The 144,179-nt window shown below is 36.6% G+C and overlaps 1 protein-coding gene and 1 pseudogene across 1 annotated transcript; one reads left to right on the top strand and one right to left on the bottom strand.

The window, feature by feature from the left end:
* Positions 1–8,225: 8,225 nt before the first annotated feature.
* Positions 8,226–8,800, top strand: LOC119528043 (60S ribosomal protein L17-like). The gene has a single exon (XM_037828669.1). The coding sequence runs from the start codon at positions 8,248–8,250 to the stop codon at positions 8,797–8,799; it is 552 nt and encodes a 183-aa protein (XP_037684597.1). The 5' UTR covers positions 8,226–8,247; the 3' UTR covers position 8,800.
* A 14,631-nt stretch (positions 8,801–23,431) lies between these two features.
* On the bottom strand, positions 23,432–124,653 carry LOC119526539 (annotated as a pseudogene).
* Positions 124,654–144,179: the final 19,526 nt, after the last annotated feature.

Genomic DNA, 144,179 nt, shown 5'->3' with positions numbered 1-144,179 from the left:
AACAAATGGCATTCTCAGAAGAATATACCTAAATGTAAATTTATACACATGAAAAAATATTCAAATGGATTAATATGAAAATACATGAAATGATATATATGTGTGTGTATACAGAAATACACACACACACACACACTCACATAGATTTAAAATGTCTGCAAGGATGCCCATCCACCTGCAAAAGGTAGGTAAATTCTGAAGAACTGATTACAGAGGGTATTGGGTTAGGAATTGACACTTTCACTCTATACATCACATGCTGCTGTATTTTTTAATTGTTTAAAGAACAATATTTTGTCTTGATATGATGATGTAAAGCAGTTTCCACCAAAAAATATAAATAAATAGACTTGTGGAATTGGAATTCTTGTGCTGACCTTTGAACCCAAGGCTGTGATGACTGCAGAAGAGCAGTGATCGGTGACCACATGAAGAGGGCAAAGAGTGATCACATGATGGAGGGCTGGATTCTGGGTAAAAGCACAGGACTCTTGGGAAAAAGAAAACACATCTGACCCTGCTAAGCACAGAGCATGAATTGCTCACAGGAAGGAGGGACTGCACCCCAGAGAATCACTTCTGTGCGATGGTCTCGTCTGGAGAACGCACTGTGAGCTGGCCACACACCAGAAGCCATGAGTTAGACTCCATGACAAAAACCCACAAAAGAGTGGTGAAAAAATACTCCCTAAACACTGAGAGAGCCATTGGCGGGAAATAGAAACTACAGGATTCTGTGGGAACACATGTACTCAGAATTAAACCATTATTAACTACTAGTCTTTGCTGATTTTTTCTTAAAATTAAACAAAATGAAAGCAATTTGAAACAAACAACATTTAGGGGAAAATTTATAGGATGTGCAGTCTAGACCCTCCCCCTCCCAAGTATGGTAAAGAAAGACACAAAATATCTGGAGCTTTTTGTGCCACAGTTATCCTTTATACAAGGATTAAATAGGTATGAAAATGATCAGATTTATTTTTTTAACACCAATGCACTTTCCAGACGTGTGTATAGTTTCTTACCCCAATATATTTTCCACTTGAGTGAATTCTTCCAAAAAGTTTTGTATTGTGGAAATAGACACATGTGGTGTGTGTTTGTGCTACAAATAAATATTTTTTCTCTCAAGTAGGAAAAGTGTGGGAACCCATTTACTTGTTCAGAAGCAATTCAGTTTCCTTGCTGACTGTCAAACAAGCCAGGGATGAAATTGATCAATTTCAGGAAACTAATGAAAAGAATTGGCTAGGGATTCTAAAGGGTCTATGGTAGGAAAAAATCAGTATGTAGATATACTTCAAACTAATGAAATTATGGCCATACTGATTCACTACAATATTTTTTTATATCAACATCATCACCAGAAAAATATTTATTGGGTTTCTTGCTATGTACTGTGTAGATCTGAGCCAACATTCTTTGTGGTTCCTCATATGTCAAAGTCCTTACAAAATACCTTGATCTTCCATATATTTCTGCTGACCCCTGTGCCACTGAGGAGATTTATGTGGGATAAAAGTAAGCTATGGATTTATGTGTGTAGCTCTCTGTAAACATGAGGAAGGGCTAGCTGCTGGAAAAAGATGGAAAGGCAATTGCCAAAAAATTGGACTGATAAGTTTTGGTAACTAAAAATTATGATGCCGTTTTCAGGTATATGACAAAACCGGAATAGCTGGTAAATATGTTGTAATATTGGATCACAGTAGATCTATTTTCCAAAATGGTAGCTTGAGGTTGCCAAAGGGCTTAAAATGTGGGTTGAGGACAGGATTTAATCCTGGAAATATGTGTGGTTTTTTTCAGTGGTAGAGGCAGATTATAATAATAGCGTATTAGGGAAATTTATCTAGTGCCTAGAAAAGGATTAATTGGAACAAAAATCTGTGAGAGGCAAATAAACCAGTCACCAGGAGCTTGTAATTATATTTGCATGAGAAGAAAGGAGACTGGATTATGGAGCTGCCTCTTGCCTAGAGGGTAGAAATGAAGCCTCACAATCTTTATCGAGTAAGCTCTTGAGACAACCAGTTCCAAAGGAAGAAATTTTGCATTCACAACGAAATCAATTTGCTGCGTAGGAACCAGGTATTTTCCAATGTTCCTTCTAGTCCTACTGTTATGATCTTCTGATTTCACAGTTTATGCTTCACACAAGCAGAGAATCAGAAGACCTTCTAATGGAAATAGGAAAGTTTAAAAAGAGAGTGTGACAGAGGAGGCCGGAGAAGGGTATATTGAGCAAGCTTGTACCTGTGGGTATTTATGTTGGAAGGTCAAACCTGAATGTACACAGTTGCCACAGTTACAATCCTTCAATCAGGGATAAGGATGCTGAACAAATTAAGGACTAGGTGAAGATCAGAGAAGCACAGGTCAGTCCACTAGGAAACCAATAGGAAATTAATGTTGAAATAAGCAGGTGTCTGAATGAAAGTCCCTTTTTCTTGGGAGGTGATTGGTGAGCCTACCTTGTCCACTTGAGAGAACAGTCAAGAAATTGGGCAGCTGTTGTGAACAGCAAGTATAACAAAGCCTAAAGCATAGTTATATCCAGAAACCCAGATGCTGTCAACAATAATTCACAGAGATAAAGGACCTCCCTTTGCCATTTAATGTCTGATTATGACAGTCTTGGTCTGAGTTAGCTTCTTACACAATTTGGATGCCTGGTGTAGTAACTGGAGTCAGTGCCATTCTGGGTGTACCCCTTCCGATCTGCCACAAGAGCTTTGACTAATGGTCCCACTTGCCTCCAAAAATCTGGTTTCTCATGTCAGTTGTGCCACATACAACATATGCACACACACAATCCTTTTCTAAGTGCCTATTTTTCTCAGCAAAGAAAACCCCAAGTAAATATATTCCAATTGTGTAGCCTGCAGACTAATGTCTATGATATAGTATATAACTATTGCTATGAGCTATCTCCACAGAGGGTCTTACAGCCTACCTTGAGTGTAAATGAAGGTGATGTACAAGTGAAATTAAGTGAAGGTTTCTGATCTTAGGGAGACTTTGGGACTGTGTAAGCAACTCATCTCATTTTGTCTTCATTAATAAATTCATTCCTTATTTTCAATTTTTTTATGAAAAAACTTTAATAAAAAAAGTTTCATTAAATTCTCTATTAAATTTTAATTGAATAGACTAATAATCCAGATGCTACCAATTTATCTAAAATATATCACATCTCTTAATTATAAGAAAAGTACCCATATAACAATATGACTATTAAGCTTATTTTCTAGTTATGATTCCAAATTATCTTAAATTTTAATTTGTGATATCTCAATTTATTCCTCTTTATATACATGGGAAGACATTTATCGCTTCTCATATGACTGTGCTCTTTAATTAACTCTTCATTATTTTGTCAAATTTTATATCTCTTCTATCTCCTCTGGCCTTGAATAGAGTTGATGTTTTCCTCAGTTTTGTTTAGAAACAGATATACAATTCTCAGGCATAAGCTTTTTCTCTCACCCCCTTCCTTTTTCTCTCCTATTCTAGTACATGCCTGCATTCCTAATTGATGACCTCAGATCAGAATCTTCCTTAGTTTCCACAAAACAGCAACTCTTCTTCCTTGGGATTTCATTCAATTGTTTAATTCACTAGGACTCATTTCCCATTGTTACCCTGTTCCCTGATTCTTCCTATTTCTAGAGATACGTTTTTATCAGACTCAGGTTCACACTTACCAGTCTTTCTAATAGTGAATGCATTGTATACGCTGACACTCACTGACTGTGTATTTCTCTACTTTATTTCCATTAAGTGAACCATGGAATCTGGCTTTTCTCCTTACTAGTCTACCATTCCTTCTTCTTCTTCTTCTTCTTTTTTTAAATAAGCCCCTTTTATTGACCGAATCCATGCATTTATGTGACATCTTCTTTCATTTGATTCTAAGAATATCACCTAATCACCCTCTTCCCTGAAATACTCTCTTCAGTTTCACTCTCAAACATTCCCACATTGAAAGTATGTGAGGAAATCAGAGACACAATAGAAACATTGAGATGAAACACACGTAAAGACCTAAGAAAGACACATAAATGGATTAAATATGTGGTAAGTGCTGTGATAGAGGCTCCTGTCAGGAATTATAAGCTGCTTTGAAGGAAATTCTCAGTGACCTATCAGATTGCAAAAGTAAAAGAATGGTGACACTCCATGTGGAAACTGACATTTTCATACCTGATCTTGAGGAGTATAAATCACTACTAGCTTTCTGAAGGGCAATTTGGTGATATGCACCCAGAACCTTAAACGGGTCCTTACCCTTTGAAATCTTCTAGGAAAAACGTGACCCAAGATTGTAATCTGATAGTTGTTCAAAGATACTTGAATAAAGATCATCCCTGCAGTGTAAACCACTTACTTTCTACTCCTCAGGGCAACCTACCAGGCTGGACACATATTTTCTCAAACTTGAACTACTGCTCTACTGCTCCCATTTATCCTGCCTCCAAGAGCCACACTAGTATTCCTGAGAACGTTGTTTCATCATTTCATTTCCCTGTTCGAGAACCTGTGGTAGCTGCTTATGAATGAAAGCATCTACTTCCATTTGGCTGTTTTCCATTGCTCTCCTTGACTCCCCTTATCCAAGCATATATTTCATTAATGTTCAGAATGAACTACCTCCTATTCTCCTATTCTCTTCCCCATGTGGGCCAGATACCTTCTATTTGCCCTCCGAGAACGACTTTCCAAGCCAATCTCCATCCTGCTCTTTTTTATGACAGACTGACCTGCATGAGCTAAGCAACAGAACTCCCATGCCCATTGGCTTCCTGGTTTGGCCAAATGGGGAGACCTGGTAGGAGAGCAGAGAAAGGGCGATTAGTGGGGTCAGAGTATGCATTCCTGAGGTCAGAGGTTGCTCCGGGCTGGTCTCTGCTCTTTTCCTAGGCAACTTGTTCAATGTGAAACTTTTCTTCCTGGTTTCCTGTAACATCTCCTAACCCTCATACACTATTCCTTGTGATTTGTCTCAGCTTGCACAGCCCTTTGTAATTAGATCTTTTGTAAACAGACCTTCTTCAGATTACCCTAATTTGAGTGTGTTCACAGTTATCTTTAGGATCCTGACTGATATACCACCCTTTTCTGTTTCTTTTTAGCTCTTTGGGTAAATTCTGATATGTAGTGATAATGAACTTGTGAACATAATGAGGATTTTGGACTGTATCCTAAGAGCATTGTTCAGGAAAACAATGAAAGATTTAAAGAGGCATGGAGTGAGATATGATGGTAAGATTTGATTGGAAAGTATCCCTTTGGGTGATAGTGAGTGACTGAAAAAAGGCATGGGGTGTTAGGGGAGACTTCTTAGTAGCTGCTGCTATTGTCAAGCTAAGTGTTTTAGATCAGAAAGAAGTGGAACTAAAATTAAAGGATACGATAGATTGCATATCAGGAATGAGTATTGTTTGCAGAATAATGCGAGCCCCCCAAGATGTCTAAGTCCTTCTCTCCATAAATGCATTACCTTATATGGCAAGGGAGAATTAAGGGTGCTAATTAGCTGAATATCAAGGTGGGCCCAGTGTGATCACAAGTGTCCTTTATATGTGGGAGAAGTGGGGGAGAAGCATCAGAATCAGAGAGAGATTAGACTATGACACTCTTTGAAGATGAAGGAAGGGACCATGAGCCGAGGAGTGCAGGCAGCCTCTAGAAGCTGGAAAAGCAAGGAAACAGATTCTCCTTTAGGGTCTCTAGAAGAACACAGCCCTGCCAATACCTTGAATTTAACCCAGTGAAACCCATCTTGGATTTCTGACCTCCAGAACTCTTAAGATAATAAATTTATATTGTTTTATGCCACTGAGTTTCTGGTCATTTGTTGTAATAGCAATAAGCAACTAATGCACTAGTTTTCTCCCTCCTGTAATCAGCTGGATGGTAGCATTATTTATTGGCATACAGGAGAATTGAAAGAAGACCAAGTTTGGGGGTAACATGAAGAATTAAGTTTGGCTATAGAGATCGGTATGTTTGGAGATATCTAGTAGGCACTGGATTATATGAAAATAGAGTTTATAGGTATATGTTTGGATATAATATTAGCTTATCAGCTTCCACATATTGGACCTTTATTATATGTCAGGCACTGTTCTACTTGTGTGTGTGTGTGATTGCAAACTTTGTAGTGTTGCTATTGTTACCCTTGTTTAAAAGGTGAGACAACTGAGTCCTCAGGAGGCCCCAAATTCCACAGCTAGTGAAATCTGAGCCCTAGCAACCCTCCATCCCTTCATAAGATGGGCTATATCATGATAATAACTACTACACAGGATGAGAACTTTCCATGTACAGGTGTAATTGAAATGGGGGTATGGATGAATTAGGTCCTCTAGAGATTCGAGAGAGAGTGAGTGAAGGAGAATCTAGAACTGAGTTTGAGAAATTACAGCTGTTAATGACTAAGTAGAGAAGGACGTGTCTGCTGAGGGGACCAAGAAAAAATATTCAAGGAAGTAAGGATGATCCCCAGAACAGTGTGCTGATTCAGGAGCTGAGGGAAGCAGAACTGTATGAGAGAACTGGCCAGCAGTGACTGCTAAGAGGTCAACTAGGATGAGGACTGAAAAATGGACACCCAATTTTAGTTTGGACATCAGCATTATGAGTTAGCCCATTTCTTCACATGCTGGCCCATAACTTATATTAGCAAATTGTTTTATTTTACTTTCTATTATGAAGAATGTCAGATGTATAAAAAGTAGAGAGAATTATATAGTGAATCTCCCAATACCATTAATCTATATATAATAATTATTAACTCTTCGCCATTTGTGCTTCATCTATTATTTCTAAAGTATTTAATAAAATTCTGCCATCATGCTATGCCATCCTCAGTATTTCAGTTTGTGTTTATAAAATAGAAGGACACTTCTTTATGCAATCACAATATCATCAAGAGAAGTAATAAAATTAACAATTCCTTATTACAATCTAACTGCAGCTCCACATTAAAATACTGTCTCAAAATGTCCTTTCTCAATTGGCTTATTTAAATGTGAATAAATGTTTCATCATTGCAAATATGAAAATTTTTCGTATGAAAAATGTGTCTAATCATTTTATTTGCGTTTAATTACTAACAAAACTTAGTGTATTTTCATCTTCATTTGCCGTTTTTCACTTTTTCAATGTAATGGCTTTTCATTTTCTTTAGCATGGTGTTCTATGGGTTGCCACCATTTTTTACTATTTGTAAAAGTTCTTCATCTGAAATATGTTTTACAATATTTTCTTCATTTTGTCACCTGTCTTTTTATAAAAATCTGTCTTTGGTATGAATGTTTTTAATATTTATATCATCAAATTTATTTTTTTTCTGGATTTCACGCTAAACTTAGAAATGCCTTCCCTTCTCAAGGAAGACACAAATAAGTCACTCATGTTTTCTTTGAGTTCTTTTAAATAAATTATTATATTTCAAAGTTCAATCTAATAAAAATTTTAGTTTAAAAATGGGGAGTGTTCAGCATTATTTTTTCTCCAAATATAGACAGTCAGATTACTTGCTTGAAATATCATCCTTATCACATACTTACTCCCGTAGATATTTGAGGCTGAGTATAAATCTAAGTTATTTCATTGCTTTTTTGGGCTCTTCCATACGTTTTACTATCTAACAGGTTTCTCTCCTCCTTGTTAAATTTTTTTTAAATATTTTTTCCAACCATTTTCATTTCTTGTCTCCACATCGATTTTACTATACTATTCTCCAAGTCTGTTTCCCCTCATCCCCTCTTGGAGCTCTCTATTCTGTCATTCTCTCCTCCCTATCTCCCTTCTCACTGTCTCTATCTCTGTCTCTCTGTCTCTCTCTCTCTCATGCACACACACACACATACACACACACATGCAAACTTGTATACACATATCTACTAAAAAACTCATGTGAAAGGTAAGGCTCATGGCAGGGAAAACTGGTATCTGTAACATTGAGTCCTCTTATTCAAGATCTGGTACATGTTTTGCTTTATTCAAGGGCAGGTGTAAGAGAAAAGAGGAGAGACAAAGCTTTAGGGTTTTGACTATGGCACACTTACTATCTTTGGAGGAGAGGTTTTCAAAAGGCAGATTCCATGTGTTTTATTTATGATTAGTTCAGAGAGAGCATACTCTCTGCTCACCCCTGCATTTCTCTTACTCAGGGAAAGCAAAATGGCAAATTATAGTCCTCTTCCCGTAAGCGGCGCGAGGTGATCTCTGAAAATGATTCGCTACTCACTTGACCCTGAAAACCCCACAAAATCATGCAAATCAAGAGGTTCAAATCTTCGTGTTCACTTTAAGAACACCCAAGAAACTGCTCAGGCCATCAAGGGTATGCATATTCGAAAAGCCATCAAGTATCTGAAAGATGTCCCATTACAGAAGCAGTGTGTGCCATTCCGTCGTTTCAACGGTGGTGTTGGTAGGTGTGCCCAGGCCAAACAGTGGGGCTGGATGCAGGGTCGATGGCCCAAAAAGAGTGCTGAATTTTTGTTACACATGCTTAAAAATGCAGAAAGTAATGCTGAACTTAAGGGTTTAGATGTAGATTCTCTGGTCATTGAGCACATCCAGGTGAACAAAGCCCCCAAGATGCGCCGCCGGACTTACAGAGCTCATGGTGGGATTAACCCATACATGAGTTCCCCCTGCCACATTGAGATGATCCTTACTGAGAAAGAACAGATTGTTCCTAAACCAGAAGAGGTTGCACAGAAGAAAAAGATATCCCAGAAGAAACTGAAGAAACAAAAACTTATGGCTCGGGAATAAATTCATCATAAATTAAATGCAAATTAAAGCAGAATGTTGGTTGGCTTATTAAATTTGTTAAATATTAAAAAAAAAAAAGCAAATTATAGAACCTTTCCCGTCCTCTTTTAAGTCATTACTTATCCATGGTGGCAGGTATGTATTAGTTTTCCAGGGATGCCATAACAAGGTACCACAAACTGGGTGGTTTAAACAACAGGAATTTATTGTCTCACAGTTCTGGAGACTGGAAATATGAAATCAAAGTTTGTTGGCAGGGCTGTGATCCCTCTGAAGCTGAATGGGAGAAGCCTTCTTTGCTTCTTCTGGCTTCCGGTATTTGAGGGCAATGCTTTGACATTTCTGGACTCGCAGATGTGTCACTAATCGCTGCCTCCATCATCATGTGGCCTTCTCCCCTTTGGGTCTGGGTCTGTGCTCTTCCCCTGTTGTACAGACACCACAGGCCCACCCTACTCCAGTATAACGTCATCTCAATTAATTACATGTGCAGGGGTCTTATTTCCAAATATTGTCACATTCTTAGAAACTGAGAATTAGGATGTTAACATATCTTTTTGGGATACACAATTCAACCTTTAACAGTACTTTTTTCTTTGTTTTTCTTTCTTTTTTTTTTTTTTAAGGGTTTTCCTGCTTTGCATCCAGGCTATCCAGTCAATGTTTTCTTTAAGGATTGGGTTTTCTTCCCTTGCTAATTCAGACGGTAAACACTGGTTCATGTGAGGTTTGATACTGTTGGTACATTTGAAACTTAAATTGGTACATTTTATTAGGTTTTGAAAAGAGTGATATAAACCTGCTTTTCTGCCATTATTTCCTCCCACATTATTATCTTGTTCTTGGTCATAAATTGATGACAAAGTCTAATCAGACAAACTGTAATTTTCATCATGGAAATCAAAGGCCCCATGTGCCCGGAGTCCGTCTAACAGACTCTTTTGTCCTAGTACAGACAGTATAGCACCATCTTTTCTAATTATTGCTCTCCTCTATCATAACAAAGTAACTATTCACATTGTATGACAGTAGTTGGAGAGAACATTATGGTAACAACATGATTAATTAATTCAATAAAGATTTATTGAATCCCTAATTGTGACATGCCTTAGGAAAAGATGACACAGTTGTGGTCCTGATGCAGCTCATAGTCTAATGAACTAGACTGACATTAACCATTTAGTCACCTAAACAATAGACAGTTACAATTATGTTCATTAATGGGATAAGAGATACACGTAATGTGTTCAAAATACTGTAATGTGATTAGATCTCATCTGGAAAATCGGCAAAGTTGTTTTGTGCAAATAACACTTGAATTGATATCTAAAGGAATAGATAGAGTTAACTAAGTTAACTAAGGAGAAAGAGAGAGGCAGGGGGTAGGCCAGAAAGTGATTGATTGTGTCTTAAGGGAAGACTGTTTTTAGTATTTCAGGTAAAGGAAAGCACATATGCAAGACACTAAGGTGGACTGTGGTGGAAGGGAACTGGTTTCATTGAGGAATTGGGAAAATGCCAGAAAAGCTAGACCAAAAGAGCTGAGGTGGAGGTAGGGGACAGGGTTGAAACTGAAGAGGTATATATGGGCCAAATTGTGCAAGACCCTTTAGGACATTTTAAGAAGCTTGTACTTTATTCTAAAGCAATGGGAGATAACAAAAAAGTTATAAGAAAAAAATGGAAGAGAGTTTTATTGAAAGTAAAGCCACAGCAAACTATCTTTGCCCTGCTAAAATCCATATATTCTTCTCATTACTACCTGACATCTTATGATCTTCAGCATCCACCTGTATGGACTATGAATCTGGCCTTTCCTGCTTGAGTTCTTTCTCCAAGTCAACTAGGCACAAGGTAAGTATTCTAAGACAATGTTTTGACACTATCCCTGGGTGCTTCTGTCTGATGGAGAGTAGGTTCAAGAGCTGTTAAACTGCTTAATGTTGGTTACAGTGAGATGAAACATTGCCTAACGTTCCAGACTCCTGATTATGTAGTAGGGTGCCCAGGTTTTCTCCTTACCTTTGTCTGAAGCCAGCTTAACAATTATGAGATGAAACCTAAGGCAATTTGGAGTCTATAAACCAACTTCTCAGAGAATAACTTGGTTTGGAGTAGAAGAATAAAGATCCCTTAGTTGAATTAACATTAACAAAATGTCAAACATTATTCATTTAATACCAATAAGCCCAAGACAATTAAAATAGGAGAAAGAAACTAATTGATGTGGAAAGTTTGCATCACATCATTTTTTTTTTTTAATTCTTAAAGCAGGCCTTGTTGATTCCAATATTAAACAACCCTTTGTTGGCATAGCTTGAATTACTGTGTTTAACTATGCAGGGACTTCATTTGTTAAAAGAGTATTGTTCCAAAATCTAAAGTATGACCATTTTTTACAGTAAGAGCTTATGTGATCTTCTGTGAATGAATGCAGTTATTTCTGAATATTTTGGCTAGACTTTCTAAGAATTAGTCTAAATTAATGAGCCCTGGTTGTCTGAAAGAAATTAGGCTTGTCCAAGGGACAATGGAATAGACATAAATGATCACTTTCCTTGAAAAATTCATTTGGAATGTATAATAAGGAATTGCAGACTAATGCACAAGAGGAAAATTTTATGTTAATCTGGTAGTCCCCAACTGGAGTTAGTTGTAGTCAATGAAATGTATACATTTGCTCTTTCAGTACTGTATTGCATTAGTTAAGGCTCAGAGCAATTTGTAACATATCCCCAGAGCCTTGTTTTTTCAACTTAGTTGGCTTTTTTACCCTATATTAATGTCACTGTCTCTTTACATCATTACATAGTTATTAGAAAATATCATTTACACTAAGGTTCCTAGTGAAATTAATTTTCTAAAATGACACCCAGGTTATGATGTGTGCTGTGATGTGGACAGCTAACCATGATCATTAGTCACCTTGGATGCTAGTTACCCCAAATAAAGAGGGATGAATAGGACCAACTCAACAGCAGGACAAATGCAAGTGAAGAGGGAAAAGAAAAGAAAAAGCAAAGAAAGGAAGAAACAGAAGTTTAAAACAAGAAAAATAACTTTTATTGTCATCTCTTTATAATATGAAATCTATTGACTATATTAATAGATTTATGGTGGGCATGGTCTAAGGCGGCTTCCATGATCCCCACCTCCTAGTATTCACACCCTGTGAAATTCCTTCCCCTTGACTGTGGGTGTGACCTGTGACTTGCTTCTAATCAATAGAATATGGCAAAGGTGATGGGATATCACTTTTGTGATAACTACATAAGATTAAAATCCATGTTGCTAGGCCTCTCTCCTCCTTACAGGATTTGAGGAAGCAAGTGGTCATGTTGGGAAGACCCATGTGACAAGAAACTGCTGCTGGCCTCCAGCCACCAGCCAGCAAGAGATAGGCCCTTAGTCCAAAGGGATGCTACCAACAGCCTTATGAGCCTGGAAGCAGATCCTTCCCCAGCTGAGTTGCAGATGAGACTGCAGCCTCCAGCAACACCTTGATTGCAGCCTTGTGAGATCCTGAAGCAGAGAACCCAGCTAAGTTGTTCAAGGCTCCTGGCCCATAGGAATTGTGAGATAAAAAATGTGTGTTGTTTTCCGCCAAGTTTGTGGTAATGATGTTATGCAGCAATAAATAATGTTCAGTATATATATACAAATTTATATTTTGTTAATTAAAAATATTATTTTATCGTATGCATCATGGTAGGTTCTTTCTCACAGATTGTTTAATTTTCACAATTTTCATATGAAAATTACACAGTGCATAACTAAAAGGAAAGAGATTTATATTACTCAGCACATATTTTTGAGTGCTTTCTAATATTACACTTGTATTTCTGGGATAAGCTGAACTTGGTCATGAAACATTAAATTTACAAGATTGCATGTTTGGTATATTGTTGAATTTGATTTTCTAAAATATTGTTTAAGAGTTTTACAGTTATGTACATAAGTGAATCTGACTTGAATAAAAAGCCAGAGAATGACATATGAAAAAGGAAAAACACAGGTACACTCTATCACATTTGATTGTTTGAAAATATTTTCAGTTGGTTTTTATTCTTGAATAAATAATTTTCCTGTATATACACATTCTGTCATAAATGATATAGATGATTTTTTCTCATATTTTTAGAAGTATGGTTATACTCTTTTAACCTTTGTTTTTTCTTTTGAGAAATCTTCTGTAGCATTCCTATAACCTGACTCATTTGCTTCCTGCCTTTACAGTTTTCTTCTCCTTCAGTGTTCTACACTCTTCCTAGCAGACATGGATTCCTTTTCCTTTACTATACTTCAAATCCATTATACATGTATTGCAAACATATGTATATATATATGTATTTATGTATACATATGCATATATATTGTAAATCTAAGAACTCATACATTTCATTTCATCAAATCTAGAAAATTATATGTCTTTTTTGCTTTAAAACTTTTTTTGCTCCCTTTCTCTTTATTCTTTTATCATGGAGCACTCATTAGATACATGTTGAGTTTTGTTCTATCTTTCCCTTCATGTCCCTTAAATTCTTTTAATGTTTTTCATGTTTTAAATCTTTCTGTGTTAATTTCTCAGTAATTGTCTTAGATCAATCTTCCTATTCACCAATCACATTATATATTACATGAGTATATCTAAATATTTAATATATGCATATATATCTGTATATAGACATATAATCATAGAATTTTATGTGGTTCTTTTTCTCTTCTTCCTGTTTTTTTCTTTCAGTGTCTTATTTATTTCTTACAGTTTTTATTTACTTTTTAGTTTGAATATTTTCTATTATATTTTAACAGGTTGTTTAATAACTAAAATCACATTATATTATGTTTTGCCTGTATGTGTTCACTCTCATTCATTTATCTTGAGACAGTATATTTGCCCATATATCAATAAATTAAAAAGACAGACCTCTGCTGACCTTTTGCTTTTCAAAGCAAGCCTGTTCATATAACTACAGTGATTTATTAATTGTCTACCTCATATAAATTTTCTCTTAAAATCCAGCTTACTAATAGGTTTCCTTCAAACTGAGCCATTTCCAGGATGTGTATGTTATTGAATTGGTCAATCCAGTAAATTACAGGAGATTAAAGAAATAAACAGACAAAACCATTGTTTCACCATTTAGAATAATCTGAGGATACCGTGCTCCAATCTAAGGTTTACACCAGTCGCATAAGTATGAGCTGCTTTCCCGTTTCTAGATGTTCTTACCATCTAGGTGAAGCATCACAGTTCTTTATTATCCACTTGTCAGGGGCAACAGTGGTATGGAGGGAACGTGGTGCAAAACAGCAGAAAAAAGGCAATGTCTAGTCTCTTTTGCTATGTTTGGTTTATGATATAAAATAACTTAAAAGGCTTGAAGTTTTGATGACTGTTGTTTTGAGACCAGCTATTTGCTCAAATTCCTTTTTTAAGAAAGACCCCAGAGAAGACTCAAATTTCAGAATCAACAGACTTTGCACTTGGTTTCTTTTGGAGAAATTCATGCTTTTCAACTAAAAATCATTAATCCTTAAAGAAATGGCTCTCAGTCTTTATATAACCTTGTAGTGCCTCTAACTTCGTGCACATCATGTTCTGAAAGAAAAATGTTCACTAGAAAACTTAACTTTCTTTTTTTTTGGTATGACATGTTTTGTTCATTTTTCCAAACCACAGAATGCTGTTTTAGTCAGGGTTCCCTTTGAGAGGAACAGAGCATATGAACAAAGGACCTGGCACTGGAAGGTTATTTGGGAGTGATCCTAGGAAGCAGGGATGAGGGAATGCAGAGAATGAGAAAGGAAATGAAGAAAATCAAACGAAAATTTGTTATTAATGAACTTTCTTTTGAGCCACAGAGACTTGATTCCACCAGAGCTCCCTGAGGAGCAGGTAGAGTATTTCCAGGGTTGCCCACCTGAAGATGGAAAGCTAGTTGGGGAGTTTATAAACAGGCTTGATCTCCAAATGAATGAAGGTTGGTCAAGGGCATTAACTTCCTGGATTTCCACACCCAGTTTGCAGGCACAGGCCCAGGAAGCCCAGGAATGCCATGGGAGAAGGCCCTCAGCAGAATGCACTGAGGCCTTGGTGCTTGCTGGGGCATGATGGTATTGCAAGGTGAGTCTGAACATGCACAGAACTGTTCCCTGCAGCTGTGGCTGAAATTGGGAGTGGGTCAGGGAGACACATCAGGAGGCACCAGAGGTATCAGGCACACAATGCCTAATGACGGCAAAAACCTCTCATTGACAGGAGAGAGATAGTGATTCCTACTTAAGGAATAATAAACCAGTCAAAAGCAAATGAACTTGGTTAGTTAGAGAACTACATAATCATTATTCAGTTTTCTTAACTACTATTACCTATAGAATTTTGAATACATTAGCTACCCTCAAAGGATCTGAAATTCTACTTGCAAAAGTTTCGTGGTAGGATTCAGTTATGTGTGCTTTCTAAAAGCTTTCTGATGCTTCTGATGGGTACTTCTGGCCAAGAACCAGGGATAGAAGATCACTAGGTTAGCCACTGTTGATTTGGGCCTTTGCTCTTAGAGTTGTCACCCCATCTTTCAAGAGTTTTTCCTATCTTCCAATTCAGGAGGTGTTAACTATAAATGTGCTTGGCTGATGAATAAGTACAACAAAAGCGTATATTCTGTAAACTTCCTACATGATCTAAACGTTCTCCCAATTTTTGACTCTGCTGATTAAAATGGCTAAAATTCTGTAATTAATAGCATTGTTGCTGTGTATGTTTATATCTAAATTATACACAGCAGATATTTGTGCATGCACATAAGTACAAAGAAGCAACACCCCCTTATACATTATACAAACTCTTAAATAGGTGCTCTTCAAAGTGTGTTCTCCAACCAGAAATATCAGCATCACCTGGGAACTTGTTACCATTAAAATTCTCAGGCCTTGCCTTAAACCTACTGAATCAGAAACCCTGGGGATGGAGCCCAGCAATCTGTGTTTTCTTTTGCCCTCCAGGTGATTTCTATACCCAGTAAGGTTTGGAAAGCATTGTAATAGACAACTAAAGCCTCAAAATGGTATGAGACTCCTTGTCTTAGTTGACATTGAGGACTGGAAAGCCTAGACTGCAGTAGCAGGAGCAGCCTGGTATCTCAGACGCTTCTTAAGTTCCATAAAAGAAAAATGTCGTGAAGGAATTTAAGAAGGGGGAATTGCATGGACAATGAGAGCCCTGGAAATAACGTCCACATGGAAGAGCTTCAGCAGTGAGGAAGGGGTGGTGTTAGCTCTTCCCCTAGCGGAAACCCCAGTCCAATTCTTTTTAATGAATACAAAACAACTTACTGGACTCCAATTCCTCTCTAATACTGGCAGAGTTCACACTTTGGGTTTGACTTGGCATTAGTAAACTGCACATCACTGGTTGGTCTAGACGTCCTGACATCCTTCCCTTCACTTTCTCTATATTTTCCATGTCAGAAAACAAAGGTGTCCACCTAGAGTAGGAACTGCCAATGGATAGTCCTGACATGTCTCCTAGGCAACTGGCTGAAGCTTGACTTCCACTTCATTCCTGCCAATCTCATTACTGGACTCTTGGACTGTTTCTGTTCTCTCTGACCATGTTTTAGATGAATTATCCTCTTAATTACACTCTTGAGTGAGATCCTCTTAATCTCACTCCACCAGCTCTGTTCCGCATCTTGCCAGCCCCACTGGTCTCTCTTAGGAACTTAGCATGAGCTCACCCTTAGCTTTGCACTGCCGGCCTGTGGTTGAACTGCTGAGGCCTTGTTCAACCACAGGCTCAGTCTCTGGTTGTCCAGCCCAGGCTCTGTGCCCTCTTTTACTCCCAGCATCTCTAACAGCCAATGCCTTCAGAAATGTTTTACCCTCTGTTTTTTCATGGATGGTAGGAGATACTATGATAAAATAGTTTGTCTTTTAGTTTTCTCTACTTTATCTCTATTACTTCCACTTAGAAGAGTGAATATTTATTTGGCAATTCATTAATGGTGTGAATAGTTGTAGGGTAACAACCCTGGGACAGTTTCCTCCAGCTATTGTCTGCCAGTGCAGCCACCCCAAACCACAGCCAGGTTGGACTTTGCTATAGAGCTGCAACTTGCAATCCTTTCCATCACTGCCCATCCTTCCTCTTCCTCCAAGAATGCCGATCATTCACATCAGAAATTTCAGCTAAGTATTAAAATAACTAAGTATTAAAACTAACAAACTAAACTATTAGACCACACTAAGGAGGACAATTAACTTAAACTTCCTGGAAGTAGTCAATTTTTAAAAGAGTATCTGTTAACTCACTTTAATCACCAAATGGTACCATGAAAAAAGTGAAGTGGGAATGTGGGAGTAACATTTGAGGACAAAGGAGCATGTTGTTCTTTCTCAGGGGTGGCAGTGTTTCACCTGAATATGGGTTTTCTTTGTTTTATTGACTAGACTTGTGATTGAAAAAGTAATGTGGGAACATGTGAGTACTTTCAAATTACAAATTATTATCTTTGGATAGTAAATGTTCTTCAGATTTCATGTGGTCTTAAATATAGAGCAGAATCTAAATAGATGGCATTTATGCTATACCATAAAATTCCAATTTCCTTTAATAAAATGTATTAATTGCACATGGTGATTGCTTGTAAATAATATTTCTTTCAAAATAATATGCTATCATCTCTCTATATACATATATTTCTTTCACATGGCTCATTAATAATACATATAAACATTATAATACAGTTGCCATTCCTAATACTTTAAACTGAAACTGGAATAATCTAAGTAATGAGATTTCTTTCAACTGTTGCACTGAAGATAAAACTTAGCAAACTGAAATCTGATAAAGATTTCATAATTTAAATCTGACTGATGTTTTTACTTATAAAAGAAATAGCACCTAGCACTCCCAGTTTTTCTATTTTAATACACTTGGCAAACAATAGCATTTAGAAGCATTTTCCTTAAGATATCAATCCTTTATTAAAGTATTTAGAAATACTTAAGTACTCTGAGGATACAGTGAGAGATGGATACCCTGTTCATGAATGTGCACCATAATACTGTTTGTAACAGGAACTTAAGAGATCAGTTGGGGATTGGTTAAATAGAGTACGACTCACCTCCTCCATAAAATGTTCTGCATATGTTAAAACTATGTTTTTTAGTGAAATTTTATTGAGATATATTAACATATCGTATAATCATCCAAAGTGTACAATCAGTGGTTCACAGTATCATCATATAGTTGTGCATTAATCACCACAATCAACTTTTGAACATTTTCATTACTCCAAAAAAAAAGAATAAAAATAAAAATAAAAAAAGAACACCCAAACATCCCATACCCCTTATCCCCCCATATTATTTACGTATTTTTTGCCTTTGTTTTCTTACTCATCCGTCCATACACTGAACAAAGGGAGTATCAGTCACAAGGTTTTTGCATAAAATTACGTTTTGAAGAGTATTTAATAACAACAGAAATTATCACAATATATAAATACATCAGAATGAGAATGTTCCTTGTTTTGTAAAACACACGGACATAAACAAGAAATTAAATTTGGTTGGAATATACATATATCAATTAAAATAGTGAGATTTAAATTTTTATCTTCATATTTCCCTACATTTTCCAATTTTAATATAATTTATAATCAGGCAAATAATAATTATTTTTAAAGAAGAGCAGTTGAGCATCCACATGAGAATTTGAATTTGGCCATTTAAAACCTGAATCCACTTGACCAAGGTTATCTGATGCTTACGGTATTATGGAGAGAGAATATGAAAAAGAAAAGAAGGAAAGAAATTACTTGGAAAAATGCCAGTTTTAATTAACCAGACATTTTCTATAAAATGTGAGTTATAAATGATAAATGCTTACTTTTTGTACTACAAAGGATCAACCATCGCATACAATCCCTGTAGATTGTATTTAAATTAGGCCCTCTTCTTCATTATGATGGCTTAAAATATTAAAATTAATGATGTTAAACCATAGTGATTTTTGCTCCTGTGCTTGAGAGACACTGCTAAGTAATTTGTGATTTTTTTCCTCATTAATTTGCCTACAATATATTTAGAGTATTTTGTCCAACTCCTGAGAGGAACACTATGCATGATACATTTGAATTGCCCGAGTCCCTCCCCTCCACGTGCAATTAGTGTCTCCCCACATCACTGATGAATGCAGAAAACTGAGTATTTTGTTTTCTAGAAGAAAATCCTTGTCAACTGAAATTCTTTTAGAAAAAGGTGATAAATTAAATAGCATAGTTGTTCAGAGCCAGAGTTTCTGTTCTACCCCTTAGTCACTACATCACTGTAGGAATGTTTATCCATCCATTCATATACCTTTCCTTTTAACAAATACTTCTATAAACAAGTAAGGGGCACCATACCGCAGTGATTAAAGTATGGTCTCTGAACTGTACTTCCTGGCTTCAAGTCTGTTCTGCACCATGTATTACTGTGTGACTTTGAGCAGGTGACTTTTCCTCACCCTGCTTCCATTTCTCATCTGTAAATGGGAATAAAGTAATAGTTATTCTCTCATAGAATTGTTGTGCTTCATGACAGGTCCTGTCCTAGGTATGTTGCCACAGTTGTTGCAGTTTATTCCCACCTCAAAGCATGGACAGATGAGACTCAGAGAGAAGACAGATGATAAAGTCAGGTGTGTGTATGCCCAAGTGACTAGAGTTGCTGTAGCAACTGGATGTGATTCCTAGATCAGCTATGTCTTAAGAGCTTGGACCAGTCCCTGGGCATCTGTGAACCTGTTTCCTCAAGTGTCCCAAACACAATCCCTGCTTTGCCTATAGGATATGGCTACTATGAAGACCACAATAATCAATGAGTCTGTTTGATATTAGGGACAGCCACTTTTTAAAAATGTGGATTGCAATTGTCTTGGATTCTCTCAAGTTCTAAAGTTTCTGCTCTTCCAACAATCACTGGTATTTGCTGAGGGGCCATTGTATATTACTGGGTCTCCTGTGGTATGGGATGTTGCTTCAAAATCAAGAGAAAAACAGATTTTGTCCTCTTACAGTTTTGTTGTGAGCTGCACCTAGAAATTGATGACTGTCTGTGTGTGAGTCAGGAGGTCAGTTTAACAAAGGACCAAGGTGGGAGGGACACTCCACCACTGATGCCTGTACCCCTGACCCCACATCTCTGAAGATGCATCTCCTGTGGCAGAGAGCTATTATTATGGGGTTCCCACCATCACTTAACAACCCTCAGCCCCTGCCCATTTGTTCCAATTAACAACAGGTGCATGCATAACTGAGAGATGGTTTTATTGCTTCTTGATGTCATGAATGCAGCTGCTGGTATATAAATACATGGGAGGTCTCTGACCTCCATCCCAGGACCTTTTATTATCTCATACCTAAACAGGAGAAATGCCTTAATATATTTAACTTTCGTAACAGACTAGGAGACTGCACAAACTTCCTCTATAACTGATTTTAGCATCTCAACTAAGCTTGAAAGCCCATAATTTTTTTTGTTAATGCCATGTGATTATGAGAGGAGAAATAAACTAAACATAGGACATGGCAGTGTCAGTTAAAACATGGTAGTTACTTAACTTTTTTTTTTTTTACATAAGTGTGGATTTCACTCAATGGCCTCCTTTCTTGATTTACTCCCATTTTATTCACCAGCTTTTGCCACCACTAAGAGATACCAATTATTAAGAGGTTGGTCCATTTGCAAGCAGAGGAAACTTTAAATCACTCCAGCTAAACAAAATGCAGCTTATTTGCACTAAAAAGCTGAGAGATGAAAAGGTGTCACCTATAGAAAACTGTCATGTGTGTGCATTAGCAAGACTTTTAAATTTCATATATATGTGTGTGTGTGCGTGTGTGTGTGTGTATTTCTCCCTTCCTTATTGCTGAAATTATAAGGTCAATTTAGTGGTGTAATCTCTAGTCTATAACTAATAGAAAAATTATCTATGACACTGAGGAGCTTTTAAAGACTAGATACAACAATGTGCAGTCTTTGAGAGTGAAACAGCCTGCATTTTAAGTAACTGTCTCAATACCTCCTTTTCAGCACACATTTAATAGTACATACCCTTTAACCAAAGCACACAGATGGCACAATGGTTGTAATTAGATTTCACATTTGATGCAATTAGTTACAGTAGCAAATGTAAAATCTACAATAGAACCTTTAAAAATAGCTCTATGTCTATGAAGTCACTTCGATTTGTTAGCTCACTGGCTTCTATGAATGTAGTGAGCATATAACAGCTCAAGAGAACCATGGTGTGAATTCATATTTAAAATATATTAATGGTTTAAAATTGTGTCTAACTTGCAAGTCCAGAGTAGTCTTTCTCAACTTCTCCCCACAATACATATGAAAATGTGAATAAAGATGAAAATCTCACAATAACAGTGTATATCAACAGTGATAGAAAACATAATTCCAGAAACTGTGGAGAGCTTTTCCTGATGATGAAGCCAGTTCAGCTGGATGAGAAATTAAAACTCAGCCACAAATATATCTAATATACATCTCATAAAATAAGTAGAGTTTTCTTTATAAAGTAGAATTCAGGAGGCAAGTGGGTGTTGGTTCATGGGCTAAGAAGTCAATGGTCAATGGGTATCTCTTCCACAAATGTTCCTTGACCAAATAATCAAAAAATGAAAAATAACATGCCCTCTGGACCTCTCCTTTGTGAGTGTGGCTTTTTGAGTTGCCTGATCACTGTTTGTTCCCTTTGCCTCAATAGCACCTTCCACTTCCACCCCCTCATCTATATCTATATCTATATCATTTATACCTATACCTACGCCTAAATCTATATCTATCATCTTCTTTATCACCTGTAGTCATATCTATCTATATCATTTACCTATACTTATTCAAAGCAAGAATCAGAACCAAAAAAATAATAAGCCTAAGAAGTATGGTAAGGGTGGTCAGACAGGCATTGCTTTGCTTCTTGGAATGTGATAGCTCTTACAAGTACAGCAGGAAGTTGTGACAAGGAAGACACTCTTAGCAGGGCATGCTGGAGGACAGTGACACTCCATATGTTGTATCACCGCAAAGAAACAGAATAATGGGTGGTGAAGAGGGCAATGGCTACACTCACATCAGTCTAGCAGAGACACATGGAGTAACAAACAGGAAATACATTTCTGGTGACACATCAACCCTGGCTGACAGTAGGGAAGTCTGGATTGTTGTATTTAAGAAAGTTCTATTGGTCTATTCTTAGCAGAAAAAGGTATGGGATAAAATATCAGTGTCTATCATAGGTGAAGGAAGAGTGATTGATTGCAAAGTTCTACATATTTTAAAATCACCCAAATGTCCTCTCATACTATTTTACTAAATAAATCAACATAAACATTAATGGAAAACCATGTTATTCTTAAAATCACAATGTGAAGAATATTTAAATTCATATTTAATGTAAAGTAAAAAACCGTACATACAGCATTACTGCTTTTTATAATATGTATATATAAATATACAGAGGCTTTCAAAGGAATATAGCAAATATTAATATTGGTCATTTGTGGGTGTTAGGTCCATATTTTCTTTTTAATTGCCCAAATTTCTAAATTCTCTATAGTGCATACATATTGCATCTTAATCAGGAGAAGGCAAGTATCATGGTTAAAATTTTGCTGCTTGGAAGGAAGAATAAAGAGTAATTCAGATCCCATGAGAATAAAAACAAAGCATATGTCAAAGAACTGAAGTAACAGTTTCTTTGGCTGCTATCCTATCTGAGCAGAATGTATTTAAGAAAGAAATCACTGCACCTTAATGCAAAGCAGAGGTACAATTGTCCCAAAAGCTGACACTGAAAAGAGATGACATTTGGTGTACTCCCATTGCCTTTTTCTAAGAACGGTCTGCTTTACCTATTTGCAGCTGTTCTGCTTACAGAGATTTGCTTTCAGAGGACCACATATCCCTTATCTTCATTTCTTGCTACTCAGTAAAACACTGGAAACTAAGAAAACCAAGAGAAAAAAGATTTTATATTTCCTACTCTGGAGAAATGATTTATTGTTTTCATATAGATGAACCATTATGGATGATTTAGTGAAGAACTGAACAGACTTTTCTCCCCAGGCTTGTTCATCTTTGTTTTTCACTTTTGGTAACATTGTTTACCAACAGTTTAACTTGTGTGTGTGTGTGCGCATGTGTAACATAGCTTCTGCCTTCTTTTACCTTCTTCCCTTTCTCACCCATGGCAATTGTCTCACTGTCTCCCTTACTTTTTTTTTATTCTTTTTATTAAGAAAATTTCCGTGGTTTTATCACATAATGAGGCACTGAAACATCTGAACAAATCCATGTCTGGGCAGTGAAGTAGCTGTTTTCTTCTTCATCTCTCTGGATTACTACAGCAATTTGTCAGCAGATTAAAAAAAAAAAAAAAAAGACAACCTTTTGCATTGCATAAGTCTTTCCAAGGCATGGGCTGGTACAACACAAACTTCTATCAGATGCAACTAGTCTAGCGTCCAAACCACACACCAACACCTCGGTGGGCAGCAGCGCACTGCGCCCACTCCCACCGTGGCCATGCTTGTTTGTGGCGATACCTTGTTGGGAGGCTGGGAGGCGGTCAGCCAAAGTTGTGCAGGATAAGCCTGAACATGTCATCGGTGCAAACCCAAACATCATTGATGTTCTTAAATAGGAGCATCTAGTGGAATGCCACAACAGGTCTTCATCCACCTTGAGCTGGCCCACAACCATGCTGATGATGCAGCCATCTGGCATAGGCTGATGGTCCTGCACCGTGATGCTGTGCTGGATTTTCTGGAATGGAAGGCTAGACAACTTCTTCACAATGGCAGTTTTCCCTGGAACTGCTGTCCTTCCCATGTAAGGCATGACGCATCAATATAAATTGCTCTTAGTTGGGTTCTGTCATTATCAAATAACTGGTAGTATTGTTGAACGAAGGCAGATCCAGTCTGCTCCCAAATTGGCTTGTCTCCCTTTCTGGAGCATCACCCGGGCTCACTGAGACCCTAGGGGCTGGCACTATGGTGGCAGCGGTGGCAGCGGCAACACAGCACGGTCCTCCCTTACTTTTTAACCTGTGAGTGCAGGTGCAATGTGTGCTGATATTTGCTTTCAGAAATCAAGCACAGGCATATAGATTGTTGGATGCTTGTTCTGTTAGTTTGTGCTTTGGAATGTAATGAGCCATTTCTTTCTTCTCTGCCTCCTCTTCCTCCTCCTCCTTCTCATTCTTTGGTTTCCTAGTTTCTAATGTCTGAGTGACTAACCTTAAGTTCCCCAGCTATAAATTTGAGATCATAATTGCAGCCTTGCATGGGTTTTGTGAGTATTAAGCAGTTAGTAAAGGAAATCTTTAGAATAGCCTCTGGTGTTGCAATATTGCTCAACACAAGGATGTTCCCTTCCCCTTTCTCACTGAGGAAGAATCTTATTTCTTCCTAAATCTTGTTGTCGAAGGACTTTTTTTTTTAATTGAGATTGTTCACATACTATATGTGCTGATTTGTATATATTATGTCCCCCAGGAAAAGCCATATTCTTTAATGCATTCTTGTAGGGGCAGATGTGTTAGTGTGGATTAGGTTGGAACCTATTGGTTCAGTATTTCCATGGAGGTGTAGCCACACCCATTCAGCATGGGCCTTGATTAGTTTACTAGAGCCTTATATAAGCTCAGACAGGAGGAGCTCACAGCCAGCTGTAGCTGAGACAGACATTTTGAAGATGGCCATTGGAAGCTGACACAGAATGCCCTTTGGAAATGCAACCTGGTAGCAAGCAGACACCAGCCACGTGCCTTCCCATCTAACATTAGCCATCCTTCAGTGAAGATACCCGGATTGTCAATGCATTACCTTGGACACTTTATAGCCTTAAGACTGTAACTGTATAACCAAATAAACTCCCTTTTATAAAAGTCAGTCCATTTCTGGTGTTTTGCATTCCGGCAGCATTACAAACTGGAACACCATACAATTATCCAAAAATCCAAAGTGTACAAACAATTGCCCATGGTACCATCATACAGCTGTGCATCCATCACCACAATTAATTTTTTTTCAATTTTTAGAACATTCTCATTAATCCAGAAAAGAAATAAAGACAATAAAAGGACACTCGAATCCTCCCATATCCCTAACCACCACCCCATCCATTATTGATTCATAGTTTTGGTGTAGTATATTTGTTACTGTTGATGAAAGAATGTTAAAATACTACTAACTGTAGTATATAATTTGCGATAGGTATATATATTTTTTCCTATATGCCCCTCTATTATTAACTTCTAGTTACAGTGTCATATATTTGTTCTAGTTCATGAGAGTGATTTCTAATATTTGTACAGTTAATCATGGACACTGTCCACCACAAAATTCACTGTTTTATACATTCCCATCTTTTAACCTCCAACTTTCCTTCTGGTTACATATATGACTCTGAACTTACCCTTTCCACCACCTTCACACACCTTTCAGCACTGTTAGTTATTCTCACAACATGCTACCATCACCTCTGTCCATTTCCAAATGTTTAAGTTCACCCTAGTTGAACATTTTGCTCATAATAAGCAACTGCTCCCCATTCTTTAGCCTCATTCTATATCCTGGTAACTTATATTTCATGTCTATGAGTTTACATATGATAATTAGCTCATATCAGTGAGACCCTGCAATATTTGTCCTTGTGTCTGTCTTATTTCACTCAATATAGCATCCTCAAGATTTCTTCATCAACCCATTTTTTTTAAAGATGGTTTTGTTCACACACCATATATTCCTTCCTAAGTAAACAATCCTTGGTTCCCTGTATAGTCACGTAGTTATGTATTCAGCACCATCACCACTAGCTATATAAAGACATCTCCATTTCTTCCACAAAGAAGGAGAAAGAGTTAAAGAAGGTAGAGGGACAAGAGAGAAAGAAAAAAGAGAGAGAGAAAAAAAAAACATGACAGAAAGCAACAGAAGGAAAGATAGCATTAAACTAAAGTAGACTAAAGAGTCAGACAACATCACCAATGCCAGGAGTCCCATACCCTTCCCCTGTGCCCACCCCCCACCCCCCATATGCATTTAGCTTTGGTATATTGCCTTTGTTATATTAAATGAAGCATAATACAATGTTTCTGTTAATTATAGTCTCTAGTTTGCATTGATTGTATTTTCCCGCCAGTCCCACCCTATTTTTAACACCTTGCAATGTTGACATTCGTTTGTTCTACCTCATGTAAAAACATATTTGTACCTTTTATCACAATCATTGAGCACCCTAGGTTTCACTGAGTTATACAGTCCTAGTCTGTATCTTTCCTCTTTCCTTCTCGTGTCCCACATGGTCCTAACCTTCCTCTTTCAATCATGCACACAGTCATCTTTGTTCAGTGTACTTACATTGCTGTGCTACTATCTCCCAAAATTGTTTTCCAAAACTCTCACTTCTGTCTTTTCCTTTCTGTCTGCAGTGCTTCATTTATTGTTTCCTGTAGAGCAGGTATCTTGTTCACAAACTCTCATTGTCTGTTTGTCAGAGAATATTTTAAGCTCTCCCTCAAATTTGAAGGTCAGTTTTGCTGGATATAGGATTCTTGGTTGGTGATTTTTCTCTTTCAGTATCTTAAATATATCACCCCACTTCCTTCTTGCCTCCATGGTTTCTATTGAGAAATCTACACATAGTCTTATCAAGCTTCCTTTGCATGTGATGGATCACTTTTCTCTTGCTGCTTCCAGGATTCTCTTTTTATCTTTGATGTTTGATAATCTGATTATTAAGTGTCTTGGTGTAGGCCTATTCAGATCTATTCTATTTGGGGTACACTGTGCTTCTTTGATCTGTAATTTTATGTCTTTCATAAGAGATAGGAAATTTTCATTGATTATTCCCTCTATTAATACTTCTGCCCCTTTTCCCTTCTCTTCTCCTTCTGGGACACCAATGACATATATATTCCTGCATTTTGTTTTGTCCTTAAGTTCCTGGAGATGTTGCTCATATTTTTCCATTCTTTTCTCTATCTGTTCTTTTGTGTGTAGGCTTTCAAGTGCCTTGTTCTGCAGTTCCTGAGTGTTTTCTTCTGCCTCTTGAGATCTGCTGTTGTATGTTCCCATTGTGACTTTCATCTCTTGTGTTGTGCCTTTCATTTCCATAGATTCTGCAAGTTGTTTTTTCAAACTTTCGATTTACACCTTATGTTCACCCACTGTTTTCATTATGTGCTTCATCTCATTTGCCATATCTCCCTTAAAACTTTTTGAATTGATTTAGTATTAGTTGTTTAAATTCTTATATCTCAGTTGAAGTATAAGCTTGTTCCTTGACTGGGCCATAACCTCATTCTTCCTAGTGTAGGTTGTAGTTTTCTGTTGTCTATGCATCTTATTTCCTTGGTTACCCCAATCCAGTGTTTTCCCAGACCAGAACAGGCTCAGGTCTTGGATGGAGGGAATAGTATCCAGTTTACCTGAGGGTGTCTTAGAAGGTTGACGCACCCTGTGAGGCCTCAAGTTACTGTGCTTTTCTGCCCAGCAGGTTGCACCTGTCAGCCTGTAACTCAAGCCTGGGGTAAGGAGGTGTGGCCTGTGGCTGTTTTCCCACAGGCTTTGGGGTCTGGTTCTGAATGGAAGGTGGGTAGTAGAGCTTGGCACTATCTTCTTCCTCTTAGGGAAGATACACCCCCTAGGGAGCAGTCATTTACACTTGAATAGTCTCTTTGCCTGTGCTATCTCCAGCCTTGTCTGGGTCAGAGCACTGGGAACTGAAAATGGCTGATGCTTTCTCCACTGAGCCAAAAAAAGTACAGATAGCCCCATTCAGGGCCAGTCTGTGGCCACCCTCCAGCTCTCCAAGGTCAGTCGTCACCAAGAGCCTCTGTCTGCTTGTTGGGGATTCATATCTTGTATTGAGCAGTTCATGTTTGTTAATTAAAACCCCAGTGGGAGCTCAGCTGAGCTGTATTAGCTTGCTCAGAGAGTGCTGCTCTCTTGCACCACAAGGCTTTGCAGCTCAGGCTGTGTGGGGAGGGGCCGCCCAGCTTGGATCCACGGTTTTTACTTACAGATTTTATGCTGTGATCTCGTGCATTCCTCCTAATTCAGGTTGGTGTATGATGAGTGGACAGTCACATTTGTCCCCCTGCAGTTATTCCAGATTATTTACTGGCTGTTCCTGGTTGTTTATTATTTGTTCCAGGGGGACAAACTAGCCTGTTGATGGACTTTTATCTCCCCATTTGTAATGTCTGTTTTCTTTTTTCCCCCTTTGTTCCTTTCCTCTCCCTCCCCACTTTCACACATTCCATCTTCTTTCTTCTTTTCTTTTTCTGTCCTTTGCATGCAGATTAGAGAAAAGGTACGACATGACCTAATCATCACCTAGAACCAGGAGTTGTCTCCAGTTCGTAATCTGGTGTAAGCCACAGAAATATCTCGTTTACAACAATTGAAGCTGAAGAGCTCCTTAAGTGAAAGAAGAAAAGCTTAGTTGGAGGTGGGTTAAAGCAGACGCTTAGGAGTTTGGCTGTCTGCATTTAAATACTGATGATACTAACAATTACCATTGACCCTGGGTATGTTCATTAACCTTTCTATACTTCAGTTCCTTTATCTGTAAGGTGGGGATAATAATTGTAGGTTTTTTATGGAATACATGTGAGTTTTAAATGAATGAATATATGCAACTAAACCAAGTGAAATTGTTGCTTTTGTGGGTCACAAACTGACAGATAACAGTTTCAAATGGTTCAGCCTAATACATAACTTTTAAGAGCGTATAATACAAATCACTCAATAAAGGTTAGCTATTATTCTTTTTTATTATCATGATGTAAGAAACAACTACAACAAAATAAAATGTCTCATCTAAGGTATCAGTGGTATTTGAAAGGCTCCTGGGTGTTTTATTGGACAGCGGATGTGTAGTAGGCTAAATAGTGCCCCCCATACAGATATGTCCACATCCTAATCCCCAGAATCTGTGACTGTTAACCTTATTTGGGAAAAGAGTCTTTGTAGATGTGATTATGTTAAGGATTATGAGGTGAAGCAATCATCCTGGATTATCTTGGTGGGCTTCAAATTCAATGACAAGTGTCCTTGTAAGAGTGAGGCAGAAGGAGTTTTGACAGGCAGAAGAGAAGGAGGCTATGTGTCCACAGAGGCAGAGATGGAATGATGTGGCCACAAGTCAAGGAACGCAGACAGCCACCAGAAACTGGCACCAGCAAGGAACCGATTCTTCCCTAGAGATTATGGAGGAAGTTTGGTCCTGCTGATGCCTTTATTTAGGCCCGGTGATACTGATTTCAGACATCTGGCCACAAGAATGGTGAGAGAATAAATTTCTGTTGTTTTAGGCCACCAAGATTTTGGTACTTTGTTACAACAGCCTTAAGAAACTAATGCAGGTTACAACTAAAATTCTGTGGCTGGAGTCAGGTACTTTGGAAAGACCAAGCTCCCCTCTCTGAGGTTCTAACCCCTCCAAACCCATCAGATCTCATTTTCAATTTCATGGATCCAATTGGCTATAAGTCTGTGAAGTTGAAAATTGTTACTCTGCTAAATGCCTGTGAGTGTCATGATATAAGGATCTCTCTCCTTGCCTGCCAGAAGAGGACATGCATGCTCAGTGTGTTGGAGCAAAAAACAGGTGGAAAAAAAAGAGAAAATCCAAAGACAACCCTACAAATATCCCATCCTCTCAGTATCTACTGAGAAGTGTTTTCCATCCAAGTAATTTTATCCAATTGTTCCTCTGTTAAAAACCAATTGTAGAGATGATTTTTTGACTTTGTATATGACTCTTTGCATAACTCTTTGTGGTTATTACAGAATGAATTCATATGAAAAAGCAATTCTAATGTGGATTGGAATTTATCTGATCCAACCCGATTCTTTTGGTAGTTGTTCAAGTTTATCACACCTGAAAACTCTCCCTCATTGGCCTCCTGAAGACTCAGAAGTAGCTGAAGGGATTTAAATGTCTGTGTCAGGACTGACATTTTAACCAGACCTCCTCCCTGGCGTCTTCCTTTTTTCTATTTGGAAGAAAGCATGAATTGACATTTACCCTGATGTTTAAGAAATATGTGAAAATTGTTTCCTCTTTATACTGGCTTTCCATTTTAAAGCTCTTAGAGACTAGTTTTGAAGTAATGGCTGTCTTGATAATTAAAGGGCATAGATGCTATGGGAGAAATTGTGCCTTTGTCATGTAGGCAATCAGGGGTCTTCATTCACATTCATTATAGTGTGCTAAGAGCCTGTGTATACATCTAGGTACTTGTGGAAGTCCTTTGTCACATTGACCTCTACTGGATGGAATGTCACACCAACCCAGCCCAGACTGGAAACCTCCTCCTATTGCCTAAGGCTCTCATTTAAATCACCAGCTAGAAAGCAGAGGGGAAATATAAGGGCAAAGGAAAATATAATGAAGAAGGAAAGGAGGCAATCAAGGAAAACAAATGGAGGTAGTGAAAGGCAGAGTATTACACCATACTAAACAAAAAGAGGTGAAATATAGGAGGATAAGAATTTGAAACACTGAGGAACAAAGCTCACAACTTTGACAACCTCATAAGTCTTTAACAATCTGCCTGGTCAAAAGAGGACATAAGCAATTTGGCATTTGTCTAGTTAATGTAATCATTTAATTAGTTGGAGACAATTGGTAATTTAGGCATAAAGGTTTGTTTGTTTGTTTGTTTGTTTACATGCTTATTTATCCTGAATTGCCCAGGTTGAATGTTTCTATTGATTAAATATATGGGCAATTGCACGTCCTCATTTCTCTTTGAACTCTGTAGACTCAACCTAGAAAAGCATTATCGATGCAAAGCCAACAATTTCCACAAAGTGAGATGTATGCAAGGACCACTGGATTGAGGACCCAAATCAGGTGTTTGATGATGGATCTGAGAACTCGACTTTGCAAAACCCAACTGTATCACCCCAAGGCATCCATTCCCTGCCCACACCCTTTCAGGACAGGAAAATACTGAGGAATGTGAGGTTTCCCGTTTCTCATGACATCAGTTCCGTTTTCCTTGGTGAAATTTCCCTCTTCAGATTCTTTAGCTTCATGTCACTCACAGTGGCGAGTTGTTCATGGTCTGTGTGGGAATGCTCTGTTTCTTTTCAGCCCTGGGAATAAGGAAAGCATCAATTCTGCTGACAACCTAAGTCATCTGGTCCTGTTTGCCACATAGTCACAAAGCCCTCCTTCCCCACTTTCCGAGTCATTAAACGAAACTGCCCATTGGGGCCCCTTCCTAGAATTGTTTAAAAAAAATAAAAAGACGATAAAACAAAAAACCAAAACCTTCCGTCAATTCCTTTTGTTTCTTTCCCCCTTTCTCTATTTTTTTTTCACCTCCACATTCTACCTTTGAGAAAGGTAGGCTCCATAATGCAGCTTGACTTAAATTATGACCCTGCTGCACTATTTCTTTGAGCTGCTATTTTCCCTGCCTGTTCCAGCTGCTGAGCACAATTGCTACAGATCAATTATTAAAGAGATGCTAAAAATAGCCCAGTGCAAGGCTGTCAAGAAAGAAAAATCATTCAAACACAGCAAGAGACACAACTTGGGCAGCTAGCTCTCGCTGTTATTAGATCTTTAATTCTCCCCACCCCCTTTCCCTTTAAGCTTTTCTTTTATTTCTCTCAGCAATAATGAAGTAATAGGCAGCTTAAAAGGTCCCTTTTTTTGAACTCATAGGAATTTGCATAAGCTGACTGCTTTTCCACCTTAGTCTCCTTACTATAAAAGCACAGGCTTGCCTTAGAAGTCCTGTTGCATAGATGCATGCAGAGGAATTTACCAATGATTTTTTTCCTTGCAGGTGGCATACTAGTTCCATCCACTGAGAGCTGCCTTTCTCCAAAGTGCCCCTTCTGAGATGTACCCTTTTCAGTTGTTGAAATGAGAACTTCGCTTTTGAGGTTCATTTTAGAAAAATATTTTAGTAACCCTGAGATGAGAGCTATAGTCTTAATATTTTCTCCCCTAATATTCTATGACACAAATGATTTACTTTCCTGAGCTTTACTTTATTTTATATATATGCATGTATATATAGACATATTTATATATAAATATATAACAACATATGTCTTTTATCATCGAAGAGAGGGGCATTGTAGTCTGATCAGGTATCATGTTTTTAAAAAATAATATCTTACATAGAATTAGAAATCATTGTAGAGGAAAGATTGGGCATGGCAATGAGATTTGGGGTCAAATCCGTGATATGCTGGCTTTTAGCTGTGTGGCCATAGGGGAGTTGTAGGATCCTCTCTGCCTCATTTCATCAGACTGTATTGAGGTGTGATATCAATTTTTAAGGGTCATTGTGAGCACATAATAAGAAAATACATGTAAAGAAGATGGAAGAAATGAAATACTCAAAGAAATAATATTGAACATTTCTGATAATAGAAAATGAAGTGAGTTTGTTTATAGAAATTACTGAAATACCAGCAAACCGAAGGAAAAGAGACTAATACATGGTAGTATTTTAAAAAGTTCAAAACTTTTCTCAACATCTAGGCAGGAAAGTGCACACAAAATGAAAAAATAAATTGATTACTCCAAGATTATCAACAAATAAAAAAATTAAGTCAGTAATAGAATTTTATGTGACACTGAATGTTACAAAAACCAAGAAGTAATTCTTATGAACTCTGAGGGGAAAAAGAATTTCATATCCAAATAAGTTATGGTTTTTATGCCAAGGGGAAAAATAATCATTCACAGATATCCAGGAATTCAGATAATTTATCTCTCTTGTTCCCTTCCTGAAAGTGTTACCTGGAGAAATATGGCAGCAAATAGAATTAAATCAAAACAAAGATACCATGAATGGGGAAGACATAGAATGGCAGTGGGGGATGCTGCAGAGAACAAAACCTATAAAAACAGAATTCATGTCTTCCTATTTGTTCATAATGTATGAGACAATATACAGATCGGAAATAGTTTTGAAAGAGAACACACGAGGCAAAAAAATGAGAAATTAATTATCTGCAGTGAAATCTCATATTCTTAAAGCAGAAGTGAGAAAATGTCATAAGGAAGTATAATGTGAAAAATTATAATTTCAAATGATCAATTACTCTTGATAATTTTGGAAATATATGATGTCTTAGTTTGCCAGGGATGCTATGACAAATACCACACACTAGTGTGCTTAAACGACAGGAGTTTATTGGTTCAAAGTTTTTGAAGCCAGAAGTCCAACATCAAGCTATTGGCACGGCTTGCTTTCTCCTGGAGGCTGTACCGTTCCAACAAATCTCCATCACATGGTAAGTTCTCTCTCCTTTTGTCTGCTCCTCTGGTTTCTGTTGACTTCTGGCTTCTACTTCCATGTCCCATTTCCTTTGCTTATAAAGACTTCAGTTATATTGGATTAAGGTCCACCCTCATCCAGTTCGGCCCCACATTAATTTATAGTAACATATTCAATGGTCCTACTTACAAGTGGGTTCACACCCACAGAGATATGGATGAAAACTTGAATACATCTTTTGTGGGATAATTGATTCAATCCCCCAAGTATAGTTACATAGGTTTTTTTTGACTTCTATATTAAAGGTGCCTGATACTGGCTGGGGTGAAATCCTGACACATCCCAGAGTGATATGGGCAAGAGCATAAGTGTATTTGCGGGGCCCGCCGAGGAGCTGGGGAGAAATGGGAAGTGTTGGCCTTCCCCACCTGGGCTATTGCTGATTTTCCTGCAAACATTGAGGACTGCCAATTTGGTGGGCCGAGCCCTCAATCAGGCACCGATAGCTAGAGAAACAAACACATCCCAACTCCTAGCTAGATTAACAAAATCCTCACACTAAAGACCTACTAACCTTTGTTCCTAACACATAAAACAACATATCTGGCTTTCAAAAATAAAATTACATGGCATGCCAAAGGCAAGAATAAACCGTCTGAAGAGACAAAACAAACATCAGAATCAGATTTGATTTTGACACTGATATTGGAATTATAAGACAAAGCCATTCCAATAACTGTGATTAACATGCTAAGAGCTACAATGGAAAATGTAGATTATATGTGGTAACAAATGGGCAATGTATGCAGAGAGATGGAAACTCTAAGAAGGAATCAAAAAGAAATGAAAGAAATGAAAACCATTGTAACATAAATGAAGAATGCCTTTCATGCTCTAATCAGTATATTCAACAAGGTCAGCAAAAGATTCAATGAGTTTAAAGATATGTCAATAGAAATTTCCCAACCTGAAATGCAAAGAGAAAAAAGAATGAAACAAACAGAATAGAATATCCCAAAACTGTAGAAAAATTTCAAAAGTGGTACTATATGCCTAATTGGAATGAGAAGTAAAAGAGAACAGAGTATAAACATACTTCAGTAGTAATGACCAAGAGCATTCCCCAAATTAATGACAGACATGAAACCATAGATTCAGGAAGCTCAGAGAGGAAAACATGAGCAGGAAAACACCAAAAACATCTCATCATAAATATCATATTCAAAATGCAGGAAACAAAGACAAAGAGAAAACCTTTAATGAAGACAGAAAGGAAAAATAGACCTTAACTATGGAGGACCAGGAATAAGAATCACAGCAAACTTCTTGTCAGAATCCAAGCAAGCAAGAAAAGAATGGGCAAGAAATCCATTCCAGAAAGTAGGGTATCAAAACAAAAAACATCACTTAACTAGAAATCTATATCCTGTGAGATTACCCATCCAAAGTGAAGGAGAAGTAAAGACCATTTCAGACGAACAAGAAAAGGAGGGAAATTTGTTGCCAGCAGAGCATCCCTGCATAACACTTTAAAGGAGGTCCTTTAATGAGAAGTAAAATGATGTACGTCAGAAACTCAGATACGCATAAAAAAGGAAGTATTTCAGAGAATAAATTTGACCAAAAGATAATTGTTTAAAGTCATAATAGTAACACTATATTGTGATTGTAACATATGGATAAGTGAAATGAATGAAATGAATAATAGCTGTGTCATAAGGGATGGGAGGAAGAAATTGGAAATACTTTGTTAAAAGATGCCTTCACTACACATGAAGTGATATAATGTTATTTGAGGGTTGACTTAGATTTGTTAAAAGGAGTATTGGAAACTCAATGAGAATTAAAGAAGTATAATTAATATGCTAAGAGATAAAATGGAATCATATAAAATAACTAAAACAAGGTAAGGCAGAATTAGAGGAGGGAAGAAACTAAGAACAAATGCAACAAGAAGAAAACTGTTGCAGACATAGTAGATACTAATCTAACTATCAATAATCACCTTAAATATGAATGGCCTTAATACACCAATTAAAATATGAGAATTGTCAGAGTGAATAAAAAGAAAAAACAAGAAACCCTCTTTAAGTAGAAAAACTTAGGTTAAAAGCAAAGTGATGCAGAGATATACCATGCTAACATTAATCAACAGAAAGCTGGAGTAGTTATATTAATTTCAGAACAAGCAGAGTTCAGAACAAGGAAAATAATCAGGTAGAATGAGGGTCCATTAAATAATGATAAAGGGATCAGTTCTCCAATCCTTAATATATATGCACCTAACAAACCTCAAAAGATGTGAGACAAAAACTGATATAAAACTGCAAGGAGAAATAGACAATCCCCTATTATAGGTGGAGACTTCACCACCTCTCCTCAGTAATTTGTGGGTAAAGCAAACAGAAAATTAGTAAGGATACAGTAGAGCTGAAGAGTGCCATAAATCAATTTAATCTAATAGGCATTCATAGAACTCTCCATTCTACAACAGCAGAATACACATTCTTATCAAGCTTACATGGAAGATTCACCAAGACAGACTACATTCTTGGACATAAAAATCTTAACAAATTTAAGAGAACAGATATCATACAAAGTATGTTCTTAGACCACAATGGAATTAAACTAGAAATAAATAACAGAACGATGAATGGAAATACCCAAATATTTGGAAATTAAGCAACACACTTAAAGATTACACATGGGTTAAAGAAAATATCTCAAGTGAATGAAAATATAATTTGAACTAAATGGAAACAAAGATACTAATTATCAAAGCTTTTAGGATGTAGTGATAGCAATACTTGGAGGGAACTTAATAGCATTAAGTACTTATATTAGAAAGAAAGGTCTAAAATCAATAACCTAAGTTTTCAACTTATGGAAGTAGAGAAAGAAGAGAAATTTAAGCCTAAAGCAAGCAGAAGAAGAGCAATAATAAAAACTTAAATCAGGGAAAAATGAAATTGAAAACAGTAAAAAAAAAAATCCATGAAATCTAAAGTTCATTCTTTGAAAATATCAAAGAAATTAATAAACTTCTAGAAACCAAGAAAAAGAGAAGACACAAATTACTAACATTAGGAATGAAAGAGGGATCATCACTACTGATTCCATGAATATTAAAAGGATAACAAATGAATACTACAAACAATTCTGTGTCCCCATATGTGAAATGCACTCATTCCTTGAGGGACACAAACTATCAAAACTAACTCAAAGAGGAATAGATAATTTGAATAGACCTATATCTATCAATGGAATTGAATCAATAATAATAGCCTTCAAAAATATCATCATGCCCAGGTGGTATTGTCACTGGTAGATTCTACCTATTCTCAATAATTTCTTCCCAAAAAAATAGAAATAGAAGCAGAGAAAACAGTTACTAAATCAATCTATGGGGCTAGCATTATTCTAAAACCAAACTCAGATAAAGACATTATAAGAAAGGATAACTATAGCCCAATATCTTTCATGAAAATAGATACAAAAATCCTCCACAAAATATCAGCAAACAAAATCCAACAATATATAAAAAAATACAGAATTTGACTGTTATTTTTATTCTGGGAATGTAAGGTTGATTCAATATTTAAAAATCAATCAGTGTACCCCAACTAATCAGTAAGCTAAAGAAGAAAATCATATATCATATTAATTGATGCAGAAAAAGCAGTTGATAAAATCCAACACCCATACATAAAAATGCTCAGCAAATTAAGAATAGAGGGGAACTTCCACAACTTGATAATGAGCCTCTACCAAAACCCAGCAAGCAATATCATACTTAATCATAAGAAACTGGACACTTACGCTCAAGGTTGAAAAAAAGGAAAGGATGACCTCTCTCACCACTCCCATTTGACTTCATACTAGACACCCTATTTAGTACCATCAGACTAGAAAATGGAGTAAAAGCATGCAGATTGGAAAGGAAAAAATGAAACTGCCTCTGTTTGTCAATGAAATTACTGTTTATGTCGAAAATTCCAAAGAATCAACAATAAAACTCCTGTAACTAGTAAGTGACTACAGTAAGGTCATGGTAACAAGTTAAGATTAAAAGTCATGTGCTTTCCAAAATACTAGCAATGGTCAAGTAGAATCTGAAATTTAAAATCAATACCATTTATAATATCACCTAAAAATGAAATATGTAACTATAAATATGTAAAATATATACAAGATATATATGATAATTATAGAATTGGTAAAGGAAATCAAATGTCTAAATAAATGGAGAGATATTCTGTGTTCACATCATGGAAGATTTAATATGGTTGAGATGTCAGTTCTTCCCAACTTGATCTATACATTCATTGTAATCCCAATCAAATTCCCAGAATGTTAATTTGTAGATATCTACTAATTAATTAATTCTAATGAATTCTAAAGTTTATATGGAAAGGCAAAAGACCTAGAATAGCAAACACTTCTACTGAAGCAGAACAAAGTTTAAAAACTCGTACTACCTGACTTCAAGACACACTATAAAGCAGTAATTAAGAGAGCATGGTACTGGCAAAAGAATGGGCACATAGGTCATTGGAATAGAATAGAAAGTCCAGAAGTAGACCAACACAAATATAGCCAATATAATCTTCTGGTCTTTGACAAAAGACCAAGGCAATTCAAAGGAAAAAGAATAATCTTTTCAACAAATAGTGCTGGATCAATTGGTTGCCATATGCAAATAAATAAGAACATAGACAGAAACCTTACATTACACCTTTCACAAAAATTAACCCAAAGTAGATAATAGACTTAAATGTAAACTGCAAAACTATAAAACTTCTAAAGGAAAACATAGGAGAAATCTAGGTGACATTGGACTTTACAGTGAGTTTTTACATGCAGCACCAAAAACATGACCCACAAAAGAAAAAAATCAGTAAGATGGACTTTTAAAAATTAAAACTAATGTTCTTTGAAGCACAGTGTTAAGAGAATGAAAAGACAAGCCACAGACAATGAAAAATATTAGCAAAACACATAGCTGATAAAGAATTTTATAAAAAACATTTAAAGAACCCTTAAAACCCAACAATAAGAGAACAAACAACTCAATTAGAAAATGAGCAAATTAACTGACACCTTGACATAAAAGATATGCAACATTATGAATAGATACTCAACATCATTTGATATTAGGGAATTGTAAATCAAACCTTTCCATACCACTATAGACCAATTGGAAGGATTAAAATCCAAAAAGAAAAAACAAAACAAAACTAATAATACTCATTGCTGGCAACAATGTGGAGTGACATGAACTCTGGAATTCTCATTCATTGATGGAGGGAATGCAAAATGGTATAGCCACTTTGGAAAAGAGTCTGGCAGTTTCTTAAAAAAGTTAAACATAGTCTTACCATATAATCCAACAGTGGTACTCTTAGGTATTCATCCAACTGATTTGAAAACTTAAGTTCACACAAAAATTGCATGCAAATATTTATAGATTTTTTTTTTTTCATAATCACCCCAAACTGGAAGCTACCAAGATGTCCTTCAATAAGTGAATGGGTAAACAAACTATGGTAAATCCACACAATGGAATATTATTCAACATTGAAAAGACATGCTTTATGAAGCCATGAAAAGATATGAGTGACTCTTAAAGATATATTGCTAAGTGAAGAAGCCAGTGTGAAAGGGCACAAAGTTTTCAGATTGCAGTGATACGGTATTCTGAATTAGGCAAAACTATAGAGATAGTAAGAGGATCAGTGTTTCCAGGGTTTCAGTCAAAAATGGGAGGGTTGTGTAAGTGAAGCACAAGAGATTTCTTAGGGTGGTGAACTGTTCTGTATGATACTGTAATGGCAGATACATGACAGTATTCCTTTGTTAAAACCCACAGAACTTTACCACACAAAGAGAGGACACTAATGCATGCAAACTTAAAAAATAATTTACAATGTCCTGGGATCCCAGGATGGAATGCAGAAGGTTACAAAACACTACAATTGTATTACAAATGTGTGACGCTATCTAACTGAAGGGGGTGGAGAGAAATGTGCTGCCAACTAACTTTTGCAATGAGTGGAGTCTATAAGACTAAAGGCAAAAAAAAAAAAAAAAAAATTGTACACAGTCTCTGTACTATGAAAATACACATGCACATTTATGGGCATATGTCTAAGGGAAATAAAAGCCAATTGAAAGAGCCCCAATAGCCAAGACTGGAAAAATTTGAGCAACAAAAAATTGTAAAATAAACATCCATGAGTACATATTGATATGCATAAATAGTTAAATATATACATAAATAGGCAAAATGAGACAAATCTGTGTAGAGATAATTTACATAGGTACTCCACCTTCAAGGAGACGGAGCTTAAGTCTCTACTACTGAAGTATCGGCTGACCATAGTGACTTCCTTCTAAAGAGTCAGGTATGGAAAGGACAAAAAGAGTAACTACCATGGAGCAACTTGACAAATACTATCCCAGATGATCAAAGTTAAATAAATAAATAGGGATAAATTACGCTGAGCGTATGTTCCCTTGATATGTATGAGAAAAGCACTTTTTCTCACTTGTCTTCCACTCCAAAACCCATAACTCCAGTATAATTTTGTGGAAAAATTACAGAAATCACAGTTGAGGTACATTCTACAAAATACCTGGCCAGTCCTCTGCCAAACTGTCAAGGTCAACGAAAACAAGGAAAGTCTAAGATAAGAGTAACCTAAGGAGACTATAATTAAATGTAATGTGATATCCTAGAATGGATCCTGGACAGAAAAAGGACAATATGTAAAAAAACTATGGAAATCTGAATAAATTATGGACTTTAGTTAAAATAAAACCACTGATATGGCTATAAGGAAAAATTACAAAGTATCCTGCTAGGAAGAAATATAATACAATATTTACAAGATATGTAGGGAATTTTAGGAATAAAATTAATGTGCTTGATTAACAGATATATATCAAACTTTCTACCCTTGAAAGAATTTACATACTTTTTAATATTTATGGACCATTTACCAAAATTAATTATTTCCAAGTTGTTGAAGAAAAGCTCAATAATTTTAATTTTTCAGTCTGTTTTCCAGCCACAATTCAATAAGTTGCAAAATTAATAGCAAGGGAGAAATAAACTAATGGAATGATTGGAAAATGAATGTGTATTCTGCGACATAGAAATGTTAAACATTTCTCTTTCCTGGGTCAGAGGAAGACAACATTTTGAGTCCTCCCATGTGGTCAGATTGCGACCATGTGACTGACTTCTTGTCAATGGCAATGTGGAGAGAAGAAATCTGTTTTCATTTTTGGTGTTTACAGCAGTCTCAATTTCTCTCCTTTTGAAGCTGAGGAGGAAGGACTTCATGATACTAGATTTTCAACATGGAAGCAGATCAGATACTTGAGTCACCTTTGGAGGAGAGGAGACAGGGAGAGTAAGCTAACCTACATCACACGAAGAGAAATAAACAAAGCTCTATTGTTTTAGGTGGCTGAGAAGTCGGGGTGTATTTGTAACCACAGCATAGCCTAGCCTATCATTACATGTCCTTCAACACCCACAAATTCACAAACGCCTAAGAAAGTTAACATTGAAAAGAAAACTTCAAAGCAGATGACTTAAGTAATTACTTAAGTTAATTACAGTACTATACATCAAAAGAAGTGCTTCAGCAAATATTATTCTTTTGTGAGAAATCATTGCTTTACATGATTTTATTACTAAAGAAAGATAAATATGTATTTATCAGCTATTCACCCCAGTAAGCAAGAACATAAAATAATTCTAAGAGAAGCAATTAAAAAGAATGAATACAGACAAAAATAGAAATTAAGCTCAAAACAGAGTAGTAGAATTGATAACAAAACTTAGCAGCTTATTCTTCAGAAAACCTAATAAAAGACACAAGCTTTTAGTTGAGATTTATCATTGGAAAATGAAGAAATTGAATTACAAAGGTGATATAACCACAGATCTGAAGGGAAATTAAACATATGAAACTAAGAATTAACAAATTTTGTGCAATGAAATGTATACACCTAAATAGAGCAATAACAATTAAATAAATTGTAAATGTTGTCCAAAAAATACTAATAACTAAAAGATCCTATAATGTTTTATGAGGAAATGATATCAGATAATTTCTGTGCTATTTATACATTCTGAAACAAAGAAAATGACATAATGCTTTCCAATTAATTCTGATTAAAGTAAAATTTCTTGGGAATAAAATTCCATTGGAGAAATTATTTTGTTTTTGTTCTGTAATGGAATCCATGTAAACAACAACCATATAATAAATATGATTCTCTCTATAAAAGGTATGTATATAAACAACAGCCATATAATACATATGATTCTCTCTATAAAAGGTATGCAGAAGAAACAGAAAACTATTTAACTTAGGAATTAATATGGCTAATTAATTTTAAGAGAAAAATACTATTGTAGTATTTAAAAAATCTTGATATAACCTCTTTAAAGTGAACAATTAATATAAGTTAAAATAATAGCACTAAAATCTAATGATATATTACAAAGAAAAATACGATCCTTATGGTAGATGCTAAAAATGCTGAAACACATTTGAATATATTTAGCATATTTCTTATAAAAATTCTTATAACATGTATAGCTTATAAAAATTTTCAGTATAACAGGAGTAGCATGTTACTTCTGCATTCTATCTCAAGTTAATAATTAATGCTTAACTTATTAGTAAAATAATCAATGCATTTCCAATGAAGTCAATAATAAAAATGGGAAATCAGCAGTGTGTTGACATTGATCTAGCTCTTTTTGGCTAGCTCATTCTATCAGAAAAGATTACATAATAATAGGAATAAATTACTACTTATTTTTAATTAAACAAACACTAACTGTTTAGTCAAAGCCTAGTATATAATACAGTCACTAGTCTTAGTAAACTAAAGAAAATAAACTTAAACACTGTTAGAATTGATAATTCACCAAGAGGTCTGTTTAAAAAAAAGGATACATAAATATCAAGAGCTTGTAGGAAAATTAAATGGAAATTGGATGAGGAGAGGTCCTAATCATTATAACAACAAAAAATAAAATTATAATTGTACCTGAATCGTTGTGAAAAAGACTGGATAACTTAACCACAGCTGATTATTTGATCAATGGAAACATTTTTTTTACACCGAAATACATGCTTATTACGTCTTTGGATGTAATTCAATTCTGTTGAGATGCTAATTCTATCCAAGTTGATTCTACTTAAAATGTAATTGGGGTTTTAAGAGGAACTTGACAAAATTATTCTATAGCTCATCTGCAAGAAAAAAAAATATGAGGAGTACACTAAAAACTTTGGAAATGAAAAAGAGAAAAAGGACAGAATTCAGTACAGTAAGAGACAAACAGAGCTGTGACAATGACTATGTAGTTGAGAAATAGACCCAAGAACTTATTTTAAGAACTTATTTTATAATACAATTGGAATTTCAAGCAATAGGTAAAATAATTAATTCAATAAATTGCAAGAGGACAAGTTGGAGTGCTATGTTAGAATTCTACTATACTAAATTAAGCACAGATATATGAATATCAGTTGTAATAAAATGAATTTTAAAAAATACTCAATGGAGAGATACAATTTTGGGTTGCTGAATGTATTTCATATTATGACAGTAGACTTAGAAAGTATAATATAAAATACTGATAGATTTTATCACCTAAAACTTAACTTATTTCTTTTAATGTAAAATGAGCATAAGCAGAATTAAATGGCAAGTGATAAAATGAAAGATGTATTTAACAAGAAGAATAAAATTCAAAGGGAGAGATTATACATGTATAACCATACACATACATGGATGCAAAATTACATATTTATTAAAAAAACAGGATGCCAGTAGGAAAACTGGTGGAAGGATTTGCACATGTAATTAACTAAAAAGAACTATAAATCACCATTAACTTATGATATTTTCTTAGCTGCAGTAATTCAAGGAGTAAAACGTCAAAGAACAACAATATTCCATATTCTGTTTTTGGTTGGCAAAGATATAACTATTGATTAACAGCTAGTGCCAGAAAAGGCACAGGGTAATTGACTGCCTCACATGTTTTAATTACAAATCAGTGCAAATTCAGTGGAAGGTGATTTAATGAAATGTAATAGATGCCTAAAAATTCATATGCCCTTTAACCTAAATATTTTATTACTGAGAGTTCACCTAGTTAACTGATGAAGCAAATGATTCTTTGAAAGACTGTTTAAAATAACAAATAATGGAGACAATCCCTAAAGTAAAAGTAAATTCTGCATAAGAAAGTACATTAAAGAACAAAATGGACTATTAAGAGCTTTAAAACATGGCATGGTAAAAAGCTATTTATTGGTATGGAATGAAGTTTATTATTCTCTATACTGTTATATGAAAAAGAAAAATTTTAAACACAATTAAATTATCGCATTTTATATATATTCACATGTACATGTATATATATAAATTCATGTTAAAACTTAATGAATATATACATACCAAATTAACATATTTTTGTATATTAGTGGAATTGGGCTAGACAGATTGTTGCTTTTTCTGTTGAATTTCCTCATACATATTTTCAATTTTTTTCTCCAAACATTTCATTATAAAATACAATTAATAGACACAAAGTGTACAATCCCAAACCATCACTTCCATCCAGGTCCCCAAATCCCTGGGGTCACCACCATTTAGTAGCCTGAGAACTCTACTGCATGTGCTGAGTGGGACAGAAACAAATAGGAAGTACAAAAATAACTCCAGGTATCAGGCCATTGTGAAAGCCAGCAACTGCATTCATTCAGAAGGACACATTTTCACTAGCTCTGATGCTATTGATAAATTTCAAGATGAGCTGGTGTGAGGACTTTTAAGAACTTCCCTTGACCAGCTTATAGCCATGGTTTTCAGTGTGAATGTTGAATCCCTTCTACCTTTGTAATATATTGGAAAGTATATATGTATGTATATAAAGCAAGCAGAATATCTTTCTCAGCAAGCAAAAGTATCAGTCATAGTCCAACTTTGACATTTCCTGATGTTTCTTTCCCTACAATTTTCAATTGAAAATTCACTCTGCTATAACTTTTCTTTATTCTCTGAGTCTGTGACTTAATCCTACTGGCCATCGAGAACAGTGGCGTAAAAGTAGAGAACAGCAGGTAATTGGAGCAGAAAGAGAAATAAACTAAAGACATATCTTTATAACTCAACCTTGTAGTTGTGGTACACTGACTGAAATAATTCCAGGTAAATGAAGTAAGGGACAGAGAAAATCACCATATCACAAGAGCGTGTGTGACTGGTTGTGATTCCTCATGAGCTTCACAAACCATCCTTGCAACAAAAATTCATTGGAAATATGTCTCTACGACAGAGGGCATAAAAGTTTTAATAAGAAAGTGTTTGGGAAACAAACTGTACTTTAAGTTTCTGAACATCCCAGGTCACTCCCCTTCTACTTTCCTCACAATATTTTCCAGCATTTAGGTAAGCAATCCAATTCAAATATTTATGATTACCAAGATGGTACCAGCAGAAGACCTAGGCACAGGGTTTGACATTTTAAAAATTCAGAAGAAGAAAAAGAGGATGAATAATTACTCTAGGAGAACAACGAGACTGAATAGTTCTTCATAGTATCTTCATAGTATCAGGAAAAAAAATAATGAAAACACATCTTCTCCGAAAAGAAGACCCAATAAGTAAAGCTGATAAATTAAAACAAGGTAAGACCAGCCAAGGGTAGTCAAAATGAGCTCGACAAGATTGGGGAAGAAATGGCAGAGAAATATAAAGCCAGGACAAAAAAGAAAGTTATATCAAAAGAAAAATAAATGGTAAGACAAATCTGTCACCTTTGTCAGATACATAATGCCAGGCTTTAAGAAATTGCACAAAATAAAGTGATAGTGAGAGTGAGAGTGCGTGCACGCATGCACGAGAGAGAATAAGAAAAATAGAAAGATAAGGAAGAGAAACAAAGGAGAAGAAAAACAAGCATACCTGATATTATTCTTGAAATGAAAATTGAATAAGTGGAAAAACAACAAAAATAAAATATAAAAAAAACAGCACTTCTGTGATAAACACTTGAATCCTCAGATCAAAGAGTGACATGGTTTTCCTGTAATAACTGGTATCAAAAAACAAGGTGTGAAACAAAATTTTAGTATCTAAGTTTTGATCCAGTTATAAACACAATGATCAGACTAGATAAAAATGAAAGTTTTAGAGGATATGGCACAGGTGAGTTCTTCTTGAATTAAAAAACAAAATAGCAACAAAAAAAAAACAACTACAAAATGAAGTCAACAATACCAAAGAACTCAGAAATGCCAGTCATGGTAAAAAAAAAAAAAAAGAAAAAGAAAAAGAAAGATATGGTATGCAGTGAATCCATGTAAATATTACACTAAAGCTAACCTATTCTAGGAATGTGAGTAGGAAATCAAATGTAAATTCTGTAAGTGTTATAGGATCACAGTAATGATATTACTAACTGCAAACTGGTAGAGAAGAGATGGATAGCAAGGGAAAGTTTAAGGGTTTTTAATTCCTCTTACCTTTTTTCAAAGAATTAATAAATTAGAACAGAAAAAAAATTGAGTGAATCTATTTATATAAATATAAAGCTTCATATTTTTAATTTAAGAGCTATATTTAAGAATAAATGCTTTTGTGAAAAACATACATTTGAATTTCAGCAATTTCTTCAGTTTCTCTTTAATTCCTTTTTTAATGTGATTTTACTTTTATATAGAAATACATGTACAGCATATTTAAAGTTTGTTCTACAAAGCTTATAATAAAAACTTAACATTTTTCTGTCTAAGCCTGTTCTCCACTCCTTTCTACAACCCAGAGGATACCACTTTCAAAATTTTTAGCTGTTTTTAATTTTCACAGTTCCAAACAACATATTTATTTTTGTTTCACATATTCACATTTGTTCTTCCTAATGTAGAGATTGAGAATTTAGCCTTCCTCCACACACACAATCCTCTACCTTTGACTTCCCAATATGCCACAATATTGTTATTGTCTTAATTTTTGAATAAATCAATAATCACTGTACACATTATATTCTATCATGGATGTCATTCACTACTGAACCAAGTAATAATGTTTTTATACATTTCCTCATTTCCACAATCCCCTGTGTAATTAACACTGATAAATCTAACACCAATAAAGCTCATCTCAGTCACTTGCTCTCTGGTCCCGTCCTACATATATCCCTCTGGGATTTCCCGTTACAAAAATCCTAGAAATTTCCTCTCCTTTCTGACATTCTGCATTCCATATTTCTGAATTACATATCTTCCTAATTCTTTGTTCTCTCTTTTTGGTAGTGTAATTCTCTCGTAGCTTCTGGATGATGGGTGCATGGGAAGAAAAATTTGAGATTTTACACATCTTACTTCTTAAGTAATAGTTTGGTTGGGTGTAAGATTCTAAAAGTTAAATCATTTTCCCCTGATTTTAAGGCATTGATTTTTAATTTTCAATTTTAGTGTTGTTTTGCGTTTCATAACTGATCATTTGTTTGTGACTACCCTTCCACTCTTTCAAGATCTTTTGTCTCCACCATTCTGAAATTTGGTGATGATGAGCCTGTGTATGTACATGGGTGTTTCCATTCCATAAACTTGTACCAGGATTTATTATTAGTTTTTTACAAGAGACTTGGCTGTGAGCTCTCTAGACCCTGAAGATTTAACCCCTGTACACCTGTTTTCTAAAGTCTAATATTTGTTGCTACTGCTAGGGGTAAAGACATGATTTCACTATGTTTAAGGGCAGGTGGGATGAGCATAAAGAAAGGAAAACTGCTTTACTTTAGGGTCATAGTCATCGTCAGGTGCTAACCTAACATGTCAGTTAGCAATGAATTCCTTCAGTTTCTGTTTGTCTAAGGAAGTTATTATTTATCCTCCTCTTTTGAGAGATAATTTCACTGGATATAGAATTCTAGGTTGATGGGGATTTTCTTTTTCTTTTTTTTTCAACACTTAAAACATTACATTTTCCTCTCTTACTTGCAAGGTTTGTTACAAGGAGTCCGTTGTAATTCTTATCATTGCTCCTCTATAGGAGAGGTGGCCTCCCCGTTCCGATTTCCTTAAAGATTTTCTCTTTATTTTTGTCTTACTGCAAAATGAAGACAATATGCCTAAATGTGCATTTTGTTGTTATTTATCCTGCTTGATGTTCTCTGAGCTTTCTGGAAGTGTGGTTTGGTTTCTGTAATTAATTTTTGGAACTTTTCAGCCATTATTACTTCAAATATTTCTTCTGTTCTATTCTCTTTCTTCTCCTTCTAGTATTCCAATTACTCATATGTTATATTATTTGATATTGCCCCACAGTTCTTAGATTTTTTGTTCTATTTTATTCTTTTTCTCTCTCTTAACATTTTGGTTTGGGACGTTTGTATTGACATATCTTTGAGTTGACTGATTTCTTTTGTTGGCCATGTTGAATCTACTGCTTGTTGAAGGCATTTTTCATTTCTGTTACTGTTTTTGACTTCTAGAAATTCTTTTTCATCCCTTCTTAGAATTTCCACCTCTCTGTTTACATTAGTCATATGTTCTTGCATGCTGCCTACTTTTTCCATTAGAGCTCTTAATTATTAATTGGAGTTATTTTTCTTCCTTGTCTGATAATTCCAACATCTGTGTCATGTCTGAGTCTGGTTCTGATGATTGCTTTATCTTCAGACTCTGTTTTTTCTTGCCCTTTGGCATGTCTTATAATTTTTTTTTTTTTTTTTTTTTTTTGGGAGTAAAGCAGACTTGTATTGGGTGATAGGAACTAAGGCAATTAGATCCTTGGTGTGAGGATGTATGCTAATGTGGCTAGGAGTTAGCTGATGTTTAACGTGTTTGTTGTAGCTAGAGTTATCAGAGGTTTCAAATGTCTCTAGTGTCATTGCTCTAATCGCTCTTGGCTTTGGGGATTCTCTTTGTGTAGCTCCTAGGAGCAAGTCTGTGTCCTGCAGCTCTTTCAGGTGTAATCAGTAGGTTTATAATAACAGAATAATAACACTGTTATTATATAGGGGTCTTACTGGAATGGTGGTGCAGTATCTTTTAGTGGACCTGTGTCTAGGGGCAATGGCCTTCACAAGTGTTTCCATCCTTCATCCAGTGATATACTTTATTTCCCTTTGTTCCTTATAACTCTTTCTGGCTGCAGCATTCCCAATCAATTTCTTTGAAGTCCTGTCCCCCTGTTGACTATATTTTCCCCCAACTTCCCTTAGGTGAGGCAGGAAGGTTGTAGGGAACTGGAATGGGAGGAAGGAACTTCTTCCAAAAGTTATGATAAGGTTTCAGAATTATACTCTGGTGAAGTCCTTTTCCACTGAGACTAGGTCTTTGTTATAGAGAAGGCTTTGGGTATGTTTCACATAGTTATTTTTTCCCCATCCCTGTCAGGGCCAAAGGGAATGTTTTTTGAGCTCTCATAGTCAGAACCTGGTGGAATTCTTGGAAGGAAAGGTATTAAATGTGTGTGGGCTCTAAAAAGGCTGCTCTCAGGAGTTTCTCATTCATTCTAATCCATACTCAGCCTCCAGCAATTCATCAAAATTATCACTTATGAGTTTCTACCAGTTCATGGCTTGAGAAGCTTCAACTCCAGCAGCTTCTGTTCCAGCAACTTTGGCTCCAGGTAAGCAGCTTTCACTGCTGATTTTGGGGTGCCTGTTTGCTCTGTGACCTCAGTTTTCTGATGGATCCAAGAAAAATCTAGGGACAGCAGTGACAACTTCCAAGCTCTTTACACATAGGCACTGCAGTAAACCATTATATGCTGTTGTGATTTCTTTCTTTTATCTACTTTTAAAAGTTCAATGTTCAAAATTTTCTATATTTATAGATTTTGTGATTTACTTTTCAATGGAGCCATAATCCAAAAGTCAATGAGGAAAAAAAAGACCTTCTCGCATCTGCTAGAAACAATTATGCCTATTATTTTGGTCTTTTTGATCCATGTAAGTTGGGTTAAAAACCATTAGAAGGAAAAGTCCTAAGTGCACATGTCAATCAAATCAAACCAGGTTACCCCACATCTACTTAGCCAGTTCATGGCATAAAATATAATAATCTATTGATGGCTGTATAATCAAAATATGAATACTATGCAGATTGGAGGACAAAGATATTATTTATAACTCAAATCCTTACAGAGATAAGAGAAAGCTTTACAGGGACAATAGATTTGATCTGGGCCCTTAAGGTTGGTAAGAATTCATTCATGCAATCAGTGATTCAGTTAATTGTTCAGTCAACATTTGAGTACCTGCTCTTCCAGGTCCTACATGGGATGCTGGAGACACAAAGGCAATCACATCATCCTTTAAGGAAGAGGTTTTCACAAGCAAGACAATGTACTAAATACAATGAAGCAGCAAAAGCAGGGTAAGAATTTAGTACTCAAAGTGCTGTGCATGGACCAGTGTCATCAGCATCACCTAAGAGCTCATTAGAAATGCAGAACCTTAGGTCCCACCCCAGACCTACTGAATTGGAATCTGCACTGCAACAATCCTCAGGTGGTCCTTGTACATATTAAATTTGAGAAGGCAAGGGATAGTGGGCATTTTGTCTTTTTCAGCTGCCTTTCTTATTTGGGAGAAATACCAAGATAGGCAGGAGGCAGCAAGATAGTTCCTCACCACATCCTCTCACAGTCAGCAGCTAAGGATTGGGCATAAGATCCAGGCTGCAGCTTGTGAATTTGAACCTTGGCACGGTGATCCAAAGATGCAGGTCAACTAGAGAGTATAGCTGTGGTGTGAATGAAAGCACAATGGTGGGCATGAGGGCTGTGGCAGTTGAGTAGCACACTGGTGAGTGTCTAACGATGGCAGCATCAGCAGTGGCAGCTAAGAAGACTATTCCCAAGTCCTGGTTGGCTATACATTAATTAATGCTGTTAGTTACTTCACAAGTCTTTTCTTTGTGAAAAGGCTACCCAATAAATTCTTTTACTTCGTATTTCGTTAAAATCAACTTCTCCCTTGTAGCTACCCCTTTCTACTATACACAAGAGGAATAGGCACCCATATTGGTTTGGAGTTGATGTTGCCCAGGAGGAATTGTGCTGAATCTCTCCTCTTAGTTATTAATTTTAATGGAAAGGTAAAAATACAAAAAGGAAAATTTCAATAATTCAATGTAGTCAATAAGCAAAATAATACAAACTTGTAATCTTGGCATAGATGCATACACTTTATTATGGTCAAAAACTTATGTTTAGAATTAGCCAGCTGGACTCAGTTTAGTTGATCCCAATTTTGTTGACTACATCCAAAACATCATAGTCAGGAACCAGTTGGACATATGCCTTCTTCTCCACATCAGGTCTGATCAGGCAACGTCAACATCATAGAACATCTTCCCAGCCTGTCGGACTTGGTGCTTGCTGGCCCTGACTTCCATAGTGAACACAAGGAAGGGTTTTGTTGTCTTTGATCTTCATGGCTTACTCAGTGGTCAAGGGAACTCGATGATGTCATAGTGGTCAAGCTTGTTCTCCTGGGCGCTTGTCGGAATATATTTGGGCTGTCTTCAGATGGCTGGAAGGGGGATGACGAGTGGAATTTTTTTTGTGGCTGTGGAGGCCTTTCAGTATAGCCTTCTTGGCTTCGGTTTTGGGAGGGGCAGGGGCTTTCTTTTTCATTTTTGGTGCCATCATTATAAAAAGCTGAATCCACTTTAAAAACTGGTATTGTATTATTTTCATAGGAAATGACTATGCTCTTGGTAAGAAATTTCAACAATACAAAGTTTTATGAACTCCATGTTTCAATTTTATTGTAAACAGTTGATACTATAAATGAAAAAAGAATATGTTTTACTCTTATACTTTTTCAAATCTTCCCTCCCTTATTCTGATTTTATCAGTTATTTCATTATTTTTACATGGTACAGGTTAAGATTCAAAGTTGGGCCTGTGGTCATATTTCACATGGCTGTGGCCATATTTCACACGATTGAATAGCTCTAATTTTTAATTATATGCATTCAATGTTGACAACTTGTTCAATTACCAAGAGTTCTCCATTTCTGAATTCTTAATTGAATAAATTTTGTTGTCAAGATTATAAAAGTTATTAAATGATGGGTGCTATACATATCTTCGAGAAGGTATTTCTGGGGCTTCATATTGCATTATATGTCTGTTGTTTCTGAAATAATATTTTTGAGGTTTACTTTATTTCTGGCTTATCTCTGTAGACATTTTCAAATATCATCTGGAATTGAATATTATTTTGGATAAATCTAAGGCCAAGCTAATTTTCCTCTCAAAGATAAAATAATTTCTTTTTTTCTTGATCAGATATTATTTTTTAATATTTTATTCTAATAAACCTCATGTTGGATGTATTATGTCTCCCCAAACTCCATGTTCTTTGATGCAATCTTGTGGGGGCAGACGTATTGGTGTTGATTAGGTTGGAACCTATTGGTTCAGTGTTCCCACAGAGATATGACTCAATCAACTATGGGCGACACCTTTCATTGGATTATTTCCATGGAGGTGTTGCCCCACCCATTCATGGTAGGTCATAATTGGATCACTGGAGAACTTTAAAAAGAGCCACATAGGCCCAGATGCTTGCTGCAGATGAGAGACAGTTTGAAGACAGCTGTTGAAAGCAGACTTTTGCTCCGGAGAAGCTAAGAGAGGACAAACGCCTCAAGAGCAACAGAGAGTGGCATTTTGAAGAGCAGCTGCAGCTAAGAGAGGACAAAACATCCCAAGAGCAACACTTTGGGGAATGCCATTTTGAAATGCAACCTGGGAGCAAGCAGACGCCAGCCACATGTCTTCCAGCTAACAGAGGTTTTCCGAATGCCAATGGCCTTTCTCCAGTAAAGGTACCCATTGTTGATGCCTTACCTTGGACACTTTATGGCCTTAAGACTGTAAGTTTGTAACCAGATAAACTCCCTTTATAAAAACCAATCCATTTCTGGTATTTTGCATAATGGCAGCATTAGCAAACCAGAACACTACATATACAAAGAAGCACATGACAGCAACTATATAACTCAATGATTTTTCACAAAGTGAACACTAGACCAAGAAATAAATTACCAGCACCCCAAATTCTGCCTTGTCACTACACTTTCTCTCTTACCCAAAGGTCTCCAATATTCTAACTTTTAATATCAAAGATCAGTTTTACACATTTTAAAACTTAATGTAAATAGAATAATTTAGAATATTTTCATTTCCATCTGGCTTCTTTCATTCAGCATTCTGTTCGCATTCAAGTTGGTATGTGCAACTGCAATTTGTTTATTGTCATTGCTGTATAGTATTCCAGTTGTGCAAATACACTACTATGTATTTATCCATTTTCTTATTGATGTACATTTTATTCTAATCTTTGGCTTTTTAGAATAATTATTACATAAATATTTCTGTAAATGTCTTTTGTGTACATTTGTGCACATATTTGTTGGACATATACATAAGGAGTGGAATTGCTTACTTATAGGGTTTAGGTGTGTTCACATTTAGTGACAAAAAATGGTTGTAAACAATTCATATTTTGCCAGTTGTGTGTGAGAGTTCTATTTGTTCTACATGATCTCTAACATTAATATTGAAAGCCTTTTTAAGTATTGCCAGTCTGCAATGGTATCTCACTCCTGCTTTACTTACCATTTCCATGGGTTGAGCCCTTTTACAAGAGTTTATTGGCCATTTAGATATATTATTTTGGCAATGTTTATGTTCAAGATTATAGCCTATTTTTTCCTATTGGTTCTTTCCTTTTTCTTATTGGTTTATAGAAGTTTTTATATATTCTGGATATGAGCCAATAATCAGTTAGTGATCATGTATTTTTTTAAATTAATACTCAATTGACAATGCTGATCCACAGTGTGAACTCTCTTGTAATTCAGTGGCCATATACATATATGTCTGCTTTTCGACTATCTTATTCTATACAATTGGTCTAGTTACTTATCCTTGCACTGATTCCACCTTAATTATTTTTTCTATAAATTTTTCTTAACATTTTGTAGAATAAATCCCCTTGCTTCATTCTTTTGCAAGAGGGTCTTGGCTTTTCTTGGCCCTTTGGATTTCTGTCTAAAGTATTGTTTCAGTTTGCTAAAGTTGCTAGAAAGTAATATACCAGAAATGGGTTGGCTTTTAACTATGGTGATTTATTAAATTACTAGTTACAATTCTAATGTCCAAATTAAGGCATTAACAAAAGGATATCTTCTCTGAAGAAAGGCTGCTGGCATCCATGGTTCCTCTGTCAGACAGCAAGGCACATGCTGGCATCTGTTGGTCCTTCACTCCCGGGTTTCATTGCTTTCAGTTTCTAATTCCAGTGGCTTTGTCTCTGAGCAGCTGTGGGTTCTCTCTTAGCATCTCCAGGGTGTTTCTTTCTCTCTAAGCTCTCTTGTCTTTTCTGTCTTTTATCCTCTCACAAAAGATTCCAGTAAAGGATTAAGACCCACCTTGAATGGGCTGGGTCACATCTCAATTGAAACAACCTAATCAAAAGTTCCCACCCACAATAGGTTTGCACACACAGGAATGGATTAAAAGAACATGGACTTTTCTGGAGTACACAACGGCTCCAAACTACCAAAAGTATCAAATTATATTGTCAAGTTTTGCCAAAATAAATATGTTGGCAATATTTTGGGTGACTTTTTCTAAATAGCACTACCAAAAAAAAAAAATCTTATGACTCTTTATTGACTACCCCCCGCCCCTAACCAAACTTGAATTAGTTTGGCCCATTTTGAATTATATATAAAACCATATAGTATATACTTTTTTTCTGTCTTCTTTCACTCAACATACAGGATTAATCTGAGTTGTTTCATGCAGCAGAAATTTGTTCATTGCCATTGCTGTATAATATTCCATTGAGTGTCTTCATATTTTTTTCCTACATTTTGTTCTTGATGATATTGGATTGTTTCTGTCTGTGAAGTACTATAAATAATGCTGTCATGAACATTCTCTCACATGTCTTTTGATAAACATATCTACCTATTTATTTCTGTTGAGTATAAACCTTGGAGTAAAATTGCAGGGTCATAAGATACATACATGTTCAACTTAATGGTATATAGTCAAAAGTTGAATCATTTCCCAAGGTTGTTCAACAAATTCTATTCCCACCAACAGTATGTGAGAGTTCCAACTGCTTGACTATTTTTTAATATCAGTATTTTTATTTTTGTTGTTCTGATAGACATCTCATTTTGGTTTCATTTGCTTTTCTCTTCATGGCCAAAAATGTTGAGTACCTTCTCATCTGTCAGTTAGCCACTCGAATATCCTTTTTTCCTCAAATACTTGTTCAAAACCTTTGCACATTTTTCTATTTTGTTTTGTGCCTTCTTTCCCTATTAATTTTTAGGATTAAAAATATTTTCTGGGTACAAGGTTATTTTGTCAGTTCTGTGACATTGCTAATCTCCCAGTTTGTGTTTTGCCTTTTTCACTTAATGACATCTTTTAATGGTAGAAATTTAGAATTTTAACATAGTGCAATTTATCCCTTATCCTTTATGATTAGTGCTTATGTGTTGTGATTAGGAAATCCTTGCCTACCTCAAGTTTGTGAAGAAGATTTTTTATATTATCTTTGAGAAACTTTTGTTTTACTTTTCACATTTAGACCTATATTCCATGTGCTGTTGATTTTTCTTCATGATGTAAGGTAGGGGTCATGACTGCATTTCTTCCATGTTGATATGCAAGATGCAGCAACTTTTATTTAAAAAGAGACTTACTTTACCCTTTAAACTTCAATGGCATCTTTATCATAAACCAGATGACCATATATGTAGGGGTCTGTTTCTCACCTTTGAATTCTGTTCCATAAAAGTGTGAATCTATTTCTCACTTCTGTATTCTGTTTTATTGGTCTATGTGTCTGTCCTTATCTTAATAAAGAACTGTAGGTTTAATATTGCATTGATTTTAGGTAGTGCGATTCATCAATTTTATTTTCTTCAAGATTTTATTGCCTGTTTTGGCTCCTTTAATTCCTATGTAATTTTAGAAGAATTCAGTAAATTTCTCAAAACAACAACAACAAAAACGAATAACAACCAGCTGGTATTTTGATTATAGTTGCAATGAATGTATAAATGATATTGGGGAGATTATTCCTTCTTAAAAATTATTGAGATCTATTCTATTAACCCAATATAGCTTTCCATATATGTAGGTATTTTTCTAAATAATGTACTCTAGAATAAATTGTGCTGTCTATTTTATATAGCTCTAGTTTAAATTTACCATTTTTTAAAGAGTTTTTACATTTCTACTCATGACCAAAATTAGTCTGTAATTTTCTTTTCTTCAATATACTAACATTTTGATATCAAGTTTATATTGGCCCCATTAAACAAGCAGGTCAATATTTCCTTTTTTCTCTTCTTTAGATGAAATTGTATGAGACTGATGACTTAAATGTTTGGTGATATCTACCAGTGAAATTTTGGGGTCTGAAATTTGTGCTTTGCCTTTTATATCTGAATGTCTACAGAAATATTTCTTTAACCTTGAAACTCAGTGAATTTCTGTATCATGTTTCATTTTTCAGATTCATTTTTGCCTCGGATAGGCTGATAATCACTGTGATATGGCATCCAGCAGAGAGTTAGGGAAACATTCCAAAACAGTCATGTTCACCATCTAATAGATAAAGTGTGAACAAAGCCTACTGCCAAGAGTCTCTCAGCAAGGTCTCCTTCTGCAACCTTGCCATATACTTTGAAACTAAAGGATTGAAGTTCCTCAAAGAATACTTTCATACACACACAAGCACACACACAGTGCATTCCAAATTTCAGTGCAAGCAGTAGCTAAAAATGTAGCTGAGAGAAGTAAAATAAAAGACTGACAGAAAGAAGAAAGATTGCCTGTTTTATTTTCACTCTAATTCAAAGATATGTTGGTATAAAGCAACTATCAGGAGGAGAAATTCTTTCTCTGATCGCCATTTAATTTGAGTTCCCTTTAGTCTGGTGGAAATTCTAAAAATTCCTCCATACCTACAAAAGGTTAGGGAATGCCAAGAAAGCATCATCTTTCTGACTTTCTCACATTACTACCCTCTTCTTCCTTCTCACCAGGCTCACTTTCCATATAAGCTCACTCTCTCTTCTTTCAAGATCATTTTTAAGCAAAGAGGCACACATAGAAAGAGGCTAAGGAGTCTTGATAAGGTGGCAATTTGCAATGTTGGCATGAGTCCCAGTAGGAGTCAGTGATGGATTGTGTTAGCTGCTCACAGTTTTAGAATGGAGAGAGAAAAAGAGAGTTTTTTTTTTTAATGGAGGTGGCAATTTGAAATTTCACACTATTTGAAGTGCCTGGTTGCTTTTCCCAATTATTTTTTTATTCAAAAGATCTTACAAAAAGGAAACCTAAATTAACCCTGAAAACATTAGAAGGTGCTTAAATGTCAGCATTTTAATTCCTGTGTATATTTGCTATGGGTATTGAAAAATAAAATGTTAGCTTAAATCTCCCTATTTTTCTCTCTTCTGAAAGAATTGGAGACAGTCTTGGATCAACTGCCATGCCTAAAATCCAGACCTAGGCTATGCTGGGACGTTTAATACTATGACATAAACTGTCAGGAAGTTGGATAAAGATTGATGATGGAAAGATTTAAGAGAGTTCTCCAGGTGTTGATTTATATAAATGTGTTTGCCTTGTTACCTGAAGCTTTTCTTTGCATGCAGGATATAACCAGAGATGTACAAATTTGTTTGTCTTCATGACATGGAACCTCTCTATGTAGGCCAGGCCATCAATCAGGCAATTAACAAGTGGTTTTTGGGTGCTTACTATGTGCTTAAAAGGCTGTATTCATTCCACATGCTGGCTACTATTTCACAAGTGCCACACTTATTCTTTGAAATGGTGAACACTGTATTTTCACAGAGCAAATTTTGGCTTGTTTTGGAATATTTGCTTATACCTTTAAAATATAGCCTAAATCAAGTATAGTTATATATTAAAATAAAACTAACATCAGTATAATAACAAAAATTAAAGTCCTTTTAGCCCCTTTAGATATTATTAAAATATAACCAAATATTGCTATCAAATCAGGCTACAGTATAGTTGAGTACATACAGAAAAACTCCCTTCTCCTTTCACTGCCTTCAAAGAAAAACTTTTAAAAGCAGATTTTTGAAAGAATTTTTGAGGGGTAGGGATTAAATTTGTAGGTATTATCTCAGTATCCAGTATATGTAGCTGCCTTAGTTTTTCAGGGCTGCTGTAATAGGCCTAAGCAACAGAAATCTATTATCTCACAGTTTTGGAGTGTTGAAGTCCAGAATCAAACCAGGTCTATGCTTTCTCTGAAGTCTGTAGCATTCTGGTGGCTTGCCAGCCAGCCACCACTCAGCCTCTACCTACAATCACATGACCATCTGTCTCCTCTGCCTCCTTCTATCTCCTACCTGAACTGTGTCCAAATTTCCTCTGCTCATAAGAACTCCATTCTTTCTAGATCAAAGCCCACCCTGATTCAGTTTGACCTCATCTTTACCAACAACATCTTCAATTTCAAATGAGTTCACTTCTGTAGAATCAGGGGTTAGCACTGGAACATGTCTTCGTGGGGGACTTGATTCAATCCATAACAACATCCTCAGATGCTTTCCAATATATGTCTAAGTATCCACTTTTGGCTGAAGGCTTATATTTCTTTGTTTTATATTCCATCATTACCACTATTTAAACAGGTGTTGTCATCATCTATTACTATGTAACAACCACCCCATTCCTCCAAATGTATTATAATCTCTTGTGGTTCTATCAGTTACAGGGCTCAGCTGGGGGGTTCTTGCTTGGGATCTCTTATGCAGTTACTGTCAGATTGGGTTGGGGGCTACAGTCATGTGAAAGTTCCATTGGACTGGATGGTTTTCCTAACAGGCTGACAGTTTATCCTTGCAGTCAGTTAGGAGCTCAGCTAACCTGTTTACTGGAGCACTTACATGTGCCCTCTCTTGTGGGATCTCAAGAGGCTGTGAGAACCCAGAGCGAACAAACAAGTACATGTTCCATAAGACAAGAACTGGAAGATTTTAGTCCTGGGCCAAGGAATTATCAAAGGGTAACTTCTGCTGTATTCTTTTGGTCAAAACAGTCACAGAGCCTGCCCATACTCAAGGGGAGGGGGCATAGACTCCACCTCTTCATGGGAAGAGTGTCAATTTGTGGCTTATTTAATCCAAAATTTAGTTTAACTGAGCAGCAGTTTGAATCAGGTACTTCCTCATCTGCTACATTTGCAGATTGTAATGATGACAATATCCCTAATAAGAAGGTTAACTATGCACTGAGGGGGCATAGACTCCACCTCTTCATGGGAAGAGTGTCAATTTGTGGCTTATTTAATCCAAAATTTAGTTTAACTGAGCAGCAGTTTGAATCAGGTACTTCCTCATCTGCTACATTTGCAGATTGTAATGATGAAAATATCCCTAATAAGAAGGTTAACTATGCACTGGGACTTGACACATAGAGAGTATGCAGTTGTAATGATCATTGATCTTTCTCATGATTTAGCTAGCTTCCAATCCTTGCTACAGTGTCCTTTTGCAAGTCAATTTAAACCAATTTTCTAGGTCATACTTCGTGACTCAGTTTAACAGGCATTTTACTGATGCCAAAGGGCAAGCATCTACTGTGTTCTTGCTTCCTTATATGATAAGAAATACTTTTCAGAGAGCAATACTGATTTGTTTCTAATTTAGACAATTAAATACAGTCTCATGCCAAGTCTTCCAACTGTTGCCCCTGTACACAGGCTATTACTCTTTTATCCTTTAATTGTCCATGACTGTGTAAATTTTTTTCACAGTGGAGCTTTCACTGCATTAATTTTATTAAAAAAAAAGAGCAGAGATTTTAAGTTAGTTTGACAGGTTTGGAAAAAATTTTCATTTATAAAATTGTATTAATTTAAATCATTTTTACCAGCATATACCAGAGAGTATCTATCAGTAGTCTAAAGAATTCCATTCCCAATTGACAACAAGTATACATCCTGAGTGAAATAAAAATATATTGTGCTCATTGAAAACATTGTGTTTTGTTAATTTTTGTTATTTCACTTTAAATATTGTAGGCCTATTCTTCATGGAAGATATGGGATCATGGAACCATGGAAAATACTTGAATGTTCAATTTACTTTCAGCTCAGAATAAATGATAAAAGGGGCTATAATTGTTTCATTCTGACATTTATGCTTTACAAGGGAAGTTTATACCATTAGCATATCAGCACATCTACAAGGGAAAGAATAAAGCGGTGGAGAGTTCTAGAAAGCCAATTACAGAGTGAGAGCCATTTAAAAGAATGTGTAATGCAGAACTGATAAGTTTTATATTATAAGTAATTACTGTCTTTGTATTTTCTAAAGTCTCTTATGTGGATTTTCTGTGTGATTTCTTAAGACTGAGTAATGACCAGTGAATAAATATTTCAGGGAATCAAATTTTGACTCAATAAAAGGTTAAAAACAATATCATACTACCAATCCAGTTGCAGAACAGAATAGACTCTTGAGAGTTTCCCATTTCATGGAGTTTTCAGGAATAAAAATTGGAAGGGAAATTATGGAACAATATATTTAAAATGCATCCATTGGACTAGGGGATTGGGGCCTTCTAATGTCTGTCTCTTCCAGTCATGAGAGAGTCACATGCTAATGGATCCCAACTAGTATTCCAAGGCCTGATTTCTCCCTAAAGCTGCAGAAGCATATAATCATCTACTTAACTGTTCTGGTTTGCTAATGCTGCGGTTATGCAAAATAACAGAAACAGATTGGCTTTTATAAAGGGGGTTTATTTGGTTACAAATTTACAGTCTGAAGGCCATGAAAATGTCCAAATTAAGGCATCACCACAAGGATACCTTCACCAAAGGAAGGCCAATGGCATCTGGAAAAACTCTGTTAGCTGGGAAGGCACATGGCTGGCATCTGCCAATCCTGGGTTGTATTCCAGCTCCTCTCTCAGCTCCTGTGCATTCTTTAAAATGTTGCTATTGGGGTGTTTGGTCCTCCCTTAGCTTCTCTGGAGCAAAGTGTCAGCAAAAGTCTACTTTCAATGGCAGTCTCCAAAATGTCTCTCTTGGTTGTAGCACCAAGCTCCTTCTGTCTGAGCTCTTATAGGGCTCCAGTGATTTAATTAAGACTCATGCTGAATGGGTGGGGCCACAACTCCAGGGAAATAATCCAATCAGAGTTTTCATCTACAGTTGGGTGGGTCACATTTCTGTGGGAACAACCCAATCCAAAGGTTCCAACCTAATCAAGACTAAATATGTCTGCCCCCACAAGATTGCATCAAAGAACATGGCATTTTGGGGTACATAATACATCCAAACTGGCACATTAACTCTCCACTTGAATTGGAAAAAGCACTCCAAACTCATATTTTCTAAACCAGAACCCTTGTCTCCCTGGGCCCTAGTTCGCAGCCTGCTCTTTCTTCAGTGTTCTCCATTTTAGTAAAAAATTGAACAGTTTTTCAGACTAAAAACTTAGAGTGAGTCATCTCCATCTCCTCATTTTGTCTCAGAGCTTACATCAAATCTATCAGCAAATATATCCAGAATCGTACCATTTATGGCAATCTTTACCGTTACCAACCTCCTCTAATCCACCATTACCTCTTGCCACCAAAAGCCTCCCAAATAGTGACTTTCTTGCCTTTGTGCCTTTTTCTTTGCTCAGAAACCTGGATGTTCTCCTTCTCCATACCATCCATAGACTTCCCATAATATTTAGGTTTAATCCAGAAGACTTCACCTTGCCCTGAAAGTTTCTGGTAATCAATTATCTTCTTCCACTCTCCCTGTCATTAAACGTATTCCAATCATATTGGCATCTTTGTTGTGCCCAGCACCCTGCCAAGCATGCTTCTCCCTCAGGGCCTTTGCACTTGCTATCCCCTCTACTTTAAAAGCATTTGTCTGTCTATCCCAGTTCATCAGTTATCTCTGTTTCAACTTTTTCCCTACACCTCGACTATAGCCTTTTCCATGATTATTTTTCTTCATATCGTTTACCACCATCTGGCTTAAAATCTGTGTACTGATTTATTCCTTTCTCCCTACTAGGCTCTAAACTCCACAAATGCAGAAACTTTTCCATTCACTGCTACATCCCCTACACCTAGAACAGTGCCAAACTCAGAGTTGGTGATTTATATATATATGTTGAATTACATTTAAAATGAAACAACTGAGGCCTAGGGATAATAAATGACTGCCTAAGATCTCAGGGCTTCTCAGTGATCATTGGGACTTGGTATTTTCCCCAGTAATGCTTATGAATATATCTGTCCTACAAGATATTGCATTTCACAGAATTATTTTAAACAAGTCTGGGAAGTATTGTTAACCAGAACAGATGGCTTTCACAAATCCACCTCATCTAAAACCTTGCGTGTGTGTGTGTGTGTGTGCGTGTGCATGCACGTGGGGCGTTGCTTTTTTTTTTTAGATGTCTTTATTATTGAATCCTGTTTCTCCTTCCCTCACAATAACATCATTTTTAACATCTTTACTTGTTTCCTGTCTTTGAATTTGGTTTGGTTTCTAATGATTGTATAAGTTATTTTCTTTGCATTCATCCTGTATAGATTTAAACAGTCCACAGCACTGCCATCAAAGTCATTTTTTTCAAACATCAGTTTGATTGTCAGTTTATTTCATGAATCTCGCAGTGCTTCAGTGTCTTGCCCAGTTCATTTTGCACCAAACTCATACCATTTTGCTTCATTCTCTAAACTAACAATAGTTTTGATATCCTGCAATCTTCATGACATGTATAGAAGCCTTTTGGCTGACTGAACTTTGGATAAGGTGCTACTCATGTAAACTAGTAATTCTTTATTAGGGTTGCCAGATTTAGCAAATAAAAATACAGGACACCAGTAAATTTTAAATTTCAGATAAATAATGAATACATATTTGGTTTAAATATATCCCAGATATTGCATGGAACATGGTTATACTAAAGATATATATTTGCTGTTTATCTGAATTTCAAATTTAACTGGTAACTGGGTGTTCTATATTTTACATTGCACCTATATTCCTTATGCCCCTCCTGCCCTCAATATTTTGAGGTAAATAGTGAAATTTCTTTTGTAATGGGAAACATGGGGGGCTTTTGGGGTTGGGGGTACAGTCTGCAGAAGAGAGAAGGACTAGAAAACGAGGTTGAAAGGAAAGACACCTGCAATCTTTAAGCTTCTGTGTTGGGACGGGGGAAACTGGAAGCTGACAAGGCTCTTTTCTCTAATGGCCCTGAGTTATGAGTTGAATCATGTTTCCCCAAAGGTTATAATAAAGTCCTAATCCTTACATCTGTAAATGTGACTTTATTTGGAAATAGGGTCTTTGAAGATGTGATTAGTTAACATGAGGCCAAACTGGATTAGGGTGGGCCCTAATCTGATATGACTGGTGTCCTTATAAGAAGAGGAAATTTGGACACAGAAAGACACAGGGAGATGACCATGTGAAGACAGAGAAGACAGACATTGGAGTAATGTATCTAGAAGCCAAAGAATGCCAAGGATTGCTAGCAAACACCAGAAGCTAGAAGAGGCAAGGCTTCAAATGGAGCATGGCCCTGCTGACACAACTGGATTTCAGACTTCCAGCCTCCAGAACTCTGAGACAAAAAATTTCTGATGTTTTAAGCCATCCAGTTTGTGGTACTTGGTTATAGCAGCCCTTGGAAATTAATACACATATGTAACAACATGGATAATTAATGACTCAAAGGAGATGGGAAAAGTTCTATAATTTGCTGTTTCCTTTTTCCCTGGTTAAGAGAAATGCAGGAAGGAGAGGCTAAACTTGCATATAATTGTGCCTAAGAGTCTCCCCCTGAGTACCTCTTTGTTGCTCAGATGTGTCTCTCTCTCTAGCTAAGCCAACTCAGCGGGTGAACTCACTGCTCACCCCCCTATGTCGGACTCAACTCCCAGGGGTGTAAATCTCCCTGCCAATGCAGGATATGACTCCCAGGATGAATCTGGACCTGGCATCTTGGGATTGAGAATGTCTTCTTGACCAAAAGGGGGATGCAAAATGAAACAAAATAAAGTTTCAGGGGCTGAGATATTTCAAATGGAGTTGAGAGGTCACTCTGGTGGACATTCTTATGTACTATATAGATAACACTTTTTAGGTTTTAATGTATTGGAATAGCTAGAAGTAAATACCTGAAACTATAAAACTCCAACCCAGTAGTCTGGACTCCTGAAGATGATTGTATAATAATGTAGATTACAAGGGGTGACAGTGTGATTGTGAAAACCTTATGGATCACACTCCCTTTATCCAGTGTATGGATGGATAAATAGAAAAATGGAGACAAAAACTAAATGAAAAATAGGGTGGGATGTGTGGGGGATGATTTGGGTTTTCATTTTTATTTTATTTTTTATTCTTATTCTGATTCTTTCTGATGTAAGGAAAATGCTCAGAAATAGATTGTGGTGATGAATGCATAACTATATGATTGTACTGTGAACAGTTGATTGTACACCATGTATGACTGAATGGTACGTGAATATATTTCAATAAACTGAATTTAATTAAAAAAAAAAAGAGAGAAATGCAGGAGTGAGAACACAGAAAGCTCTCTCTCAACTAATCATAAATTAAAACACATGAAAAATGCCTTTTGAAAATCTCTCCTCCAAAGACATTAAGGATTTTATAGTCAAAACTATAAAGCTTTGAGTATCCTCTCTTTTTCTCTTATACCTGCCCTGCTGTTCTTGGCAACAGAAAAGTAGGTAGAATGGGGAAGACTTCAAATTTAAAAGTGAGGACAAACACAGAGCCCAGATGATATACAAAATTAGTGAAGAAAAAGTCACCCAAAATATAGCTGAACAGATAGATGGCCTGGTTAGAGATATCCATGTGTTTTGCCTTGTTTGTTTTAAGTATAAATATTATAGACCAAATATAATGAAACTGGTAAATGAGAGCATAATTAGATGATGAGAGAGGGCATATTCCAGGTATAATTTGAAAGAGGAGCTGGCAGTACTTGCTGAGAGATTGGACATAGAGAGTAGGAAAAAGAGATGAATCAAGATTTACTCCAAGGTGTTTTGGCTCGAGCAACTGGAAACTTGGAGCTGTAAATCACTGAGATTGGGAAGGCAGCAGGAGAGAGAGGTTTGGGGTAGAGGGAAGATGAAGTGACTGGTCTGGAGATATTAAGTTTGAAGAAGCAATTAGATATCCAAGTAGAGATGCTGAACAGGCTGAATATAACAAGGTTGGAATTTGGAAGAGATGTCCATGTTGGAAATATACATGTTGAGTGGTATTTAAAGCCATAGATGGGTAATGATCACCAAAGAGGTGTGTATATGTATTTAAAAAAAATTAAAAATAAAAACAAAGAAATCAAAAGATGGAGTACTGGGACACTAGAACACTCAGATGTCAGAAAAAAGGACAACTAGCCATTGGGTTAGGACGGACACAGGAAACTGTGGCTTGCTGGGAAAATGTCTTTCAAGGAAAAGAGTACTTGTCTCTGGCAAATTCTACTGATAGGTAGGATGACTGTTATCCAGACTGGGACACTTTTAAGACTGAAAAATGTCACTATTAATACCTTCAGTAGGGCAACAGGTATCAACCGTGATTGTCCCAGCAAACCAGGACACATGGTCACTTACTCTACTGAACCAGGAAGATTGAGAATTGATCATGGGATGTAGCAATGTGGAGATCATTGATGTTCCTGAGAAAAGCAGTTTCATTGGAGTGATGGGAGCAAAAGACTAATTTGAGAGAACATAGGAGAAAAGGTAGGAGAGTTATTGGAGATAGAGTGTTTAGAAGACTTGAGATTTGTCACAAAACATTGCAGAGAAATGAGGCAGGCAGTAATGAAAGCAAAAGTAGTAAAGTAAGGTCAAGAAGTGTGGGTCTTTTTTTTTTTTTTTTGTACTGTTTTGCTTTGTTTTTGGATTAGAGAAAAAGTATGGCATGTTTACATGCTGATTGGAATGAAATTGTAGAAAGGGAATGTTTGATGATGCAAAGACAATGTGGAGAACTGCTAGAATAAGGTTCCTGAGAGATTGGAAAGAAACATGTTGTGCTGCGGAGGTAAAGGGTTGGTCTTAATGATGAACACAACTAATAGGTCCACAGCAATAACTGAGGATGCAGTTTTATGGGCCAGATGTTGGAAGGCCGTTATGGATGATAAGATTTGGCAGAAAGTTTCTTCTAATTAGATGCATTTTGTCAGTGAAGAAGCAAGGTCCCCATCTGAGAGTGAGGATGGGGAAGAAGATGTTTCAGGGACTGGAAGAAAACAAAAATTAGAGAGATAAGTTATGCCTGCAGGACAACATGACAGGTCCACTTGAAACTGGGAGTTATCAGGTTGTTGACTTAAAGTGAGATCACTTAGCACAGATGTAGGTTTTTAATCCCACCATGTGTTACAGGGGATGGTGGTGTAGGTAGTAGATGGAAATTTGCATTTCAACAGTTTTATTGGTTTTCTAAGTGATTATAAAAAATTAGAAACAGAAAAAGTAATTGAAGATGTAAAAGTGCCTTTAGAACCTAAGCTGTGTAAGGCAACATTTGAAAGCAAGAGAAGGTAAGGGTCAGAAAAAACAAAACAAAACAAAACAGATGTTATGATCACTAATGAATGGTCCATGAGCCCCTATAAGGGTTGAGGAATGTCTGTTGTTGGGTCCTAAATTCAGTGAACTGAAAATACAGGAGGTTCAATTTGAGATTACGGAGGATTTTTAGTCAAAGGCAATGGAAAGGTCTAGATATGGCCATGGCTAAGTTAGGGTGGAAGACAATATTATTGGAGGAGTGACAGTCAAGGAACTGAGACACCAAAGTATGGGAAGCTTATCTGAACACTGACATCACCAAAGATCATGGCAGAGGTAGTATAATAGACAGTAACTATAATTCAGGAGCTGAAATCTAAGAATAAGGTAAATATTGTGAGTGCTGGTAATTGATTCTTACAAGGAAAGAGAATGCCTGGTGTATGAAGACATGAAATTCAAAGCTGGTTTTTGATGTCAGAGGGAAAGATATTGGTCTGGAAAAGGCACCAAAGGCCAAGGAGCGCTAATCATAGCCATTTTCTATCACTGAATAATTTTTTTCCCTCAGAAGTTACAGCTGCTTCTGGTGTTTCCCGGATGAAAAGTGCAGAGCTTCCTAACAATATTAAAAATTCATCAGATTCTCCTTTGAATCCCATATTAATATGGGAAAAATGTTCCCTTTCCCCCACCCTGCCACCCCATTGTTTTCCCAACAAATCTAGATGATTGTTCTTTATGGAGTCTACTAATCTGACAGGCTGGGCTCCTTAGCTCTTGTGCTTTCTGCATAGCTTTATTCCCCCTGCATGTGCAGCTTCAGACTTGATGTTCTGAGTCACAATTTAATGGTTCATTCTGAGCTCATTTGGTGGTGAGGTTCATTATAAATAATATCCTTTTACCAGTAGAATTGAAATTTCCATTACCTGTTACAGGTGCTTAAATGGCTACAGTTTAATTAACTAATGGTGTCTTTCTGAGAATAGTCAAATGGCATCTTCTAAATTGTGTTTTCACAGGCAGTACACAGGCAATTACCAGGGTGGCTCAGGGAATAAGAGGGTGAAGGCTGCGCCACACTCAGCTTATTGGTCAAGCCTGCTTTCTGGCTCAGCAGGAAGGGAAGCAATCTATACCTAAGCGAGCTCTCTGGTTCACGTCTTGCCTGCAAACCTTGTGTTTTACTTTCATTTTGTCAAATTCACTTGGCCACAATGTGTCTCATACCTCTCTAAAGCTACCATGATCATATATATATTCTTGTCTATAAAAATATATACATCAAGCAGCACTTTATAGCCAGGGGATGGGTAGAAATTACCAAGAAGGGGATGGATGTGTGGGGAGGAACACAGCAATAGGAGTTGGAGTTGGTGAATGACTTACCTGTCTTATCCATGGTGGGAATGGTTCCCATTTTGTGTCTGATGACAGCGGTCCCTGACCCACGCAAGGTGATGCCATGTTGGAACCTGGGATTTTAGCATTTCTGCTATCCCTGGAAGGGATTGCTTAACTCAAATAAAAGTTTGGGGAGACTTAAGAAAGGATTTCAGTGAATTTGGAGTGAGCTTTACTGGGAACCTTGTTTAAAGGGCAGAATCTTCAGGCAACACGCAATCAATATGATCCAGGTCTGGCCCCACTTTCTCACTGGTTTCCCTGATCCAGGGTTGTGACGGTGTCCTGGAATACCTCAGGGGTATCCTGAAACGGGGCACAGGTTTGATTTGTGTCTCTCTCCTTCTTAATTCAGAGGATACTTTTGTAATGGGTAACACTTTCTTAGGCAACTTTTAATTCCTTAGCTATGATTAGACACATCATTTTGTATAATATCCATTTCATTTTGACTCATAAGTTTTTTAGAGCCGCTTCTGTGATTAGTTAGTGCTGGAATTCTTCATAGGGTTCCCTTATAGGAGATTTTAGATCTAGCTGAAAACATTTCAGTATTATTATTTGGAGAGTGCCTAATCTCACCAAAAGATGCCAGCATCCTCCAAAAAGATCTCCAAAGATAAACATTAGATGCTGCTTTTTATGCCTCTCTTGATAAGAAACCCATTGTGATAGTAGGGGATGGAAAATGAATTACAGGAGAATGCAAAAAGATGTTGCAGTGTGTGAATAAAGTATTTTTCTTTGACCTCGTCTTGAAAGGCATAACTCAAACCTGTACTACCAGTTGAATACTCCTTCCTTCACACCTGCTGGCCAGACTGTCTTCATCTTGCTTATGTTACCCTAGCAACTCCAGGGAGCAGATGGTGACTAGGGGGAGAGAGACAAATAAGTATGGATGCGCACATGAATTTACATTCTTGGGTGTAAGTGCCTAAGTTGATTATTTATATGCATGTTAGTTTTGCATACATAATTCACAAGTGGCTCACTTACATTACTTTATCTCCTTGGTAGAAATAAAGGTCACTGTCAAGTATTATTTATTGTATTTATTTCAGCTGTTTTTATTTGCTTCCTTCCAAATAAAACTGGGAATTCTCAGACCACAGTCCCATTTTTCTAGGACAGAGACCCACTCTCACATCAACAATACTTTTGGCTTCTGGGTATGACATTGGTGAACCGTACCTTTTCCTTTTTCATTTTTTTCCTTGAGAGATGTGGACTCCCATTTTAAGGCAGCACTGTGTCAGTTTGAATGTATTATGTTACCCAAAACGCCATTATCTTTGATGCAATTTTGTGTGGGCAGACGTTTTAGTGTTGATTAGATTGTAATTCTTTGAGTGTTTCCATGGAGATGTGCCCCACCCAACTGTGGGTGATAACTCTGATTGGATAATTTCCATGGAGGTGTGGCCCTGCCCATTCAGCATGGGCCTTGATTAGTTTACTAAAGCAGTATATAAGCTCGGACGGAAGGAGCAGAGATTGCTACAGCCAAGAGGGACGCTTTGAAAAATACACAGAAGCTGAGAGAGGAGATGAAGCTTACAGAGACATTTTGGAGATGGCTTTTGAAAGCAGACTTTTGCTCCAGAGAAGCCAAGAGAGGACCAATGCCCCAAGAGGAACTAAGAGTGACATTTTTGAAGAATTGCAGCTTAGAGAGGAATGTCCTGGGAGAAAGCCATTTTGAAACCAGAACTTTGGAGCAGATGCCAGCCACATGCCTTCCCAGCTAACAGAGGTTTTCCAGACACCATTGGTCATTCTCCAGTGAAGGTACTGGATTGTTGATGTGTTACCTTGGGCACTTTACAGCCTTAAGACTATAACTATGTAACCAAATAAACCCCCTTTTATAAAAGCCAATCCATTTCTGATGGTTTCTATCCTGGCAGCATTAGCAAACCAGAACAAGCACTTTCTCATTGGCTACTTGCCCCTGAAGACAGGTCTTGTATATCTCTGGACTTGAAAGCATCCACACTACACGACTAGAGTATCAGTGATTACATTTCTCATCATTTAAGTCCCCACTGCTTACAGAACTCTCCCTGGTCATGGTAACCTTTTGAGCTACATAGACTGTGCTTGACAGTGACCATTCAATCAGTTTGGGCTCATGGCCAGGGCTGGCAGGCCCTGAACTCCACCTCTCTGAAGCCTCTCCAACTTTCAGGGATTCTACAGCTTCCTCGTATATGCTTGTAAAGTTTTCTCTGCCTGTTTGTTTCCTAAGTGCAGCCCCTCTGAGAGGGGCAGTGTATCTTTCTTCTTGGAACAGACTGGGCTTCAGCAGGAAAACATGTGCCAAAAGGGTCATTTTAAAGACTATCTCTCCAGGAGTGACTGAGATGCATTTGTCATTTTGCCTCCCACATTTCTCCCTGCTTATTGAAATCTGTATATCCTGGCCTTGAAACAAGATTCATTGGCTTGAGCCTGAACAGAAAAGAACACACATACAGACAAACTAAACTCTAGCCAAACAAAAGGACTTCCTGTCTACTCATGAAATTGGCTTACAACATCTCCAACATCAGAAACTTTTGGCCAAAATATATTTACTGAGTGTCCCTGAAACACTCCAAAAAGAGAGGTATTCACAGACGATTGTCTAGGACTAGTATTTGATGTAAGATTAAATGTCGCAGTGGAGTGATCCAAGCCAATTAAACTATATATAGTTTGTTGATTTTTAACCTTCCCTACTTGCTGTGTTTTGTTTGAAAGATACACCTATTTTTAGACTGAATTTCTTTTCTCACACCTTTTTTTCCACCTTACATGATCTCCACCTTTTAACAAATCTTAGAATTTTATTTGGTGCTGTAAATGAGTTCCGGTAAAAGAAGCCTTTCAAAAACAAACAAACAAACAAACAAATAAACAAACAAAACTAGATGCAAATTCCACAAACAGAAAAAATTTATCCTTCAGGCATTTGGAATAAAAATTTGGCTCATTTGGGAACTACTATATCAATATAAAAAATTATCCTGAAAATAATTTTATGGCAACACAGATAATGAAGAGTTGCAGATGATGAGTACCTCTTTGTTTACTTTTTCTAGCACCAATAGCATTAAAGCTGGTAACTGCTTATACCTACTGAGACTGGCTTACAGTAAAAACTAGAATGAACAGAATTCCAGAATTCTATGCTAGCAGAATCATTTCCTGCAAGCAATGGTAACTGAGCTTTATGGGGAACAAATGCTTTAGGTATATCAACTTTACAAAACTCTGTGAAGTAGGTAGTATTATAAAGCCCGTTTTACAGATGAAGAGATTGTATTGCAGAGTTTAAGTTACTTGTTCAAGGTTATATACTTTGTAAGTGATGAAGCCTGTATTTAAACTCTCAAGTAGTCTGAATTCACCACTGATCTATGCTATCTTAGACATTTCAGCATCATCTCAGAGCTCTCCTTTGAAGTCACCAACCAATCAATCACCAGTCCTCTAATTTTATCTCCCACATTCCTCTGAAATCAGTTCCTTTTCTTTTCCTCACTGCTACTGCTACAGTATTTCAGGACTTATTGGTCTTGCTTCTTCCAGCCTTTTTCCCCACCACATTCTCTAATATCTCACCAACCCAACCACCTATCACAATTCTGTTGGAATGATCTTACAAATACTCAAGGTATGAATCAAACATTAAACAATCTGCAACAAGTTTTGCAGAATAAGGTTTAATCTTTTTAACATCAAATTAAGGTTTTGGCATTATCCGGTTCAAAACAATTCATCATTTGTGCTTTCATTCATTCAACAAGTATTTCTTAAAGGCCAACTATGCTCAAGGTATAGTTGAAGGCAATGAGGAATATACAGAGTGGTCAGAGAAAGCTTCTCTCTGGACTCAATTCATAACAGACTACACTCCATATAGGACAATTGCTAACCATATTATATCAATTCCTGACATTGCCTTAGTTTATGGTGCTCCATCAGCTTAGAGAGCTCATCTCTCATCTTCTATCAAAGCTCCTATCATTTTTGAAGGGCCCTATTAAATGCTGTCTTCACTGGAAGCTATTCTAGAACCCACAGGTGAGAATTGGTGGTTTATTTCTTAGCACGTTCATACTACCATTGTTTGCATATTTAGAATCTGTTTCTATTAATTTGACTGTCTTTCCAAGAAGATTATAAACTCTGAGGGAGCAGGGACCATATCTAATACATATATGCCTTGGTTTTTAGCTCAGTAGCTAGCTTATTGGGCCCTCCATGCTTATTGAATTGAAGTCAACCTTCTCTTTTCAATGCAAAAAGAGACATCTCATCAGTGTATGCCTCTATGCAAATTTTAGTGATCAATCCCTAAATGATCACTTCTCTCCCCTAGCTTTGGCAGGATGGACTGAACCAGCACAACATCAAAAATATGTGTAGGTAAGTTTTACCCTTGGGAAGACGGTTGCTGCAAAGGAGAGGCTAGGCCTCCCTATATTTGTACCTAAGAGTCTCCTCCTGAATGCCTCTTTGTTGCTCAGATGTGGCCCTCTCTCTCTGGCTAAGCCAACTTGAAAGGTGAAATCACTGCCCTCCCCCCTACGTGGGATCAGACACCCAGGGAAGTGAATCTCCCTGGCAACGTGGAATATGACTCCTGGGGAGGAATGTAGACCCAGCATCGTGGGACGGAGAACATCTTCTTGACCAAAAGGGGGATGTGAAAGGAAATGAAATAAGCTTCAGTGGCAGAGAGATTCCAAAACGAGCCGAGAGGTCACTCTGGTGGGCACTCTTACGCACACTTTAGACAACCCTTTTTAGGTTCTAAAGAATTGGGGTAGCTGGTGGTGGATACCTGAAACTATCAAACTACAACCCAGAACCCATGAATCTCGAAGACAGTTGTATAAGAATGTAGCTTATGAGGGGTGACAATGGGATTGGGAAAGCCATAAGGACCACACTCCACTTTGTCTAGTTTATGGATGGATGTGTAGAAAAATAGGGGAAGGAAACAAACAGACAAAGGTACCCAGTGTTCTTTTTTACTTCAATTGCTCTTTTTCACTCTAATTATTATTCTTGTTATTTTTGTGTGTGTGCTAATGAAGGTGTCAGGGATTGATTTAGGTGATGAAGGTACAACTATGTAATGGTACTGTAAACAATCGAAAGTACGATTTGTTTTGTATGACTGCGTGGTATGTGAATATATCTCAATAAAATGATGATTAAAAAAAAATATGTGTAGGATTTCTGCTCGTTTGAAAATCAGAAAGTCTTGGAATTAGATCTGCTACCAGTTTTATACAAGAAGTCCTTCCTGGTGAAGAGAAAAAGAGAAATAAATGGAGGGGATAAGATTCAAGTAGTTGAATAAATAATGGCTGAGAATTTCTCAGGATGAAGGCAGGGTGAGGTAGATCAGATTCTAAGGTTCACAGAATGCCAAAATGAACAGATCAAGGGAAAATTCTACAGGACCCAGCCCATCTGTTAATACCTGCTGTTATCTATTCTTCTGCTCAGCTTGACTCAAAAACCTCATAACTGCGCCACCACGTGCTGGTCTTTCTGCTTTTCTGCATCGCAGTGGAAATGAACTGTGCAGCGATTCATCCTAGGCAATGAGAGGGGAGAAAAGGGCACTATAAGAAAACATTTCTGTAGCTTATCTCAACTATGGTGGTTGGTCCTCTTTGGAACTAGGCTACAGCCTAAGTTGTATTTGTCTCTAGAATCTAGAAGTTTATTATAACTTTTATATCAATTTCCAGGATCCAACAGGCTCTTTCCTGCTTCTTTAGCAACCCCAGAATTAGGATTTTGGGTGGAAATTGGCAGTTTAGGTTAGTTTACCATATTCTTGAACCTGACGGTCCTTGCCAGCTCTTTGTGCAGGTTTTGTTGACATTTTCTTGAATGCCACAATTTCTCTTTCAGAAAATTAGAAATATAATGTTAAACATAAGATATAGTTGGTGAATTGTTTTAGATTTCTCAGATCAGGGAAATATGTAGCATTACCAGCCACAACTTACAGTACACTAAAATTAAGACCATTTTTTATTCATTCACTAGCAAATATTTGTTAAGTCATTGTATTAGGTAATAGGGTCAAGATGATTCCTATGTCATTCATGTATTGAAGGTGTATATAATCTACTGAGAGCTAAGATATGTGTTGAGGAATAATAATACAAAATATAAAGCGATAAATCCCCATCTAGATTTATTATAAATAAATTTTAGAACACTGAAGATAAAACTAAATTTGTAATAGATCCCAGAAAGAAAACTATTACATGGAAAGAAACACAAATCTCATTAATATGAAATTTATCAAAGGCCATCTCATGTAAAGACTTAAATAAAGTCTTTATGTAAAAGAAAAGAAAACTTAGGTGTGTGTTTTCTATATCTAACTAAAGTAACATTTGAATTTGAGGATGAACAAAAGATATTCTCAGGCAAAGAATGTCTCAGCTGCTATAATACACACACACACAAATCTTTAAAAATACTCTTGGAGGAAATACTCCAGCAAGAAGGAACATAGGTCCTGGTTGATACAATCACGCTCAGGAAATAACGATGAAAAAATATTTAGCACAGGCTAAATATTTATTTAGTTCTTTAAAGCAGAAGAGGGAGGCTGAATAAGGTTTTCCACATTTTCAATTTGAAGGAAGCAGTCTGTCTGTATGTCAGAAGAAAGAAAGAGGCTTTGCCTAGAAAACAGTTTAAAAATTTCAAGGACTAAAAATAAAAATGCATTTACCTAACAATATAGAACTATTAGTCCAGGCAGTGGCAATTTGACAGGACTGGGACTGAGAGATCCCAGGGAAGTGAGAGCGTGTGAAGGTATTTATGTTATTTGGGAGATGATAGATAGATAGATAGATAGACTAACCTAAAAATTAATAGGAAAAAGTAAACATCAGGATGTGTCTTATTTAGTGTCTGAAGTCAGAAAAGCTCAAGAAACTTAGAAGGGGAAAATCTCGTACTAGACACAGACATCTTCATGACAACTTTTAAAAGGAGAAGTAGAGCAATGCTTCAAGTGTCTGCAAGGATAGAAAGTGTGACCCATGATATTTATCTTCAACCAAACTATCACTCAAACATGTAGACAAAGGAGCAATATTTAAAAATACATAAAAAATCCTTCAGGGAACAAAGTTTTCTTGCCCTCCTTTGGAAGAGTCTACTAGAAGATGAATTTCAGTCTATCGGAATAGAAAAAAGTCAATATATAATTATAAAACAAGCAGAAAAAAATTAGATGAATCTAATGGAAAACAGAAAAGGAAAGTAGAAAAGGATAAAAATGTAAGAAGTAAATTTCAATATTAAAGTACTTTTTAAAAATGTCATTCAACGGTCAAAACAGAATTTCTAAACCAGATTAAGAATCCAGTTATATGTACTCTACACAACACCTTTAAAGCAAAAGGTTTGGGCATTTATTTTGAAATTAATGACATAAGATCAGCATTTGCCCCTTTGCTTTGGAGACATTGTCTCAAAATATCGAGACTCAGGAACAAAAATGTAAAGGTGTATTTCAGGAAACATGGAGAAAGCTGAAAATATGAACCACAAGGTGAGGAATGACTGCCCAAAGTAGCTGAAACTGAGCAGAGGAACAGAGGGATGAACTTTGGAATGGACTTCTATTATTGTAGAGGTCAGAAAGAGCTAGCAAATTATACTTCTAAAGGTGAGATGCTTACCCTGGAATGCCAAACAGAAATCTCCTCTTCTCATGAGTGGAAATGAGGTGCAGAGGGTTGAGGGAAGACCTTCCCAGATTTAATTTAGTTATTTAAAGCAGAAGAAGGAGGCTGAATAAGGTTTTCCACATTTCCAATTTGAAGGAAGCAGTCTGTCCATATGTCAGAAGAAAGAAAGGCCTTGCCTAGAAAACAGTTTTACAATTACCCATCTCCCTTGGCTGGGAGAAATGAAAGGCCAAAATAACTCATATCCATAAATATGTGTTAAAAGAATATTTCTTCTAGGTTTGAATTCTGCCTCACAGTAATTTCCCACACTCCCAAAAGATTGTTTTAAGAAAATCTCATTTCCTAAAATTAAGAGAGAGAAAAGGTTCTATGTAGGAACCACTCCCTAACTCTCCCCAAAATTATAACCTAAAAAGAAAGGAAGAAAAAACAGATCAAAGGAGAAAGAGCAGGGGTCCTGGACTTATTTCAGTAACTCCACCTGGGCTATCTCAGCTTTTTTCTACCACAAAGACCACAGAATAAGCAATGACTCAAGAACTTCCTTATTCAGGGCTTTTGGCAATGCTTCTAGTGTAGTTCATCAAGTCAGGAAAGATGGATTAAATGATATTATTTGACAACTTTGACTGCATTTAAAAATTTTATACATCTTTCAGGTAGGACCCTGATATTAGAAATTTTGGTGTGCAAAACTGAAAGCAGGAGACTCTCTCATGGAGCTGCTGATGCTTTCTTTTAGTTTTGAGCAACATAAATATGGTGAGGTCCCTTGGAGTCCTGACCCAATGCTATTGTGGAATAAAGTACATGTCTGTATTTATATTTATAAATAAATAAATTAATTAATTAATTTATATATATATATATATATATATATATATATATATATATATATATATATATATATATATGAAACTACAGTGACTTCTGTTGCCCTGGGTACCGCTACAGGCATGCAGGACACAACTGGGAGCAAACACAAGTCCCAATAGAATTGACTCTTGTTTTCCTTTGGTGCAGGATCTTATGCTAAAGTGTTCCATGGTTGCTGATGCTAAGAGGATATGACTTCTACCACTCCTGTAACTGGTAAGATTCCCAGAGACTTATCAGGGAGCATTTCCCAGATCAAGAATCATTGAAAAGGATTCATTCTCTTGGGCCTAGTAATTCAACTTCTGAGATTTTCTCCCAGAAAAGAAACCAAAAGGAAATATGCTCTTTGAAGCTAAATTTTCATTTCATGATTTAATAACAAAGGTGAGTAATTGCAAAATACCTAAATGTCTGGTAATCTGGCAAGAGTCCCCCATATGGAGCACCTGTGTATGGAATAGAGTCTAAACAGAAGGTAGGACTAGGCAGAGGAAACAGTGATTAGTCTGGGATTGCTTGGCAAGTGAGATTTGGGGGGCAGGGTACCACAGCAATGAGAAGCAGAGAGAGAGAGTCATGAAAATGTGTGTAAAAATTGGTCTTAGGCTGCTTGTGGTCAGAGTGAGACTGTGAGAGGCCTAGCAGAGCACAACTGTTGGGAAGTTGAAAGCTGAACAGTAATTTCTTAGGTCAAACACGCTAGGGAGACTCAATGAGTTGGAATACTCATATGTCTTTAGAAAGGGTTTACTTTTATGAAGTTTTTATAATGCCCCAAATCATAAGGATTTAACGTGCTACAATTATAATTTCTAGAAATTTAACTTTAAGACCTTAGACGAATGATTGAGTGAAGTATAAATAATCTTTGGATGCCTGGACAATTTCTAAGCAAAAGATGTGAAATACTAGGCAATCAAAATAAGATTAATTTACTTTTATTTTTTAAATAACTACAAATTGTAAAACTGTGCAAATGCCTTTGGATGATATTCTTTATAAGTTTGTGTTGCTACCTAAAAATTGTTAAAATTATAAAAAATAAGTGGTTATTTGATATAATAGCTATAGTGTTATTGCCCTCTAGTTTTCCCTTGTGCACAGAGAAAACAGATTTTGGTTACAGATGATAATTAGTATAAAAATAGTTGGCTGTATTAGTACAATAATTACAGAGAAATATGAATATGTATATGAGACAATGATATGATTTCCTGTTTATTGTATAAATGTATTACAGTTCATAAAGACGATTGATTTAATACATATATACATGGTTTTACTAACATACTGATAATTATATTTAAAAATTATAGTTAAAACTTTAGGTTTGTTACCTGTTTGAATGCTTATATATGTTTATGCCTAAAAACATATATACAAGGGTATATCAATAAATCCTTTACTGGTAATCATTATGTGACTAATGTATAAAAGGAGTACACTGGAGCACATAAGAAGTTGAAATTTGGATTTTTTGTTTCCTGTAAAATGATAAAGCTATTGTTTGCTCAGATTTGCGAAGTTTCTTCTTTGGCCCCAAAATATTCTGTTAATTCTCTGTGTTTTTTATTCTTAAGTCATTACAAACATTCTTTACTTTAAAAAAGTTCAGTTCTAATAACTATTGTTGTTTATATTATGTGTTTTACAATGTTACTTATAAATGTTTCTTGTCTTTAAATATTTATAACCTAATCTTGTCCCCTTTGACAATTGCTCTTAATTTGCTTTCCCAAATTTAGGTCTTTAATTCAGAATAATAAAGCTGTTAACACATCCTTTATACCTATATGTTTTGGTTTCCTAAAATGGCCATTAGCTAACACAAAGATGAGAATTCTCCAAACTTTAATTAATTCAAGAGGTATGAGAACACTTTCATTGACCAAACTTGAGAGGGGAAAAAACAAAACAAAACTGATGAATCAAAAAGAGAGCTTATCCTTCTAGGTCAATTTTGCATAGGTAAAATATGTTAATATAAGCAGTCTTTAAAGATTATATATTTTTCGAGTTAAAAGAAGTATGCTCACATTTAAGCACAAGGACTGGTAGAATAACTGTCTACAAAAATAATTGTTTGCTGGATTCTAGATTCACAGACCCTGTTGCTTTTTGGTTTATGGAGGATCTCGAGGGATATTATAGGCCTATTGCTTAGCTCCAATAGCCAAGGGATATCCACCTTGTCTAAGAGTTTTAACAGTAATAGCAAATGCATGAAAGTTTTAGATGAGTTCATTCCAGAGTCTCCACTACACTTAGTGGTACTCCATGTTGTGCAGAACCTTCCATTGGCAAGAAACACTCAAAGATTCTTGAGCAGTTGCCTTACCTTCTATAAGTATTGCTTATTCTTCACACATCACTGTGCATTGCTTTAACACTCTTACCAATAACTCTCTTTCCCTTACTGAAAGGACAGCCAAGCAATTTTTACCTGTTAGGAAACTATTATATCCTGCATAGAACTTCTAGAGATTTTCTTGGATACCTCTAGTTTAATTTTGTATGTTGATGGTTTGCTTAAAAAGAAAAAACAAAATTCAAGCAGGCTTTGCTATTTCAGATTTAAACTCACACTTGAAATATTAAGCCTGTCCTCCAAATTAAACAAGTTTAGATAGCAGAGTTAATAGCCTTTGCCTGAACCTACCAGCTAGCAAGAGATAAAAGGGCAAATATTTATATTAATAGGGATTATAATTTTGCATTAGTCCACAACTTTGCAAAGTTTTGGGGAAAAAGGTGGTTTCTTGACCTACAAAATTATTTAGCAAATTAAAGATGGTTTAGATGCTTTGCTATTTGTTTCAGTTTGCTAAAGCTGCCAGAATTGCAATATACCAGAAATGGGTTGGCTTTTACAATGGGATTTATTAGTTTACAAATTTACAGTTCTAAGGCCATGAAAATGTACCAATTAAGGCATCAACAGGACAATACCTTCTCTGAAGAAAGATTGCCTGCACCTGGGACACCTCTGTCATATGGGAAGGCACATGGCTGGCTTTCGCTTGTCCTTGGTTTCCAGGTTTCATTGCTTTCAGCTCTGGGTCCAGTGACTTCCTCTCTGTATCCTGTGAGTCCTCACTTAGCTTCTCTGGGGCTTTTCTCTACACAATTTTTCTCCAAACTTCTCTAGGTGTTTCTCTCTGAGCTCTGTGAGCTTTTTCTGTCCTTTATCCTCTCATAAAAGACTCCAGTAAAAAGGATTAAGACATGCCTTGAATGGAGTGAGTCACATCTCAATTGAAATAACCTAAACAAAAGACCCCACCCATAACAAGGCTGCACCCACGGAATGGATTAAAAGAACATGGCCTTTTCAGGGGTACTTAACAGCTTCAAACCAGCACACTACTGTATGTGTTATCTATTGCTGGGGGCAACTCAGCTGGGTGCTTCTAGCTCAAGGTCTCTCATGAGGTTGCAGTCAAGATGTCAGCCAGGACTGATGTCATCTGATGGCTTCCAAACACATGTAGTCATTGGCAAACTTTGGATCCTCGCTGGTTGTGGGATGGAGACCTCAGTTCCTTATCACTGAGTGGGCCTCTCATAGGCTGCCTGAGAGGACTGAAGACGTGGCAGCTGGCTCCTCTTGAACAAGAGATCCGAGAAGGAGAGAAGAAAAGATCCCAAGATGGATCTGCAACCTTTTATAACCTAATCTTTGAAGTGATGTATCATTCTTCCTGCTGTGTATTTGGTAGCATACCATTTTATAATATTTTTACCAAACAAATACAATATGCTCAAAACTTAGATGATAATAAAATGCAAAAGAAAAAAAAGTGATGAATTTTGAGTATAAATTACCTTTGATTTTCCTCTATTTAATTAGAATTTAGTTAGAAACACTGGTTCTAATCTAAAGTGAACACTGTTCTATGCCGTTTTGAAATATTTCTGATTCTTTTATTTGCTCTTTTGAATAAGTATCTGATTTCTTGCAACATATTGGAAATCAGGATGAGATTCCCCAATGAAGCCAAGCTTTGGTGTCAGGCTTTTGACATTGGTGGGTCCAATGTGTTAGGGGTTTTGAAAGTGTTAGAGGGAAATCTGAGTTTTGCAGTATCCAGTTCTGTGATATTAGACCATTTATGTTTTTTTTTTTTATCTTCATTTTATTGAGATATATTCACATACCACGCAGTCATACAAAACAAATCATACATTCGATTGTTCACAGTACCATTACATAGTTGTACATTCATCACCTAAATCAATCCCTGACACCTTCATTAGCACACACACAAAAATAACAAGAATAATAATTAGAGTGAAAAAGAACAATTGAAGTAAAAAAGAACACTGGGTACCTTTGTCTGTTTGTTTCCTGTAATTTTTCTGAACCTGAATCCTCATCTGGAGACTAGGGTTAAACACACACACCCCACTCCTCCACTCCCCACGTACCACAAAACACAGAGCCTGGTCTATCCTCCACCTAGTGGCATCGTAAAGAGAACTGAGTTAAAGCCCGTGGACTCCTTTTCTAGATAGTGAGCCTCTTTCACATTCATCATCTCATATGATCCTTTCAACAGCTCTGCTTAGTAGGCATTAATAACTCTGGTTTTATAGCAAAGGTCAGAGGGGTTAAGTGACTTGCACAAGGTCACAGGACTAATAAAGCTGCTCCATAAATATAAAGTAGTGATGACAGTTTGGGCTCAAAAACAATAACCTCCCCTGAGAACTGAATCAATGGACAGACTTTAATTATATCAGGAAACAATTATTGGGGGACTTAAATACCAAGAAAGCTTTTTCGGCACCCTCCCATTTTCATTGAGGTCTCTTGGGCAGGTATAAACTCAGATTTAATTAAATGAAAACCCCTACACCAGCAAATCCTAAACAGCCTGCTCCTCATTTAGCCACTGCAGTGAATAATAATGTGATTTCTTGGGTTCAGTGCACAGGAAATGGAAGGTTATAGGCCAATGACAGGTCTCCTGATGCTACAAACTCGTCAGTTACATGACAGATAAATTCCCATCAATGCCAGATCAGAAGCAGGATCTGTTGACTGTCTCCATGCTAACTGGGTTCACATGGAAAAGGGGGAGGGGGAGGAGATGTTTTCTAGCATAAACCATGACCCTCCATGGGGTGTCCCAAGGGAGCAAAAAGGAGAAGCTCCCTCAGGTCTCTATTATATGGTTTCTAGTTGTGAGTGATTATATCCACATTAGTGACAGATCTTAAAATTTGCCAAAGTGTGGGTTTAGGGGCATGAGGAAGGTGCCTCTTTAATGCTATTGTTATTTGTAGATCAATGAGAAAAAATATAATTTTATATTCTGAATAGGTGCAAAGCCACAGCCTGAAAATCATTCCAGAATTCATGGAAATAGAGGACAATATATAGAGCCAAACGAAACAGGGGTGAAGAAGTCAGAACAGCCAGAGAGAAAGCAAGGCTAGGATAAGACTCAAGGCAGGCTTTCTTGAACTTGCCCTACCAAAATGTTCCTGAGGCATTTAGAGGGGCCACATTGGAGCAGATTAGTGATGATATCCAATATTACTCATGAGCGTTTATATTCAGATGAATTATGGGTCTGGAATCATTCTTTTCTTCCAGAGTCACATAATCACTTAGCAACCCTATTTCAGGGTAATATTTCTGAATGCACATAAGCTCTTATTTCATATGGATATGCACATAGGTAGCTTATAAAGTGCTTCTATAAGCATTATCTTCATTGACCATCACAGTAAACCTGTGAGGAAGACAAGGATGATAGCAATAACCACATGTTACAGATGAGGAAGCTGAGGCTTAGTGAACTTAAGGAATTATTTCAAAGAATCATAGCCAATAAGTGGGGAGCTTAGTCAGAATGCATATGGTAATAACATGACTATAGCCATGAGTTCTGCTATGAAAATCAGGTACTTTTATATTTCAAGACTACAGACTGAACTGATTTATCTATTTTGGTATGGCTGGGGAGAGATTAATGGTAGACAGATAAACACATGGCTGGGGAGAGATTAATGGTAGACAGATAAACACAAGCCCATTGTTGAAATCAGGTCAATTAAAGTGCAATATTAAAAATCAACTAGACAAAGAAAATAAAAGAAACACAGGCAACCAAATAAGCACACTATCTGTAAAATGAAAACTGTCAGGAAAAGGAATTTGCTATTTGTTACGTGGGAATCCGGTGAGCTCCTGGCTCTGGAGGCTGACATGTACATGCCAATCAGCATGTACATGCTTCTTGGAAAGGGCATTTATCCAGCAGGGAGAGGCTTGGACTAAGTGATTTAAAACCATTTCCAACACTGAATTCCAAGAACCAAAAATGTTCATTCCAAAGGGAAACATGCTAGGAGCACTATCAAAGCATGAGGACAATATAACATGCGCATGTGTGACCACATGTTCTACATGAGCCGTCACTATCCACTGCTAACATATTTAAATGAATTAAGCAGCAATAAATGAATAAGCAAATAAGTGAACAAAGTATGGAATTGGATACAGCAACTAAAAAAATGCTGGAACTGAAGTAGAAAAAAAACTGTCTTAGCTAAGACTTTTGGTGCTTTGAAAGACAGTGATATCTTATAATAAAGTATTAAATGATTCATATGTGTAAGCCCAGTTGTTCCACAATACATTATTTTACCAGTAGCAATAATGCCTTTTTGTTTGTTTCTTTGGTAACTGCCCACAGAACCCAGCAAAGTTATTGATAAAAGCTAGTTGAATAAATGAGAATATACTTTATCAAAATATTTAATGTCAACATTAAAGAAGCCCATGGCTATTTTGACAAGATTAAAGTATTTTCCTCTATTGGCCTTTGTGTGGGATCATTTGTTTATTTGTTTATCTGTTCCTGGACTGCCCATACCAGTTAAGACACTGTTTCCCGGGGTCTTATTACTCTGTCTGATGTGAGGCACACCAAGTCATCATAGGACATGTAAAATGTCAGCTGGGATAATTTTTTCTGACGAGATTTGATGAGGCAAGCACATATTCCTCTGCTGAAGCCTGTTATTCAACACTGTTTTTTCCTGAATAACCCACTCAGTGTCTTTGGGAAGTAAGAAAAATCTTGAGAATTTGAATCTGATACTAGTGTATTGATCTCTATTACTATATTAGAAAGATTACGGTTTTGATTCGCATTATGATATTCATTAACGTCTTACATCCATTTACATTTACATTCACCATCCACCCTTCCTCTGTGAGGGCCAGAAATGTGTCAAATATAGATGTTGTGATACTTCTCTTCCTGTGGGGAATGAGCGACTATGTTCACTCATAAATTTAACACAAGAAAAAAGGCCTTAGGATCAGATCAGATGAGATGTACCAGGAGTTTAGGGGAAGAACTGATTACCTCCAGCTGCAGAGGACCAGGTTAACTGCAGTATAAGAGGTGTTTTACTTGGGCCTTAATAGATGTGCTGAGATTAGAGTGAGGGAAGAGTGGAAGGAAGGACATCTGGGGAGAAAGGCAATGCCTGCACCAACCGTGAGAGCACAACGCACATAAACACACACACACAGACGCAGCACTGACTCTCTGAATATCCACAAAGTGCTCTTTGTTCAGTCCACTTGAGTTTCAAAAAGTGTTTGTAACCCAGACCACTCCTAGCCTGAACCACCGCGACTACAGTATCTGAGAACAATTACGTTCTATTCTATTGTCATTTTCTAGCTTCATTAAACCCAGTGTCAGGCCAGCATCAAAATTTTGCTTTTAAAATTTTAAAAGGTTTTCTTCCCCTGAGCATTTCTAACAGAAACTCACCCCAGTGTACCCACAGAGCAAAAACAGTGCCGAGCTTTCCATGGTCACTGCAAGGAAGGACAGCATGAGTCAGGTACACTCATTTCAAAATCTAGGATCCAATGAGCAACAAATGAACTTCAAGCAGATTGTCCCCGATCTTGAAGTCCTTTTCTTATAATCTGCTACTCACAAGCAGTCAGTATTTAGGAATGCACCTTCCTTCTCAATTGCTGGTGCTGACAAAAGAATAAAAATATTGTCCTCCAAAACAGTGATGGACAGATTTTGCACATCAGCCATGTGGATGAGAGCCATAGTTCATAAAGCTGAACATGGGAAAGGCAGCTCCATATTTCCCCTGCAATAATCAGCTCAGCACCAAGTGGGATACAGAGGCAAAAGCCTCTTGGAGGATCCAAGTATATGACATGCATAAATCAAAACACTCCATTAAGAGAGCTCTGTGTTGTGGTCCATCAGCGTGTGACAATTAAAACTGCCAAGAATAGCTGGGTTTCTGGAAGCAACTGATCTATCTATGATCCTGGGTGGTAGTTATCTCAAGAGAAAAGAGGAGAGACTGAAAATAATAATGATGCTAAAAATAGTCAGACCATTGTCTACTAAATTCATGACAGGCAGTGTTTAAGTGGAGATATTGTATCAACAACTAGAAGTTAGTGGAAAATTGTAAGTCTGTGATATGTTTTTCTCTCCAAGGGCAAATACAGCTAGCAGTAAGGGGACAATGATGGGCTACAGAAAAAACATGCTGTCTGTTTATAATCTTTCTTGCTGGTGTTATTTTCCTTGAGATTGAAACACAGGAAAAGGTAGGTACATGCATACACACACATAATTTGGTTTTATTGATTTCTCCCTGCATACTGTGGTGATTAACATGACTGATTTGGCTTAACAGCATGAACTCAACATTTCTCTCTCGTCTCATTTTGCTGACTGCCCTCTGTTCCTTTCTGTGGGTCACAGAAAGGCTCGGGCACTGGCATTGCATATTTGTTTACTCTCATCTGTTGCAAAGCCAGCAGGAGGGTGCACCAGGGAAGGGGTTATTAAGGATATCTTTACAGGAGAGTTGATTTAACATATATAGAGAGATTCCAAGTGGTTTTGGCCTTATACAGCCCTACCATGTAATTATTCTCAGACATATAAAACAATAACCTTAAAACTCTAAGAAAGCACATCAGTTACATCATAACAAATTATGATTTGACAGCAACGCTATACTATCTAATTGTTGTTCTGAATGAAATATGATCCCTATTTGGTCATTTGCTTAATAGGCCATAATGTCTTAGCACCTTAATCATTTAGTACATTTTGAAATGTCACAAACATTTAAATGTAAGCACCCTAACACTCAGATTCACCTCTGCCCCCCATTTTCCTCGACCATATGCTAAATAGGTGCTAAATCATAACCAATTGAAAGAGAATGATTGGACATTAATAGTAGGTAGTGACTTGTGAGCAGTTGAATCAATCCATATCATTTTTCATGTAGATGATGTTTTCTCTCCACAGCAGCTTAACAGTCTTATAAGAAAGATATTAATATCTATTTTACAGATGGGAAATCCAAGGCTCAGAGAAATGTAAGTAAGCAAGGGCAGACATGGTGGAACAAAGACTTGAATCCAGATCAGTCAGACCCCACAGCCCTTCCTCTTGATGCGACAGCATGCTCCTTCTTATCTGTGTGCATGATTTCCATACTCTTCATTATGGATCTCCATCCACCAGTTCAATAGCAAATGTTGAAGCAGCATGTCTTCAAGAATGCAAAGGTGGAAACACCATGGTCTCAGCCCTTGTGGATAGCATAATTTGGCAGCACTAACAGCTCAAGGCAGGTATAAGTGCCTCAGAGGAGACTAGACAAAGTGTTATGTAGGCTTCAGCAGGGGGTCTGTCACATCCGGTTTCATAATTCAGAGTGCTTCCTAGAGAAGGCTGCAAAATTATATCCTGGCCTAATGTGGATATTGTTAACGGTGAAGTGCATTTTGACTGTGTAACTGCATACATATGTAGTCTGAGGAATAAAAACATGGAGGGTTTTAGAGCATTAACAAAAAAGTTATTTTTTGTCCTTTTATTAAGCATATGGGGGGGGGGCTTTGTTTTTTCCATGTTGAAGTTTTTTGTGTTATTTTCATAACATCTTTGCAAGGTGGTTGGAAGAGAATGTTACAGTGAGCTTGTGGAATCGGAAGCCTGTTAATGTCTTCTGGTATCAGTTTAATTGCATCTTCCTCAGAAAGGTCACCCACCTTCAGTCAGGTCTGAGTGTACTGAGCACCTCCTTCAGAAAATTCATCACAGTTTGTAATAGTATAATTATTTGTGATTTTTATTCTCACTTCTTGTGCATCTCCTCCAGCTGATTGTACATTTCTTCTCTGCTTGTGTTGTTCATCATTTGCCTCCCCTGCCAGGTACATTACCGGCACATAGTAGGTTTTCATGATATAATTGTTGAATGAATGAAGAACTGGATGAGAAGCTTGACTCTACTTCATATGAGTTAAGTGGCCTTGGTAAATTTTATTATTCTTATGAGTCTATGTTTCCTTATTTGTAAAAAGGAGGAAAAACCAATTCATGTCACATAGGTTCCTGAAGATCTATGGAAAATATAATAGTGAAAGTACTTGCAATGTGTGGTACTAAGCTGATATTTGTTATGGAGTATTCTCATTATTGTTGTAATTTCTAATGAGCATAAAGCTAGGAGAATATGCTAAAACCAAAATTAACGCAGGATGTAAAATGTGCCTTCAAACTTCCAAAGTGACCTTGCAGACTTTTATGAGAAAATCTGTACTAGAAAGTGCTGTGCTGCTAAGTTGTCAACAAAAACCTTTAATAACCCCGCATTTACGTGCCATGATGGCTTTCCCAAAATTATCTTCTGGGACCATGAGCAGCTCCAGTCTATGGGTTTGGTAATTGCCTCTGCCCAATCTGAGCACAATCTGTTCCACTACTTTTCAGTTATGCAAGGATGGAATAAATACAGAACAAGCTTGGCAAGTCGCATTAAAGAAACTCAAGATTTGCTTTGCACATGGATAAAATTCATAAACGCCTGAACTTTCAAACTTCTACAAGGAATAGTATGAGGTGTAAAACTGGGAAAACCTAGTGGAAACATCCTGCAGTGCTTTGAAATGCAATGTACGATATTGTATTCACTGAGTTAGCATCTCAAGGTAAAGCTAGCCCTCACCCCCGTATCACAAAACATGGACATAAGGATATCTTTAAATAGATGGTCTCCACAAAAGAGCTGCTTCTCCAGCAAAAGGGCTATATATATATATATATGTGTATACACACACACACACACACACACACACACACACACATATGCATATTCCTTGACTATGTATGTATTTTCCCTCTTTGAGGACAATGCAAATTAACTATCCACATTTCTCTTTTTGCTCAAAGCAAAATGAAAAGCTCAGTTTTAGCAAAGGACCTGAAATTCTACATCTCAGTCTCACCCTGCTCATATGTCATAAAAAATCTTATATTTTTAGGTTATCTATATCTGCCAGCATATATTATATTTTTAAATGTAACATTCCTGTTCCGATTTGATTTCATTATAACTGTATTTTAAACACCTTGTTGAATATGGGATGTTTTAAATAAATATAAAACTAATTTCAACTACAGAATGTTAAGCAAGTCAAACCCACATAAAATTTGAATTAAATTAATATTCTACTAAAAATGACCTACCCTTAGGAAGAGTCACAAAATTTATGACAGAGAAGACATGCCTGCCTGGCTCAGCCAAAATGCAGGGCAAAAATCACAGGAAGGTGAAACTTACCAACAGACTTGAAGCTGTTACTACAGGCTATGATTCAACCAATTACAAGAAATTGATGAAGTTGTCACAGTCACAATCAGTTCTAATAATTGGACCAGAATAGTCCTTTATCAATAATAATGATAATAATATGAATTTTAAAAAACCCAATGATAACAGGAAGAACAACTGGCACTTTCCAACTTAAAATACATAGCTCTACCATCACTTAATCAAACTACATATTAATATCCCTGATATATTTATATATTTCAACTGCAAAGATAGTTAACAATCTTGTTCTTCTCAAATACTGAATTTACTGAATATGATGATTAAATTCCTGTGAGATTAACACATAGTTGTCTGTGACTAGATACTGGTGATAAATTAATCTCAGTGTCTTTTACTAAATTAAAATCTCCAGTTGATTTTGTTTTGCATGCAAACCCTGTGTCATAGAAAAGACCAAAAATCAGACAGTGAGTGATTTGAGTGAAAACCTTAAATCATGGCAGCATTTAGCATGCTATTTGCTGTTATAAATTCATGCCCCAATATCTAGCATTACCTAGATCACAGTTGTAATACATAACTTTTTCATATTTTGTTTTCTCCATGTTGACTATCATTTATTGATTATTCATAGCTGACATTTCTCTTAAAAAGTCTTGCATCATTTCATTATTCTTTTCATTTTCAGTTGCTCTTTTCTGTGTTTAGGATTATCTGACCCTCACTGTGATCATTAAGTTTCATTTAGGATTTATGATCTATTTTAGTTTTCTTAATTTTGTTAGAAATTCTTAAGTTTCTCAGAATCCCTACACATTTTTATACTTTCAAGAATTTAAAAATATTAACTAAGAAATGCTCAGCCAGCAATTAATACAATGTCAAGTCACATTGCTATCTTAAGTTCAAAATAGTTGATGTGTGCTTAAAAAATTGAGGAAAGCAGATTTAATTCTTAAAGTCACTTTCTATTGCCTGTGAGAATCAAAATGTGATCACTGGAAGCTTGTACGTATAGTGGTTTGAATGGTCATATGAAAACTATGTCCAGCTGAATTTTAAGGTAAAATACAAGTGAGAGAGAGAGAGAGAGAATCTACAGAGAAGACAACTTCTTGGTCTTACTGGGTAACTATTTGTGCCAGATGTAGGATTAGGTGCATTGTCTTCTTTATCCTCACAATATACCTGCAGGTATACTGCTGACATATATTGCTGACATATATTGCTCTCAATATACCTGAAGGTATATATACCTGAAGGGTAAGTATTGCTTTCCACTTATGATGAAGAAGACTAAGAAAGCTAATGAAGTTGTTTAACTTGTTCAAGGTCACCTGACCCAAGAGTAGATGCTGGCCTGTCTGACTCCAAAACTTACTTATGCAGTTCATTTTATAAGATAATATTTAACACAAATAAAGAACCCTGTCTGAATGGTGCTCAAAGAAAGGTGAATAAAGAGAAGTAATCAGTGTCCATGGAAGTCTGTGTAAGGGGTGCCCACCAAATAGGACAATAAGCATTCTACATTCTGGAAAGAAACTCTGATGTGGGGAAGGAACATTTCAGTTGACTTTTCCAAGGATTGAATGATTTATGCATAAAACCTTTGTACTAACTTTGCCCTTTGTATATCATGCTTACCATACGCCTTCTGGTCTAATATAACTTCTGATTACCCTAGAGAGGTGCTAAGTTGGTAGACATGAAAAATGGGGTCAATTTAAAGCCATACCTCCCACGGAAATTAAATTACTTCCTGGTTTATTAAATGCTGGCCTCTTAGACTCTTAAAGGTTCATGTGAGAGTTCAGTTAAGAAAGATACTTCCTTTGAATCAGTTCTAGCACTCTGACAACATCAGATTTCCTAACCAGCAAATCTGAGTTCCAGACATAGTACTGCAGTGACCCAGATAAAGAACTGCCTTGAAACTGCTTCAGCATTTAAAGCATGTCCTTAGACAACATCTCTCTCTCTCTCCTCTCTCTCTCTCTCCCTTCTGCTCTCTCTAAACATAAGACCAAGTCTAAATATGAGGAGAAAGCAGAAAGGACTTTGAATCATACTTTATTTTGTATAAGGTTTGTGTCTCACCTTTTATAAGAATCTTTCTCACACTAGAGGCTCCAAATAAAGATCTGGGTAGAGGACTGACATTTTAGAGGAAACTTTTCTCTGAATGTTGAAAACTGCAAGCTTGTGTTACAGTCCTTCACCCAGTTAAAACTATCTATTAAGCTAATTCCAGACACTCCAAAATATTATTTTTATTCTTTCCTTAGGGTATCTTTCTGCTAAATTTTAAGGTTGATGACTTCCTCCTTAATTCTCTTTTCTGTTTGATAGCACCTTTTCTAGATCTCTTTGCCTCTTAGTGACATCCTCTTCCTCTTGTCTGTCGTTTATATAATGCCGTTTCCAGCAGCCCATCCATTATTCTCATGATGGTTAGTGTTTCGTGTCAACACGGCTAAGCCAGAGTACCACTTATTCAATCAAACACTAATCTAGGTGTTGCTGTGAAGGTATTTTGTAGATGTGATTAACATCTACAAATCAGTTGACTTTAAGTAAAAGATAATATTTTTGATAATTGGGGTGGGCCTCATCCAAACAAGTGGAAGGCCTTAAAAACAAAACTGAGGTTTCCCTGAGGAAAAAGGAATTCTGCTTCAAGACTCAATCATCTATTCCTGCTTAAGAGTTTCCAACCTACTGGCAGGCCCTACAGAATTTGGACCTGCCAGTCACCACAATCACGTGAACCAATTCCTTGAAAGTCCCTCACTGCCCACCCCACCCCCTCTTTCTTCACATGTATATATTCTCATTGGTGATATTTTCTCTGGAGAAACACCTGACTGATACAATTCTTTTCAGTCTTCATGAATTTAATCATAAATGATATGCTGATGACCTCCAAATCTTTATCTGTAGTATAATCCTTGCTTTCCCACCCCCAAGCTGTCCATTAGAAATAACCATAGAGGTGTCCCACCAATATCTCAGGTTTGCTCCAAACCAAATTCATTTTGTTTTCATTCTGAATCTGTATTTCTTGTAAAGTCCATTGAAACTGACATTGTGGCTATGACCATTGTATTACAAAATTCACTTTATCCTCGTCTCAAAGTTCTCCCTGATATTCAACAAACAAATGATGATAGAATCCTGATAGCTTAAACATCTAGGCTTCTCTTGAATTCTTCCTCTCTTTTCTGCCTGAACATTCAATGCCATTAAAGCCTTCATTATCTCTTACCTACAGTACTACAAAAGTCTTTAAAAAGGTCTCTCTGATCCAGTCTTGTTCCTTTCAAATCCATCACCCACATATTTACAAAAATAATTCTAATGAAATGGATAGATAATATCAAGTCTATCCATTTCAACTCTCTGAATAAAACACTTCAGTGTATACTCACTGCATAAAGGATAAAATGCAATCTCCTTAAAGTGGTAAATATTCCTTATTACTTCTTAGAGTGCAAACCATCATCATTATTATCATAAACTACAACAACAACAACAACGATAAACAACTTCAATCATCTTTAAGTCAAAAGCAAAATTTACTGGACACCTATTCTGGAAGGGCAGTTAGGTGGCTGAGGATCAGAAACAAACAGAAATGACATTTCTCTCCATCTTTCACTTCTACTTCTCTCTTATGTGCAGTTATTCCCTTGCAATAATCGGCTTTCATACCTTGGCAAAAAAGCATGGCAAGTCACAGTTTATAATTTTACATCTCACTGCTTCAACTACCATAAAGAAATAGAAACAACTGTGCGAGTACAAGGAGATGTGGCACATTTCAGTTCAAGTACCAACCACTTAACCAACACAATCAAACATTGAGCCAGTCTGGAGCTTGGTCATAGCCTAGGAATTTTAGGGGCTATCATGTGTCAAGCACATTAGACATAGTATTAGGCATTATGTGTGCATCGTCTCATTTAATCCTCATGAAAAAACTATAAAGCCCAAGAATAGAACAGTTTTTCCACGCTGGCATATCTAATGCAGTCAGGATTCAAACACAAGATTTTAGACTCCAAACTCCATGTCTGTATAAAACTATTTCACCTACTTCTTGCCCACCAAATCATTAAAAATAATATATATTCTCTGTTCATTGGTTTAAGAGGATACAGATTTCATAACAACTCCAGTCCATCAGCAAATCTTGTTGGTTCTACCATTTAAATGTTTCAAGGATCTGATTGGTTCTTGCTATCTTTACTGTTACCATTTTGGAACAAGCCAACCTCTCCCACCTGTCTCAAATTAAGTCTGGGTGTTCCTGATAACATGTAAGCCAGAGCACATTCTCACTAACTCAGGGTAAATACCAAAGTCTGCCCGGGGAATTAGGGGCTCTATAAAGATATGCCACCTCCCCCAACCTACCTCTCTCTACACCTCTTGCATTTGGTTGAAAATAACAAGCACATCTCCACCCTAGAGGCTTTGTGTTCATTATTCCTTCTGCCTGGAATGATCTTCCAGAGCTGTTCTTATTTTTCTCCTTTCATTTTCTTATCCCTTTGTGTTCCATTACCACAGCCTCTAAAATAGCCACTCCTCATGCCAGTAGGGTTTCAATATACTGCACGTTAGTGGGCACCCTAACACAGAATACAGAGTATGTTAATGCTGAGGCCTAACAGGATATCAGACACTCTATATTCTCCCTAAAGTGCTTTATTTTTCTTCATTCAAGCTTTAAACCTGTTTTTTAACATATTTATTTCTCATTTAGTTCTAAAATATGCTACACAAAAGAACAACCGATTTCTTTGATTCACTACTCAATCTCCATTGTTTAGCATGTAGTAAGTAGATAATAAGCACTTGCTGAATGAATGGATGGAGGAATAAAATTAAGTTAACTAAACATTGAAGGCCTTTGGATCATATTGACTTAGTTTAGAATGCATGGCCATGAACTCCTCTGTCCCTTTGTCTTTTCCTCTCACTTATCTCACAAAACACCAAACAGCATAGACTCAAAGAATCACTTTTTCTATGTGCACACCTGAGAATACGAGCACTTCTAAAGGAATTTTCCGGAACAGGGTAAGCTAATTCCGTTATAAATTTGTGATCACCAATCCCAAATAGACATTCAATACTGCTCAGCTATCCTACTACATTTTTTGGTTGAATTTTGTATTTCACTCTTCATCCATGTCACATTGAACTATTTTTAGTGGAAAAGGGTGGAATTCTCCATGATTCATTAACACTTCTATCTTTATATATTCATTCTATTAATTTTCTTCTATCAGTTGTATCTTTCCCATGCATGTTCAAACCTCTCCCATTTAAAATAAATAAACAAATCCTTTTAGCTGCCCCCTTTTTTTTTTTTTTTTTAACATCTCTTCAAACTAAAACTTCTCTATCCTTATTTCACCTACTTCATTCACACCTCCACTTCTACTTCGGTCTTATTTCTGCTGCTGTATTTCCACCAAAACCTAAAAGCAGCAATAGCCTACAATCATTAAATCCAAGATTATTTTATATAACTTATTTTATTTGATATCTGAGCAGCACTTGGCACTATAGGCCTCTCTCTTTTCTTGAAACAGACTCTTGTCTTGGACTCTGTGGCACAGTATTCTCTTGGTTTCCCTCTTTCCTTTCTGGACGTTCCTTCTCTGCCTCATTTACATTCTTTTCTCCATAGTTAGATGTTGGATTTTCTCTAGGTTGAGGGTCCCCGTCAATGGATGGCTCACTCTTTCTCTGTATTCAGATGATTCCATGTTTTATAGTTTCTGCTCAGATACCCAAATGGCCCCCTCACATATTCTCCAGGATGCCTGAAGCCCTTCAAACCCGTATCTTCTTCCTGCTCCCCCCTCAAAAGGAATTCCAGAAGTTCCTCCAATTCTCCCTATCCCAGTGAATTGGACCACCATGCATGTACTGTGAAGAGCCAGAAACCTAGTGGTTATTCTTCCCTCTTCCCTTTCCCTCACTCTCATAATTCAATGCCATCCATGTTCTTTCCATTTTCCCTACTAATTCTTTTCTAAAGTCTCCACTTTTCTCCAGCTCCATCCATGCCCCCTTTAACCTCACTCCCAGCAGGACTCCCTCATACACTTTACTCTCTTTGAATTCTTTCTCACACAAAAAATAGGGAAATATTTTCAAAATGCGTAGCTGACTACAGTCTGCCTCCACCTTCAGTTAAAACACTTCATTTGCTTTTAGGATAAAGCCAGAAACCATTTCTAGAGCTCTCAGGCCCATATGCCTTTCTCCTGAGCCTCATGTATCACCACACGCCCCGCCTTGTTTTGTCTTCCAGCCACACCGCATGCAGTGCTCCTCCCCACTATCAGGGCTCCAGCTGGGCCCTTCCTTCTCCAGTTACTTCATTTCTAAGGGAACTTCATATCCAACTTGCACTACGTTGTTAAGTGACCATCTCCTATTATGTCAAATCCCCATAACATCCTAGGTGTAATTCTACATTTATTTACTTGCTTGATAGTTTGATCAATCTCTTTCTTGCCCCTTAGCATTTCTAGCAGAGGCTCCATGCATATGTTCTTACTCATGTTTTGTATCCTTAGAGCTTAACTCCATGCCTGGCTCACTGAATAAATGAATAAATCTTCTTTTTGAATTTGATGTTTTCAAACTCCCCTAGGCTCTTTTGTGTTTTTATCTATATATAGTAATTGAAATGGAGGTAAATTAGTGTTATTGTGGCATCTTAAGACTTAAATTTCTTCAAGTGTGTGTTAAAAGGGGGTGGGAGTTATATTACTGGGCTCTTTCTGTATTTGGCACAATCCCATTTCTCTAACTGTGAATTGCAGATCACACTGACTTAACTCTTGGATTTGCTGTGCAAAATAATGTATGACATCAGGTATTTTGCAATTCTAAAGTGCCATGTAGAAGCTCAGTGATGGTGGTAATAATCATAACAATCATTAACATCATCACATTCTATAGAATCTTAGTGCCCTAGAATCTTTAGGAGTAAAAGCCAACAATTCCATCATAGGACTGAACCGGAGAATATTCTAAGTCCTATTTACTGTTGATTTAGTACTTACTTTATTCACATATCTTACTTTAATGCATAAAATTAATAAATGCTACATATGATAAGTTAACACAAGAAAATACAAAGTTAACTTAAGGTCAAAATTACATCTTTTTCTTTTCCAAAGAGGATACATACCAAAATTTACCATAGGGAGTGTTTGTATTGAAAATATTTCTCTAAGTAGCCATCTCACACTTGTGCAATCAAAGCACTGACATCTATAGGCCTAACAAGTCATCATGTTGCCCCCAAACAATGTAGACTGTAGATGGGGGCCGGAATATGTGACAGAGTATTGGCTGTCTCACTGACTTACTGCAAAACCTTGGAATGGCTCTTCACTTTCTAAGGCTCATTGCTAAGATGTAAATAGCAACACCTACCTCCAGGTTATGCTATGAAAAATACAGACCAGTATATGTGACAGCACACTGTGCACTATAGTTTGTTGTATGAATGTGATTTAGATGTAGTCTTATTGAAAGGGTCGCTTAATTATTGCCAAGTCCATTAAGTTATTTGCAAGTCAGACAGGGCAAGTAGTAACTTAGAAGTGGTTTTCTTTACCGTCTAACGGAAGAAACTCAAGACCATCTTTGAGTCCCTGGAACCTTGGCTATAGAAGACAACAAAACGCTTACTAAAACAGTGAAAAGCTGCCTACTCCCAACTGTTTTGTCTATGATATTCATGACATTGAGATACCTGGAAACAGCTTTTAATCTAAATATTTTATACTTCAGAGACAGCTGAATTAATTAAGTTCCTACTCTGTTTCCCACAAGTTCCAAAATCAGATTCTTTATGTCTCCTGTGCAGGTTTTAATTTATCAGTTCTCTTTTATTACTCCCATTTAACAGATGAGTAATCAGATTCAGGGAGTTTAAGTGGCTTGACAAAATTCACTCCTCTGCAAATTGGTTTCTAAATCCCTGAATTTACTAACCTTTATTTATCTGCTGTTCCTCAACCCAGGCTCAGTGAGAAAGGGTGGTGTGGAGGGGGTCAGAGTTCTGATCTTTCTCATTTACACAATAAATATCCTGAACATTCTCTAGCTCTTAAGCCAAGCTGCTCCCTCCTATTCAACCTGACTTTTCATGATAACTCCTGATCCTTTCCAGAGAAGTTTCTTTGTGTTTGCAATTTAATTTTCCTTTTTAGATATACTAATTGGTCCTCCTCATGCCAAAGCATTCTATGCTTTCTGAACCCCACCCTGCTTTACTATAAGAAAAATTTTATCTTATCTTCTGGGTCTAGGGTCTTGAGCTACGTGAGAATTCTCTATGGATCTGTTAACTCAACTTCATCATGCCCCTGTATGCTGTTTCATTTTCACTCAAAGCAAACCAATATCTGCCATGTGGTGGGGAACACTGCTGGTAATTTGGGTGTCATATAACTTCTGCCATTGTGTGGTAGTTTGAATGTATTAGGTCCCCCAAAACGTCATTATCTTTGATGCAATCTTGTAGGGTCAGACATATTAGTGTTGATTAGGTTGGAATTCTTTGATTGAGTGTTTCCCTGGAGATGTGACTCAATCAACTGTGAGTGAAATGTTTGATTGGATAATTTCCGTGGAGGTGTTTACCCCACCCATTCAGGTTGGGTGTTAATTGGATCACTGGAGTCATATAAAGGAATTCACAGACAGAGGGCTCAGAGCAGCTAAGAGTGACATTTTGGAGAGCAACTGAGAGTGACATTTTGAAAGGAGCTGCAGGTAAGAGGAGACAAAACATCCCAAGAGCAACACTGGAGAATGCCATCTTGAAACGCAACCTGGGAGCAAGCACACACCAGCCATGTGCCTTCCAAGCTAACAGAGGTTTTCTGGATGCCAATGGTCATCCTTCAGTGAAGGTATCCTGTTGTTGGACACTTTATGGCCTTAAGACTGTAACTTTGTAACCAAATAATCCCCCTTTTTAAAAACCAGTCCATTTCTGGTTTTTGCATAACAGGCAGCATTAGCAAACCGGAACACATTGGAAAAGCGAACTCTCTCCATTCCAGTTAAAATGATTTCTAAAAAGGACATTTTTACTCAGTTGGACTCGGATATCCACCTCTCACTCAAGCAGCCATAGTTGGTATGGAGAAAGAGCCTGTGGTGGTTATTTGGCAGGTGGGAGGTCAGTTCCCAGAGGTAAGGGCAGCATAAAAAGTAACTTCATAAGTGTCCACCACAGCTTCTGAAACCTAAGGGCAGGCCATGTCTCTATCTGAAAATATTCCTTATCTTATCCTGTCCTCTATATTACTATTAGAACTCCCTCCAGTTGCTTGCCTGGAAAGTAGATTGTTTAGATAAGCTATTCTCAAGGTGTAATTTGAGGACCACTGGGGATTCCAGAGACTACTCCAGGGGGTCAGGGGTTCCAAAAGGTCCTTTCCTTTCCAATAATATAAACCTATTAAGCTGGGTTTTCTTTACAAACTTCAACTTTAACAACAGATCATAACAAATTGATTGCATAAACAGATAGGAGAATGCAGTTGTCTTCCATTAATCCAGATTTTAAAGATATTTGCAGAAAACACGTAAAATATTACCACTCTTTTCATTAACTTCTTTGTTTGGGAAAATATAGCGTTTTCCATAAATATATGGTACATTTAATATATAATAAGCATTTGTAATATGTTTATCATGACTATTCTAAATGAATTCGTAAATAAATATTTTTTTTTCTGTTTTAAGTAATAATATGATAAATGTCAATAGAGATAATCCACACAAACAAAAGCTCTTTGGAGTCCTCCATAATTTTTAAAAGTGAAAATGGGCCCTGAGGTCAGAAAGCTTATAAACCACTGGCTTAGATTATCATTACTTAATTTGGAGTCAATAAGGTCAATGAATTTGATAATAAAGGTAGAGAGGAACACTATGCTGGTTTTTCAAATTTTAACTAGGGAAGGAAATATGATCCTTCTCTTGTTCCACCTTTGGTCAACTGATTGTAGCTTTCTGGAAGCCTGTCCAAGAAATCTGGAAAAAAGTGCTAGAATCAATCGACCACATCTATCATGGGGTCAAAAAGCTAGTACAGTGTATGGTTAACAAACATAAGAATAGTATGTCTTCAAGACAAAAGTGGCTGTGAGGTTCAACAGAATTCACAAGGCCTTGACACAAGAGCTGATCCTAAAAATTACAGATTGCCCATCATGTATCCAAAAGAAGAACCATGCCTAAAGCTGTAATAATGAAAAATAATAACAACAGTATGATAAGAGCTAAAATATATGTTCTTACTATGCAACTCAGTGCTGCGCTAAGTTCATATATTGGCTCATATGATCTTCGGCAATCCTGTGTCCTAGATAATACTACCATCCCTATGTTTTAATGTCGGAATGAGACCACAGAGAAGTAAAGAACCTGTACATAATTAGTGATCTGTGAAGATGGGATTTGACCCAGATATTCTGACTCCAAACTCAAAATTGAGTTACACTGTACTACCTCCATTGTTTTCAATGGCGGATTGCAAAAATAGTTGCAAACTTTTATCCTTTCATTAAGAAGAGTCCACATCTTCCCTTACTCCTTCTGATCTTTGACTTCAGCTGTTCAATAAAATACAACCATGAGGTCATTTTGTGAGTTTTGAGGCTGGGCCTCAAGAGACCATGAACCCTTCCTTTCACCCTTGGGATACTCTGCCCCAGCTGCCATGTCAGTTAGCTTGTCATTTAGCCATGTCATGGTAGAATGAGACACCATGTGAAACAAATCATTGCATCTGGGCCATCTTTGATCAGATATCCCCCAGCCATTCTGGCAGTTAACTCCAGACAAACGAATAAGCACAGTTGAGATCAACAAACCCTGGCCAAATCAGTAAAACTTGCCAATTAAGCCCAGTACAACTTGTCAACACATATAACTGTGGACTTAAGAGATCATTATTGTTTTAAGTCACTAAGTTTTGGCATGACTTGTTATGCAGCCTTACTGATAAATGTCCAGGAGGGAATGAAAATAAATGTTATAAAAGCCAGGAAAATACAAAAGAAGAGGAAGAATTATGTCCTTAAGCTATTGGGAAGAGATTCCATTTTTTTTTCTTGTCAGCTGCCTGCCCCCACTCCACCACCTTCCCTCTCATTCTTTGATATAACTTGATATGCGAAGGACATGAAAAAAGGAGTATAATTTATAGAAGTCAAGTTATGCTTAATTGGAGAAAATAAATAAAGAATTGAAGGATGGAAGGAGGTCTGAAAAACAGAGGATGGAAAAGAAAGCAACAGAGAAATATTTAAATACATCTTATTTCTAGCATCTCCAACATTTCAAGGTTGGTAGTGGTAAAGATGTTGCTACTTTGGGAAGAAAAATGAGGTACAAAAGAAAAAATTAGAGCAAATTTGCTGATGTTAGGTATGCTTGTTTGTGAGAGCAAGAGCCAGATTTGAAAATATAGTCAAAGGCTAACTACAGCTCAGTGTCCCATATATAAATCCATGGAGTCGAATTTTAGATGGAAGTGGGTGTGTAGAGAGCAGACTTTCCATTAATCAGGAGAAGATTATCCTAGAGGCTCCTCTAATCTCATTTGGGCCAGTATTTTCATGGCAAGTATTCATGGATACTTATGACATATAGGAGATGGATTAGCTTATTTCCCTTTCTTTGTTCTGGGAACACCTTGATTTGTCTAGCTGAAACACTTAGAGAAATATGTTTCTCTTTTTATCTCTAATGTGTATGCAAAGGAGTAATCTGCTATTCCTCCCATGTTTCATATTTCATTTGGGTTATGGTGTCAAGTTGTTCTATACTGAACTACGTAGAACAATAGGGGAGTATACAAATGTGATATAAGTGCCCCTCATGATGGTAGGGGCAGGTCTTCTTGAAAATCTTCTGACTTCCTTCAGTGGTTGACTATAGGCTAAGAGCTAAGCTAAATAGGATGAAAAGAAGAAAAGGAGAGAGATTTTTTAGGGTAATTTGCTTTTTCTTCATATATCAATCAGGCTTGTTTTGTTCTCTTACCAAAGTACGGACAGTTGCCAATTTTATTATTGGAGCTTTCATTGGTCAGGTGCCCCTATTGGGTGAGATTACTGGGATTACTGTGCCTTAAAGAGAGGAACTCTTGTTCTTTCTTTCTCTTGAGTTTCATGCTGCAGATTTTGGCAAAATATGCTGTCTTAGAGAAAGGTAGCCATCCTCTTGTCTCATTTTTCTACTCTGTGATGTATTTGCAGCAGTGCAGTCTCAGGTCCCACTTTGGTCCAAGCGACTTTCTTCCTTTGAAGGCATGTCTAAGAATCCTGTCCTCTAAATTTGGTGTTTTGTGTTTTTTTTTTTGTTTGTTTTGTCATTTGCTGCTTGCTTGCTTGCTTTTCCTTCCTTTGGTATGGAAGTAATGTGGAGAGTGAAGAAGAGGACGGAGACATATGGCTACTTCTGGGCACCAGCTCATCTTTACATCTTAACATCTAAGTCACAAACTCAGCTTTTATTCAGTAATCTGCATTGGAGATTCAGGCACCTGACCAGCATTTGAAAAAGTGGAACTCTGAATCCCAGTCTTATCTATTACTTTATTGGCAATCTTGAACAGGAAGAGGTACATGGCATAACTGGTAAAGAGGTTCCAGGGTCTCTATCTAAAATCCTACTATAATCCAATCAGAAATGCACCCTTAACATTAAAAAAAAAAATCTATATCTCTGGCTATATACACCATGTGCAAGCCAGATTAAGTTAATGGTGGAATTTGGAGAACCACATCCTTGTCTAGTAAGATATGTCTCAGTTGTAGGATGTCCTTCAGCGGGTTTAACCTAGAATGTTCAATTGGTTTTAGACAGATCATACCTAAGATCTGAAGCAGCCATATCTTCCATTAGCTGTGGAGTTTTAAACAGAAGTCAGCCCTGAATTCAAATATATCCGAGCAAATTACATTGAAAAATATTTAGAATAAAAGTGATTTTATAATATGAAATTTCCAGTGCAATTAACTTCACTCTCAGAGCTAAATTTAAAGCTTCATCAGTAATGGGTGGAATAGAATTTATTCTTTAAGTCATCTCCCTCCATATTGCTATGGATCAGGATCAGTTACCTGTTAAATATCTTCATGGTTCATTTTGCTCATCCTCTCTCCCGCAAAGTTTGGAGCTAAACTGATAGTTGTTATAGCTACCTTTAGCTTAGGTTCTTTGGTACTTACCACTGTTCCCACTCTGTACATTTACAGGTCCCTGCTTCTTTAACTTTGGCAAATGTACTATTTGATTCAATTGTCCATGATTAATATGTTGACTGAGTCCCACATCTTAAACTTAAGAGTTGGTTATTGAATTTTAAGTCATGAAAAGTCAGGGTGGTGCAGTTTCTACCAAACAGTCTGGTTATTGGGTGATCAGTCATTTACAGTTTCCTAGAGAAGGTTTAATCTATTCTTTATCTCAGGTCCAAGTATATTCTAAGCCACACAGACTCCAAAGGATGGTGGAAATTTTGGAATGGCTTCTGTCTACTCAATGCACATATCATTTTGCTCCCTACATAATCACAAGACCTTGTTTTTAATTTATTAGGGTGCATCCTATGGCCAACTCCTTCAACAGCAGAACAGTTTCTCCCTTATCAAGACCTCCTCCATTATCCTATCTCTTCTTTCCCTACAACTTCAAAATTCAACTCTTTTTGTATAAGTTCGTCAAGGTAAGGTAGGATCAGAAACAGAAAATATCTGTTTCTAAGCCTGGGTGCAGGTGTTAGTTTTGAAATATAAGAATGGAGAAATGCAAGGACTGAGCATTCACAGAGGTCTAAAATCATACAGTAACAGCAAAAATACAACCTGACATTTTGCATTGTGAAGATTAACATGCTTTATTATTACTCCTGTATGTTATTATGCTGGAAGAGGGCCTGGATTCTTTCCATACTTGAGACCCATATCAAAAGCCATCTAATACTTCTGTAGCCTCAGTGAGGTCTAGGAAAGATAAGGGGCAGTTGAGAGTTGAAGAACCTACTGTAAGTGACAATAAAGCAGAGGGGCTGCAGTAGATGGTAAGCCTGAGAGGCAAACAAAAGGAGGAGTCAATGAAGAGCTGGCCGACAACTTCCCCTTTAGGTTCAGGCCCTAAGTGAAGGGATTTGAAGTTCCATCCCAACCTTAGCACCTTGCACTATGCTTGGTACATCTTAGACACTCAGCAAAGGTGCTTTTGATGAAATATTTTAGTGAATATAACAAGATGCCTATGGGCCAAATTTCCTTTAGGTACAGACAGCTCACAGATATTTTCTCTAGTTCTGTATCATTATGTCACAGGTCATCTTAAGAATCTGAAAGAACAGAAGCTATGAATACTCTTTCCACAAAATGTGACTACAAAATTTTGCATTTCACTTTAGGACCTTATGGATCCCCTGAAACCCATCCCATAAGTTTATAGTCCCTTGGAGGCAGGGGCTAGTAAATTCCCTATGCTTTTCAAATGCTACGAAGTTGGACTTTCCAGTTGCATTCAGATAAAGCATTAATATTTAAGTTCTCCATAGATATATGCATCCTACCTTATTTCTCTCATTGCCCACTGAAAAATTGTTTTCAGATGATTCACATAGCTCTGAGTAAACTTATGGCACTTCTAAGTATATGTCTCATCTTTGATCATGAAAGAAAAGCCACCCCAAACAGCAAAGCCACAGTAATCTGTTGGGACATTGAATGGGCTGACATTTTTTATACTATCAAAATTACTGCTTGGGTCCCAACTCATATAGAAACTCCCTATAAAGTAACACAGGATGGCAAGAAGGAGGTAACACAGAGACAGAATGCATAAGGCCAGTTAAGCCAGAAGTTAATCAATCAGAGTGCAGCAGCACATCACACTCAAGTCTAATTTTTGGAAATAGTAGTCTGCAACTCAAGAAGCAAATGGACTTGCTGTCAGGAGACATTGGTTGATACAGCTGTACTTGCTGTTTGGGGTGGCTTAATCATGGAGTCATCTTAGAATCACCTGGGGAGTTAAAACCTTGGTACAAGTCAAAGGTGGAAGAAAATGGAGACTTTGGAGATCCAAAAACTTTTAGACCAAACAATGCTGACATGTTTGATATAATCATAAACTACTATGAATGTTGTAACACAGAATTCTTAATAGAACAAGAGGAAAATGCCTTACAGTCTCTGATGGTTGAATTAACTCTGAAGTCAAGAATGAACCTCCTGAGATGAATGTTACAAAACCATGAAATGGGTTCACAGAAGACAAAGATTCTCAGTGCTTAATCATGGAGTCATCTTAGAATCACCTGGGGAGTTAAAACCTTGGTAAACGTAGTTTCCCTCATCCCCACCCATGATATCTAGGATAAGGGTGGGAGGTTAAGTGCTGGGAAAGCTGAGGAGGAAATGCCCAAGTATTAGGTCTTATTGTGTGCCTAGTTTATATTTTACTTGTATCATATTAATATTCACATTCTTATGACATAAGAATTCTTCTCCCTGAGAGGAAGCATAGCTTGCAGGTTAAAAGAAAAATACTTAGAAACTAGAAGTCCTAGGATTCAAATTCTATCACTGTTCACTTAGTAGTAATGTGAGTTGGCTCAGTTTTTTTTCTTCTCTGTGCTCTATTCCTTATCTTTAAAATGGAGATGGTTATAGTATCTATTCTGGTTTGCTAATGCTGCCATTAAGCAAAATACCAGAAAGGGATTGGCTTTTATAAAGGGGGTTTATTTGGTTACAAAGTTATAGTCTTAAGGCTATAAAGTGTTCAAGGTAAGGGGGTACCTTCACTGAAGGATGGCCAATGGCATCTGGAAAACCTCTATTAGCTGTGAAGGCATGTGGCTGGCATGTGCTCCAGAGTTCTGGTTTCAAAATGGCTTTCTTCCAGGATGTCCCTCTCTAGCCTGCAGCTCCTCAAAAGTGTCACTCTTAGTTGCTCTTGGAGCATTTGTCCTCTCTTAGCTTCCCCGGAGCAAAAGTCTGCTTTCAAAGGCTGTCTCCAAAATTTCTCTGTAAGCTGCAGCTCCTCTCTCAGCTCCTGTGCATTCTTCAAAGTGTCCCTCTTGGCTGTAGCAAGCTTGCTCCTTCTGTCTGAGCTTATACAGTGCTCTAGTAAAACTAATCAAGGCCCATGCTGAATGGGCGGGGCCACAACTCCATGGAAATCATCCAATCAGAGTTATCACCTACAGTTGGGCGGGTCGCATCTCCATGGAAACACTCAAAGAATTACAGTCTAAACACTAATACGTCTGCCTACACAAGACTGCATCAAAGATAATGGTGTTTTGGGGGACACAATACATTCAAACTGGCATGGTATCTGATCCATCAGATGACTGTGGGATTAAATGGGTGAGTTTATGTAAAGTACTTGGACCAGTATTGGCAATTACTCTTACCACCATTTTGCAAGTGAGAAAAAAGAGGGCCTGGAAGGTTAAGTAGTGGTTTGCCCAGGGCTGTGCAGGGCTGGAGATTTTTAAATGAGTCTAGCAGGCTCATCATTGCCTGAGGTGATGAGAAGATTTGTTATCTTCTCAAGAGCCTGCCAGACTTTTGGTTCTGTGATTTTTTCGGTGTGAGAGGGTAGGACTGGACCATTTTCAACAGACAAAGGGAATGACCTCTTCTGAATGTGAAAATAAATAACCTGTTAATCTAGCAACTATTTATGTGGAAATCTTATTATTTAATATGAAGACGTGTTTTTCTTGGCTCAGATGCTTCAACACCCTGCCCGCACACAAAGGAAGCCATCCACCTATTTTATGATTTTCTGTTTTATCTACACTAAGAAAGGTGGGGGTCTTCAAGATCAGAGCACAGAACCCCTTCTTGGCCTGATTTTATCTGTCCTAGTAGCTCTCGTGGTCATTGCTCCTGCAGTTTGGAAAACACTGGACAACACTGTGTTCTACAACCAGGGCTGCACATTCTGCCTCATGGGCAACCCTTGTTACCCATTCGTGACCAAGGTGACTAGACTCTCATGATCGTTCTACTCTAATACCCTCACCTCCAACAAGGCTTTCCCTGAGCACAGGGCTTCTGGGATTTTCTTTGGGTTCCAACTTCCAAATTGCTTTTTTGATTAGATCTGTCCCTGTAACTTTGCTTCTGATCTTGCTCTTGCTCTGGACTTAAAGACTGAGATATCCCTTGCTTGCTAGAAACTTGTGCCCAGGACATAGATTTCATTCCCGCCTTGCCTCATGCACCATTTGTGGGGCTCACACTGTTCCTCCTATACACAGGATCCCCATAAATGGCCCAGCCTTGGAAAGAAGAGGATACTCATGGAATTGATTTGATTTGATTTGGTTCAATTCCTATCAATTCAGTACTCTGGGCACCTGTTATAAGACCAGCCCTCTTTTGGGGGTTATTCAGGCACTGACCTGACAAAAATGGGGTAAAAATGCGTAATAAGGATACAAGATAATGCATATTAACATGAATCTTCTGCTTCTCTTTTGCTCTCAACTTTAATGCCAAATAAACTACATCTATCCATTTTCTTTTTTTTTTTCTTTCCCTAGAACAAGCTATCAAGCTTTTAAGAGTCCTTGTCACATAACAGACAAGGCTCTGGTGTGAGATATTATTGGAAATCTGACAATGGCTTTGGAAGCAGAGTAACAGCACTTCTCTCCCTTGGGTGTCTTGGGCAATTTGATCTTTTTTTTTTTTTTTTTTTTTTTTAACCTGTGTGTGAGAGAGTGTGTATGTGTGGGGTGTTTGCTTAAAAAATGTGACTGACACCTAATCTTTGTAAAAACCAAACTATCTTCATCAGCATGCACAAATCACATGTCAAATTTCATCTTTTCAACTCTGTTCATGCCTTGTGGGCAGTGGAATTAAAATGGCATATGCACGCATCCACACCTATCCGTACACACTCCCACATTCAGAGTTTCGCTCATAGCTGACACACTGGTAAATATGATGCCACATTTGCCAAATGTCTGCACCACTGACATCCAATATTGTTGTGCTAGTCACTTCTCAGAGATGGGATTTACACAGCAATAGACCCAGCAAGCTCCATTAAAGCTCTTCTTACCCTTTCCTCAGGGTGGCCAGTGACCATTGAGAAACCCCAATGAGACTGTGTGCTTTTCTGAGTCATCACTTGCTATTTCAGCCTTGCCTGCTCTCCGTCATGCCTGATCGCTCTTGGGGCTGGTACACGGGCCACACTTTGTTAAGCATCTGCATTGAAACTGAAGTTGGTGTGACAGCCCAGAACCAAGCCAAAATCTTGGTGGCATTGTCATATCTGTTGTTGGTAGTGAATTTCTGGCTGCCATCCTGCCATCCTGTCAGCTACTGTTAACCACTAAAGTACCAGGGCAAAATGAAATGCAACCAACAAAGGATGTTCCATCACAAGGGGAGATGCCTGGTCAAATACTTTGGAAAACTGTATATTCAAAACTTCTTCCTTGGAGAGGAGAGTCACTGTTCACCTGAGCCTGTTAAAGGCTCTGATAAGGTTTGTGATTAAGAATTCTGTTTACCCTTGCTGGACATATGTCCCCCCAAAACATCTTGACGTTGGAACTCTCCACCTTCCACAGACAGTTCCGCAAAACCATACAGACACTTTAATGTACATACCACACATAGCATCTATCAGTCAAGATTCTGTATAAATAATACTTGCTTGAATATTCCTAAAGCTGATTTTCCTTAACATCTTGAGAAGTATATGTCATAATGGTTAGAGGACAGATTCTGGAGTCTGCTGGAGCTCACTGCCTAGTGGAGTGACCTTCAGCAAGCCTAAAAATAGTGACCACCTCATCAGGTCATTGCAAAAGATAAATCTAATGAAAGAACTAAAAACAGCACCAGGATCCTCATAAGCAGGTGATAAATATTAATTATTGTTAGTTTCCTGTGTGGAATATATTTTGGGAGGTGCTAAACTAAATTATTCTTGCTGATAACACTGTTCACCTTTTTTGCTCTACTGAGTCGATTTTGGTTTCTCATTTTAAATATTCTGCCCAGATGAAGTCTGTTATCAGTCTTAACTCCAGGCTTTATTTTTTTTGTCATCAAGGTAACCAATAAGTGACGCTCTGCAAACCCAGCCATGAACAGGTCTTGTTCTCACTCTGGTTGAGATAATGCTGGGCAGGTAAACACCAAGGCTCAGCCCTGCAGCTGTCACCTGGGGTCCTCTTTACTTATTTTGCATGTTTTTGACTTATTACCCCTGGGAAAATGGAGGAGGTTGTCTAGAGCTCCGGATAATCCCGAGAAGTTCAAACCAACAAACAGAGTTGAGGGAAGGAAGCATCTGAACCTCCTCTCCTTAGCCACTAGTTTGCTAGCCACTAACTTGCAAATAAACAAAAACCTGAAAACAATCAAACCAAACCAAACCAGACATTCTCAATTTAAACTCTGGGCTTAACAGAATCATGTTCTGCCTTGATGTTTTCAGTGCCGTGGAAAACTGGGAGGTTCTTCTTCCAGGGCCTTGTAAGGCCCAATGACAGGGGCCTCATCTCTTCTTTGAACATGTCTGATATCTGCTGGCTTAAGTGAGATTTAGATTGAGCTTACACCAGATGAATAATAACTAAATTTGACATATGAAAGGAGAATGTGGGATGGTAAAGCCTGGATTAGGGTGAGGCGAGTTAGATACTCGGGCAAAAATTAGGAGGATGTCACAGCACTCGAAAATCAAGGTAAGTAAGATTCTAATGTAATATTTACATTTTTAAAATCAAAATTAAAGCAAAAATCCTTGACAAACAAAAACCAAAATTTCCAGACAGGATCTAAAGACAAGATCAGCATTACTGAATTTTCCTTTTTCCTCAGACTCCAATATGGCTCAGCCTGGCACTGGGGGAAGGAAAAGGAATGTGTGAATGACAGGGAAAGAGCATGTCAGAAAGGAAAAGTAATGAACAACTTCCATTAGACTATCTCACGGCTTTCAAGCTCATCAAATTTTAAGAAGTTATACCTAATAGTAAAAATAATTAGTGAACAAAATTTATCAAGAAACATCTTCCCTGATAAAGCAAGGTCAACAGCCAAGATTTTCCTAAGCAAAGGGAGTGGGTGGGACAAAGGGAAGGAAGATTTATTGGGTACATGTTATTTCCTAGCACATGATTCTTTAAACTTCACGATGACTCTAGACTTAGATATTTTATCACCTTTTTATTATGAGGAGACCAAATTTGGAGACAGATGCCCAAACTAAAGGTTAATATGGGATAGAGCTAGAATTTACCATAGATCTGATTTGTTCCAAAGACCTTATGTCCTACAACCTCCCTCCTCCACCACCACCACCACTATCACCACTATATTCTGTATGTGCCTTGGCTTCTTTGCTTGATAATATCATTGATTCCTAACATTCCTTACCAGTGAAATAATATAAGTAAAAACACTTTGTAAACTGCACAAAACACTGCAGAAATTTTTAAGTCATTCACTCTTTAATTCATGCTTTAGTTGCTTGTTGAGTATCAGTCAGTCAAAAAGTTTTGAACTGGAATATTGCAGAAGAAAAAAAAAAGAACCAACCATTTGGCCTTGAAGTTTTCATAGATTTTCAGATTCTGAACACTTGAATTGAGGGGAATGACTAACCAAAGTAATTCTTCTTGTATTTCATTTTTTAAAATGTGCCTAGGTTACTTCTGGTGATCATTGTCTGGAATTAGATATGAAGGCAGCTAAAATGTTCCTGAGGCAATTGTCTAAATTTTTGCTTCCCTTGGCTATAGGAATTTGGTCTACAGGTACGAATGAAACATTATATCTTAGCTGTCCCATTTCTTTTTTTTCTTTTTGGTTCTTCAGTTCACCAACTTAACAAGATTTCTACAGGTAGAGTGACTGCTATTATTCCCCAATGGTTCCTCTCAAATGAGTCAACAGACCTCAATAGACTTAATGGAAACTGGAAGTCTAATCCTGGTTTCAAATGATGAATGCTACGCTTGCTGAGTTGGTAATAAATTCATTCAGATGGCAGGAGTCTGAGAAATGCTGCTTCAGTTGGATAACTTAATTATATTTAATAACTTATGCCAGCACATTCAAAGTACAGTCTGTTAAAGTGAATATCTCTGGTAGGTAGTTTATTATTTATTAATATAATAACTTAAAATTCCATGATAAAAGCTTTAGTACAAGAGTTGGTCTAGCCTGCCTGAATGATTACTAATGGGTTGTTAATAGCTGTTACACCAGTAACAAAATTATCAAATTATGTAGACAAAACTTGCAGTGGTTATCTCAGGTGAGCAGCTTTCTGGGGATGGAGATATATTTGAACAAGCAGATTCAAAATCAGTGTGTCCAGAAAGATTATCCTAAATATAATATTTCCCTTTGTAGAAACTCTCAGATGAAGTTGAGAGTTCATTCGAGGGTCTGGGCTTTGTTCTTTTTGCAAATATACCTTAATGGAATTCCTCACCATGAAGCATGCAATCTAATAGAATAGTCAAAGCATGGGTATCAGCATCAGATGACCTGGCCATAAATCCTGGCTTCTTCACTTTCAAGACAGTATACTGTGATCTTGGGTGAGCATCTGACCTCTCTAAGACTTGCTGTCCTTGTATGAAAAATACAATTATAATAACTGCTCCATGGTGTTGTTGAGAGAACTAAATAAGATCATATGTTATGTGATAGAAAAAAAAATATTTATAAGGAAGTGCTCAGAGACACTGTCCCTTCCCCACGCATATCAAGGAGAATATTTTATTTGCTAGCCCAACTTTCCCATCTCAGACCCCTTCTATGGAGTCCATCTCTGCCAGAGGAACTTTCTGCAATGCAGAATAAGCAAAGAAAGATTACACCTAAGATTCAGGAAGAAAATGGGAAGAATTTACCAAATAAGTTAAGCCTATACACACACACACACACACACACACACACACACACACACACACATATTTTTTTTTAAAGTAGGAGAAGGAAAGAAGGGTGAGAAAGTGAAAAGGTCAAGAGGTGAGAGAGTGAGACAAGGAGGTACCAGAAGTCTCTATTTGGTTTTTCAAGAGACAGGAATATAAACTTCAGTTCCTTATTTTATTTCATTATGCTTCATTTCATTTCATTTTGTTTCATTTAACTTTGCTTTGTTGCATTTTGTTTTATTTTCTTTTAGACTACTGAACTCTGAAGTTTGCATATGATCTAAGTAAGGAACTTATCCATAAGTTCCTAAATTTCAAATGATTTTATATTTAAAGTGATTATTATAGAACATGACACAAAGAAATTTCTGATTAAATTAGAACTTTTATAACAATAATAACAGCAACAATAATATGATGATGATGATTATAAGTATAATTATCACTATTATATCTGGAATGAAATTCCAACCAAAGTTCCATTTGAACATGTATGTCCTGTAGACATTTCATTAGAGACTGCCATGCTGGGAGCATTTGGGGAAAAAGTGGAATTTTGTTATCCCTTTCTTATGTGGATACTTCTGGAAACATATTTAATTAGAAAAATATACAGTAGGAGCTTTCCATTCCTAATGAGCATGGGCTTCTGGCTCCCTCTCTCCAAATCAATCCTGGAGAAATTAGGGGATAGAAAAGAATGAGAGACTTCTGGGGAAATGTGAGGCTATTATCATGCCCTGTGATATGTGTGTATTGTAGAATGGGCTGGGACTTGAGGTATTTGAGAAACCTGAGGCAGTTGAGAAGTGAGGCATTTGAGCAGCTATTTCCAGACCTTTTTCCGCAGCAATTTCAATGGCCAGGCTGTTGCTGTCGAATGGGTTGTATGAAAGCAGCACAAAAGATCTGTCAGGGTGAGAAGCTGATGAGAACATTTCCTGGGTGGCACTCCTTTAGCCCCATCTCTCCAAATCCCACAGCTGACTAATGGATTACAGCTATGGAAAAATAACTCTTGGCAATCCTTTTTCTGTCTAAAAACTTTAAGTTGAATTCCTGGCTGGAAGAGTTGACAGTAAGGAGGAACGGGCCAAAGTTATTCTGTGGAGCTCAGGCTCATCCCTTGCCCTCAGGAGGGTCATAACCAAGGCCAGACCTTTGGCCTATCACCTACTATAATTATCATGGAAACATAAAAATTAACAAATCAAAAATAAAGTAAAATAAAATAAAATAAAATAATTATCATAGAGCTGGCACCTCAGGACAGTATGACTACACACCTGAAGGCTATAAGCACATTACAAAAAAGGAAACAGTCAAACAGATGACTACATAAAATAAGTACAATATTTACAAGGGGAGATATTAGGAATATGAAGCCCAGGAAAGGAGTCTTAAGTTAGAACCATGTAGAAATCTCTTGATGTCAAATATTTTATTGATAAAATAAAATATTCAATAGATGGTATAAATACAACAAAGGGCATGGCTGAAGCATGAATTAGTAAGATAAAAAATAAGATGGATAAATAAAATAAGATAAAAATAAAATAAGATGGAAGCTGCAGGACGTAATGAAAACATAGAAGTGTATTGAAGGAAAGCTAGGGAGAATTGAAGTAGAAGTGCCAAATATTGGATAATAATGTTCCAGAAAGAGTTAAGACAAAATGGAGATTTCATTATTGATAAAATAATGAAGACAAATCTCCCATAATTAAAGGAAGATGAGAAACCTAAGATTAAAGTGGCTCATACAGTGCCAAGCAGGACCAAAAAAGAAAAATGCAAGTTTCAACATAGTATAGTGAACTCTGAAAACATGAAAAATTCAAAGAAAGCTCTAACCCCTTCCAAGAGAAAGCAGACCAAGTGCAAAGAAACAGAAATAAAACTGGCATCAAACATTTTAACACAGCCCTTCACACTCTGCCATCCTCTCTGCCACCTCTGGTGATTTGTCCCAGCACAACTACATGCACTGCAAATTCCTCTCCCCTTAGTGGGGTGGTTTCAAAAAATAGCTACACATTCTTTGGTATTTCTCTCCTCAAAAAATGAGGTCTGATTTCCCTCCCCTCAAATATGGACTAGCTGTAGTGACTTGCTTACAATCAATAGAGTGTGGCAGAAGTGACACTGTGCATCTGAGGCTAAGTCAAAAGAAGTCTTGCAGCTTCTGTCTCTTGGAAAGTCCATTCTCCAGATGGTCCCTCTGCAAAGCCAGCCATCATGCTGAGAAAAGCTCAAGGCCTAGGCAGGAACTCTGGTCAGTAGTCCCAGATGAGCCCAGCATTTCAACAGTCCCTTCAAGGCATTAAACTGATGGGTGAAGAAGTCAGTTTGGAAGTGGATCTCTTAGGCCCAGATCTTTCAGACCACATGAGTCATCCAACTGAGGCTCCAGACATCATGGAGCAGACAAGAGCCACCTTTGTGGTGACTTCCTTGAATTCCTGACCTACAGAGACTTTGAGCATAATATTTAAAATGATTGTTGTTTGTTTGCCACTACATTTTAGGGTTATCTGTTACACAGCAATAGATAACTGGAACACTTGGATTGTTCTTTCTCAACAGACATATTTTAACAGATATAAACAAACTCAAGTAGGCCCAGTCTGTATCATCTGTTCATTCATTCATTCATTTATTTCCCTAATATTTATTAATCATAGATGGTTCAATCAATAGCTGTCCTAGGTGCTAAGAATAAAGTGGTGTGCAAGTCAAAAGTGATCACTGAACTCATAAAAATTACAGCTTTTCTGAATTTTATGAGGAACATCATGTGGACTCAAGTTGGAGCCTTGCAGACTCCACAAACATATATGCACATATAAGTTTAATATAGCATTGAGTACCATATGGTCATAGATCAAATAGAATGAATAAATTAAAATATATGAATATTGGAAGGGTAACTTGCCTCTTCACTCTCACAGAGACTTTATTTTAATGTTTTTTACCCTTGTTTTTTTTTTTTTTATAATAGAGCTAGTCATACTCACACCTTTACACTCAAGTTTCTATTAGTGCACCTACATACACACATACACACACATACAGACACTATCTTGCCTTCTTAAATATTTTTATATATAATAAGTTAAATGCCTTTTTGAATAATAATGGAGTCCTTGATTAAGAGTAAATAATTATATTAAGAATACCTCTAATTGAGATGATGTTTTCATCTCACAACTGCATTCAAATTGATTAATTTGAAAATCAAAATCAACCATGAAAAACTCTGGAATCAAATTCCATTAACACTACTGATATTCAAAACATTCTGGAGCTGACATTAACCTTTGTGCTTGCAAAGTTCAATCCCCTATTTTACAGCTGGAGCAACTGAGCCCTAGCAGGTGATGGAACCAGATGGGTCATGCTCTCAACCACAGTGCAGAGCAAGCTAAACTCTGTGAGGTCGGCTGAGGTCCTGTGTAACCCAGAGGAATCCTGGCATGAATTTCAAATCCTACTCCTCAATTCTGGCACCGGTTCTGGTATCCATATGTCTGTGCATACATAGAAGCCGAAGCAGAGAAGCTCATGAGAATTGCCAAGGCCCTAGAATCCTGAAAACAGTTGCTATATCCTGTTGCCATGACAACTCACTCAGGAAAGTACCTAGGTGCCAGACTTAGACTATTTTTTGGAGGGGGGTGGTCCCAGAGGAGCACCAGAGTGAGTTGATAACTCTTTTATTACTACCTGGAGAGAAGTCTTTCTCCAAAGGCAGATCAGCATTCCAGGGCTGGTGACTGATGCAACTCTGGCTGGTTTTATTTTCTTTAGAGACAAAGGTCTCTGATGGTTGTTGTGCCATGAAAAGAAGGGCATTACAAACTGACTTGTCTTTGAAAACTTGTGAGTTCTTTAGCCCCAAACTTCCTTTACGTTTATGAGGTCCCCTGTTTTCTTCCCCCCTGCTTGTTTTTCACCAGAGCATCTGCTCCTTCCTGCAGAGGAAATGTTTGTACCGTTAAAATGGTCGGACTATGAGTCACAGATTGAACATGAGGGACTTCTCTGAATGATGCTGAGGAAGGTCTTAATTAAAAAGGAGGCAGAAGTTCTGGTGAGTGGGAGTAAGGATGGGGTGTTTAGAGCCATGAAAAGTACCAGCCTCTCCCTAGGTGCCACTCTCTCCTTCTGGCAGGTCAGCATCATGCAAATTCAGGATGTTTTAGATGTACATCATCTGAAAGCTCTCAGAGCTGCATGATGCAATGAGAACCTGTATAACTGGATGTTGGAATAAGATAATAATTACCAGAATTCATATTGTGCTTCCTGTGTCAAACATTATTCTAAACACTTAAATTTTATCTCACTAAATCCTTATGATAACCCAATGAAATTGGGTATTAGGGGAGGTAAAGTGACCTGCACAAGGACCTCCAGTTAAATAAGTGGCAGGGCCAGGATTCAAATTCAGGCAGAGTCTATTCTTATCTACCATGCCATATTGCCTGGATGGTGTCTAACTGTTTAAACAATTGGTGCTAGATGGAAATCATATGTCTTCGTCACTTGGTCAATAGGCCATTCTTTTCATGTTCTACTCTGTTCCAGAATTCCTTTTGCCACCATCTCCTCTTCTCTATATTCTACATTGCTGCTTTAGTTAAGATACTACTCCTTTCTTAATTATGAAATCCAACAGCTACATATTATATTCCCCCCACCCCCTTCACCCCTCATATTGGTTTTCTTCAATCCATTCTCTATATTGCAGTCAGAGGGATTCTTCTAAAATACATCTCAAATATTTTCACTCCCATGTTTAAAATCTGGCACTGTTTTCCCATCATTCTCCAAGCAAACTTCATCCCCTTAGCAGGCTCTCCCAATGTTTCATGCATACTTCGGCCATATTTAGGTCTTTCTCTATTGTAATTGTCTATTTGTTCTGGCTTAACTGTGACTTAATTCAAGATGGAGTGTATGCTTTGTATTATTGTTTCCTCACTTCCTAGAACACTGCCTGGCAAATGGTAAGCAGAAAAGAAGACAAATAAATGCCAAAATATTGAATTATGGTGGTTAGTTAGGTCTTGGTCTCCGTGTTAAGAAGCTGAAGTGATTAATTCCCCATTGTGCCTTAAGTCTACCTGTGAAATTACCATTACAAAGCATATATTCATCTCATAGAACAATTAAAGAACATGAATCTGACAGCCACAGTTAATATATTACTCTAGAGGCAAAATACCCGCAATCACAAAACAAATGGCTTTCAGTCTCAATCCAGAAATCATTGTCAGAGCATGCATTTATTTTTGAAAATTACACCTGCATTTTCTTTATGTACCAAAAACCAGGCTCATACTTCTGGGTGAACTCTGCTATGATCACTTTTAACACACATGGTCCATTAATACCATATGTTATTATATACTTTGTTAGAGAATACTGTCTCATAATCTCAGTGTTGAGAACCATTTATTAGATGGTTTTGGAGGGAACGCACAGAAATGTCTTCAGTGTCTTAAGGAGAATCTCCTCATTTAAACTTATGGCACCTTCCTCTATCCAGCCATCTCATCTACCACCTTGGATCTGTATGCCTTTCCCTCAATTACCAGATTCAATAGCTATTCAGTAGCTTAAGTAGCTGTTGAGTCCATGCCCATCTCCTCTCCATTGCTATTATTTCTGACCCATCACCTTTTGCCATCTCTTAGTGGAAACTGCAAAAATTCTTCCCAACAGTTTACATGTCTCTTGTGTAATCCACTTTATAACACCTTCAGAATGTTCTATCAAAAAAGCAAAGCTGTTTAAGACCCTTTGAACACTCTCCATAATCAAGGTTCTGCAGCCTGGCACTCAGGCCTCCTATGATTTGGCTAACAATTATAAAGTACTTACTGGGTGCCAGGCACTCTTCTAAGCACTTTACATACATTAACTTACTACTCCTCACAAACTGCCTTACTCTCAAGTTTAAAATCTTTCTAATCCCTCCTCATGTTGTAAATATGTGATATGGTTTGTAGTTCATGAGATTTTCTTTACATCCTTCCCTCTGGTATGACCACCATTTCCTTCCCTTTTTAACTGGTTACTCATCTTTTAAAACCCATTACAGGTCCATTATTTGCTCAAAAAAAGCCTTCTCTGTCTCCCTCTCCAAATCAGTAAAGGAGCCTATGTCCTGTGCATCTGCAATTCCTTATGTAAAATCTGGACATGATACCACGTTGAGCTATCATTGTCTCTTTATGGATGTATAATGTATAATAGTCTGAGTTCCCAAAGACAGGGACTCTGTTTGATTCTCCATCCATCTTTGTATCCCTCCCACTCTCAATGGATATTCAATAAATACTTATTGAATAGAATGGGTGCTTTTCTTACATATTCACAGAAAAAACACTTACATTGTAAATATGATCCGACCATTTGCGTGAAAAGCATGTTGGCGGAGGCAGGAAATAAAGCAGTAAGAGATTAAAGTGGAAGGATGGTAAAATTCATAAAGAACAAGATTTTTGAGTCCAGTTTTGAAATAACAGAGGAAAACAGATAAAGGAGAGATGGAGAAGAGACATTATTCCAGTGGCTAGTTTTCTGTGGCATATTTAGAGTTGAAGATGCCATAGAGGGCTGGATATAGGATAGGTTTTGCCAAGGCATAGAGACAATATTGGAGAAAATGTTGGTATTGGAAAATAAATGTGCAAAGTATCTTAAATGTTAGTCATAGGAAAGTTAGTGTTGATTTTATAGGCAATGGGAATTACTGTTCTTGAGCAGAGCAGGGAATTGACAAAGATAACAATTTAGAAAAATTACTTAAGCATCTGTCAGTAGACTAGATATAAAAGAGTCTAGGATCAAGAAAAACAGATAAGAATCTATTGAAAACTATATAAAGTAATCATTGTCTATTTATATAATGAAATACTATAGATCAGTGAAAATGAATGAACTAGGACTACAAATATCACCATGGATGACTTTCACAAGTAGGAGTCTGAGAACAAAACAGCGTGACTCCATTTACATAAAATATAAAATTATGAAAAGAATATTATTTAGTGTTTAAGGAAACATAAATATGGACAAAAATTTATATTTTTGTACTTAAAAGTCATGCATGGGAATGATAATAAATTCAGGGTATTGATTATTTCTTGAGGGAAAAGAAAAGAATGTGATTACAGAGGGGTATACATGGGGCCTCAAATCTTTTCTAGTGTTTTTTGTTTTGTTTTGTTTCCCTCACCCTGAGTGGTGGTTAGAGGGATATTGGGTATTTATTCTCAATATACATATACAGAAGAGAGAATTTATTGTAACAGTAATGATATATATTAAGGAAACAGTGGGAAATCTAGTTTAATATATTCTATTGCAAGTACTATAAAGCTAAAGGTAGAAAAGAGGAAGAAAAGAACCGGGGACTATTGTAAGGAAAAAAAAAAGGTGAGCTCTTTGAGAAAAGCATTCCAAAATAATGAAAATTAGGAAGAGTGAAGACAGTGGCGTCACTTGAGCTACTGGCAAACATGGTGTGAGTGTCACATTCTCAGTACAGCTAAGGCATTTAGATATAGAGATATTTTAGAGACAGCAAGAGATATAAAACTGAAGAAATAAAGATAATTCAGGAAAATCAGATAAAATGAAATATAATCTCAGCACAGGTGATAGCTGAAAACAAGTGAGTAGAGAGTTCACTGGGGGAGAGAGCCTTGAAGAAGAAACTGAAGAGCCCTGAATAATCCATAGTTTGTGAGTCCAGGAGAAAGGGGTTCAGCAAAGAAGTTATGTGTTCATTTGTTGGCAAAATGCTCTAGGGACGAGCTGGCTCTTTATCGAGTTCGAACATAAGGAGAAGTATCCAAGAATGTAAGGCTTTCATCACATTCGTTTCATCTGTCACTTATTTACTTTCTCTTGAGAATTTAAATGGAGAGAGATCTGAGCAAATTCGAAATTTGTTATTTTATACTAAGTCCAAAGATTCTAAATAGCTTTGAAAAACCATCAGGCCTGTTAGAGATTTATTTAGAATACTTTAAAATATTCCTGTCTCTTAAGTTTAAGTCTCCCTTTCCCCTTCTACATATTATCATCTTCATTTGATCTTCAGTATGAATAAGAATATTATTATTATCACAAACATTTGTTGAGGGCTTTTTATAGGATGATAAACTATGCCAAACCCTTTACATGGATGATATCATCTAATCCTCACAACTTCATAAGCAAGGGCTTATTCAATCAGCAACTACTGATTGAGTCATTGTTCTAGGTACTGAGAATACAACAGTGAACAAAATAAATCCCAATCACTACCCACACGGAGCTTATATTTTTGTGGGAGGAAATGGACCACAAACAAAATGTTAGGATAATATATTTATATAGTATTTTAGTGTATTGGCAAGAAAAGAATGAGAGAAAAAGGATAGAAAGTCTGTGGAGTGGTGTTTAATTTTAGGTAGGATGGTCAGAGAAGGCCTCACTGAGAAGATGACTGTTAAGGCCTGGAGGATGTAAGGGAGTCGATGGGTGTGGAAGTAAAACCCTGGGAGCCAGAAGAGCAAGAACAAAAACTCTGGGGTGTGAGAAGCAGCACGGGGGTTGATGTGTCTGGGGCGTGGCCAACACTCTTCAGAACAAGGAGAGAAGTAAGAAATGGGTTGAAGAGAAAGGCCGAGTGGAGAGAGTAAAGTGATGATGGAAGTGAGAAGGATCCTGGAAGCCCTGGATGCTCTTGAGGAGAATTGTCCCTTGACTCTGAATGAGAAGGGAGGGTATTGACAGGTTCTGAGCAATGGAGTGACCTGATCTGAGCTAACATTTTAATGGGGTCACTAAAGGGAAACAAGGAGAGAACAAGGGGGTGCCCAGTGAGGAGGCTGTTGCAATAACATAGTTGAGACTTACTGATGACCTAGACCGGGTGGGGGCAGTGGAAGGTGAAGTGGTACATGATCCTGATGCATTTTGAAAGTAGAAACAATAGGATTTGCTGACGGCTTGGAGCGGCTTGTAAAAGAAAGAGATTAGTGAAAGACAGCTACAGTTTTGGGTGTATTTAGCCTTTGTGACCGAAAGATAGCACTAGCACTCCCCATTTCCCCCCTTTATTAGGGAAATTGTGGGTTTACAAAACTATTATGCATAAAATACAGGACTCCCATACACCCCACATCACCAACACCTTGCCTTGGTGTAGAACATCTGCCACAATCAATTTTTAAAATTGCACTATTAAATTCCATGGTTTCACTTAGGATTCACTCTCTGTGCACTGCAGTTCTATGGATTTTTTTTTTTTTAATTTCCATTCTGTTACCATATATACAATCAAACACTTCCTCCTTAGCACTCCCATTTTTGGATATTGAAAATGGGGCTGAGAGAGATTAAGTAATGCTGAAGGTCACAGAGCCACACTTGAAACCCATGCGCTCTGAAGATAGAGCCCCTAATCTTAATTTCTCTGTTTATTATCTTTTACCTACATATTTTTATTTGTCACCAAAGCATGTACACTATCCTTGCTTTATTTATTTAGTAACCATCAACAAACATTTACAAAATAAAATTTTCACCTGAATAAGGAAAAAAAATGGAAACCATCAAAAAACGAATAAAAGAATGAGTCAAAATTTGTCAAGTTTATGTAGCTAGCTCTCTCCCCTGTGAGTGACTTGTACCTTGGTGGACACCAGAGGATATTTAGAGGGTCCCAGAAGGCAAATGGTTTTATTGAGACACCAGCCTTTAGAACTGGAAAGCACTCTGAAGCGGATTCAGTCCCAGACCACTGCAATAAAGTGAGTCATGCTAACTTTTTGGTTTCCCAGTGCATGCAAAAGTTATATTTAGAGTACATACTGTAGTCTACATGAACAACAGCATTGTCTAAAAAAACAATGTATATAACTTAATTTAAAAATACTTTATTGCTAAAAAACACTAAACCATCATCCTAGCCTTTAGCAAGTTGTAATCGTTTTGCCTTGATACTGATGGACTGGGGTGGTGGTTAATGAAGGTTGGGGTGACTGTGGCAATTTCTTAAAATAAGAGAACAATGAAGTTTGCTGTATTGATTGAATCTTCCTTTCACAAAAGATTTCTCTGTAGCATGTGATACTGTTTGATAGAATTTTTTCCAAAGCAGAACTTCTTTCAAAACTGGAGTCAGTCCTCTCCAACCCTGCCACTGCTTTATCAACTAAGTTTATGTACTATTCTAAATCCTTTGTTTCCATTTCAACAATTTCACTGTGTTTTTACCAGGAGTAGATTCCATCTCAAGAAACCACTTTCTTTGCTCATCTGTAAGAAGTAACTCCTCATCCATTCAAGTTTTATCATGAGATTTCAAGAATTCAGTCACATCTTCAGACACCACACCTAATCCTCGTTTTCTTGCAATTTCTATCACTGGAGTCTTGAACCCCTGAAAGTTATCCATGAGGTTTGGAATCAGCTTCTTTCAAACTCCTATAAATGCTGATATTTTGTCCTCGTCCCATGAATCACGAGTGCTGTTAATGACATCCAGAATGGTCATTCATTTCCAGGAAGTTTTCAATTTACTTTGCCCAGTTCCATCGGAGGAATCACTATTTATGACAACGATAGCCTTATGAAGTCTCTTCCTTTCACTTGAACACTTACAGGCCATTGAAGGGTTACTAACTGGTCTAATGTCTATATTGTTTTGTCTCAGGGAATAGGGAGGCCTGAGGAGAGGGAGAGAGGCGTGGGAACTGCAGGGGGTGGAGCAGTCAGAACACACACAACATTTATGGATTAAGTTCACTGTTTTATGTATGTATTGTCCATGGCAATGATAATAGTCACATCAAAGATCACCATAACAGATATAATAATAATGAAAAAGTTTGAAATATTGCAAGAATTACCAAAATGTGACAGAGACACTCAATGAGCACATGCTATTGGAAAAATGGTACTGATAGACTTGCTTGTTGCATGGTTGCCTCAAACTTTCAAATTGTAAAAAACTATCTGCATCATGCAGTAAAGCAAAACGCATGAAACAGGGTATGCCTATAGTTTTCTAACAGAGCTCTTCAGAGTTCTATACTTGCATGAAGTTACCAACGAGTTTGAAAAAGGGAAATGTGGGGGACCGCAAGCATATTGGGCTCCTACTCCCTCTTCCCTGCTGTAAACCAAAATATCATAGTCTCTGTTTATTTTGCAATGGACTTCCCTGTAGGTTGCAATTTTTATAAAAAGTTTTCTATTGCCAAAACTGAAACGAAACATTTAAATGGAATGGCTACACCAAATAATATGGATCTCTAAAACTCCAATACATGAGAAATTTCTAAACAGAAAGGTTACAGTAGGTTGTATTTCTAGAAACAATATAAAAGAATGATGTTTCTCCATAACTGATGCCAAACATGGCATCATTGAACTTTTTAATCCTTGCTAATCAGACAGATTTAATATAAACTTAATATATAGGTCTCTTTATAGATAGATATAGATTTAGATATATTATATGTTAATTTAGTAAATTTAACATATTTCTCTTAGTATGACCGTATGGTATGGGATTGTGAAGGATTTATGCTTGAAATTTATTGAGGGATAATATATTATTAGCAGGAAAACACTAACAGGGGCATACTGTGAGGGGGACTTTGAAAACTCAACATCTGACCCACTTCGCAGTTTTAATAATTGAAGCAACCCAGACCCAGAAAGGTTTTTGCACATGCTAGTGGGCACACAACTGTGTAGCACAGTTAGGAAGGGAGACCAGCATCTATTTTAGTGTTCTTTCTGCTACACTATTTTTCTCAACCTGACATTCTAGATGAACTTCCCAAAGGCAAAGAAAACTTATAGACATTTTCATTGTAATGTAAGAAATATAAAAAACACAAAACTACGCACAAATGCTTAATGCTCATAAATTGTACAAAACTATAATCCAAAATAGAGCTATACTAAAAAAAATTTAAAAATCAATAAAACTGAAAATAATATTAATTTACTGTGAGAAGTGATTTTTTTTGGATCACACTTTTAAATTGCAATGTGAATATGAAATTGCTTGCTAATGTCCATGTGCTTTTTTTTTAAATTTTATTTTGAAATAAGTTCAAAGCTACAGGAACAGTTGCAAAAACAATACAAATCCCATACACAGCATACCCTGACCCCCCTCCCCCAATACCCCCAGCCATCAACTTTAATATGCTGTCACACCCCCATTTCTTTCTTTCCCTCCCTCCCTATCTATCATCTATCATCTATTGCTCTGTCTTCTGAACATATGAGAGCTAGCTGCACACATCCTTGAACAAACCCTATAATTCACATATACAATTCCCATGAACAAGAACATTCTTTTATGCAATCCCATTAAGCGCAGCTAAGAAGTTCAAGAAATTCAACAATGATACAAAGCTTAGATTCTATATTTCCTTTTTTTTTTCCTTATGTCCCAACTATGTCCCTTTGAGACTCCTGTTCTCCATCCTCAGATCCCATCCAGGATCATCCTTGGCATTCAATTGTCATCTATTTAGACTTTTATTTTTTTTTCAATTGTGGAAACATACATACAGCCTAAATCTTCCCATTCCACCCCCTCCCTAGCATTCCATTAGTGGGATTAATCACATTTAGAATGTTGTAATGCTATCACCTTCCCACATCCATTACTAGAAATTTCCCTTCACCTCAAACAGCAACCCTACACTCATTTCTTTTTTTTTCCATACATTTTATTTTTATTTTTTTTATTAAATTCAGTTTTATTGAAATACATTCACACACCGTACAATCATCCATGATATACAATCCACTGTCCACAGTATACACTCGTTTCTTAACTCCCCATTGCCCCTTCCTCCACTTCTCATAACCCATACTCTACTTTTCATCTCTATGGTCATATTCTCTGATAATTTCTTTGTGTTTACTGTGGGGCTTAAATTTAACCTCTTAAATCCATAACAATCTTGATTTTCTTTGATACCAACTTAACTTCAATAGGACCCGTAAACTATGTTCCTATACTCTTCCATTCCCCCGCCTCTATATAGTTCTTGTCAAAATTTACATATTTTACATTGAGTCCAAAACCACTGATTTGTCATTAGAGTTTATGTATTTTATATCCTGTAGGAAGTAAATAGTGGAGTTACAAATCAAATATTATTGACCTCTATTTGTATTCCATTGTGGTCAGAGAATGTGCTTTGAATATATTGAATTTTTTTTTTTAATTTATTGAGGCTTGTTTTATGTCCCAGCATATGGTCTATTCTGGAGAAAGATCCATGATCACTAGAGAAAAATGTGTGTCCTGGTGATTTGGGATGTAAGGTTCTACATATGTCTGTTAAAATTCTCTCTCTCTCTCTCTCCTTTCTTTGTTTCTGTGTCCGTAGGGCTCCTTTTAGTATCTGAAGTAGGGCAGGTCTTTTATTGGCAAGATCTCTCAGCATTTGTTTGTCTGTGAAGAATTTAAGCTCTCCCTCAAATTTGAAGGAGAGTTTTGCTGGATAAAGTATTCTTGGTGGAAATCTTTCTCTCTCAGAATTTTAAATACGTCATGCCACTGCCTTCTAGTCTCCATGGTGGCCACTGAGTAGTCACTACTTAGTCTTATGTTGTTTCCTTTGTATGTGGTGAATTGCTTTTCTATTGTTGCTTTCAGAACTTGCTCCTTCTCTTCAGTATTTGACAGTCCAATCAGAATATGTCTTGGAGTGGGTTTGTTTGGATTTATTCTATTTGGGCATTTATGCTTTGTGTATTTATATTGTGTGGAAGGTTTGGGAAGTTTTCCCCAACAATTTCTTTGAATACTCTTTCTAGACCTTTACCCTTCTCTTCCCCTTCTGGGACACCAATGAGTCTTAAATTTGGACGTTTTATTTTATCTATCATATCCCTGAGATCCATTTCGATTTTTTCAATTTTTTTCTCCATTCTTTCTTTTGTTCTTTCATTTTCTGTTATGTGGTCCTCTAGGACACTGAGTTGTTGTTCAACCTCCTCTAATCTTGTATTATGAGTATCTAGAGTCTTTTTAATTTGGCCAACAGTTTCTTTTATTTCCATAAGATTTTCTATTTTTTAATTTACTCTTGTAATTTCTTCTTTATGCTCTTCTAGGGTCTTCATGTCCTTTATATCCTGTGTCATGTTCTTCTTCATGTCCTTTATATCTTGTGCCATGCTCTCATTCTTTGACTGTAGTCCTTTGATTAATTGCACCAAGTACTGTGTGTCCTCCAATCGTTTGATTTGGGTGTTTGGAACTGGGTTCTCCATATCGTCTGGTTTTAGCAAATGCTTTAAGATTTTTTGTTGTTTCTGGCCTCTTGGCATTTGCTTTGCTTGATAGCTGTGATCTTCCAGGACCTCTGCTGAGGGAAGGCTGTGCTACATCACAAGTGCATGCCTTCCCTCAAGGGAAGCCCTGGGCCACCGGGCCGTGCAGGGGTGCTCCCAGCCTGATGCAAAAATGGCTGAATGGAGCATCTCAACCCTCCCCCTTTTCACACAGCTCCACCTTCCCAGTTCCGGGACAACTAGCTGTGCCATGGGATACACTCCCTGTCAGTCTGGGTTTCCTGGTGTGGCTCTGGGCTGTGGGTATGGCCCCAGGCAGGAGTGTCACCAGCACGCTGGGAAGCCAGCTGCAAGGGGTGCGGTTTCTTTCTCCTTTTGGCTCTCCCCTCTGTCCCTCTGGCCCTGGGACAATCAGCTATGGGTGTGGGGAGGGCTATCTTCCACGCCAGACACTGAGATGTTGGCTACAGCTCTCTCCTGCAGTGCTTCACTGTGCAGTTCTCACTGCTGTATCTGCAGCTGCTCCTGTTTTTTTTTTTTTTGTTTTTTCTTTTAAAAAGAACTAGTCCATCTCCAAACACCAATGCGAAGTTTCCCCACACTGCAGCGCAGCCATGGGACTCTCAGCCAGCTTACTCACTCATTTCAGAATGCAGACTCCTGGTTTCACCAAGTGTATGGTCCCTGTGGTTTTAGCAGACCTTGTCCAGCTGGTGCATCACTGGAAGTGGTATTCTGGGTCACTTTCTGGTTTTTATCTAGTAATTTTCATGGAGGTGTTTTTTTGCCCTGTCTCACCTAGCCGCCATCTTAGGTTCTGTCAATGTCCATGTGCTTTTGAGGCTAGCATGCCTATAATGTCCAATATAATGGGTGAAGTTCTCTCTTTTTTCCTTTTTTACAAATCATTGGGAAACTTTCATTTATTCCACACGCCTTGACTCCTTTGCAAGCCATGACCTCTACTTGTTGTGAATAGAACGCTGTACATTAAATTTTACTTATACCCAATTTTTATTCAATGACTGCAATTAAATTACTACCAGGCTCTGTTACATTGTCATTTTCATGATGTCACAGAAAGCCTCCCTTTATTAAAGAACTTAAAAACTAAAGTCTCATTCTTTGGAAATCTAAAATATGTTTTCTTTTCAACTGTGAATTATCACTGTAAAAAGATATATGTCTTTATTATTGGTAATTTAATATAATCATAGTCTTGGAGTGACTTTGGTCCAGTTCGTATTAAAACATGCCCTCCTAACGTCAGTCAGGTTTGCTTACCATTATATTAAAAGTTAAATCTTGTTACCATGGATATTCACTAAGGTGTCAATATGATTATAAATAACCAATCAAATGCAGCACTAAAATTATATGGTAATACCTGTTTATAAAATTATGTACTGATTCAGAATGTGCCTTTATATCATTATAGGTTAAATTCCACAGAAAATTAAAAAGGCAAATCATCATCCTCATCATCTTAGATAAAACAATAATACTACTAATAACAATAATAATGCCTATATTAGTAAAAAGCAATGTGATTTTTTTTTTTTTTTACCTCTCAGGAAGAATTTATTATATCAGTCATGTATTGCTACACTAATGCTATGTGACAGATTACTCCCAAATTCAGTACCTTAAAACAGCAGTCATTCATCCATCTATCTATAGCAGCCGTCGGTCTCCTGATCTAGGCAGGGATTGGGTGGGTGGCTCTGCTTCATGCTTCAGGTCTGTGAATTAGCTGGGTGGTTCTGTTCCTTGTGTCTTCATCCTCGTTGGACCAGTGGGTAGGCCAGGGTATATTCTCAGAGCAATGGCAGAGGTGCACGAAAGCAAAACCTGCCTGAGAGAAGTATATTTCAAGCAGGAGTATGCTAGAGCCAGCTGATAATTGCTTGCAACAGTTGATTGCTAAATGTTCAGCATTTTGTGAATCAGTTGTTAAATACAGACATTTCTTAAAATGAAATTATATAAAGGTACACTTAAATATAGTATATCAAGAACAAATGTAATAACTATTCAAAACTCATCACTTTCTAATTATTTTTTTGTTTTACATTTTCGTATTATCTGTGACCTTGAGGTTATTTACATCTGTGATGTCTGTGTAGTAGAATAATATAAATTGATGTTACTACGCACTTTTTCTAAACCCAGCATTCACCAATATCTCATCGGTAGCTTGAAATTGACCATGGTGGGAGTACTTATACCATGGAAATCAGCAGGTTCAACGAATGAGGTCATTTCCCCCCCTTAGGTTGTTTAATAAGTAGAAAACTGGTTGTTAAATATTTTCAAGAACACCATTGATTTCAAGTCTTTGCTTTTATCAGGTCTTCAAATTGGTCAAAGTCAAGCAGTGGGGAAATACACTCCAACTATAATGGAAGAGAACACAAAACTACATGGCAAATGGTGCTTCTGTAGGGAGGGCTGAAGAATTAAAGCTAAAAATACAATCTATCATAGTTGGGAAAATGTAAAAAAGGCAAGTAAATAGAGGGGTGAGTGTTCCTATGCATGAGTGCATTAGTGAATATGAATAACTCAGATTTTTCTCAGAAAGAAACTACTCCTTCCTCATTATTCATAACATTTCTCAGAGGAAAACAAATATAGTATTTAATAGTGACAACTTGATTTACAAACTAGATTGTTATCTCTTTGTGTTTATAACTTGGCCTTTAATTATGATGGTAAACAAACTCAAATAGGCTGATGTGGGTTTCCTGTTCATGATTCCTAAACTCTAAAAAGCAAAATTCATAGTAAATTTTTACCCCATTCTGAATCTATCATATTCCACCCAAACTATGATTCTTTCAAGATACTGCAAAGCTGATTAGGCCTATGTGAAAAACCTCCAAATTTAACTCTCGGAATTTTAGTAGTCCTACTTTTCTTACATGCAGATTTGTCTGTTAGTTGGAAATAGCACTCCCAGCTGCACTGAAATGTTTTCTGAACAAAAGGAGGAGGACATCTTAAAGATTGCAGTTGAAATCAAGGCAAACCATAATTTACATTTCAGAATATAAATGCCCTGGGGAAGCCTTCTTCCCCTGCTGCCTGGACCTTGATTGGCATTTCAATAGGACTCCACCAAATTGGAGGTTGGTCCCAGGAAAACCATCCTCATGGTTACCAATGACTGTAATTCTAGGCGTCTAATCTGAGAAAATAATATCTGTGAGAACAGGACATTTAAAGTCAAGAAAACTGTAGAAGTCAATGAGACCTGAAAACCAAACCAAACCAAGGAGGAGAGCAAGGACGTGGGTACTGGGAATTTATGGACGCTTCATTCTGAAGAGTAGATGTTTCTAATTCAAATTAATTCTGCTTGTATGGGTGTCAGTATGATGGCAAAAGCAATTATATGTATATTTATACATATGTGTATATATATGTATATGTATTATATATGTATGTGTATGTATATATTATATATATGTATATGTATGTATATATACATATTTCATATATTTCCCACTCCCACCCAAAACCCACCCCCTACAGGTATGATCATCTATCACAGATTTAAATTAATAAAATAAAATGGATTTTTTGGATGTAAAATCCATAGAAATCCTTGAAAATAAAATTTTATTTTGGATGTACGAACTTAAACTCTGCGTTCTCTGCTCTTAAAATCAGAGAGGAAAAACAAGGGAAGGAAAATGAGAAACCTCAAATTGCCCTCAATTTCTCCCTCCCTAAAAAGCCACCAAGTTCTACTTTACTTTTTCCCCTCTTCTCTAATTCCATAGTCACTGTCATAAACCAAAACATGTAGCTAGAAAATGGTAACCACTCTCTATCTCTTTTACTAGTTTGTAACTAGTCTAAATTCCAGTCTAAATTCCTTCCTGGGCCAGACATCTCTTTCCTTTTCTCTCCCTCCTCCATCCCTCCCCCCGTTCCTTCCTGTTTTCATCTTCCTTTATCCCCTCCTTCCCTTCTCTCTTTTTTCTTTCTTTTTGTTTGGTCCTTAATCATTTTTTTATGATGATAAAGTAATTTATGTGTTTTTTTTTTAATGAATAAAAACAGGAAAATAAAAGTTATACTGACATAAGAGAAGTCTGCTGAGAAGAGATCTAATATCTTTTCCCAAGAGTTTAGTAAATAGTCCCAACACCTTTGATTAATGAGACTATTCTGACCCCAGTGATTTAAAGTTTAATTTGTCATACAGGTCGTTTCTATTTATTCGTGCATCTTTCTATATTGGGCTTCGTACATTTATGAATGTACGAATATCTATTCCCATGCCAATATTAAAGTGGAATAATTATTATAGCTTTACAGTAATTCTTTATTTCTGGAGTTACAAATAACCCCTGTACTTTCCTCAACATTTTCTTCAGTTTTCTTTCCTTTTTTTTTTTTTTTTGGCAGATGAGCTTTATAATAGCTTTGCCAAGATGCTTTATAAACTCTTTTGGGATTTAAATCATGATTAATTTGGCAGGAATTAACATCTTTATAATTTTGCATTTACCAGTCCATAATGTGTATGTCACATTTATTTCATTTCAATCTTTTTTTTAATGACTTTCAATAAAGCTTCGTGGTTGTTTTTTCTTTGTGGCCTTAATCAAGTTACGGAGTTTTTCTCTTTTTACTTGAGTAAAAACCAGCTTTCTTTCTAAATAAGCAATTTGTTAAAAAAAAAAAAAATCACCAATTGTATTCTTATCAACTGAGATGATCATTCCCCCCCACTCCTCCCCCACGTCCCCACTTTAATCTGCTGCTATAGTAAATTATAGCATGAGGGATGAGATTCTTACTCAGAACTTTTCCTAGAACTATTAGGAAAGAGAAATTCCCTTTTAGCTGGAGTTGCTAAAGTAACAGAATGCAGATCTGGAAATACAAGCTGCCATTTGCCAACACACACAAAGGCAGTGCTGGAGGACAAAAAACAAAAACAAAAACAAAAAACATGGTATAACCAGAACCAAAAGATGAAGAGACAAAGTGTGAGGACATCATTTGGAGAACTTGGGATAATTCATTTCTAAGCTAAATCTCTTCCATGTACTTATCAGTATAATGAATCATAATACCTACATTTTTTTACCTTTAAGCCTCTGTCATTTGCCACAGAAAGAGACATACACATAGTATCTTGTGTTCAAATTTTAGATTATTTTTGATCATTATTGTAAAGATAAAAAACAGATGAATTCCATTTTCAAGAGGATAGAAACAAAAGGAACATTTCTAACTCATTCTTTAGGGATAGTTTATATTAAAACTAATCCAGTTTGCCTTTAAACTTTTAATGAATAGATACTTGGGAGTTATACATTCTCTGTTTTTTAAAATTTTTGCATCATGATTAGGAAAGGAACCTCCATGATTTCTGCTTTTAAACTGGTGAAGCTTTTCTCTATAGCTTAATATATCAAATATCACATAAATTTAATTTCATATGAATATTAGTTAGAATCAACATTATTATAAGTTTATTGGATTCAGAGATTCTTTCCTTCTTCTCTTCTTTCTTTTGCCACATCTACTATAAAATATGACCTATTCATAATATTTTTCATATTTTCTCTCTCTTTGCTTGGTAATTTTTTTTTCTTGTCTCTAACTTCTGAGAGAGGAATGTGGAACTGCTCTATTATTATCACAGTTTTTGCTTTGCCAATGTAAAAGATAAGCAGCTAGGAAACTGAATATTGAAGAGGAAATATTTTTCTTCGTATCCTTTATCCCACATGCCTCAAATCAATTTTGTCTGATGTTAATATTTATTCACTTTTTCTATTTAGCATTTCTTTGGTATAACTTGGTGTGTGTATGTATGTATTTATGTATATATTTATGTATAAAATCATGTATGAGTAAAAATCCATTTAACATGCAAGATAGATGAATGGATTTTAATGTGTAACAGAGTATGAAAAGTTCATGGATATGTCTTAGTTTACCAGGGTTTGCTATAACAAAATGCCATAAATTGGTAGGGTTAAACAATAGGAATTTATTGACTCACAGTTTTGAGGATAGAAGTTCAAAATCAAGTTATTAGCAGGCCACACCTCCTCCAAAGTCCGTAAGCATTCTGGTGGTGGCTTGCTGGCAATCGATCTCTGCTTCCATAACACAGTGCTCTTTCTCTTTCTGCCTCATGTGGCTTGTACTTCCTTGTCCAAATTTTCTTTTCTTATAAGGACTTGAGTCACACTGAATTAAAGCCTACCTGATTCAATTTAGCCTCATCTTAACAGGATCTTTGAAGATCCTATTTACAAATGAGTTCACATCCACAGGACTGTGTGTGTATGCGTGTGTGTGTGTATTAGGACTTGAACATGTCTTGTTGAGGAGTCATAAATAAGTCTACCGTAATATGGTTTCATGTTCCATGTTGCAACTAACTATTGTTTTTATTTTTAGTTAGAGAAGTTGTAGGCTTACAGAAATCCTTCAGAAAGTTCAGAGTTCCCATATACCATCACCCCCACCCCCACCCCCAATACACACACATTGCAACTAACTTTTAAGAAACTACCATTTGTGAAGTTTTGTGGAATAACAAAGAAGAATATCCATAATTACCTGAAAAGGCTAAGAAAACCTTCTCCCTTTTCCAAATTCATATCTGTTTGAGGCTAATTATTTTCTTTTACTTTCAACGTAAACTATATGTCACAATATATTGAATAGAGAAGCAAATACAGGAAAACTGTTGTCTATTTATCCAGACATTAGAGGGATTTGCAAGGTATAAAACTATGTCCTCTTCTCACTAAATTCATTTTTGTGTTGGGAAATATTATTTTTTTTGTGCTTCTGTCAGCCTTTAATGGATTAATTAACATCTAAAATTGTAAATATTTGAAAATTTCTTAGTTTTAATTTTGAAGTCATTAAACATATATTACTTGCATGAACAAAAGATCTTTGGGATTCTCAATAATTTTTAAAAGGATGAAAGAGTTCCGAGAATAAGTTTGAAAACTTCTGTTTTGGTAAAAGTTCCTTTGTTAGATACATTTATTATGAATATTTTCTCCCAGTTTGTGACATTAAATTTTGTTCCCTTAATAAATGCTGTGTTTTATTTTTTATTTAACAAAATATAAAAACTTAAAAAAATTTTTGGGTAGTACTTTTTGCATCTTCTCCAAGAAATTTTGCCCACTCCATGGAGCAAAGTTACCCATTGTGAAAATAAATCAGTTGAATACTCCAGTTTTATGGTAAATCTTGAAATCAGGTAGTGTAAGTCTTCTAACTTTGTTCTTTTCAAGAATTTTAATTTTTTGGCTGCGTCAAATCCTTTGAATTTACATATAAATTTTAGAATCTGCTTGCCAATGTGTATTAAAAAAAACCCATTGACATTATGTTTGGGGTAGCTGTGGATTTATAGAACAATTTGAGAACTGGCATTTTAATATTGATTTTTCCAGCCCATGAAAATTAACATTAATTTGGGAATTTTTCATTGCTTTCAGTGATATTTTATAGTTTTCAATTTATAGGCCTTCAATATTTTTATTGAATTTATTTCATTAAAATATTTTTGATATTTTCTACATGGAGTTTTAATGTCATTACTTGGTTTTTTTTAATAGTATATAAGATTACAACTTATTTTCATGTTAATATCATACAGTGACCTTTTTAATTGCACTTATTAGTCACAAAGTTGGGTATTTTGGGGGGGGATTTCTTAAGGTCTTACAGGTAAACAATTGTCACATATGAGTAACAACAATTTTATTTCTCCGTTTACAATCTTTATGGATTTATTTCTTTCTCTTGCCTTATTGCACCAGCTAGAATCTCCAGTACACTGTTGAAGAGAAGTGAGGAAATCCTTGTCACGTTCCTGATCTTGGGGGAATACATTGCCTTTCACCATCAAGTTATGTATTAACTGTAGGTCTCTCATTTGTACCCTATATCCGTTTGAGGATGATGTTTTCCTATTCTTAGTTTACTGAGATATTTTATTATGAATGGTTAATAGATTTTGTAAAATGCTTTGTATGCATCTGTTGAGAAGATCTTATGACTTTTTTCCTTCATTATATTAATATGGTGAAACACATTGATTTTACTAGTATTCACAAACATTTGTTTCTTTTACAATGTTACTTCAACCTTGTATTCCTGGAATACAGCCCATTTGGTCAAATTATGTTATCCATTTTAGAAATAGTTAGATCAATATTTTTTCATGATTTATTGGTTTGTATTTTAATTCTTATAATACCTTTATCAATTTTGGTATCAGAATTTTGATGGCTTCATAAAGTAATCAGGACATGTTTATTCCACTTCTATTTTATAAAAGAGTTTGTGTATGACTGGCATAAATTTTTTCTTAAAAAGAATTGTTAGAACTCACCAGTAAAATCATATGGTATGAATTTTTTGTTTGTGGGAATATTTTTGACAATTTCTTCAACATTTATAGGGCTATCATAAGTTTTCTATCTTTTCTGTGCCAGTTTTGGCAGAGTATTTTTCAAGGAATTTGACCATTTTAGCCTCAGGTTGAATAAATGCATACCCCATGGTTCATGATGTTTCCTTATTTCCATGTTAAGATCTATAGGGTTCCCTCTTTCAGTTCTGATATTGGTAATTGATACTTTGTATTTCTTGATCAGCTTTGTTGGGAATTTATCTTTTTATTAATCTTTCCAAAGTACCAGTGTTTAACATTGCTAATATCATCTATTGCTTGTCTATTTTATATTTCATTGTTTTATGTTTTCTTCTTTATTATTCCTTCCTTCTACATATTTTGAGTTAAAATTTGCTCTTATTTTTCTATCTTCATATGGGGGACACTTAGATAATTGGTTTTAAACTTTTCTTCTTTACTAGTATCTTCTTTTAAAGCAAACATTTCCTTTATGCCTGGCTTCACTACACCTAATAAATTTTGATATGTTGCATTTTATTATAATTCATAATACTTTCTGCTTGTAATTATTTCTTTGACTTACGTATTATAAGTATGTTGTTTAATTTCCAAATATGTGGGGCTTCAATTGATTTGTATTGTTATTGAGCTTTTATTTAATTTGTTGTTGTCAGACAATATGCTCTATAAGATTTCAATTTTTGATATTCATTCATATTTATTTTTTTGGCCCAACATTTTGGTGGATGTTCCATATGGACTTGAAAAGACTGTGTTATATTGGGTGTTTTGCTCTTAAATGTTCATCAGTAAAATTGATTGTTATAGTCATTCAAATGATCTAAATCCTTATTCTGTTTTTTGTCTCTTCTATTGATTTCTGAGATTAAGTGTTAAAAATCTCCAACTATCATAGTGAATTTGTTTAGCTTATGTTATTTTCTTCATGTGTTTTAAAACTTTGTTGTTTAGGCATATACATTCAGGATTACTATGTTTTCCCAAATAGTTGATTATTTTATCATTAGATAATTACCCCTTAGATAATCTTGTAAAACTCTTATTTGAAATCTAATACCTGATATTAACATTGCTGTGCCAGTTTTTTATGCTTAAAGTCTTTAAACTATACCTTTTATTATACTTTTAATTTAAACCTCTCTGAGAATTTATAATTAAAATATTTCTTTTGTAGAACATCTATATTTGGGTCTTCTTTTTTAATGTCTCTAACAATCTCTGTTTTTTAATTAGAGTGGTTTGTTCATTTATATTAAATGCAATTGTTGATATGTTTGGATTTATGTCTATGCTCCTGCTATTTTTTTGTTCTTGTTGTCCCTTCATTTTTGGTCTTCTCTTCCAACATTGTACTTTATTTTGTTTTATTTAATTTTTTTCTTTTTCAGTATTCCACTTTAATTTTCTTTTAGCTTTTTACATATACACACACACAAACATATTTTATACCTATACTATATATATCCACAAGCTTATTATACTGTATATCTATTTATTACCTATTATTTGAGTTTTAGTTTTAAGAATTACATTATAAATCCTTAACTTATCACAGATTTTTAATATTGTACTTTTTCACTATTTTAGCATCTCTCTTTTTAAAATAGAATTACAGATGATGTTTCCCTGTTTCCCCTCATGTCTAACAATTTTTTTTATTGAATACTGTGCATCGTTGATGATACATTGTAAGGATCTTGGATTGTGTTGTCATCCTTTAAATGGTGCTGAATTTTGTTCTTATAGGTAGTTAAATTACTTGTGGTCATTGTTGTTGTTCCTCTCAGGCTTAGTTTTCTTCTTTAATAAAGAATATTTCTTTCAGTATTCAACTTATTTCTAGGTTTAAATCCTCATTCTATGGCATGTTACTTTCTTGAAAGCACTGGCATTTCTGGGACCCCAAGTGAATGCTTGAGGTGCTCAGAGAAGTCTGACCATTCTGGTTAGGACAGAACACCAACACCTACCAGCATTTTACGTCCTCTTACCACTGTTCTATTCTCACTCCCACAGTAAGAGATATTGTAGAGTCTCTCTTTGTCCGTGTACAGTCTACCCCTCGGCTAAGGACCCAAGGTGAATCACTACAGACTTCTGTGGCACCCCCTGCACAGCTTCCTCTTGTCTAATATTCTGCCCCACACACTCCAGCTACTCCAGCAACCCAGAGCTCGTATCTTTTTATCATCAGTTCATCAAACTGGCATGCTGTGCTAGGGCTCCATCTCCCTGCATTTCAGGTGGTATGTGCCTCTAGGAAGAAAAATATGGTAATCATGGAGATATTCTCATGTATTTCCTTTCCTCAGCGATCATTGTCCTGCACTGCTTGCTGTATTCTGTGGGACCTTTTATCATGAAGACTTGTTTCTTTTGAACTCAAGAGAATTTTCTACCATGTCTTTGGGAATTCCTTCCATTCCATCTAAGTCTCCTAAAGTTCCTATAACCAAATAACACAAACCAGGTGGCTTAAAACAACAAATTACTTGCCTTACAGTTTTGGAGACTAGAAGTCCAAAAACAAGGTGTCAGAAAAGCCATGTTTCTTCTGATATCTGTATTGAAGAATCCTTTTCATGCCTCTCTCCTGTTTTTTGGTGGTAGCCAGGATTCTTGGCATTGCTTGGCTGTGGCATAATAGTCTCTGCCAATGTCATCACATGGCCATATGGCATCTCTGTCTCCTCTATCTTTCTTATTAAGACACCAATAATACTGGATTAAGGGCCCACCCTACTCTGGTATGACCTCATTTTAACTTGCATAATTCTACCTGTAATGACCCTATTTCAAAATAAGGTCACATTCTGAGGTACTGGGAATTAGGATGTCAACATATTGGGGGAGGGGTGATGGGCTGCAATTCCACCCATAACACCTTCTATTCTTATTTGATTTATTTCACACTCCTATGTCATAAATCTTTATACTTCTAAATCTATTATCTGAAGTCAAATTTTCTCATTATCATTCTGTAATGAATTCTGGGATTATTCTCTCAGCTTTTTCTTCCCAGTTATTTTCTTTTGATGATCCCATTTTTATTCCCAAATTTACGTTATTTTTTTTCTTTCATAATAGCTTGCTGTTGTTTCAAGGATGCATTGTACTTTCATTTACCTTTAACCTTAACTTCACTTTCTATTACTTTATTAACTCTCTTTTATCTGACATATATTCAGCAGATTGAGCATGTTTCATTTATTCCTTTGCAATGGTCATGTGCTCATCTTTGTATTTGAGACTTTCCTGAGTGTCTATGTATGCAGTTTGCAAACCTTCAGCAGTTTTTAGAAAGGGAAAGGACATGTTTCTCATGTAGAAACACAAGTAGCTTGCTTCTGGGTATGAGTATCTTCTTTTCCTTCATTGTTAGCTGCACAGAGCCCTGCCCTGCTTCACTGGCCTCAGTGTTCATACTCACGGCCATGGATGATTGATTGGAACCATCCCTGAACAGTGAGTTTATAGCCACTTGCAAGGTAATCACATAATATCCCTAGTCTCTGTCATCTCCAGACCCTAAGTATCATCGAAGCTACTGCCACCTTTCATAAAAGTCCTCTTCTCGGTTTGTTCTGTATTGTTTTTTCTTCAATCAGTTGATTCCATCAACTTTCCATCTCTTAGAGTCTTAAACATTTCTACTCCAATTTTGCCATGTTTTAAGGATGGAGGATAAAGAGGCAGGAGATGTGTTTCGCCCTATATCTTGATCCTAAACACACACTGCAAAATGTGCAAGCATAAAATATATTGGTAATATTGGTAAAGATGATCATGAAGAGGATGCTTTCTTTGGGTTCACCTTTACTCTAATCAGGGTGGATATTCAGCTAATATGCACTGAGATAGCCACACTAGTTGTGTAAAGCTAACGTCTATTTTGATTAGTTCCTGCCCACACAATGCTTGTCATTAAATAGTGTGAAAGTCATATTTAGCTATGATGCTTCCAAGGTAGGAAAAAAGCAATCTGATAGTAAGAGACGGTTAGGAAATAACACTCTGGAAACACTTGAGTTTCTTTAATTAGTGGATATTTGTTGACATCTTAGTTCTGTGACTGTTTACTGCCAGAATCTATTAACAAATCTGAGGAGAAGGATGTGCCCATCCATTGGATGGATAGTTAGGTATATGGTGGGCACCTGAGATGAAATATGTCTTTTCCTGATCTGTTGCTGAGCCTAATATCCATCCAATAGAACCACAAAAATCAACTCATTACTTTTCCTCTTTAGCTATTCTGACACAAACTAATGGCTATCTAGTCCCAAACTGTAAGTAAGCAATGTCCACACAACCCTGTCATCTTTACCCACAGGGTTAACATGCAAATATTAGCTCCAGATTCAAAATGTTACCCAGAATATCACTTTCTTGTTTCTGGTCTGACCCTTTGACTTTATTCATAATGCCACACAAATGCTAAAGTTTGGGACCAACTTCACATATATCAACAGGCTGCCTCAAGCTAAGTCTGAGCAGTTTCGTGTAGTAGAGAATAAGAAAAAAGTAGGTGTTCATGTGTTGGTATGTCAGAGTCTTAGGCAACCAAAGGAAAAGCCAGGGAACATACTTTTGTCTGCATGAAAGAAAGTTTAAAGTCTTTGGGGCACAGGAGGTGGTTAAAAGGCCTTCAAATTGCAGGCTTGGAGATTTCCTCCAAATGACTTCTCTACAGCTGTCTTCTTAATGCACCTTTCAGAGGCTCAATTGTGTTTTGTAATGGTGTTTAAAAGGTTATACTCCCACATAAAGGTTTTACCCCAATTTCTCTAAGCAACTGTTACTGAAATCAAAACAAAATAGGCCTTTGAAGTGGGAACAAAATCAAATATCTAAGACTTAAAAATAAAGATTTCAAATTTGGAAAATAAGTTTAGGACTACATTTTGGAAACCAGCATTGTTCAGTAAATTCTGATGGGCATTTGATGGCACCTGGAGCTGACCCTGAAAACAAGGAACCTGCAGATGAGAAATAATCATCAATAGAGAATCATGCTGCCCTCACAATTGTAACTGCTTTTAAACTAATCTCTTGACTAGTGGTTCCCAAAGCGTGGTCCCTGGACCAACAGCCTCAGTAGTGTCATACAGGAACTTGTGAAAAATACTCAGTCTTGGGGCCCACACCAGACCTCCTGAATTGGAAACTCTGGAGGGGGGTCCCCACTAATGGTTTTAGCAAGATCCTCTTTCCATGGGATGCTGATGCCTGCTACACTTTGAGAAACACTATCATGGAGAATGTGCATAAGAAGAATGGGACCAAACATCATAGCTGTCCCTACTCCCCCCTTATATTTCTCCATTTGCCCCATGTATGTTTTTTGGATAATTAAACAAAATTCACATAAAACTATGAATGACTGGCAGAAATTTCTAAGGTATCAGGAACTGGGAGTGGGGGGCAAGTGAGCCTGGGACCTGCCCCATCCTGGTCCTTTCATCTCCTTAAAGGTAACAGATGGGGGTTGTTAGGCAATCCCCAGCTCTGCTCATCCAGATTTTGGCCTCATCCTCATTTGGTGACCAGCACGAATTCCCCTTCCTGGTTTTCCCACCCAACTTGGTTTGTTCTCAATTTTGCACCTTCCTTTAGTTTGCTATTGTTTCTTCCACCTGCTCTTACGATGGAGGCAAGCCTTAAATCCAAGGGATGTATGAGAGGGATTTCACAGAAAGGGGAATTAACACTGTATTGTCTGTCCCCAATCAATTTTTATTTAAAACTAGAATCCATCCTCTAATATACCTAATATAACCACCACTGCAGGAGTTAAGAAACTAAGACTGATAGAAGCTCAAATTTTTTTCCAAGGTTGCACAATTCCCAAATACTTAATCTGGAAACTGAATCCAAATCCAAGTTTACCTGCCTGAAAATTTCTTGTGAATCTTTCTTTACCACACTGCCTCATATGTATTAGCCATTTGTTTTGTCTGTAAGATCTGTCCTGTATTTTTGGTTTGTTGTGACAGTTATTCAGTACTTGGAAGTTAAAGGTGTTACTGAGTTTGTTTAGTTCTATATATAAATGAAACAAAGTCAAATGCTTTTGTTCCAGATACAGATCATAGAAAAAGGCTAAAACAGTTATTAATCCCTTTGCATTTTTCCCCTTCCTTCAAATTCTGTCTTCCTTTTTCAACTGTATTTTAAAAATACCCTAGAGAAATACCACTAAAGATGAAGAAAGGAGAGAAAGATGTTTTTTTTTTTTCCCAGCAAGATTTGCAGCTTAGGAGGGAAATGGAGCAGATAAAAAAGAGTAAAGAAAATGTTCTCCTTTAATGAAAAAGTGAAGAAAATGAAAAACAATTAATACTCTTAATTTTAAAAAATGTTGCAGAAGGCATATGGTCTTTTATCTTTATCTCTGCTGAGGCAGAAGCACAGGGAAATAGGCTTCAAACTGCAGCAGGAAGGATTTGAGTAGGATTAAGTGAGGAAGGAGGGCCTGGGGTGCTAGTTGTAGTTCTCCCAGACAAGTTACTCAGCTGAGGCTTTTAGTCCTACTGCTGCCTGGAGTTCTCTCCTGATTGCAGGCCTTTTCCCTATGACTTCCGCCTTTCCCTGCCAAATAAGGGTCTCATGGAGGGTGGATGGGGGCTTCAGTAAATCACCAACCCAAGTTCAAATACTGTCTCCCCTAATTTTGACCAGTGTGATTGTGGGCAAAAGACCTAATATCTGAGTCTCTGTTGCTTTATTTGCAACACAAGAATTATTTAATTTCTTGACATGACCAATATGCTTCAACAGGACCACCTACAAAATTTTTGGGCTCTGTGCTAAACGAAAATGTGGACCCCTCATTCAAAAATTACTGACGATTTCAAGGTAGCAACAGAACAGCATCAAAGCAAGCACAAGGCCCTTCAGAGACGAAGACCCTGTGTGACCGCACAGATTGTTTGCCCATGAAACCAGCCCTGTGCTTCATTATCCCCAAGGTGATCAATCCCTGGTAGCCTGGAGGATAAAGGGCTCAAGGAGACACAGATTAGAACAAATGATCTGATGAGAGACTGGCAGGTCTCACACTGCCCTGTACAGACCTAGTGTGAGCAGGTTAAGCAATGGATGGAAACACACACTCTACCACGGATATATTTAAATGTATCTAAAATCTTTCAACTTGATTTTTCCAATGTGTGACCCCTAGGTTTACTGTGAAGATTAAATGAAAAAAACAAATGTACAACACATAGCTCATTATGAAAACAAATTAGTATTTCTGAAAATATTTCCCTGGTTTCATTTGCATGAGTACTCCAAGACTGCATCTTATACTGCAGATGCTCAGGTCACATCTAAGACCTAATGAAGCAAATGCTGTGTTTGGAACGAGAGGTACTTGCATTTTTAACAAATATCCCAAGAGATTATTATGCCACCAAAGATCTAAAATGACTACAGTAAATGTAAGTCACCAAGCAGCCCCTCCCAGTTCCAAAAATGTCCACAACACGTAATTTGTCCATGACTGAAACCTAGCATTGCTGAAAATATGTAATGTTAACAATGACAAACTTGTTTTTGTGTGTGTGTGGAAATAACTTGTAAGAACAATTGCAACAACACAGACTGGGTTTCACCAAGCATTTTCCTTGTATCAAGGGCATTTTATAGGAGAGAAAATTGATGCTCAGAGATGTCAAGGGATTTGCAGTTAGCAAGTGGCAGTGCTATGATTGAAGCCCTGGTTTTGTCCAAACCCAGAACTCACCATCTGAATATACCATGTTACCTTTTTAAGCAGGAAAAATAATCAGTAATGCAGGCAAATCATCCTCATAATTTTATTTGCTTTTTCCATAATGTAGTTGCCTAGGCCTTCTTATCAATAAAATTGGAGCTTAAAACAAGAACCCTCTGAAGGACTGAGGTGATGGAGAGGATCTCTTGCTCTGCAGGATGCACTCCTCACGAATAGTGTTGGTGAGCTGCATGATTTTCTCATGTCTGAAGCTAATCCCAGCATGTCTAGTGAGTCATGCATTACTAATATTCTTTTTTATTTTTCTTTTGGTTAATAAAGCTGCCTGAAATACTCTAAAAATGACAAAAATGCAAGAGACAATAAAGAGAAATATTTGTGAATGGGTTTTGAGAAATAAAGCCATGGGAGGCAGCTAAGGAATAAGACACTAAAGGATGTTTATTTGTATTGCATCAATTTCTCTTTTACTGAATGAGCAATATAAAGAACAATGAATGAACTAATATTTCATTTTCATATATGTGTGAAGCAGGGAAAGAAGAGACTGTCCTCAGTTAGGTCTTCTTTTCATTTTAGCTTTAATTCCTTATTTTTCATAGTGTGTTAAGAAAGGAGACACAAATATGGAAATTCAACACAAATTTAGTGGACCAAATTCCAGAGTTCTACATTTATACTTGCTTAACAGATTTGGGTTAATAAGATTTGGTCAGTCTATATAGTCTTCCTAATTATGCCTCACAAAATTTGTTCACAAGCAAAGAGATATAATATACAGAAAGGTTTAAAAATATAACTATCTACCTTTAAAGTAAATACCTGTTCTTACCAGTTAGTCCAAATTTGGAGTTATGTCAATGTCATAAGTAAATTACTTTGACCCTTTCTTAATTAAGGAAAACTTGTGTTTTTGTCTCTACTGGTCTTCAATTTGGAGTTTTCTCCTTCTTTAACAAAACTGCATAATTGGTGGTATGGTGGCAAGTGTTTAACAACCAGCTCTCCAGGGGGGAGAATTATTTTTGGTAGTGTTTGCTGATTTCCGTGCTTGAAAAACAGCCCTTGGATGATTATAGCTACCAACACGAAGTCACCAAAACAGGACATGGAAAGAGACGTGAATAATCAACTCTTGCCCACCAGTATGGACTGACTCCAGCACACAACAGCCCCTAGATTGTTTTTTAAACCAATTTTTGCTGGGTATGGAACTCTAGTTTGGCAGTGTATTTCTCCTTCAATATTTAAAAAATGTCAATTCATTGACTGATTTCTATTGTTTCTGATGGGACATCAGTTGACCTTCTTATTAGTATACCACTGCATATAAACTCCTTATTTTTAAATCTGCTTATTTTTCAGAATTTCCTTTTATCTTTGCTTTTCATCATTTTGACTATGATGTTCTTAAATGTGGTTTTCTTTGAATTTATTCTGGTTGGGTGTCACCAAGTTTTTTATATATGTGGGTCAATATCTTTAACCAATTTTTTAAAATCTCACCTATTGTCTCTTTAAAAATTTCTGCTGCCTTATTGTCTCTTTCCTCTCTTCTGGAAATCCAATTGACATGTATTTACCCATTACAATAATTCTCTCATATTTTTTCTTCTTTTCCTTCTTCATTCATTTCCCAATCTGTCTTCAATTTGGATAGTTTGTATTGACCTTTTTTTAGTGCTCTGATTGTTGTTTGCTTCTCTCTATTCTGCACCCCCAATAAATTCTTAATATCAGATATTCCAATTTCCAGTTATGAAAGTTCTATGTATTTGTTTTTCAGTATTTTCTTTTCCTTGCTGAATTTCATCATTTTATCCATTTTCCCCTTTTCCCTGTAATATCTTTATTAAATTTATCATACTTATTTTCAATACATTGTATCTGTGCTCTGTATCTATTGACTATGTGTTATATTTGACCATGTGTTATATTTCCCAGCCTTTTTATATGTCTCATATTTTTTGTTGTATTCCAGACTTGAATTTAAACACAAATTTTAGATATTGGAGTTAATATTATTTTCCCTAAAGGGGGCATGCCCATTCCACTGCTAGGAAGCTAAGGAGGAGGATTGTTTACTTTGATACTTTCAAATGTTGAGGTAGGTTCAAGATGTGCGTAACTTTCATTATTTTCAATTCACATCTGATTTTTAAAATCTTCATTGGGAGATCTGTTTTGTTCTTATTTTAGGCCTCTTCATCTTGAACATTTGAGGGACCAAACAACACATGCCTATGTGAGATTTCTTTTTGCTTTAAGCACCCCTTTCTTTCCTGCAGTACCATAAAGTGGGACAGAATAGAGAGATGGGGAGAACTGTGTCTGCATTTGGGAAGATTCCAATCTCTCTAGTCATCTCACATGACCATTACAACTTGGCTGCTTTTCCTTACCCTAGCAAAGTCCTGGGAAATACAATCCATAAGCATAGTGCTGTAAGTGCTTACACAGATTAACTCATTTAATATGTCAGCAACACCATGAGATAGATATTAGTATTATTCACATTTTATAATGAGAAAAATGAGGCAAAGAGATTAAAAAGAAACAAAAATCACTTACCCAAGGCCACACAAATAGTAAATAGTAGAGATGAAATTCAAACTCTGTCATGTGTCACGCTCACTTTCAAAGACTATCCTTGCAAAGTTGCTTCCTATGGCTTGAGCACTTGACTTATTAATTCAGTGTATCTTGAACATATCTCAACTTCTCTTTGCTCCTTCAAGAACCTCAGGTATGACAGTTTCTTCTTTAAGCAATTGTTTAAATGAGGGAGTCCATGTATGACCCATCATGGTGCCTTTTCAGATAGTCCATATATCATATCATTACCTGTACCATTCCACTGACATCAATAAAAATGATGGCTTTACATTCATTTCTCCTGATCATTCTCTGTTCTTTGTACATTTCTGAATTCCTAGAGCCACTTGGCTTTGAGTCCTCCTGTCTTGGCCCTGTGCTTGTCCTTTGGACTGAAAGAGGAACTAGCTTTCCTTTATCCTAAGATGCATCTCACTGAGCCTCTGTCCCTTGCTGTTCCCGATTCAGTGGAAGTGAATGTTCCTTGGTCCTGGGAGCCCAGCTTAACTTTGTCCCTTTCATGCTTTTTTGGTTAGATGGAAATTAAATGATAATAGGATTACAGTAAATAATAGCTTAGACATATTCCTTATTAAACATTTGGATATCATATGTTGATAAATATCACTTTGATTGGAAAATGTATCAGGTTTTTAAATTTTGTATTTTGCATTCCCATACAAAACTACTAAACTATGAATGGAGCTGAGGCCAGTTAAAATCAAAGAACAGATATATTAAATGAATACTTAAGAGTATTTTATGTCTCAGGCTGAAATAATATTCAAAGTGACACCCCATACCAAGCTAAGAGGTAGACTTTTCACACAACTAGTGGATAATACATCAACATCCATTTTTATAAATGTGAAAGACCAGGATTAGCATTTAGTTAACCAATAGTCACATTTGGAGCTCTCTCCTTCATGACAAAGATAGGAAAAAAGAATGGAAATGTCACACTATCAGTTTCTTTTGTAAAAGTACAAGAATGTGCCTTTAATATCTATGTCCTTATGAGCACATTTTCTTTAAGATGAAAAATGACAACTCAACAAGATTGTTCTCATACCAAGCTGAGAACAAGGTCCTCAGAGATATGTATTAATATTCTAGCCAGTTACTATTTTGGTGCTTAAATAGTCTAAATACCATGAGCAACTGTTTTAGCTGCAGATAAAATGCATTAAAAGATGAAGCCATAATCCCCAGCTAATGACAACTGTAGACCACCCTCATCCCTGCATTCAGTGAGGGCCTGTCGCGCTGTCTTTCCTTTTGAAGTTCCACGGAGAGACACATTAGGAGGCTGAAGTCTTCCATTTCAGGTTCCTTTTAGGCCACTCTATTAACTTTCTGTTAAAAGCTTTTTCTTTTTCTTTTTTTTTTCCCATTTAAACATTTTCTTGTAAAATCTCTAGCTGGAAGAAAAATTCCTTTTAAAAAACTTTGACTGAAATATCGAAGCAGTTTTTAAGTTACAAGTCTTTGAAATGAAGTGTAAGTTTTCTATGCTCTGTAAAAAAAATACTCAGTTCTTCTTTTTATTTTGGATAGTC

The sequence above is a fragment of the Choloepus didactylus genome, chromosome 1 (assembly GCF_015220235.1).
Source record: "Choloepus didactylus isolate mChoDid1 chromosome 1, mChoDid1.pri, whole genome shotgun sequence".
Taxonomy (NCBI): domain Eukaryota; kingdom Metazoa; phylum Chordata; class Mammalia; order Pilosa; family Megalonychidae; genus Choloepus; species Choloepus didactylus.
This window is presented reverse-complemented; position numbering and strand designations above follow the sequence as displayed.

Excerpts from the sequence above, each read along its gene's own strand:
- LOC119528043 (XM_037828669.1), top strand. The coding sequence starts at position 8,248 with ATGATTCGCTACTCACTTGACCCTGAAAACCCCACAAAATCATGCAAA.